We start from the raw sequence: 144179 nt of genomic DNA, 5'->3' as shown, positions 1-144179 counted from the left end.
CACCTCTGCTGCAGGAAGGCGAGGCGGAAGGACAGTGGGCCCACAGACAGCCCCCGCCCCGTTGTATTTGGAACCAGAGATGATAGTTCCCATCCCAGTGTGGGTACAGCACAGCCAAAGGAGTGATAGTGGGGGAGAGGTGTCTGAGGAAATTCCCTAGCCTCCTGCAACAGAGTTTTAGGAGAACATTCAGATGCTCTGTGTCCCTCAAAAGAGATTTGAAACCAACTGAGAAGCAATGCACTAGATGATCACTGTAGCTAGGGCCCTGAAAATCCTCCAGATGGTCCTGTGTTAAAAGCATAGTGCCTAGTTTGGTGATATTAGGGGAGGAGAGAGGAAAGAGACTTTAGGACAGGAGGCCGCGAATGAGCGCATTAGAAGCTGATCTGTGCCTTTGTGGGAGCTAGGTTGTCTTTTTCTTACTGTTCCCAGCCATGAAATGAATATTCCCCCTCTAAGCTGCCTCCTCCGTGGTGTTCTACCTGTCACAGACCCAAGGCCGCCTGACTAGTGATGGACCAGTATCTCTACAGCAATGAGCCAACAGGCCTCTGTGTATTCTGTTATTCCCTCAGCTGTGCAGGTTTATCACAATTTCCCCTGATAAAGGCTGTCTGTTTGCTGTGCAGTGTTTCTTTTGTTTCATGTAGGCTTTACAAGTTTGTGTAAACCCATTTGTATCATTTTAGTATTGTTTCCTGTGCTATTAAAAATCTTTTCATAAAGATCTTGTTTCTTCTTATATCCAAGATTTTTAAAAATCTATCTTTTCATCTAGTAGTTTCAAACTTCCAATTCTTATACTAAGGTCTTTGATTTGATTTTAAATTAATATTTGTTCATGGCAAGAGAGAAGGATCTAATCTCTCATCCCTCAATATGTGGATGTTTTCCTAGCAGGATTGCGCTCTCTCTCTCTCTCTCTCTCTCTCTCTCTCTCTCTCTCTCTCTCTCTCTCTCTCTCACACACACACACACACACACACACACACATTTTGATGCCTTTCCCCTGTCTGTAGCTGTGCAGGTTTATCAAGTTTATCCTTAGTCTTTTTCACTGGATTCTTTTGTGCCAGCACTATGCAGTCTGTTTTGCCATGGCTCTGTAGTACAGCAGATCTCAGCAATTACAGTACCTCCAGCATTGCTCTTTCTGCTAGGATTGCTTTGGCAGCTCAGGTTCTTCTGACCTTCCACATGAACTTTTGGACTGCTGTTTCTAGTTCTGTGAAAAGCACCATTGGAATTTTGATGGGTATTGCATTGTATGTGTAGATAACTTTGGTTAAGACGTTTTTGCCAATATGAGCTTTGCACATTACAAGTACAGAAAGTCTTGCTGTGTGCTGGAGTCTTATTTCCTTTGCTCTCAAAGTTTCACTGTAGAGGTTTTTACATCCTTGGCTGTAGGTTGGTTCCTAGATGTCTTACCTTATTTTGTGAAGCTGTGTGGAGGAGATTTATGCCATTTGAATACCTACTTAGGTTAGATTGATATTCTCTGTTTCTCCCCCATCTCCCTGTCTCCTATCCCAGCTGTGCCCTTTTCCCTCACGAAGTTATCTTCCAATTCCACAGCACGTGTGCTTCTTCATGCTCTTCACCACAGTCCTTTAAAGCCACTTCCCTGATCATGGGCCCTCTCAAAATTCCCTGGCCTCTACTTACACCAACTCCCTCACATTTAACAATTAGAAGCTGGATCCACACACAAGAGAAAACAATCAGTATTTGTCTCTCTTGGGCTGGGTTAACTCAGTTAACATACTATTTTCCAGTTTCATCCTCTATCTGCAAATTGTATAATTTAATTTTTGCTCTTACTGAATAGAATGCCATTACGCATATCTATCGTATTTTTAGTATCCTTCTGCTGCCCTGTATTCCTTTCCTCCTGGTGTAGCCTGGCTTGTTGTGCACCAAAATGGACTTGAGAGAGGGAACCTTAGTCTGGCATGGTTGTGTGCAATCCAGGATCTTGGCGGACCATGAGAGCAAGGCTTGTGTGGCTGTGTACCATTGGCCTAGGCAGGGGTGTTAGAAGATGCTTCATCTGCATAGTCAGGGGCTCTAGGGGTGAGGGGAACCTTATAAGGTCAAACAAGGCCTGAAGCTCTAGGGTTGATGGTGGGGGAGCTGGCTTTATGGTACCCGGTTGGGAGGGTAGCCAACTCCTGCCATCCCCATGTTTGAGATATACAAGACTGAAGCTCCCTCGACCCTCCATAGCTCTGAGCCATTATAGTCCCACAGCCATCCATCTGCTGATGGGCTGTGTTGGTTCCATCTCCTTGCTATTGTTAAAAGAGCACCCAATAAACATTGATGTGGGAGTATCTCTATGGTAAAGTGTAGAGTTTGTAGGTTTTGACCAGCTACCAGTGGTGCAGTTGGGTCATATGGCATTTCAATTTTCAGATTTTCCCATAGTCCTGTACTCTTTACACACCTACCACCAGTGGATGAGGGCTCCTCTTTCCTCATTACCTCAGCAGCATTTGCTGTCATTTAGTTTCTTGATAAAACCCATTCTAAAGTGGAATAGGATCCAAAAGTAGTTTTGATTGGCATTTCTCTGATAGGTAAAAATGTTGAACACGTTTAAAAAATATTTCTTGTCAGTATGTTTTTCTTCTTTTGAGAACTATCTGTTCATTTTATTGGCCCAGTCACTAATTGACCGTTTATGCATATATGTGTGCATGTTCAGGTACAGGTATGCAAGCAGAGGCCCAAGTTTCAATACTGAGTGTCTTTCTCAATAACTCTTCACCTTATTTTTTGAGACAAGGTCTCTCGCTGAAGAGTTGATGCTGAGCCAATGAGGCTGACTGGTCAGTAAGCCCCAGGGAAGCCTCCTGCCTCTACTTCCTCGGTTCTGAGTTACAGTTCTCTGCTGCCACCCCTTGCCTTTTGCATGGGTTCTGGGTGATTGGGCTCAGCTCTTCACGCTGTGTAGCAAGCACTTGACCAACAATCTGTAACTGAAGATTTGGGGTATGTAATTTTTTTAAAATTCTTTGAATTCTATATATTAACCCCTTGAGTTAAGTACAACTGGAAAAGATTTCTCCAGAATGAAATTCCTTAAACAACAATAACAAAAACAAATCATCCAATCAACAAAAGGGCTAATGAACTGAATTTATAGTTCTAAAAACCTACAAATGGTCAATATATATTTTGAGATGTATACAACACTGTTAGTTACCAAGGAGATGCTAACAGAAACTTCTTTATAATTGCCACAATTAGAATGACTGTCTTAAACCAAAAAAACAACCTGAGCCTATAAGAAATACTGGGAAAGAAGAAAAGCCATTCGCTGTTGGTAGGAATGTAGACCAGTGTAGCCACTGTCAGAGTTGAGCTGCCTCGAAGCACTTAGAATATAACTACCATATGCGTCATATACACTCCTGAAGGACTTTAAGTCAGCCTACTTCAGAAAATCCTTCATGTTTATCACTTTGTTATTTACAATGGCCAGGATATGTAACTAGGATAGATGTCCATCAACAGAGGAATGACTAAATAAAGCATGGCAACTATACACATTCATTCTGCTCTAAAAGATAAAACATGGGCAGCTATGGTAACATAGATAAAACTGGAGATCATTATATAAATAGAATAAGCCAGACACAGAATTTGTCTCTATATGGCCTGTTTTCTTTCATGTGCATATGTGAAAGTGCATGTAAATTCAGTGTGTGTGTGTGTGTGTGTGTGTGTGTGTGTGTGTGTGTGTGTGTGTAGAGGGAAGGAAATAGTCTTAATGAAGGAAGGTGGAGGAAAGAGTGGGTAATAGATATGTGTGAGATAAAAACAAAAGAGAGACTGTCATGGAAGAAGACTAGTAAGGAGGTGGGTGAGCAAGAGTGACAAGACAGTGCAATGGAGAATGTGATGACTTAGAAGAAGGTATAATGACATTTGTGTATGAAAACCTGAAGCTGGGTGTGGTGGCGCACGCCTTTAATCCCAGCACTTGGGAGGCAGAGGCAGGCGGATCGCTGTGAGTTCGAGGCCAGCCTGGTCTACAAAGTGAGTCCAGGATGGCCAAGGCTACACAGAGAAACCCTGTCTCGAAAAACCAAAAAAAAAAAAAAAAAAAAAAAAAAATCTGATAACAAAACCCACTCCTTCGTTTGCTAACTCAAAATTAAAAAAAAAAAAAAAAAAAAAAAAAAAAAAAAACTCCATAAATAAAAATAAATCTAGATAACATTATTAGGAAAGAAACCTTTCTCTTTTAAGTTGGTTTGTCTCGAGTATTTGTTACAGCGACGATAGCTAACAATAAACGATCTTCTACAGTTTGATAATGGAGCTAGGATAACTTTTTTTTTCTGTGAGAAGTTCAAGTTTCTTATACTGTCATTGTTGGGGTGCCAAGACAGCAGCTATGTTATAATGGGTAAAGTTCTGCTTGATTCCCGGGGACCTGCAGGGATGTGGTGGAATATTTAGCATTTGGAACATAGATTTGAGCTGAGGATACTGGTTTCTGGTTGTGGGATTCTGGCAAAGCAACCTGACCCTGTGGAGTGTAATTATCTGTAGTACGTGGCTGGCTACTATCTATTTTCACCTAATTCTACCAAAGTGTGATGTCATTTGGATGCATATATGGCATGGTATCTGTGAATGCTTCTGAAATATTATACTTATGTCTCTATATAGTAATTGCCCATTTAGAAATACAGGCCCATTTTTTTTCTTATTGACTTAAACATTTTCTTTCAGCTTATTAATTTTGAAAGTCTTTAATATTATTACAGAAATTTCCCATTTTGCAATTTCTTTATATACAAAAAAACAATAGTAAGCTTGGAGATTGTCTACTTTGCCAAGTTCTAAAACATATTTTATTTTTTTCATAAGTCTCTGCTAGACCTCATATATGTCAGCATGGTTCATCCTTTTATGAAACTCATACTCGACTCCTTGTGCAGCTACACTGACAGACTTCCCCTCTCCCCCCTCAAAATAGTCATCCAGTGAGTCACACAAAATAAAACACTTGGAATGGCTCAAAGTGATATCTTTGGGGAGAGAGCCTGACGTTTACTGGAATTTCAATTTTTCACACCTACTCTTCCTGGACCACAAATATCCTCATGCAGTCATTCTGGGGTGGGGTTTAGATGTCTGTAATTTTAAGTGAGATATTTAAAAACGCTGAAAGATGCCCATCGTTAGAACTGCTGACCTCAAGGACAAAGCACTCTGTAATGTCAGGCATTAGTGACATGGCAAGGGCATCCTGGTCTGCCTGGGAACCCTGAGTCATGTCACAGGAATAGCATTTCTTCATGACAAATCTCTTTCTGCCATCTGATGGCTTTGCAGCCACGGGAGGAGTTTTCAGTGTCCTCTCTGTCCTGAGAGACAGAGGCCTAGTATAGCAAATACTGTTTGTTCTTGCCTTCCTATAGCATGTTTGTCTTAGTAAAATTGCTAATATTGGTAGGCAGCCAGTTTATTAGTGGCCTATAACTCAGGCAAGCAACACTTTCGTCCCTATGGAGCTCTGCTTCAGTTGTCACATCTTCTGCAGAGTTTATATTTGACAGACACATTTCTTAAGTATCGATGCTCATATGGATTTTTGATTCATATGTTTTCTTTATCCTTATCTACATTGTGTTCCAACAATAATTAGAAATAGTTGCACTTTTAATTTATTTAAATTGTATTTTTATGACATTAGGGTGCTACTAGTAATTTCCTTTAAAGTATTTAGTCTCTTATAGGATTTGAAGGCAAGAAAGAGTTGTCACACACAATGCTGCCATATAGGTAAGTGGCCTAACATGTCACATTTCCTATTGTCAGAATCTTTTGGTGATGTAAAGCTCACACAGCTTTGAAGCCTAGACTCTCAGTCACCAACTCTCCTGGCCACAGGAACAGATGTTAGCACTTGGGGATTTTTTTTTTCTTCCTGCCACATATATTGTCTTCCAGGAAGCCTTCTGTCTTTCCTTCCAGGATCCTGTGATGACATTGGGATTATAGATGTGTGTCTCCATGTCTAGGTCGGTTGTGAGAATTCGAACTCAGATCCTCACACTTGCACAGTAAACACTCAGCTAGCCATCTCCTCAGTCAAAAAGTGTACCCTGGGCTGAACTTACGATCCTCCTGCTTCTGCCTTTCCATCTTTTCTTTCTGCCATGTACCACCAGCACTGATGGTTTGAAGTATTCTGGTAACTACAACCATTTCAAAGCATAAATCATAAGCAAGGTTGCATATTTCCACCAAAATGCAACAATCAGTTATTCTTTATATAATGCATAGCTTTAAACTGACCTTTTAGTGCCAGGAACTATTCTAAAGATTTTTCACATCCACTATTTTGATATGTTCCTATAAAAAATGTAATTAAGCAGATCATCGACAACAAAACCTCCCCCAAAACAACAACAGCCATTCCACTTTGAAAGGAATTTAATACAGCAGCAACGCTGTCATTAAGTCAAAGGAAGCAGCTGGAAGTACCAGCCTGTCGCTCCCTTATTTCTGCAATATCATTACAGTTGCGTCACTGTTGCTTTGCTTTGAATTTAGTGAGGACGGGGAGTGAAAGGAAGACAGATTGTTCTGCTTTCCTACTGTGGACCTTCTGTTCTGTGCTGCATGGTGCAAAGTCCCGCAGAAGGATCGCAGTGTCTAGCACTTTTGCAGTGAGGAAATATGGTCTCATTCCAGTTAACATATGTCCGCTATGTGAAGGCCACGCCCTCCCATTCCTCTTCTGGGCAGAGAGTGATGAGAATTTAGGACTGGGGCTGATATAGGTATGATGGACATCCTTTTGAAGTTCTATACAAAGTTTCCATTTAGCCTTATGTGTGGTATTTGGGAATGTCTTTTTTAAAACTTTATTTTAAATTCACAGAAACATCCACGTGAGGTGCCTTATACCATGGCACTGGAGAGGCTGAGGGGAAGGGATTTACAAGTCACAAGCCAGTCTGGTTTACCCAGGGAGATCCTGTCTCAAAGTGTATATACATGTGCGTAGCTCATGGGAACATAGAGATATAATGTTGAACAATATGTGGCAACTCATAAGATTCTCAATTTTTTCCTAAGGTTTTAGAGAGAAAACCAAGAAATGATAACTATTATTAGCTAACTGAGTGATATTACTCTTAAACTTCATGACAACTATTTCATGCTTTAATAAGCAACTATTTCTTTTAAAATATGAGCACACAAGCTCTTGGGCAGAACACTGTTAAATAGTAAAACATAGCTAATTTGTTTCAGGAGACAAATAAACAGCCCCTCCAGTATGTTTAGAAAATGTTTAAAAAGCCTTGGTGTCACTACAAACTTGCTGTCACCCCAGGGGCTGATCTGTGCTCACAGAGTGGAGACACACTGCCAAGAGAGCGGAGAAAGCCTGACGTCTGTTCTTACGTTGCCGAGATTACTTTTTAACAAAAGAAAAAATTAGATTACTAAGAGAGAAAGAACCTGCTGAGTGCTTCCCCGGGCTCCAGCTTATCTGTTTCTCTAGTGTAACTGAAATACATAATGAACAATGACCCATTGTTCTCCAAAGCGCTGCTATGTTTGCAAATGAACTGTACCAGTGTTAAGAATCTGAGATTTTTAACAAAGAGTTACATGTATCACTAAAATTAGTTCCTAGCTTTCCTATTACAATTTATCATGGATATAATCTACTAATACAGAAACTTTCTTGAATTAGCACAACAGTTTGTTGCAGATGTTCAAAGTTTTCAATGTCGGTGTACTGGAGGCATTGAAACCCTGCTAAGAGAAAAGGCTTTGGATGCATGTGAAAAAGTTACTACGTGGGGAGATGCAATTTTTGATTTGTTCACCTATATCAAGAGCTTCACCATGTGTGTATAAACCCAGACCCACGTTATACACGTTAAGTAGATCCAAGTTGGGGGTGGGGGGGCTGGAGAGATGGCTCAGAGGTTAAGAGCCCTGACTGCTCTTCCAGAGGTCCTGAGTTCAATTCCCAGCAACCACATCGTGGCTCACAACCATCTATAATGAGATCTGGTGCCCTCTTCTGGCCTGCAGGCAGAGCACTGTATATATAACAAATAAAAATCTTTTTTTTTTTAAAAAGTATATCCAAGTTTAAAAAAACAAAACAAAACATAAAATTTAGCCTAGTTGGGTGGTGCACACCTGTAAGCTCAGCACTCCAGAGGCAGAATCAGGCAGATCTCTGTGACTTTACGCCCAGCCTGGTGTACACAGAGTTTCAGGACAGCCACGGCTACACCATGAAAACCTGTCTCCACCCTGAACTTTGCACCCATGCACAAGGAAACGTGTTTACAAATAGGCATCAGATCCAGCTTTTTTAAAGTGTTGATTAGGCCTTTATTTGTCTTATTTACTTACACATTTACCCACATGATCGGTGCTTAATCGATCAGGAATCGTTCACATACACAGTACTGAACAACAAATCAACCCCTGATGCAGCTTAGTGGGCTTGAGATGGTTTTGACAAGCCATCCCCATACATGAGCATTTCCTTCGGTTTCTCCATGGGGTTCTCACAGAATATGTTCATATTTACTAGAGAATTTCCAGGCAGCCTTTTTAACTTAACCACAGATTGTTAGAAGCCAAAGGTCAAGCCGCTGCCTGGCTTTCTAGAGGTCAGATTCTGCATATGGAATTCCCCACACAATGGAACATTTGTGAACTCAACACACATTCTTGCTTTCTGACCATCTCTGTGCAGGGAAAGCATATGGAAAATTCAACAATTTTTTTTACTATTTTTTTTTTAAACTGAACGTAATGACGCAAATGGAAGGAGAGAGTTGTATTTAGGTGGATGAGCCTCTTGCCTGTTTAATGTCAAATTCTTCACAGTCATAAGGTATGTAGCTTTCTTCCCCTGAAAGGGTGCTTGTCTACAATCAATCATTTCCTGTTACTTGGGCAAGTGGACATTAGTGTTATGCATGGTAAGAGATCAAAATATTGAAGGGTCTGTCAGAAAAAAACTAAAAAGTTCTGCCTTGATCTCATGCAGTGAATATGAAAATTGAAAAAATAATACACTATGAGAGAAGAAAACAAGGTGGGTTATTTTCTGAAAAAAAAAAAAACTCCTAGTTGCTGATAATATAAATATATAATCACATTAAATTAGTAAGTAGTTTTGGAGAGAATTTAACTGTTTAAAATGTGCAGTCTACATATTATAAACCAAAACCTTGATGACTTAAATAAACACAAAACCTACAGTAGTATTGTAAGGAGAACACTTTCAGACCTGTACAAAACCAAGAATATTATTGAAAATGAAACTTCAAAATGTTAACAATTGGCATTTCTAAATGATATGGTTGTATATTTTTGTTGTTGTTGTTGTTGTTTCTCTTTATAATTTAACAATTTCTTCCTGCAGTTGTGACTTGTATCTCCATTTCAGGGTGAATGTTCAGCTGTGTTACAGTGTCATACATGACTGGGCTCAATGATTCATTCAAGAAGCCTCAAGTGTGCTAAGCCAACACACACACACACACACACACACACACACACAGTCTTAAATTGTTAAATCACCCGAGAACCAACTTAGTAAAGGCAGTGAGAATCATGAAGCAACATCTAGACCCCTCTGACTCAGTGGGTTTTGATTAAAGGCTCTGGAGATGGGTGATGTGCCAAGGTTTTGCAGGTAGGGCACTCATGCATGGTCTAATCCTTCTTTTTGTGACAATTAAGAAACATAGAAGGCCATCAAATTCACTGGACCCAGGGACTCTATTTCACAGTACTGTCGGTTTTCAATAAATCTTTTAATTCTGGGACATTAGGTTGCTATAGAGTGCGTTTGATTTAATTAAACATGGTAGTTAAATATAAAACATTTTTAAAGCTAAAAGTAAGTGTGTCCCTGTCGTAGTTAGAGGTACTATTGCTGTGATGAACACTGCGAATAAAGGAACTCAGGGATGAAAGGGTTTATTTGGCTTATGCTTCCACATCACTGTTTATCACTGAAAGAAGTCAGGACAGGAACTCAAACAGGGCAGAAATGTGGAGGAATGAGCTGATACAGAGGCCATGGAAGACTGCTGCTTACCAACTTGCTTCTCATGGCTTCTTTACCCTGCTTTCCTATAGAACCCAAGACTGCCAGCCCAGGGACGGCTCCATCCACAATGGTCTAGGCCCTCTCACATCAATCAGCAATTAAGATCATCCTGATCCTGAGTTAGAAAACTCTGACCCAAAAAGACACACATGATATGTACTCAGTTATAAGTAGCCTATGACCATATAGTGGGGGAGGAGGTCTCCCTCGGTCTTAGACCTAGGGGAGGGGAATAGGGTGAAAGAGGGAGGGAGGGAGGAACGGGAGGATACAGGTGATGGGATAACAATTGAGTTGTAATCTGAATAAATTAAGTAATAATAATAATAAGTATAAAAAAATTTTAAAAAGTGAATTTTAGCCATACAGTACAGGATAAATGTACTACAATGCCCAGACCCAAAGAAGGTAACTAACAAGGGAGACTCAAGGGAGACTCAAGGGAGAATCCTAAATCTCACTCAGAAGAGGAGACAGAATAGACAACAGTAGTGGTTGAAGAAAAGGAACAGGGTAGGAGAAGGAGCACAGAGAGAAGTGAGAGTAGAAATCAGACCCGGGGAGAGCTGGAGCAGGAGGCCAGAAGGCCTGCAGAGAAAAGACAAACTGCAGGTAGGCGCATCTCTGTGACAAGCTGGAGACATAATTCAGAATAGACTTCTGGGAGACTATGAGGGGCACTCTAGCTCAGATTCCTAGTAGCAGGGACCATGGAGATTGGAAAGGAAACCCTCTAATAGACAAGACTTCTAGTGGGGGGAGAGGAACATCAAGCCACTCACAAAAAACTTTGAACCCCCCTTCCCCCAAAAAAATTACCCTGCCTACAAGATTTACAGGAATCAAGATAGAGTAGAAATTGAGGAAATGTCCAACCAATGTCTGGCCCAACCCAAAACCCACCCCATGGGAGAGAGCCAACCTCTGACGCTGTCAATGACACTTCACTGTCCTTGCAGACAGGAGCCTAGCATTGTTGTCCTCTGAGAGGCTCCACCCAGCAAAAGTTCGAAACAGATGCTGAGACTCACAGTCAAGCAGTAGATGAAGTGTAGGGAATTTTGTGGAAAAGGGGAGGAAGAGGAAAAGGACCTGAGGGTGACAGGAGCTCCACAAGAAGACCAACAGAGCCACCTAACCAGGGCCCAGAGGAGTTTGTGGAGACTGAAGCATCAACCAAGGGCTGGACCTAGGCCTCCTACACAGATGTAGCCAGTCATGTGGATCCTCTAGTAAGGGGAGCAGGGCCTGTCTCTGACATGGACTCTGTTGCCTGCTTTTTGATCACTTCTTCCTGGTGGGACTGCCTTGCCTGACCACAGGGAGAGGAAGAGCTTAGTCCTGATGTGATTTGCTGAGCTGGGATGAGTGGGTAGGGGGCTCCCCTTTTCTGAGAAATAGGGAGGGTAGGATGGGGTAGAAAGGAGGGAGGTGGCTATGTCCAGGATGTAAAGTGAATAAATAAATTAATTAATTAATTAATAAAAAGAAAAGAAAATGTCCCACAGGCTTGTATGCAGCCTGATTATACGGAGGCAATTTCTTAATTGAGGTTCCGTTCTCTCAGTTGACTTTAGTTTGTGTCAAGTTGACTTAAAACTATCTAGCATACTCCCTCTAAGATAATAATTAACATACCAATCTGGTTGATGCCCCCAGTTTTAACATTCACAGGTGTTACTTCAGACATATTTGTGATTCTTTTGTTATTATTCTTCTCAGGAAGAAGTATAAAAGACTGTGGTTTTCTTTAGAACAGAGCTTTCAGCCAATCACATTAGAGCTCTGAGACAATAGTTTATTTCTTGTAAGTGTGTTTATGCAGAACTGAACAGTAATCCAATGTAACTATCAATTTTGTAATGAGAAAAAGCAATATTTCTCAACCAATGATGGGCAGCCTCAAAGACAGCTTTGACACATGTCTATAAAGCACATTACCTGAATTATCCACACGAGCTTTGCGTGACAAAGACTAGGGTCACACTTATTTATGTTTCTAACTTCCTGTGGGTTTGCACAATTTGGACAGAAATAAAGAGATAAACATTATTTGCCCCACAGAAGCTTTTCAGTTTCATGAGGTCCCATTTGTTAATGTGGTTCTTAGAGCCTGTTCTATCAGTATCCCGTTCAGAAAGTCTTTTCCTGAGCCAATGAGATCAAGGCTCTTCCTCACTTTCTCTTGTATTGGGTTTAGTGTATCTGGTTTTATGTTGAAGTCTTTGACTCATTTGGAGCTGGATTTTGAGCAGAGTGTTAAGTATGTATCTATTAGCATTCTTTTGACTAGCACCATATGTTGAAAGTGCTGTTTAGGTTTTGGGGTTATTTTTCCCCAGTATTTCTAGCTTTTTTTCTTTTTTAATCAAAAATCAGATGTCTGTAGTTGTGTGAACTCTTGTTTGGGTCTTCAATTTAATTTCACTGATCAATGTGTCTGTTTGTATTTTTTATGCCAATACCATGCTGTTTATTACTATAGCTCTGTAGAACAACTTGAGATCAGGGTTCTTGGGAGTTTGTGTGTGTGTGTGTGTGTCTGTCTGTCTGTCTGTCTGTCTGTTTGTCCATATGAAGCAAAAAAAAAGTCTTTTCAAGTTCTGTGAAGAATTATGTTAGAATTTTGATGGGGATTGCGTCTGTAGATTGCTTTTGGTAGCATGATAATTCTCATTATATTAATCCTACTGGTCTGTGAGCATGTGAGATCCTTCCATCTTCCAACATCATCTTTATCTTTTTTTGTGTCTTGAGGTTTTTACTGTATAAAGTTTTTCATTTGTCTTCAAGTACTATATTGAGTCGGTACAGAGAGAGTGGATAACCTTGTCTTCTTCCTGAGTACAGTGGGACTACTTTGAATTTCTCTTCTTTTAGGCTGATGCAGGCTGTGGGCTTGCTGTATATTGCCTGTTGTTGTTGTTTTTGTTGTTGTTGTTGTTGTTGTCATCGTTGTTATTGTTGCTCTCTCCCTATCTTTTAGTTAACTCTTTATTTCATCTATTCTTTATATTGTTTGTTATATTTTCTTGATTTCAGTTCTGAGTTTATTTATTGTCATCTACTCCTTTTTGGTATTGTTTCTTCTTTTTGTCTAGAGCTTTCTAGTACGCAGTTAAGTTATTGATATATCTCCATTGTTTTAATCTAGGCACTTAGTGCTATCTTTGATGTTAAGGTATGATTTGTGGATGCAGCAGAAGGGTGGATCCTGTCTGTTTTCTAATCCATTCTACTGGTCTGTGCCTTTTAAGGGTGGGAAATTAATACCACTGATATTGAGAGTTATCAATGAGCAGTGTTTGTTGACTCCTGTTACTTTGTTGTTATGATATGGTTTTTTTTTTTCCTTTATGACATGGGTTTTTATTCTCTTTGGATTTGCTGTTCTTGGTTTATGTATTCCTTGTGTTTTCTTGAGTGTAGTTAACCTCTTCAGTTGAAGTTTTTCTTCTATCACCTTCTATAGACCTGAGATTGTAGATACAGGGTACTTTAAAGTTGTTTGTACTAGCCAATCATGGTGGCTCAAGCCTCTAATCGTAGTGCTCAGGGAAACAGAGACAGGCAGATCTCTATGAGTTCTAGGACCTGGAATTTATGGGTCTTGGTATTTATTCAAAGGAACTGGAAACTTATACACACACACACACACACACACACACACAAACCCTCTACAACAATGATTACTGGAGGCTTATTCATAACTAAGAAAACTTGGAAGCAAGAAAAGTGTCATTCCATAAGTAGATGCATACTCCAACAGCAGCAGGAAATAGGGGTCAACTCTCAAGACATTTAGGATAAAGCACGCTATTCTAATCTTTCCTACCATTTCTATCTTTTGGCAGAACTTGGCTTTGCTAGACCTTAAAAGAAAAACATTTGACAGTGAGGAAGAAGTGAAGATTAATATAAACAGAATGTGTGCTCTGTAATCCGTGTGGGCTTCAGTGAGAAGTATATGATTCCAGTTCTCTTGTTCCCAGTGCTTCATTGAGCCACACAACTTACTACCTTTAATGGGGAACCGATGAACTGAGTCAGTAAAGTCTTTATTCCCAGCTGCTACCAGTTGGGAAGAATGTTAAAGGAAGAACATCTATTACCAAAGGGTGGGCTTGCAGCTGTCTATACCCTGCTTGCAGAACTGACTTTGAGGCTGGGTCATTTGAGAGAGCAACTTGAAGGGAGTGGGAAGCTGAAGCCAGACCAAAATGAGTCATGGAGCAAGTTGCCGATAACGAGGTGAATTCATCCAGTGTAAACTGTTTTGATAAGTCCTTTAATGCAGAAGGGGACCAGGGAAAGCAAACAGTTTTAAGTGAGAGAGGAACAGACTGGAGAAGGAGTATTATCTTTTTTAGGGTAAGGAATGTGAAATTGTTTTTAAAAGGAAGGGAACGAGCCAACAGAAGAAGGAGGCCTGGGGTGATAGAAGTGGATATAATTGAGAGTGGAAGACCTCAGAGCAGACAGGAAGAGAGGGTGGAGATGCAAAGTGCAAAGGGAAAGGCTTATCTTTAGACACATGTGAGACAGGATGACAAGAGAAAAGAAGGAGTTACAGTCAAGCAGATAATGAATGGGAGGCAATTTGAAAGAAGTCTTTCTTTTATGGCATTTGCCTCCTTTAAATCAGAGAGTTGGCCACCTATTAAGTGGCAGAAAGGTTATGTTTAGGTCAATAAAAATTCAGGTTAAGTGGTTGCAACTGATGCAGGGTGGAAAACGGCGTTGGTAAAAGTGAACATCATTTTGGAGAAGTACCAGAGAGAAGATACAAAATCTGGTGAAGACCTGGTAGGATTGTGCCAAACATCTCCCACCATTTTTTGTTTGTTTCATTTTGTTTTTGTATGAGTGTAGTGCTAAGTTCTACCTCAAAAGTGCTGTTGGGTAATAAAGCTTTTTCCATCTCAACCAAGAGAATTTCGTGATGAACTTGTTTTAAGAGCATGCCAAGTGCAGCTCTGGAATTGGAAATAGATCTGTGCTATTTGCAGCAAGTTCTTAAGCGTGCTAAGAAAGCTATCTGAAGCTGTTTCGAAAACTATAAAGGGAATACAGGATTAAATGAGACGTGCTGTCCTTCTGATTGTTGTACTATTGTCTTTATTGTTGCTATAGTCTAGAGGAGAGGTTAGAGTCTATATAAATCTCAATCTTCTTAATGCTGTGACCCTTTAATACAGTTCCTTATGTTGTGGTGACTTCAGGCCATAAAATTATTTCATTTCTACTTCATAACTGTAATTTTGCTACTGTTATGAATTGTAATATAAATATATTATAGACAAGATTTCTGATGTGTGACTCCTGTGGGGGTCGAGACCCACAGGTTGAGAACTACTGGTCTAGAGTCTAGCAGGAGATTTCTAGTAGAATATCCCTTCCAAGCTGGACTCAATACTACTGGCTATCCCATCTGCCCTTTTCACAGACACACATTCATTACTTAAAACTACAATACCACTGCACCTAGCATTCTCACATATTTTAGTTATATTCTTCCACTGAGAAGAATTGTAGCCCATGCTCTTGAAACACAAAGGGCTTCTGATATTGTTTGACCACCAGTCAAACAAAGCTTGGCAGAGGTGGCATTGGAGGACCTTTCAGACAAGGACATAGTAGAAAGTTTGGCTTCCATTTTGCCCCATTCTGGAGTCTTGACCTGTGGTGTGACTTGACACGTAGCTTTGAGATTATTGCACTGAGCTGAGTTCGGTGGTGCACGCCTTTAATCCTGGGACTCTGGAGACAGAGGCAGGTGGATTGCTGTGAGTTCAAGGCCAACCTGCTCTACAAAGCAAGTCCAGGATAGCCAAGGATACACAGAGAACCTCTGTCTTGAGGAGAGAGAGAGAGAGAGAGAGAGAGAGAGAGAGAGAGAGAGAGAGAGAGAGAGAGAGAGATTATTGTGCTGTGAAGAGTACCAAATTACCTCATGTTATGAGATTGAACAGAAAAACTATGAGACCCTAAGAAGAGATAGAAATAGTTGGATAACTCCTACCTGTCACATCATTACTTTCTTGGAGACATATCTGCCTAGTGTGGTAGAACACACCTTTATATTCAGCACTTTAAAGGCAGAGGAAGATAGAACTCAGTGAGTTCAAAACCAGCATGGTCTACATAGTGAGTTCCAGAATACATAGTGAGACTCTATCTCATATATATATATATATATATATATATATATATATAACCTTATTTGAACTGAGTGCTATTTGTGAATAAGGTACATAGCCTGGTTCAGGTTGGTAGAATGCCCTGCCTGACATTCTGCCCTGTGACTTTTTACAAGCCTACCACAAATGGATGAAAAACAAAACTTCAGTCATCTGGAAATCTATGCATGTGGTATAAGTATATGATAGTTTTCAGGACGCTATTGAAATGAACACTATTTTCTCTCCGCCATTGATTCCAGGACATGCAAAGGGACTTGTTGATAGTTAGGTGCTTAGTGGTGTAATACTTCTTGTTCACTGAACTAAACATTTGGAGATTCCAGCATGCCATAAGAACTGAACAAATACTTGTTAAATGAATATCACTGTGTGATCAAATACAAAAGCCAGAATGCTCTTCTATCAGCCTCAGGTGTATGACTTCTCCCATCATTTTCTCATCTGTAATATGTCAGTAATAATAGCTTGTGTCCATTAGGGTGAGTTAAATGTGTTAACACAGGCAACATTCTTAAGAAAGTGCCACATGTATTAATAGCAAGCACTGCCTGTAGCCACCCACTTATCCCCAGCATGCCCAAAGATAGTGCCCACACTCTGGGCTACACCACTAGGCTATAATTAGAGTGATGCTTCGCAGCCTTGGCTTTATATGGAAAACCATGGAAGGCTTAAAAATGTTCTTGCCTGGGTTCCCATTCCTAATGAGTTTGATATCATTGATTAGGGGTTTTACTAGAGCTGAGAGCTTTACAAAAGCAACTGTGTCTCCATGGTACCTGAATTAAAGGTTTAGCCACTAGGCCATCGCCCAACCATCCTTCAGACTTGCTAATAGGCTTCTTTTAAGAGTTGCTTCCTCCATATTTATAATCCCTTTATGCTAGATGAAGCCTAGAAAGGGAATATCTTCATAGTCTCAACATCTGAGGCTTATCTTGAGACCCTTGTGGTATGTGGGCTGCTGGGTCTGTCCCTGCTGCAGCAGCATTATATTGGCGTGACAGGAGCGTGCTGGTGAATTATGAATCCCATATACGCACTTTAAAAGTGGCGATGGCAGGTTTTCAAAGCTTCTTAGCAGGAATTACTGCTTTGAGTCAGTACCAGGGAATGGTGAATGCTGTCTGAATACCCATTTGTTTTACTGTGAGAATTCCTTTAGCATGATGTCGGGGACTGACAAGATGAAAAACGGCTTTGTGATTCATTTCCAGTCCTGGGCTTCTAGAAGCACTTAAATATTGTGAGATGCCCCCCTCTATCCTGTTATTGTGCTAAGTTGAGGCTGAAAGGATCCCAGACATATGAGCTTGATCCCAGGGTTAAGATATCATACTTTATTTTCCTTTTCACAATACACTAATGCTGTGAAAAGAAACATTACTGAGAAGCATTAAATGTGATTAACTGATAGTTTTGAACTTCTCATACTCCAGTATAAATTGCCCCCTAAAGTAGGGGGAAAGGTGTATGTATGCTCCCCACTGTCCACTCTATATCAGGTGTAACAAATGACCAAGGTATCATTGGCTTCTTGAGGCGGGGGGTGGGGGCAGCATTTCTAAGCACAGACCATGTGAGGCCAGTTTTTAAACGTCTTTTGTTCTTCTAACGCATTTTAAAATAACTCCCAAGAAATGTTCTGACTGACTCTGACTCAACAGTCAGGGGATCTAGCCAGTGGAACTTCTCAGCAGGCAGTACTTTCCAAGGTCTTCAGAGGCTGTGGGTGCACGTCAATGTATGCAGCCAGCAAGCAAGACGGGAAAGTCAGGTGGCAAACACATGTCAGCCCATTCAGAAAATACCAGCCTGTGCTCACCAGAAGCTTTTTATCAAGAAAGAATGCAAGGCCACTAAGAAGCAACAGACCCTCAGTGAAATACATAAACAGTAGTCTAGGGTCTACAAAAATAACCTCTCTGAAATACTGTCTAGTTGCTCTTAATATAGAGTATAGCCTCCAAAGTTCAGATGACTGATCCAACACCAGATTTCATTTTTAGCCACAGTTAAAACTGGACTTACTCACTCAACAAATATTCCTTGTCCTAAAAAGACTTTTAAGAGACTCACTCGGTGTGTGTATATCGAGTGTGTACATGTGCATATGTGTGTGTCCCTGTGCATCTGTGTGCATGTGTGCGTGCGCATTCACACGTATGCATGCATGTATGTGTGTGCGCGCGTGCGTGAGTGCGTGCGTGCGTGAGTGCGTGCGTGCGTGAGTGCGTGCGTGCGTGTGTGTGTGTGTGTGTGTGTGTGTACACACAGAGGCTGAAAGAGCTAGTCCTGGAGCTAGTTACTGAATCACTCAGTACATGTGATTTAGTCCTCAAGCCCTCTAGAAAAACAACAAGCACACGTTCTTTGTTTGGTTGGTTTTCTTTGTTGTTGTCATTCTGTTTTGTTTATGTTTTACAGAATATATTTACTTTTCATCCTATATACCCTGATTATAGTTTATCCTCCCTCTACTTCCACCCCGCCACCTGTCCCCTTTGCATCTACTTCGTTTCTGTCTCTCATTAGAAAAGAACAGGCTCCTAACAAAGAATTACCAAACATGACAAGATAAAATGTCGTAAGATGAAACAAAAACTTTGATTTCAAATTTGTACATAGCAACCCAGCGGAAGAAAATTAATCCTAAGAGCAGGCAAAAGAATTAAAGACTCACTCATTCTTATAGTCACGAGTCCCATAAAGATACTAGGCTAATAGCAGATATACACACACACACACACAGACACACACACACACAGACACACACACACACACACACACACACACACAGAGGACCTGGTACAGACCCACGTAGGCCCTGTGTTTGCTGTTTCAGTCTCTGTGAGCTCATGTTGCCTTGCTTACTTGATTCAGAGGGCCTTGTTCTCCCGGTGTCCTCCATCCCCTCTGACACCCTTTCCACCTCATGTCCCATGATATTCCCTGAGCTCTGAAGGTAAGGATTTGATAGAGACCTCCACCTCAGGCTCTGTCTCTGCATAATGTCTGGCTGTGGGTCTCTGCATCTGTCCCCATCTGGTTCCAGAGGAAGCCTCTCTTTTAATGAATGGATAAGCCACTAGTCCGTGAATATAGCAGAATGTCATTAGGAATCATTGGATTAAATTTTTTAGGCAAGTTGTGTTGGGCTTTGTTTCTCTGGATTGTCTAGTCCCTAATTTGTGGTTACCCAAGCAGTGCAGGGTGTGGGTTCCTTCTCGTAGAGTGGGTCTTACGTCAAATCAGACATTAGTTAGCTACTTTCACAAGCTCAGTGACCTCTTGTAAGGCTATTTTTTTTTTCAATAAAACAAGTATGCGAAGTATATTTGGCATAAAAAATAACTTCTGAAAGAAATACAAATGTAACTGGGGCAACAAGCTTCAAATAAACACATATAATATAATAGAACCATTGTTCATAGGACGGTCCAGGGCTATATATATTAATATACAAAATAGTGATGTTAATTACAAAGCATTGCTCTTCTCATATCAGGGGGAAAAGGTTCTGTCTGTGGTATAACAGGAACTCTAACAGTTACAGACAGAGAGTAAAAGGTGTATGGGTTGACATGGTGTGGGGGGACACTTTTTAGCACATGATGAACATGGCTGTGGCCATAAACGCTGCCGTATGAAAACGCCCATGCGTTGGCATATATTGAGTGTGGACTACTGTGTATATTATCACAGCATTGTCCTGATCACAAAAGCTGAAAGCACCCTGTGGCTCATTTCTAGGAAAGACATTAGGAAAACCTAACACATCCTATGGTGTTAAAACCATAGGATGAGGTAGCAGTATGCAAGCACTGGCCATGAAACACAGAACTGAGAAAAAACATCATTTGCAAGACACATGAAACAATATTTTTGAAAGCTATTAGTATGTATTTGTGCATGCTGCACGCAATCAGCACATGTGTACCATGGTGCAAATATGAAGATTAGAGTACAACAATTTTGAGTGAGTTCTTTCTGCCCTTTCATTTATGGATCGAGCTCGGTTCATCATGCAGATGTAAGAAAGAGTATCGAAAGGGGGAAAATACTCCACATTAAAGCTGTGTGTGCAATGAAAGGAGAGTGCAGAGGGAAGCACAAAGAGAATGGGGCATCAGGCTGTAAAACTTCAAATTTCCCTGTGAGACAGATTCTCCATCAAGCCTCCACCTCCCAGAGAGGTTACCCACCCTTCCCAAGCAGCCTCCATTTGGGGGAACCAAGGATTCACACACACGAGCCCATTGGAGACATTTCACTTAAATGCCGCCCAGACACTTAATTTTAACCCAGCAATTAGAAGAAGAGCTATGCTTTTACCAGGTCAGAAGTTCACTTAAAATTCACAATAATTAGCAGGATGGTAGTGCTGCCTTTAAAGGCACACAGCAGCATCTCTAGATTTTACAAAGTTCAGAGAATTCCCCCATGACGATGTGCAGTTCACAGAGGTGCAGAGGAGCCAGGCAGCTCAAGAGTGTGAGGGCCAACTCCTGTTCCTGTCTCTCCCTGAGGTACTTTCATTCAGATATTCACTTTAATCTCAAAAGCCATTCACTTCAGTTGTCCCCGGTCTGTCATTACTCATAGCTAGCTCTCTGTCGCGCCCTTGAACCTCCATCAATTTGCACTCAAAACACTCTGAATGTTTAAACCGGGGACAGTGTCATTCCTAAGTCTCTCAGTATGCCTCACTTAAGGGGCTGTTTCTATCTTGTGACAATCCTGCAAAACCATCACATAAATCCTGTCGATGTATCTAGAGCCAAAGCTATAATCAGGATGGCCATCAGAGATGCCCTTTATCGTGGGTCTCACACTGCAACTACACCATTGTGAGAATGAGGACACGCCTATCATCCTCTGCAGGAAGCATATATGAGTAGGAGAGAATAAGAAATGTCAAGATCATCTCATATGCAGATTTACATTTCCCCAGATGCAGCTACCACATTATTATAATTACAAGAAAGACAAGCTAAATTTTAGCTAAGGGAATGAATGTTTTTTTCTAACTTAAAAAAAAAAGTTAATAAAGAAATTCAAGTATTTTCTTTCTTAATAATTCAGAAAGAAATGTGTTGACATGCATAGTAAGGAATAGCGGTGTTTTTATGTCATTTTGTCATTATGTAGACGATACCGCTAACTTCAATACTATGTTCAAAAACTACGTCTGTGTGCTCTGCATGTTTAAAGTGTATCATGGCTCTGAGCACATCCTGAAATGGCTCCATCATCTGGGAACCAGATGATGTGGAGGACATCGCACATCTAACCCATGACAGGTCCCAGTAAAGGCATATTTACAGAAATAGAGGTAAGACCACAGCCTGTGTGTGAGCATTTATCTGCTCCTAACCACTTAATCTACTTGTCATAATTCACAGTTTATCTACTTCCTAAATCTGCACAGTACATTTTTTATGAAAAAGAAGGAAGATTGTTTTAAAGTCCCAGTTCTCACCAATTTGCCTCTTAAGACTGATTTCTCCTTAATTCACAGCGGCAAAGCACAAAACTGTTATTGCCAGTTTATAACTTGAGTCCTACGTATTTACCTTTCTCTGCTACATTTGATATAAGTGCTACCTACAATTGATGGGTTTTCTTATTATTTACAAACAATTCTGTGGTCCATTATGGAGATTTCAAGGAGCAAATCATACTGCCAAAGAAAATATTTCATAGAATAACAGGTCCTAGAATAGTTTAATGTGCTAAACAAAGCTGAGGGAATTTTGAAGAAAGGCAAAGCTTTTGACATGGTTTAAAGACATAATTTGTTAACAGATGCATTGAGCTAGATTTCATTCAACACATTTAATTAGACAAATTAAATGGCTGCTAGAATGAATGATGAGTGTTAAAGAAACCACACTTAGCCTTTTAAAAAACTAATAATTGGTGTTGAAAATGCATATGCTTTCTTTTCTTGCAGCCAATTTCAGCTTTTCAGGGAAAGATAAATCTAACATGCCGTGAATAAAAAAAATTCTTAAATTATTTTTCATTATTCAAGTTTTAAAAAGAAACAACAAGCAAATCAAAGAAATCTATAAAACCTCAATTTCACTCTCTACGTTTTTTATTTTCTTGATGCCCTTTAGTTGTTGTCTCTCTGAAATTGAATGACCTTCCCTTGGTAACGGGACCATGCTTATCATAATAGGTTCTGATTTCTTCACTTTCTTTTTACTCTCTATAAGAGTATCCTTTGCCCATAATTATGCAGTGGTGACCATTTTCTCTGTGCCCTGCATGGCTAACAAATCCATCTGGGCACTTCAGGGATACACTGGCAGAATTTCATACAACTTATATGCTAATAATAGTTCTGGAGAAAGTTGTGTAGGGTTCATTTTATGAAATGGTAAATATTATAAAGGGTTGTCTATTCTTGTCCACTACAAAATAATTGATTAGCTGTTGTATTTTACATAACATGATATTTCCAAATGACTTCACAAATGTTAGCACATTATATTCTTCTAGATTCTTGGAAGTCATTAGAGTGACTTATCATGTTCCCGTTTTTCAAATATAAAACCCATCTCTTAGGGGGCAAATTATGCATACAAAAATCAGAAAATTAGTTAATGATGGAACTTAAATTAGAATGTATATGCCCTTCCTCCCCTATTCCATTTACAGCCTACCAAACTCCATTGCAATCAATCGTCTTAAGATGTGCATACCACAGGGTGCACAGGAAGTGTAAGCATAAACAGAGTGAGTTAAGAATCAGAAAGGCAGTTCAATTCAGAAGAAGTGGGTTACAATACAGAGTTCAAAGCCAAGGGTATGGCCCACAAAGCATGAACACAGGTTGTTTATTTCTTTGTTTCTTTGAGACAGAAAAAATTTCTCCAAGGAGCCTAACATTTGCCGTGATCCTCTTGCCTCTACTTCAGTGCTGTGATTACAGATGTGCATTGACGTTCCTGGCTTGAGCACAGAGTTTTAAAGAGCAGATTATTTAAGGATAGAATAAATAGGGCCTGGCTCTTTAAAAAAATAAAATAAAATGCCTGGGAAGAAGGAGACTAGCCTGTGGCGGGAAAGTGGGAAGAAGCAGAGACTGGTCTCTTGGTGACCAAGTACCAAGAGAAGCCTAAGAGACAGTGTTAATTTGCCAGAAGGGTGTTGAGTATGCCTTGCTACCCTTCCTGAAAGGCACAGAGCTTTTCACTCACATTGATAGGAAACAGGCTTGCAGTTCCTACTGACTTTTAGGGGAAGGAGTTGAACCACACTGACAGACACAACACTCAGCCTGATTAGTTTTGCACTGACAAAAGGCACAGCAGTCTGCCACTGCTTGGGATTTATGACTACTAGAGGGAGCTGGGGCAGTGCTCAAAGAAAGAAGCATGTTTGCTAATGACATTAGCAGTCCTCTTCAGAAACATCTACCTTCAGGTATCCCTACTGAGAAAATGCCCCCATGCTTTCAACCTAGTGCTTGCCTAGGATTTGGGCTCTTCCAATTTATGAACTCAGTAAACTACTAAAATGCTCCTCTCAAAAACAAAAACAAAAACAAAAGGCATTTTGAGCAAACACAAGTCCAATTTTTAGTAGTTACCATAAATCTTTCACATTTTATACCATTTTATCTTTGTAACAACCTTGTAGTAATATTATGGATCTGCTCATCCTATAGATAAAGAAACGTGAGCTGAAAACATACTAAGAAATTTCAAAGATTGAAACACAAGTGTGTCTTCGATCCCAAGCTCACAGACTTGAGCATATCTCCTTTGATGACATTTGTTTAGAATGGCTGCGCTTAACAGTATAGTCACAAAGAAGTAGCATGGAGAGTAGCAATAGCTACGTGTGGAACTTGAACTGCTTTCTGTTGGCACTTTAGTAGTTGCCCATTTCTACTTTCTGAGCAACAGATGATGACTCCATGTTTCACAGACATCTCTGAGAGCATGGGATAGAGAAATTACTGAACTTTGCAATGTACTGAAATATCAATACCTAGCTCTGGATATGATTAAGTTTTAGGTGCTAGCACTTTGCCTAGAATCTATGATTCCACGAATACTATTCTTAGCACCACAGAAACTAGATGTGGTAGTCCATGCCTATAATTCCAGCACTCAGGAGTCAGGAAAATCAGTAGTTCAAGGCCAGCTATGGGCATATTATAAATCAGAGTGTAGACTGTTTACGTTAGTTAAGTCTTACCCCAAACAAAAAGCAAAACACAAGCCAAAAGAATTACATATCCCACCCATGTGTGCATCTACTATTTGTCATATATATATATTTTTTTTTTGAATAAAAAGAAGTGTGTAGAAATTTGTTCTGTGTATGTACATGTGTGTTTAATCTTCAAAACTAACAAACATCAAGACCAATGGTAGAAGTTGAAACATTGACCACAAGAAAGTGTGAAGAAGATGTAAACAGTGCCACAAAAGACTCAAAAGCACCTCAGCCAGGCCACTGTGGCACACCTTTAATCCCAGCAGTCAGGTGGCAGAGGTGGGTGGATCTCTGTGAGTTTGAGGCCAACTTGCTCTACAGAGTGAGTCTAGGATAGCCAGGGCTACACAAAGAAACCCTATCTTAAAAATAAAAAGTAAAGACTCAAAGTAAAAGTGCTCAAAGAATGTTCAGCAGTGGAATATAGGCCAGTCTGATAAAAACAAAGTAAGGGAAATATGTCCTCAGACACAATGGCAAGATGCATATAAAGGAACACACTCAAGGATCCATGTCAAAAGAAAGATGGGTCCTTCTCAGAGAAAGCATGTCTTTCTCCTTTGAAGATCTACCCAATAACAAGCTCCTGTTGGATGATAATAAAGAAGATAGTGACCAGATGCTGGACTTAGTAATGATTGGATCTATGATAAAGTTATATAACATAATTATGATGAACTATTCTGGAGTATGAAACCTTGCCACCCAGGTTTCAGGAATCAAGCCAGGCAGTGAGAGGAGAAGGTGACAAGGTTCTGAAGACAGAGGGTCCATTCATTCCATATGAGCTCCTGGGGCCTCAATTGTCTATTGCAAATAAAGAGAGGCCGCAGTGGTTCCAGAGGACCAGGCTCATCCTCATAGCAAAAAAGAGAGGTGATCTTGGCTATTTTTCACTCAGTATCTCTTCCCTCTGCTACCTTGTGCTGGGATTCTCCTAATGAATTCATGGCTCAGACAAGTACTGACAAAGCTTGAATGTTTGCCTTCTGTTACCATGTCACTGAATGTGGCTTCACAGATGGGAGGGAGCAAAGTCACAACAGCACCAGGAATTCCACAGAAGCTGTCTTCTTCGGTGAACACAATGATTCTCACCATGCAGACATCGTGTTCCATTTTTTCCATGCATGTCTGGTTACTAGAAACAAAGGAAAAATATATCCTTTCCATGTGCAGCAGGGAACTTTATGTGGAGAAAAATAAAATCTTTTCTTCATGGAAGGAATTTTAGCACAATAGAGATATGACCTTCACAAAAATGTGTGTTGGAAGACTTCCCCCGGGGAGGAGGGGGAAGTTGAATATTTAGCTGTGCTGACCACCACATATTATATTCTCAGACATCAGTCAGCTCTTACAGGGAAAAATAGTAGAGAAAGCTCAGTAAACAAAGTTCTGCTCAGATACCACGCATTCCTACAGCAAGCCTTAAGTGTGCCACTGCCTTTATAAAGTTTAGATTTTAAGCAATTTCTTGCTGCTATGTAAAATATAAAACCAAGACCATGATGTTTCAGCCTGCCCTCCAGATTTAAGCAGGAAGACATCAGTAGCCATGTGGACATACGGGCCCTCTGAGGAGAAGAAAGTCCTGTATACAAACAGGGAAGGTGAAACAGTCATGCAGGCCACCACCCAGTCTGGGTTTTCTCCACATGGTTTTCCATTGTCACATTGTTCCCTACCCTCTCCACATGGATGGCACATCAAGTACTTCAGATTACCAAGTTCATGATAAAAACCACTCATCTTTCCCCCAAAGCCATCCTTTCTATGGGCCCTAGCTCTGAGAGTTGCAGAGATGTCTTCCAAGGCTATACAGTTCAGCAGCATCGAATTCATAGATGCTTTCTTCTCCCTAAAGCTCGTTGGTTTCTTCCAGCTCACAACACCATCTTTTGGGAAACTTGCGTTCATCTTGTGGTTGGGTAAGTTTGAAAAGGTTGGGAAAGAAGTAAGAAGAGAAGAAAAGGGCTAGAAATATTTCAAAGTTTGCTTGCTTATAACTTGGTGTCATGTGCTAACTGTTCGTGTTTTCTGGACTGAATATGCAAAACAATAAGGAAATATAGTTGTGTGTCCATGTGTGTTATTTTTTAAAAATACAGTTATATCACAAACTAGTATAATGAGTTATGCATTGAGAGTCAATGTAGATTTGATCACGTAATGGGTTCTCTAGAATTTTCCAACTATACCGTAGTTATATAAAATTCTTATCCATAGGAAATACATGCAATAATATAAGTAGGTCAAAGAATATGACCTTTACAGCCAATTGTCAAATGATTCAAATAAAAATAACTTTGTGAGTGTGGTGGGTGGTAGAGAGAAAGAGAAACAGACAGAGACAGAGAGACAGAGAGAGAGGGGAGAGAGAGAGACAGAGAGAGAGAGAGAGAGAGAGAGAGAGAGAGAGAGAGAGAGAGAGAGAACCAATTTGTCATGAAGTTAGAAATTATCACTTGAGGGAAAAGAGTCATTTTCTTTTCCCGACAGAACATCCATCACTTCCTGCTGCTCTGGACAAGCCAGAGGCCTTTGTCCTCATTCCTACTCATTCCTAATCTCTGCTTTCGGTCACTGATAGGTTTGAAAGCCTAAAGATTTGCTGATAATTCTGTCCTGGGGAAGATTGACAGTATCTGAGTTAAGTCGTCCGTCTTCTGCCGTGGGTTTGCAGTTCTGGTCAGCAAATGGTTTTGCACATTTCCTCTTGGATTGAAATGCTGCAGATCTTGAGTTGTTACTATGATGATTCATTGTGTAGGCTGCCATGTATGTGCTTGTGAAATGGACTTTTTAAATTTCTTCATCTGGGAACGTGTTGAGTAATCACTAGATTACATCTGTAAGGTCCTTCCTTTCTCCTTCCAAAATTCCTCTGCCATATAGTACTTCGTTGACCTTCATAATGCAGAAGAAATTCAATTATCCGAGCACACATTCCACTATCACTTGGGAGAGAGAGAAACATTGTTTGCTCACAACAGAGACGAGGTGAAGCCTGTTGTCAAGCCTATTCCTCTCCACCTGACTTTAATTTCTTGGTTGAGCCTAGAATTGTAAGAAGCTTATTATAACAAGAATTCTAAGAATAGTAGCCCCATGCCTGAGATGGCTCTCATTCTTCCAAGTAGAAAGAAATTGTTGAAATAATTGCCATGTTGCCAGATGAATGCCTTCAGTTTTCCTCATTTCTCGGGCCTGCTGTCTGTTCCAGCTCCTCGGGGTTGCTGGCCTGCTCAGCTAGCCTGTGTGCTGGCCTTAGGGTCCAGAAGGAAGCACTATCAAAGGCCACCAGTGCCTGTGTGCTTTTTGAGTGTGGCTGCGCACACACTGGAAATGGGTTTTCTATTCTTTTTCTGCTCTGAGGAAACTTTACAAAGGACTGAACATAATGCAAGAGGAAGCTGCTCCTGTCACATTGACATGTGACAGACATGAAGTCTTGGTGAGATTCCTGGGATTTGAGGGTTTGGATGACAGAAGGTCACAAATCTTATCTCCAAGAGCAACAGGACAGCAGGGAAGGAAGTGGTTTCTATGATGTCATCTGTTACTCTCAGAGGCACCAAGGCCCAGTGACATATCAAAAGCAATTCATTGTCTTACAGGAAACAAATTTAATTTGTATTATGCTTAATTTACTTGATACACTGTTTTAAGTTCTTATTACAGTCCACAAGTCAGACCTCTGCTCTCAGAAAAATTAGATTATAAGAAAAAATCAGTTTCTAAGCCTGATTTATTAAAAATTAAAAGATAGTAATTTGGTCATGTAAACATTTTTCATATGATATTTTTAAAGATTTATTTATTTATTATGTATACAGTGTTCTACCTACAGGCCAGAAGAGGGCACAGATGTCATTATAGATGGTTTTGAACTGCCATGTGGTTGCTGGGAGTTGAACTCAGGACCTTTGGAAGAACAGCCAGTGCTCTTAACCTCTGAGCCATCTCTCCAGCCCTCCTATGATATTTTCCAGTTGAAAGAGGTATATTCATAAAACTGATCTTAAAATATGTTGACAATTCTTCTTAAGTCATGTTCTGAGTATTTTCACATATTATATAATGTGTCTTAACACTGTACAAGGTTTCTATCTCCAAAATTGCACATGCTGTTGCCCAGATCATATTTTTTCTTTCAGCCATGACATTCATCCAACTTCAAGTTTTTAAGAGTCAGATGTACAGTGGGTGTTTACAACATTGTTCATCGTCCCACACAGGCATTCAGAGGAAGTGTCCACAGTGGAATAGAAAAAAAGTCAATGTCATTAAAACTGGCTTTTCCTAAACAATATTGTCACTGTCTAAATGTCAAGGTCTTCTCGGAACTGTAAAGCTTTACGTGGTTCAAGCCTTGTAATGTTCTACCAATAAGCAGGCTTTGTGGTCTAAAATTTCTCCATGTAAATCTCCCTGAGAAAGGAAAAGATGGTGTTCTTCCTAAAACATCACCTAATAAAACATGTTTTACTACAATTAATATTGATGTTTTCTGTTTAAGCTTTTCATACATGTGTGTGTGTGTGTGTGTGTGTGTGTGTGTGTGTGTGTGTGTGTGTGTATAAACACATCCAGATAGAGCATATTAGAACATTGCTGCTGCTGTTTTCTCTTATTCTTCTTTTTTGGTCATGCAAATGGTTATTGTTGTAGGATTTTAAAACTTTGGAATATTTTTCTTACAGAAGACCAAATGGTACCTAGAATAATGAAATGTGGTCTCTGCTTTTTTTGTATTTCGTTATTTTATCCAAGAACTGCAAGTGACATTTGAACAACACTGCTGTTGTACCGTAAACAAAAACTCAGTAATAACCAGTACTTAATCCATTTATTTTAAATCTTTTCTTAAAGAAGAGGTTCAAAGTCATTGATTAGAAAGAGTGGGTCTTCACTGAGGAATGTGATGTCCCATTTTATGTGTTAAAACCTAGAAAATTGCATACTTTTGTGTCTTCTCTTTACTTATCTCAGAAACTGTACAGCTTTTAGGGTGAGATAGTCTTTTCTGTTAATATACTTATAAATCATTAAAGGATGTAAGTTAAAAAATCCAAGTGAGTTACTTCTGAAAGTAACTCATAATCAAGCTATTAAAGATATATAAAAACTGCCATTTGCAGAATATTAATGAAAGATTACAAATTTAATTTTAATTTCCTTGATTTCTGTACATATTTTTTGCTTGTATGAATGTCTGTACCCCATGTGTATGCATGGTGCCCACCTAGGTCAGAAGAGAACATTGGATACCCAGAAGCTGGAGTTTTGGAGGATTGTGAGCTGCCATGTGGGTACTGGAAGTTGAACCTAGGTCCTCTGCAGGAACAAGTGCTCTTGACTGCTGAGCCATGCTTTCAGCACCAAGATTTAAATTTCATGTTCTATAAGAGCCTAGGACAATGTTTCTCTAACTTTTACTTACACTCTTTGTGTGTGTGTGTGCATGTGTGTGTGCGCACGCGCACACACACATGCACACACACATACACGCACATATAAATTTCATGCCTTTTTTAGTTCAGTTCCTCTTCCCAGATGATTTTAGCTTGTGCCAAGTTGACAAGAAAAAAAAAAAGAGTCTGGTAAGGAAATATGGCCAGTAATAAACAAATTGGATCTTGTGAAATTAAAAAGTTTTTGTACAATAAAGGAAACTGTCAATCAAGTGAAGGACTCTACAAGATTGAGGGAAAAGTTTAATCTGACAAAAAATATGGTATCTGGAAAGGTGCTAAATATTAAGGAAATAAGCAGTCAAAAGTGGATGGTAGAATGGAAGAGGGTTCTGAAAAGAAGTAGCGGCAGCTAGTAAACACGTTTAAAGTGTTCAGCATAACTAGGCAACAAATAAATGCACATTAAAAGTGCTTTGAGATTCCACCGTCTTCCAATGGCACAAAAATACCTCCGGGTACTTACATACAAGATTCCATCTTACCCCAGACTGAATAGCTTTCATAAAGAAATGAAATGACAACAAATGATGCTGAAGATGGGAGTGAAGAGGTTCCCTTACTCATTGTGGGCAGGGGTGTGAACCAGTATAAACACTGTGGAAATCAGCGTGGAGTTTCTACAGATGAACCACAGCAGGGCTGTATCCCGAGGCCTGTATGATACTAGAGAGATGCTTGCACACCTATGCTCATTGCTTTTCTAGTCATGATAGCTTGGAAATGGAAACCGCCTAGATGAGTGGATAATGGGAGTGTGTGGTGCACATACACTAGAATTTATTTCATTGTAAATTAAAATGAAGTTATGATGTCCATGAATTTCCCACGTGTGAGCTATTGGCCACAGGTGGAGGCATAGCACAATATTGAATGTGGTTGAAAAGGTTGGAGGGGGTTTCCATAAGGAATATTCCATGGCTGCCAATAAAACTGTTACTGTTACTCAGTGGGGGGAAAAAAACGAAGTTATGAAATTTACAAGAAAATAGATTGAACTGAAAAAAACTTAAACACACCCAACAACACAAACGTTGTATCTACTCTCATATGTGGCTCTTAGCTTTGATTCCTTAGTCTGCTGTGTTTTAGAACTAGAAATCAAAAACTTGAAAAAAAAAAAACCATTGTGTGGGAAAAATCTCAGGGGAGGGGCATGATAGAATGATGGTAACATGAAGAAGTAGAGAAGAGGATGGATATAGTGCTTGAATTTTGTTTTGCTTTGTCTTTTTTATTCACTGAGAGAGAGTTTTCAGTTCCTGTTAGTATCTTAGGAAAATCGATTTCCCCTCCCGATCGTTAAAAAATAAATAAATAAATAAATAAATAAATAAATAAATAAAAGCTAAAGGAACAAAAGAAAAAGAAGAGAGACACCAGAGGAGAGATGAGACAGTTCCTCTTCTTACCTGCCTTTGAGATGTGCAATAACTCTCCTCTTGCTGTTGTTACAAATCACACAAATTTGGAGGCTTAAAACAACAGAGATTTCATATTTATAGTTAAGTAGGTCAGAGGTCTGACCCAGGTCTCAGAAGGATAAAATGAAGAGACAGCACAGATGCATTCCTTTCAGGAAGTTTAAAAACAAAAAACAAAACAAACAAACAAACAAAAAACAACGAATCCATTTCCAGCTTCTAAAAGCTGTTCACATTCCTTGGCCCAAGATCACTTCACTCCATCATCCAAGCCTATAACTTCATAACTCTATTTCCCTGTAGTCCCATCTCCTCACCCCAGCAGGGAAGAATGGCCCGCTTTGCACTCCTGTGCCGTTAGATTCTATTCAAGAGACAAATCACGTCCAGGTTCCAGCCCCACGTCAGAGCACACATCCCAGGGCCCTTCTGTCACACAAGGTAACTTATTCCATGTCAGATTCGATGCAAATGTGGATATCTTCAGGAAGGCATTACCCTGCTTCCCACAACTGACAGCTTGTGGCTTAACTATTACTGTTCTGTTCCCTTTTAAGCAAGAATGACATTCACAGAAATCCTTTTAAAAGCATTCAGTCAAGTGCAGGTTTTTAAGATATTTGCCAGTGTTTCTTTGATTCTTTGATACACAGTTGGTAAAGCCTGCATTTGAAAAGACTTTCTCTGCTTAGCTCACTTAAGACACACACGCACACACATACATATATGTGTGTGCGTGTGTGTGTGTGTGTGTGTATACTCTTCAGCATTACTCCCAAGAGTCTTCTCTTGCTTTTTCCATATTGCTTGGTATTGGGTTTTTTTTTTTTTTTTTTTTTTTTTTGGTTTTTCGAGACAGGGTCTCTCTGTGTAGCCTTGGTTGTCCTTGACTCGCTTTGTCAAACAAAAGTCAGAATTAATTATACAAGTAACATAAAAGTCACTAGTTGGGACTACATTAAACACTTCATTTATATTTTGTTCTTTAATTTTTATGCCAACTTGTTAGGATCACAGGGGTTTCAAATTGTATGTGATGTGTTATTCTGGATGTTTTTGTTAGGCTCTGTGGAGTGGTACTGACCATGATTGTGGTAAGTTTTTTTTTTTTAATTGAGAGTATTTTTTTTTCATACAATGTATCCTGACTGAAGTTTCTGGGTAGATTCTTGACTAATGCAGACTATCCCCCTCAGGCCATTTAATTGAGACCTGAAAAGAACAAAAGGTTGTGTCTACCCCAAGTGGCATGGAACAACATAGGAGACAGGCATGTCCTGGTTATACAGAGGAAACTGTCTACGGACTCCATCTGCCACACTTGCTGCACCACACTGGAGCCTGCCAGCTCATTCTGCATTTTTGGAGTGGTCAACTTTCATAACTATGTAAACCCATTCCTTTTCAAACGTTAATATTGTATGAATAAAATACAACTATAAAGGCATAAGTGCAGGAAGGGGATTACTTGGGGGAGGAAGAATGGAGGGAAACAAGGCAGGGTAGTGAGGGATGAATGTGAAGGAAGAGCAGAGATAAGTGGGTAAGAAAATAAAGTGGCATAATGAAGCCCACTACTTTTTACACTAGTTTAAAGGATACTAAATGAATATATTGACCTCTGTTTCTATTTGTGTGTCTCTGCCTCTGTGTCTCTGTCTCTATCCCTCTGTCTCTCTCTGTCTCTGTCTCTCTCTGTCTCTGTCTCTGTCTCTCTCTCTCTCTGTCTCTCTCTGTGTGTGTGTGTGTGTGTGTGTGTGTCCCTATGGACTCTGTTTTTCTGGAGAAGTCTGGTTAATGTCAACATAAATAGCTCCTTCAATATATGAGGTATCTATTATCCTCATTTTTTTAAATTAGTATTTTTAATTGACAAATAAATCGTATACAGTTATAGAATAAATGTGAAGATTTTATATATATGCAGAAGGCAGAGTGATTAAATCATTCATTTTTGTGCATCCATTACCTCACTCACCATTTATTTTTTATGCTGAGACCCTTGAAATTACTCTCTTGGTTATTTTGATACATTATTATTGACTCTAGCAATGTTACTGAGCATTGCCTCACAAAATTTTCCTTCCTCTCTAATAATTCTCATTTTATAAATGTAAAACATGAAGTGGGTGGTTAGTTCAGTGCTTCAGAGAAAGTGTGAGTGAAAAGAAGACAGAAGGCAAAAAGATACATAAGATTTGGGTTTGACATGCTTGATTGGGGAGGCATGCATATATGTCTATTCACAACAGATAAAGCAATGACAGAACAAAGAAACAATTTTGTCCAAGTATAGCCTAGTGAACCAAAGAGCTCATTAGGGTGATTTTGTGGGTTGGGTAGGGGTTACTTTCAGGCTCATGAGCAACTCAAAGGCAGTTATATCATCAAAATTATTTGCTTCAACTTGAGGAGGAAATATTTAGTTGACTACCTCAGTTCATTTCTATCAGGAAGGGTGTCTTGGTACATTATTTAAGAAAAATGACAAGGAAGCTGGAGAGATGGCTCAGTGGTTAAGAGCACTGCCTGCTTTTCAAAAGGTCCTGAGTTCAACTCCCAGCAACCACATAGTGGCTCACAACCATCTATAATGTAATCTGATTCCCTCTTCTGGCCTGTGGACAGAACACTGTATACATAATAATAAATAAATAAATCTTAAAAAAAAAAAGAAAAGAAAAATGACAGGGCAGCAGAATCCTAACTGCATTAGTATCCAGGGTTACCATAGCAAAGTACCAAAACCTGGGTGCTTTAAAACATACATGAATTCTCTAGTGGCTTCACTATTCACCAGGCTAGCCTCAAATTCACTGTGTAGCCAAAAGAATAACCTGGAAGCTCTGTGTCCTCTTGCCTCCACCTTCTCAGTGCTAGGGTTATAGTCATTCACCACCATAACTGGCTTATTCAATACTGGAGATCAACACCAGGACGCTGTTCAGGCTGAGCCAGCACTCTACCAACTGAGCTCTGTCTCCAAGCCCTTCCGAAAGAATACTGCCACAGAGGTTAAGATCTATTATAAGGAACGCTTCTTAATCCTATTGGACCTACTCAGACCCTATTTCCAAATGGAACCACATCTATGCCTTATGAGTTTGTATTTAAGCTATTTTTGTGAAGAAACAAAATGATCTTTTCACTGAATTCAGAATCATACAGCTCTAATCTCTTCTTTGCCATAGAGTTTATGCTGAGTATCATTAAGGCCGAGTTCCCTCTGCATCCTGACTGTGTGTCTCTGAGTTCTGTGATCCAGTTTCACGCTGGAAGCCATAACCTTGAGAATGGAAGGTTGATGTGTACCAGAGAAAGATTATGTCGAGCATTGCCCGTGGAAATGTGAAATGTACAGCCCCCCCCCCTTTTTTTTTAATTCTATTTTCACATCATTCACCATTATAAAAAGCTTGGAAACAAGCCAGGTGTGGTGGCGCATGCCTTTAAACCCAGCACTCAGTAGGGAGAGGCAGGAAGATCTCTGTGAGTTCAAGGGCAACCTGGTCTACAGGGAGAGTTCCAGGACACAGAAAAAACCCTGTCTCAAAAAAAAAAAAAAAAAAAAAAAAAAAAAAAAAAAAAAAAAAAACAAGCAAACAAACAAACAAAAAACAAAATGAAAAACAAAACAAAGAAAGTCTGGATACATTTTTCTCTTGTTTTGCCTGATTATTCCAAGATTCCATACGTCTGGTTGATCAGCTCTTCCCTTAATTGGCAGCTATTTGACCTAATACCACACTAAGTGCTGTGAGGCCACAAAAATGTAATATATGTGACTCTAAAAGAGTCACCAAGGCAACCTTCCATCTCTGCCAGACTAACAGACTAATACCCACAGAGTTTAGTTTCTTCTTAAGGTTAAATCCATTTGAGACAGAGCCAGATAGCCTCAAGTATCAGTTGGACCTCACCCAGTCACATTTCTCAATCAATATGATATTTATTTAACTCGCAAAAATATGCATGAGGACATTTGTTTTGATTCGCGTTCCTGTCCTTAATTATAATCCTTACAGAGAAGAAAGTTCACAATCTTGTCTTCAACAAAGAAGCCCTCCTTTCTTATCACTCAGAGGATTCTGGTACAAATTATGATAGAGGAGGCATTTGCTCTTTGCCTTATCTGGTAAATAAACTGATGAGAGAAAGTCCAGGCATCTTCTTTGCCCACGACAGCTGCTTAAACCATGGCAACTCTACTTGCTCAAGGCAGCGCTCCTTCTCGCAAGATTTCAATTGCCCACAAAACCACTGAAGGCTTCGCTTGGGCAGCTGTCAATGCCTAGCCCTGAGTACTGAGCAGACAGCTACATGGTGAACAATCACAATCTTAATCAAATGATGTTTTGTGCCCTTGAAACTTGGCAATAAAATTCAGATTGACTTTTTGGAAGCTATGCCTTCTCCCTGCAATGCACATAACCTATTTCCGATTTTCATTTTCTGTACCGTAAGAAATTTCAAGCACCACTGTGGCTTGATAATTGCAGGAATGAATTTTTATGAGGAGTGTGATTAATTTTTCCCCCAGCCTCTTTTTTAAAAATCAATGGGGAAACGTTTTAGAGCCTGAATCTCTGCATCACTGGCTGCATTAAGCCGAGTGCCCACTGTCAATGAAAAGGACGTTGAATAAACCACCCAGTGGAAGGAAAGTGTAGCTCCATTAATGGGAAAGCAATCCAATCAATCCTGTTTTAATTGATTTATGATGCCAAACAGTCCTTAAGGATGTTGGAAAATATGAATTTTGATAAGGATTAGACAAATAATACTGAACAATAGGCTTAATCATTATAAAGTAACTTGGATCTCCCAACTCAAATTTTTCACAGAAAAAAAAAAAAGTAGAAGCATTATTTTTCTTAAAATAGCTAAATAGCAGTTTTATTTTCACTTCACCTGACCTTCCCAGTGACATAATATAATACAGCACTCAAATAAGAACTCTAGACTTAGGTTTCCTTCATTCAATGGTAGGCACTGTGGTTGACTAGCTATACATCCCTGGATAAATTAACTTTTATAAAATGTCCTCGATTTTCTTTTCTACAAAACAGAATTACAGAGTAGTACCTTGCTCCCATTATATTTGTGCAGATGCACCAGAACAGTGCATGTAACACATCTTGGGTAGTAAGTGCCCAAGTTCCCCCAGCTACTTGGTCTTTTTGATGACAGAAGGCCATATGAAGACCCTCTTGTAGATGGAAAGGGAAGTTTTAAACATTGGTTACCCCCACTGGAGCCACCACCTCATCTGTCTGTCTGAAACAAGTCACATATGATGGAAGTTTGGTGACAAAGTCTGTGCATTCGTGAGGTTCACCAACATGAAACTGAGAAAAACAAAATGTTGTTCATATCCTACAATGGTTTGTATCACTAAACTAAATGGTGACTATTTTTGCTTTAACCACCATTCAGAAATTTTACAAGACCTACTAGAGAGAGGGGAGAAGTGAACTAGAGAATCTGTGATGTTCCAAGAAGCAAATATGTAATTTAAAAACATTTTTCTATCCACAAATATCACATATGTTTTTCATAATTTTTTAATTGCAAAAAGTCTTCTAATTTCCATGAAGTCCTTTTATAAGAGTCAATTACTTGCAACATGATGAGAAACCTGTGTTCCGCTCTTGGCCGATAACCTTGGCATTGGCAGCTGTGGACACAGATGCTGTCTGCACAGCTATCCAAAAAGAGTAAGGTACACTCCAAGGTCAGAGCTAGCTGAAAAACACCCATGAGGAAAAGTGCCGAAAATGAGGGATAGACCAGAACTGTGGGAACTGTCCCTTGGTAGTGGCAATCCCTCAGTGCAGCTGTGCCATGCACCAGAAGAAAGCAGCAAGCTTCTAGAATCTTCCACAATAAGATCTTTATTGCAGATTGTCAAATCTTATCCAGTCTCTTTGAAAATAAATTAAGGTCCTCACACTTTATTCCAGCTTGTGAGACTGTTACATATCTTCTTTTCATTAAGAGCATGTGTTTTTTTAATGATTATTTAATTCATCTCTTGTCTGAAAACCAAATGATTGACCATGACAAGCAAAAGCAAAAGCTCCATCCATTATCAAAGGGTAGGAAGTCAATGTGACACCTATGCTCTGAGGGAAGAGATCTCTGAAAGGTATAGTATAGCTTATTTCATCTTCACAAAAAAGCCTCAGAGAAGGAGCCACATGAATGTTTCCCTGATTCTCTCTTGCCCCTAGTTTTATGGTGTAGCTTAATCTTCAGAAAAGAAGAAGAGTGACATAAAGGTTACCCAGAACCACAACTAAAAGCTATCAAATGATGCATTTGCTCTAATGAAGATGAATTTGGCAGCAAAACGAGAAACTGTAATGGTTTATAAAATGAATAAATAGTGCTGTCTGATGCTATTGGGCGTGACTAAGCAATAACTTGAGCTCTTACTAGCTCTCCTTTATGTTTCTCTGACATGGCTCATGTCGGATAAGCTACAAAACACTCAGACTAAGAGCCAGGGGTAGAGCTCAGTGGCTGGGCATCTGCCTACCATGCATCAGGTCCTGGCTCAATCCCTAGCACCAAACCAAAAGAAGAAATTCCCCAGACCAATTCCCATGTTTTAGATCCGCACTAGCTTCTTCTACCACTAACCAAAATACCCGAGAGAGCTACTACCATGTAAGAAAAGAAGACTTATTTTGATTTGTCGTTTCAGAGAGTTCAGCTCTTGTTAATTGGCCCTAAACATTTGTGTAGAATGCCATGGCAGAAGTAGCTTTTGACAGAGCAGAGATACTGACTTCACTGTCAACCAGGAGTGAGGCAGGAGGCACCTAGGGATAACATAGCTCCCGTGGGCCTCCCGCCAGTAGCTTACTTCCTCTAGTTGGATCTCCTAAACATACGAGAACCTCCAAAATAGTGCCACTGGCTAAGGACCAAGTGTTCATATCCTGAGCCCATGGGAAGCACTTCATATTCAAACCATAGTAAAACTCAGTCTCTGTGCCTGGCCATGGAGTGGAGAACGGTGTACAAAGGGACCGAGTGAACACACCCAGTAACCAGAGGAAACATGGTTTCCATCTTCTGCTAAGACAGTTCAGGCAGACAGGTTTCTTAAAACAGAGTTAAGGGTTTCAGGAGGCAGCTGCTATCATTGGCTTACAGTTGACAAGAGAGGCTAATTTTCCCAGCTGGACCAAATGTTCTTAGGGTTGGAGGTTGCTTCCAGCACACAGGCCTGGGAAAAATAGAAAAATGATAGTCATTGCTTCACTTCTTCTTTCTCCAAATGAAAGGGATATGGGTTTTTTTCCCAGAATCAGACTGAAGGTTTAAAATTATAAATTCATATTGTTTAAATTTATACTGCTAATGATAAATATTTATGATAATAAAGTCTATATCATGGTGATATGTAGGCACAGCTTCTTACCTGTTTCCTTTCCCCCAACTCCCCCAGGCATATGTGTGTGTATTTGTGTGTGTGTGTGTGTGTGTCTGTCTGTCTGTCTGTCTGTCTATCTGTCTGTTTCCTGGATTCCAAGGTACTAAAATATCTTAGCAGGCTACCAAGAAGAGACTTAATACCCTATGAGCATATAAATGGGGAGGAGGTCCCCCTCAGTCACAGTCATAGGGGAGGGGAGTAAGGGGAAAATGAGAGGGAGGGAAGAATGGGAGGATATAAAAGATGGGATAACAATTTAGATGTAATATGAATAAATTAATAAAATATATTTAAAAAAATAAAAATTTTAAAAATATATATATATATCTTAGGTTTGCACCTGTCTTGTCACTTGCTTGCTTTCAACTTCTTGAAGTACATTAGACATAAAATACACAAAATAAGCTCCCTTCCCTCACCCCTACCCTCACCTTTGCCCCATACCTATCTGGTTCTTATTTCTCATTGAGTCTTCTATTTCCTTCACACCAACATGCAAACAGTTAGTCCATCTCCAAAATGTGTCCAGCGTCTGACCATGTCTCTCTTCTACCACTGTTTGCACTGTACCATCATTGCTCACCTGGGTCACTAAAATGGTGTCCTAACTACCTCTACACCTATTCCCTTGCTTCTTAGATTGCATTCTCCACATATAAAGTCCACTAAAGAAGGATCTTTTAGTTCTCAGCCATAACACTCTTTTAGAAGAGAAGTTATATGGTGTCATACTTGCTGTGTTTTGAATGTTAATGTCCCCCAAAGCTTGCATGTTAAGACTCCGTCAAAACAATGGTTCTGTTGAATGCTGGCTCAGTATCTAGGAAGGGGAGCCTTGTGGGAGGTCTTTAGGTCATCAAAGGTGTGCCCTTGAAGGGGATTGTGGAATATCCCTGTACCTCTCCAAAGTCATGGCAGGGGTGGGGGTGGGGTGGGGAATGATCTCATGGCTACCAATTTAAAGGACAGTGACACCCTGTCCCACTCACTGCAAGCAATATTCTCTCCACTGTGCTGCTTTCCACTCACTGGGTTACCCCAAGCAAAGTAGTCATTTCCAGTGTAGTGCCTCTGTTGTAATAAGGCCTGCTATTTTTCTAGGGATCTCTGATTATCCTCTGATAAAGTCAAGGAAATTGCCCTGGGCCTGGCAGCGCCCTTGCTCACACTCAGGCATTGTTGAAATTCCACCAAGGAGAAGGCGCAGCTGATTATAATTCCTCTGAGACACAAGGTCCAGACCAAAGTCAAGAACGAAAATTAGTATTGTTCCCAATTAGAGGATAATAGCATATTTCTGAACTAACATTTTAAAGCTCAGATTTTCTTATTTACATAGTAAAAACAGTGTGCATTTTCAGGAGGACACTAAAATGTATTGAGATATTAGTTAGAGATATGTAAAGTATAAAGGCAAATAAGTGCTAATGAAGAAAAACTGTACAATCTAGAGATTGAAAATTAATTAATAAACAGATAATAAATAAAATACCTAAGTGCTTGCCAAAACTATTTGCATGCTCAGCATCTTACCAGGTGCAAGAAAGTAGGCATTTTTTTGGCCAGAAGAGATTTGCTGGGAGGAAGTGAATTCTTCCTTGGAAGACTGGGGATCAGAGGAGGTGCCTTCCTGACCAAGAAAAACTTGACAGCAGTTGGTTCGCAAAGATAACATTGGAGCACATTCTCTAAGCCAAGCCTGTGCATAGGCAACTCTAATGCAGTATCCTTTTGAATCCTCAGAGCATCTCTATCAGCTACATGTAGCTGACTCATTCCCACCTTACAAATTAAAAACCTGGGGCTCAGTAGCTTGGCAATTTGTCCAAGGACACAAGGCAAAGAGTCATCCTGGCTTGTACTCAAACCCAGAGCCTGCAGACAGGGTCGTATTTTTGCCACTGCATTGCACCGTTTCTTGGCCACTAATGAAAACAAGTAAATAATGAACAGCCATCTTTCCAATCGTTTCTTTTTTTTTTTTTTTTTTTTTTTTTTTTCGAGACAGGGTTTCTCCGTGTAGCCTTGGCCATCCTGGACTCACTTTTTAGACCAGGCTGGCCTCGAACTCACAGCGATCCGCCTGCCTCTGCCTCCCAAGTGCTGGGATTAAAGGAGTGCGCCACCACGCCCGGCTTCCAATCGTTTCTTAAGAGAATAGGGCTGTTGGCTTCCCAGCCACCTTTGGAGGACCAGAACCCCTTCCCCCGCCCAGGTATGCACTCATGGGCCCTGGGAGAGGGAGAATAGTTCCTTTTCTAGGTGTCTTTTATTTACTTGTAAAATGTAACAACAACAACTATGAGTGCTGTGGAAACTGAGTGAATGGGCCAACAGGAAATAACCCGTCAGCAAAAAACACTGGCCCTGGGCCCCAACACAGGCCCTGGGCCCCAACACTGGCCTCACCTTTTCTTACCATGTGAAGGGGGCTGCCTTCTGGTTTCTTAGCTTCGTCTCCTGCCTATTTGTAGGGGGCTGTGGAAATTCTCGCCTCCTAGCAGGCTGCTGAAAGGGTTAAGACAGAAAATCCTTACAGGTAGAAAATGTCTGAAAATTTTGAGTTGTGATTTTTATTTAAGAAAAGAAAATCTGGCAACCACTGATACTAGCTGTTACCATTTTGAGGAAATAGAAGATAATTTATGAGACCGATGACAAAATAAAAATGTAATCTCAAATAAACAGTCACACCAAAATTAATATTACACCAAGAGAAATTATCTTTGCCATATGTAAAATGAAATAGCTTACTTGAAAGTAAACTCTCACCAACTAAACTGTAAACCCAAATTTAGTGATTGGCTACATAAGGAAACATGTAGACTGAAATAACACATGTAGAGTTAAAATAAGATGAGCTATGACAGTAAACTATATAGGTCACAAATAGAACAGTATAAGCCAAGAACATAGAAGGAATTTGTGTGTGGTTAAAGGGAAAAGCAACTGCCAACTGAACATTATCGGCCTATCATTAAAAAAATTAAAATTTAAGTTGAGAATTCTAAAAATGAACATTTTTAGTATGTGTGACTGTGTGTGTGTGGGTGTGTGTGTGACTGTGTGTGTGTGTGTGACTGTGTGTGTGTGTGTGTGTGTGCGTGTGTGTGTGTGTGACTGTGTGTGGGGGGGGGTGTGGGTGTGGGTGTGTGTGTATTGCATGCACACGTGTAGAAGCCTAATGTCATAATTCGATGTCTTTCCTTGATTTCTCTTCAACTTACTTTTTTTTTCCATTTTTTTATTTTTTCTTTTTCTAACAGATACATTTATATTATTACACAGAAATAAAATAAATTACCATACAACAGGAAGAACCACGAAACAATCAGGAATTATATAAAGTTACATTCATAGTGATTTGGCTATTTGTATTTGACAAACTCGAAGTAAATGTCTTCCTATCTTGTTGAGTCTAAAATTCTGGATGAAAATCAATACCTATCCTATCTCATCTCTATTAACTTAAAACATCCATCTAGCTCTAACAACATCTTAACCCCTAGCCAACTAAGCTTAATTGTAAGATTAAACTATCTGGTGTTCAACCCCATCAGAGACTTGAGAATGAATAAAACTTAATTACCTGAGTGAACTGGAAGTGCAGGTTAGCAGCTTCAAAAATGAAAAAAAATAAAAATAAAAAAAAATAAAAAAATGACAGAGACAGTTTACTGCCTGAACAGTCACCCAAAACTCTCTATAACACTGGAGCATCATCATCTTCAGCCTTCTAGCCCAATTTATCTGACAGATATATTTGTGAGACAGGAACTATTGAGGACTTGCTTACCCTGTCTTGGCAGAGTTTGGCCATCGACTCTGCCTGCATCTAAGCGTGCCCATTTTGAGGCAGAATTCTATCTGTGGCAGAAATGAGGACATTTTGCCCAGTGGCTGGTTTGCTGAATTTGAAACCAACTCTATAAGGAGGTTCTCTGATGCTCATCATCTTCTTTGAGGTAGGCTGGGTGTTGCCAGGAGTTAACTTGTCTGTTGCCAAAGAATCTTAAGAATAAGAAAAACATCTTTAAACACCTTAATTGTTCTGTGCATCCCACACAGCTCATACAGTTATATTTTTAGAGCTGTATAATGCTTGTGAGAAATTATATTTTCAGAACAAAAGAACTGGACACTGACACTGGATCAGACCTGACAGGATTCATTCCTCTCAGGATGCTGGACATTGACATCCTGTATTCTCCATGTTCCAGTCCTAGGTGCTTCAGTTGCTGTTACCCATCAAAACAGGACAGCTTCCAGGACAGCATTGGAGAAAGCTTCTGATCCCAATTGGTCCAGCATTTCAGACCGTCCCACGCAGGACTCCTATTAAGCCTGGAATTTCTCAACATTTAGAAAATGCTACCCCTGGATTGCTTATCCATTTCCCCAATTTTATTTGAGCCCCTTCAAAGGTATTATTTGCCCCCAAATCAGCCTGACAAAACCTTAACAGAACAACATCCTGGGCTCCAGATGCATACTTTTATCGGGAGTTGGTTATAAGTTATTATTGGTCTTATACAGAGAGAAAACTAGGTTGGACTAAGGGATGTCTCTCTTTTCTTTTATCAACTTACTTTTTGTGACAGGCCCAGGCCCTCTCCCTGGCTTCCAGACTATGTTTACCTGTCCTCTCAACCCCTAAGGCTAGGATTACGGACATGTGTTGTTCTGCCTATTCTCCATGGGTTCTGAGAATCTTAACTCAAGCCCTTGCTCTTATGCAGCAGACACATAAGGGACTGAGCAATCATTCCAGCCTTAATTAGCCGATTCAAAGAGTGCATCGCTTAACAGTTCATGCAGTGTCCTGGGAAGCTGGTAGCACACAAAGAACTCTTCAAATACAACTTTAAAGGACATATTTGATTGTATCAAACCAGAAAAAGTATTTTCAACATATAATTGATTCTTGACTGATTTAATAAAATAAAATGAGGAAATTGGACAGCAACACTTCATAATGCTGAGTGACAACTTGGAGACTGAAGATCTTTGATGTGATTTATGTTTTCGAAGACAGAGTCCCTAGATCAAACCAGTTTATATTTTTATTATTGTTTTAAAGCAGACTGATTTCAGATGAGGAGCACGTGCTCCACAGAGCCAGAGCTTTCTTTAGTAAGCTTCTTTTTCCACTTGATTGTACCCAGTAGCTGAATGAACTTAGCAGACTCCAGTCTCTCAGACATTCTGTGTGCTTGCCAGACAGACATGTGCCTAAGGAATGAATCTCTTGGCCTCTGTGTCTGGCTCTATTCCACCTGCCTAGGTAATTTCTCTGGAATACGTGTTCATTTTAATGTTCCCCAGTTTGTTTACTTTGGGCCTATGATGAACTTTTTATCTAAAGTGCATGGTCTGTTATTTCTCTACTTGGGAATGTATGACTTTTGTTGCCTGTGGAAATGTATAGACATTGATCCTCACATGCCAGCCACCTCTCCTTCTTTCTAGATCTCCTAACAGATACACACAGGTTCTTCCCTGGCCTTCTTCCATTAAAGCTTATCTTCAGGTACTCTTTTGAGAATAGTTCATTGTTCTGATGGCCAGTTGCTCTGTAAGCCCTGTGTCCACAACTCCATTTATGTAACTGTTATTTTAAGAATTCAGGTTTGAATGACAATAGGGTGAGAAAGAAATCATCGAAACTGCATCCTTCACCATACCCACAAATAATATAAAGTATCTTGGTGTAACTCTAAGCAAGCAAGTGAAAGACCTGCATGACAAGAATTTCAAGTCTCTAAAGAAAGAAATTGAAAAAAAATAAAATAACAGAAGATGTAAACATCTCCTGTGCTCATGGGATGGTAGGATTAACATAGTAAAAGTAGCCATCTTACCAAAAGCAATTTACAGATCCAATGCAATCCCCATCAAAATACCTACACAATTTTTACAGATCATAAAAGAACAATTCTAAACTTCATATGGAAAAACAAAAAACCCAGAATAGCTAAAACAAATCTGTACAACAATATAACTTCTAGAGGTATCTCCATTGCTGACTTCAAGCTACACTAAAGAGCAATAGTAATTTTTTAAAAACTGCATGGTACTGGCATAGAAATAGACTGGTTGAAAGCCGGGCATGGTGGCAAACACCTTTAATCCCAGCATTTGGGAGGTAGAGGCAGGAGGATCACTGTGAGTTTGAGGCCAGCCTGGTCTACAAAGCAACTCCAGAACAGCCAAGGATAACACAGAAAGACCCTGTCTTGAAAAAAATAGACTGGGTGATCAATGGAATCAAATCAAAGACCCAGAAATAAACCCACATACCTACAGACACTTGATTTTTGACAAAAGAGCCAAAACCATACAATGAAACAAAGACAGCATCTTCAACAAATGGTGCTGGTCTAATTGGATATCTACATGTAGAGAATTACAAATAGATCCATATTTACCACCCTGAACAAAACTCAAATCCAAGTGGATCAAAGAACGCAACCTAAAATCAGATACACTTGTGGGAAGAAGCCATGCCAAATTCTGCTGTCAGAAATCCTGTGCTTAGGTGCTGTGACCTTCGAGTTGCTGACCTTTACCTCATGAGGTCTTGTGTTCTAGGCTATCCTTGGATTATTTACCTTTGAAAAAAGTAGAGAAGTCTCAACTTGGAACCACCCAGAGGATCTAGGAAGTTCTTACAAGGAACTACTCAGAGAACTAGGAAGTTCTACAGGGAGAGATTTAGGTTATTGCATTCTTGCCCGGGGCTAGGGTGAGTGAGATTAGAATAAATCCTATTGACCTTGCTCTATATATGTTCCTGCTAGTCTGCTAGTCGGCAATAAAGTGAATCTTGATCAGAAATTTCCTGACTTGATTCGTGATTTCTCGCGCCTCTGTATCCTACTTTCAATCCCCACTCCCTCTTTCAGGTGAACCCTGATTTGATTTTTCCCGCGGGCTGGGATCCAACATACACTAAATCTATTAGAAGAGAAATTGGGAAGGAGCTTTGAAGTTATTGGAACAGGAGACAACTTCCTGAACAGAATGCCAACAGCTCAGGCTCTAAGATCAACAATTAATAAATGCAATCACTTGAAACTGGAACTCTTCTGTAAGGCAAAGACACTGTCAATAGAATGAAACTACAGTCTACAGATTGGAAAAAGATCTTCACCAACCCTACATCTGACAAAGGGCTAATATCCTAAATATATAAATAACTCAAAACATTAAATACAAACAAGATAATCTAATTTTTAAAAGGTACAGACTAATCCAAGAATTCTCAACAGAAGAATGGCCAAGAATGACTTAAAGAAGTGCTCAACATCATTAGTCATCAGAAAAATGGAAAAAAAAAAAAAAAAGACTCTGAGATTCCGTTTTATACCTGTCACAATGGCTAATATCAAAAACTCAAGTGACAGCACATGCTGGTGAGGAAGTGGAGGAAAGGGGAACACTTTTCCATTGCTGGTGGGAGTGCAAACTTGTACAACCACTTTGGAAATTAATTAAATTAACCACTTTCTCAGAAAGTTGGGAATAGCTCTACCTCAAGACCCAGCTATTCCACTCCTGTGCATACACCCAAAAGACATTCCACTACACAACAAGGATATTTGACCAACTATGTTCATAGCATCTTTATTTGTAATAGCCAGAATCTGGAAACAACCTAGATATCCTTCAACCAAGCAATGGATAAAGAAATAGTGATACAGGTCCTACCAATCAACATGCTAGCATGGATGGGGAGGGTCTCATAAGGCCCCACCCCCCAGCTGAGGGGTGCTGGAGAAGGAAGAGTCAGTTTTCTTTAAGGTTTGGCCTTTGGCAGGTTGACCATGCCCCAGTGAATGGACGCACACCCATAAGTATTTGGGCAACACAAACTGGACTCCGGGATTTATAATAAAAAAGGGAACTGGAAGTTGGGAATGACTGGGGGGAGGGGCGAGATTACATCTGGGAGGAGCATGGGGGAAGAATGGGAGTGAATGTGCTCAAAAGACATTGTCTCCATGTATAAAATTTATAAAAATCAATAAAAGTGTTATTTTTTTAAAATGGTAAAAAAAAAATTGTGGAACATTTACACAATGGGATATTACTCAGCTATTTAAAAACAAGGAAATCATAAAATTTGCAGGCAAATGGATGATCATCCTGAATGAGGTAACCCAGACCCAGAAAAACACATGTGGTATGTACTCACTTATAAGTGAATTTTAGCCATATAGTACAAGATGGACATACTACAATTCACAGACCCAAAGAAAATAAGTAACAAGGGGGATTCAAGGGAGGGTGATTAAATCTCACTCAGAAGGGGAAACAGAATAGACAACAGAAGTGGTTGAAAAGAGGGAACAAGGTAGGAGAGGGAATGCAGACAAAAAATAGGGTGGAGATCAGACCTGTGGAGAATGGGGATGCGAGGGCAGGGGCCTAAAGAGAGAAAAGAAACCATGGTTGGAGGCATCTCTGTGACAAGCTGGAGACCTAAGACAGGATAGACTTCTGGGAGGAAATGGGGGTGACTCTATCTGAGACTCCTAGTTACCTGGTGTCATGAAGTCTGACGAGGACAACCTCTAACTAGTCAAGACTCCTAGTAAAGGAAAGGGCACACTAATCCATCCACAAAAGCTTCCTGCCTTCAAGATGTGCAGGGATAAATATAGAGCAGAGATTGAGGGAATGTCCAATCATTGCCTGGACAAACCTGAGACCCATCCCATGGGAAAGAGCCAACCCCTGATACTCTGCTATGCTCCCAGACAGGAGCCTAGCATAACTGTCCTCTGAAAGGCTACCCCTAACAATAATCCAAACATGCAGAGACTTACAGGCAAACATTGGGTGAAAAGTGTAGAGAGTATTAAGGAAAAGTGGGGGAACAGATAGAGGGGCCTAGAAGTGACAGGAGCTCCACAAGAAGACCAACAAAGCAAACAAACCAGGGCCCAGAGGGGATTGCGGACAATGAAGCACCAATCAAGGACCATGCATAAACTAGATCAAAGCCCTCTACACAGATATAGAAGATGGGCAGCTCAGGCTTCATGTGGGTCCACTAGTAAGAGGAATCTGCCTCTGACATGGACTCTATTGTCAGATTTTTTTTTTTATCACTCCTTCCTGGCCGGGCTGACTTTCCAGACCACAGGAGAAGAGGGCATACTCAGTGCTGATGAGACTTGATGAGCTAGGGTGGGTATGTAGGGGGAGCCCCCTCTTTTAAGAGGAATAAAAGGGAGGGGATGTGAGAAGAAAAGAAGGGTGAGACCAGGAGGAGAGGAGGGAGGGGGCTATGACTAGGATGTAAAGTGAATAAATAAACAAATAAATAAATACATAAATAAATTTACAATTTTAAAGAAATAATTTAGTTTTCAAAAACAGAATTCCATTTTGTCTTTTTCACTGTGATCTCTTGTTCATATTAACTTCCTTCAATAAACTTATTCTAGCATCTTAAAACATCCCATATCTTATCTGTCTAGCTCCCTATATGAATTATTGGGTCAGCTGGTTAATGTTTCTACTTCTTTTGTCTATAAACTTTGGTTTGTGACAAATGAGTTCTTTATATTTGAATTTAATTTATTTTGGGGAGTCTTAATTTTCACTAGTATCTTCAATCTGACAGCTACTGAAGGTGACCTTCCTGAAATTTGATGTACTTATTTTTCACATTCCCCCGGATACCCTGAGTGCCAGCTTTTATATCACCCTTTTATCTGGTGATTCTATGCTTACCACACACTGCAAATTTAAACTTCCACCCAAAAATACCATACTGGCACAGGGTTTTTATTGATTTGAGATTTTTCCCCTGGCAATAGACAGAAAAATGAGCTTACTTGTCAACCCTGGGTCAGGGGACAGTCAGTTAATGCCCACCTGTCATGGCAGGTTCACATTTCTATCATCCAGAATTTATTGGAAGTTTTTTTTCCCCCACAAAACATCTTTGCTTTGTAATATTCATGTGTCATGTGCAGATATTGAAATTCAAGCCCAGGGCTACCTTCACACCACCTTCACCCAGGGCTGCAGCGCTATCTACTTCATGCTTTTTTGACCTCAGCTCTATTCCATTTCTTTGAAAAAGTAAAAGGTTATTGTGGTGTCTAGGACTTTCTTTCTTTGCTATGTTCTCAGTGTTAACTTTTAATGTCAGCATATATTTTATCAAGCAGTTCCAACACAGTGGGAGGATTTGGCACTTATTTGGCATATAATTCGATGGAACTGAAACTCTGTGGGTGACTCTTCTACTTATATGGAGTTAAAGTTTCCTGTGCATTTTAACAACTTCTCAATTATGACTCCAAAACCAGTGGCTCTCAACTGGGTGGTGCTGCTGGTGTATTTTTTAAATCTATTTTTATCTTGGGTTCCTTATATCTCTTTCTCCATTTTCCACCCCAATCCCTCTAACACCCCAACACCAGGTAGAAGAGAAAGAAGGTTAGTAGAGAGTAGAGGTGTAGTTATTCTTAGCTACTTCCTACTGTTCAAGGTCAAGAGGCTCCTTGGGGCAAGTCCAATCTCCTTTTCAGAATGTTTCCAACTTTTTCTCATCAAATTGTATCAAAAACAACCAGGCACAGCAAGGGGGAAGCACCAGCAGCCTTCTTTTTTTTTTTTTTCTTAGGGCCCCCAATCTCTCTCTGGGTCTGACTTTTAACCCCACTGACAAAGACCAAGCCTCCGCACAAAGTAGTTCCCAGCTGACAAAGATCACATGCCCTTTCAGGAGGCAGTTATCAGCTGTGGACAAACTGGAGCAGCCCTCATATCCCACACCTCAGATTAAAACAAAAACATGTTCACATGGTGCCTTTGCCTTCTAGAGGACATTTGGTCATGTCTGGAGGTATTTTCGATTGTCATAATAGGAGAGATCACTGGCTCATTGTGAGTAGAAACCAAAGGGCTGCTAGACAACCTAGAAGTCCCAGCACAACACCACAGCAGACACATCACTCATCAAAATGCCAACAGTTAGAGCCTCATGGCCTTTATGTACTGTGTACCACTCCTCTGTTTTCTAGATCCCCACTTGAATGCATATTTACATGTGTTAAACAAAATGGTGTTTTAGATTTGGTTGTCCAAATCATTTTTCATCCATCTTTCCCATCCTGCTGAATGGCAAGCACCCTTATAAGACTGGCTGCTCAATTCAGGAACATGGTAGTCATTCTTAAAATCTTAATAGCCCAATCCAGTTGATCAGACTTAGTAAATACAAGCTCGTCTTTCATCTCCACACCTCCAAGCTTCCATATCCTGTTCCCTCAAAGGCTTCTTGCCCATCTGCTGCCTCTCAGCCTTGCCTGTCCTGATTCATTTTGCATATCATCTGGATGACCTCTGGAAATCAATTTCCTCAGCAAGGGCTTCATGACCTTAGCCCTCTGAGCTCTTTAACCCACATGTGTTTCATACATTCCTATATCCAGAGCCATGTATCTTTAAGATGACCTACTAGTTTCTGAGTCTCTTTCCTTTCGATTGCAAGGTACTCAGGCCTTTTGTGGGTTTTTTGCCATTAGTGTTTTTATAGCTTAAGTGTTTTGCTATCCTCAGCTGGAAACCAGGGGTGCCAAGTCTGTGTGTTAATTTTGTTTTTGTTTTTGTTTTTTGGAATGAGATAGAAAAAAATTATAAATATAAATCAATTACTATTCAAGGAAGACAATTGATAAACAAATTTTCCAGAATTCTGTGTCCTAACAGTTACCTTTTGCAAATAGCTTTTTGTCAATTATTCCTTTGAAAAAGAGATGTTCTCTCTCACTTCTGTTACGGCAGAGGTGTGGGCAGAAGTGTGGGCTTAACAAACTGTCTTGGCTTCATAAGACAGAATATAGTCTTCTGAAAAAGTACCTCATCCAACAAAAGAAAGCTGGGCTGAGGCCATGAATGCTGTTCTATTATGCATGGCACACAGTAAACTCAGATGTCTTTGATGCTCTTCCCTGCTAAGGTCAGGATGCCTCATAAAGAACCCTGTATTCTTGAAAAATCTGTGCTTGTCTCTGAAAGAGTTATGTGTATACTGACCTTTCCGTTTTCTCCAGTCCTAGTACAAAGGCTCTACAATTTAAACCAACTGAGCAGATTTTGAGTCTCTGGATATACACTGTGGTCTCACTGTTATTTTTAAGGCTGTTGTTGCTGACGGCAGATAACAAGAATACCACACCAAAAATATTTCAATCAAAACATCAATATCAAGTTTTGAAACGTATCACTTCTTAGTCCTGAAAAATAAGTCCATTTCTAGTTTCCAAGCAAAACTAAGACTTCCTTTCCAGTAGAGAGCTGATTTTCTGATTTGAAATCTGGCTCGGTTTTTGCCTACCTCATGCTTCAGAGCACAGTAACTAACCAATCAACCAGGGCTGCATTGACCGTTCTGTCTGTTTGCAAACTAGCAAATTCAACTTTTAACATAACAACACAAAGTAAAATGAAGTGGAATGCTGTGATTTTAAGGGGGCTTTGGTCTCTTTTGTTCTGTGAACTTTGCCAGCTTTCACACCATAGACGCCCACAGTCCTTTGTTCAAACTCACATCAAATGTAAAGAATGGCTTTACATTGTGATTTCCTTACCAGAGGAATCCAAAGGCATCAAGAAAAATGTTCACTGAGGCTTGTAACAGAAAGAAGTATTTATTTTACATGTGCCCTCATTTTGTGCAACTCAGCATCGGGGACAGATGGGACTGGGGTTGCACACAAAAGTCTGTACTCTCTTTGTCTCCATGAATCAAGTGTTGTTTTAAAAAAAATCTTAATCGTTCCATTTTACCAATGAAGACTCAGGTGTCAGATGCTGAGGTAAAAGCCTGCTAGCTCAGAGAGGAAGAGAAAGCATCCAACTGACCTTCCTCTTCAGCCAAAGCCCCCAAAGAGGGAGCGCTCCTCCACACTGTCTCAAAAACCCCATCAAGCTGTATGTCCTTCCCTTCTACTTCTTGTGAGCCTCTCTAGCCATCCTCCTGACCACCTTTCACTATCTATACTTTTTTTTCCTATGTTCGTGCCCTGTCAACTAGTTGCTTGATCCACCTTTTGACCTACAGTTAATTTTATTTAATCCTGTTTACAACACTCAAGCAGAAATTATTGGATTAAAAGTATGTGCTAGGGCTGAGCCACACCACAATTAGAAACAGGTTTTTCCAGTAAACAGCACAATCTTGGGGTTCACAGTGTAATCAAATATTCTGCAACAATCAAGAAGTTCCAACACATGCTTGACACTTATTCTTTTAAATATCAACTACTGGCAGGAGGGGATATTGAAAATCACACCACACCACACATGTAAGAGATAACACAAAATGTATTGTTGGCTCATGCAGATATCTATTATACATATTTTACATGTGACTGTGGTTTCTGCAGTTTATCTCATTACATGCACAAGATATGAATTCTCTCAAGGAAGACACAGAGGCAAGGTGGCGAAAGCTCAAGACAGACTAAAGAAACTTGAGTGACCTAATTTTCATAAGCATAAGTGGGTAAGGTTTAAGTGAAGAATAGAATTTGAAGTGACAGATGTGTTGATTGAATTAATTTACTCATTCATTATTATATTATATATTAAGGCATATTGCTTTGTAGTCCATGAGTATATGAAGCCTTTTTAAATGAATTTGGAAGAGAAGACAGTATTTTTTAAGAGCATAGTACTATGTTTGCTTTCATTATAGAAAGAACCAGACACAGGCAACTATAACTATTTAGAGTAATATCTACAATGTTTTCCCCCCATGCCACAATTCTCCATAGTTCCTATGACATCACCTTCAAAGTGCACATGAAAAAAATTATAGCATAAAAGGCTCAGTAACCTAAACAAGTTTCCAATGTGCCAGCTTTACAATTGTGTTCAGTTTTCCACTGTGTGCCCCTTGCTCCTTGCATTCCTTTAATGACATGCAACATCTGTATAAAGAACCCTGAAAGGTTTGGAAACACAAACAGGCAAAAGCCAAACATAATGGTATGCACATGTTAATCCCAGTACCCAGGTGGCTAAGGGAGGAGAATCCTAGAGACTGAACTGGGCCAGCCTGCACTACATACTGAAATCCTGTCTCACCACAACACGCAGGTGCCATGAACTCACACATGCAAGCATGACAAACTCACGTAAGCATGCACACAAGCATGAGCTCACATACTCACGCACATGCACAAGACATCTCTAAAAATAATGAGACGGTGACTGTCATTTCCCTCAGTGGTAGGAGCAAAGTTGTGTATCTGCCTGAGAGCACTGACCTGGAGCAAGCCCTGCCCACACATTAAGGCAAGTAGAAACATAAGAATGGTAGAATGTCAAAGGACATACCTCCATTATAGCCCAGCAGAGAAGAGAGTGAGCATTAGTGAAAAAGACAAAGAAGCAATAGAAGTCATCCAAAGATAACGTGTCCAGACAGTGCCGAGAAGTTAGCTCAATAAACAGAAACTATATTGAAGAAGTTTCTAGAAAAAGGATGAAATAATGGTATCAATTTTGCAATGTACTTAGAGGCAAAATAAGAGTGTTCTGGCCACAGGGGAAGTGCTGGGGGGGGGTGCACAGAGGACAGCTCTTGAACTTGGCTGTCCTCCCATGTCTTCCTCTTCGCAAACACCATCCATCTCATTCAGAGCAGGACATCTTGCCAAGTATGCTCTTTAAATATTGATTTTTAGAACATTTCCTTGATTTGAAAGCTCACTACCAGGCCTGGCAGCAATCCAAATTCCTTCTTTCTGTAGTGGCTGTTGTGATTTACATAAGGAGCTCTTTCTCCCAATGACCAAAGGGAGAAGACCAGACAGTAGAATGGTGACAAGCTCACCATTGCAATAAGAAAGTACCTTGGGGAGAGCAGTCATGAATACTTGGTTTGATCCAAGAGATCTTCCTTGTGTACACAAAGGCATCATCCTTTGAAGACTTGGAGAGCTAAGGGAACTCTGCACGGGATTTGTCTTCATGATATGTGCACAGTTTAAAACAAATGCTCCTAACTTCTGTTGTTCCACAGATGTGCTGGCATTAACTTGAAGAAAAAAAAAATGGCCAATGGGGAAGGCCCTAACTCTGCTTTCTGTTTTCTCAAGGGATCAAAAGCAATCCTGACACATAGCTGGCATTCAGTGCACATCGGTTATATGAATGAATAAATGGCGCATTACAGAAATCACATTAGCAGATGAAGTGAATTCTTTCGTCATCACAACCTGAGAGGCCCCTGGGTGAGAAGCCCAGAGAACCTTGAGGTATGAGTTGCACCTCATGGTTTTGGGCTCTCAACCTGAGTTCACAGCTCCAGCCAGAAGCTAATAAATTAGCTGTTTTGTGATCAACCATAAAGAGAAATCAGCTTGTTCATTAAGAGAAATAAGAGGAAAATGATCTAACTTATTTACATTTGGTGTGTGTGTGTGTGTGTGTTCCCTGATGTGTGTATCTGTGTGTCTGTGTGTTTGTGTGTGTGTGTTTGTCTGTGTTTTCTCTGGTGTGTATGTGTCTGTGTGTCTGTGTTCCCTGGTGTATGTGTGTGTCTGTGTTCCCTGGTGTATATGTCTGTGTGTATGTGCATGAGCACACGTGTATGGTTGCACAGATGCATGTCCTTCTGTATCTTTTGGTTTGGTGTCCTCAGTGACCTTCTTTGGCTTACATAATTCTCTTTAAAGAGAAGGCATCACACAATAGGGACATATGCTAACCATGTTTATAGCTGCCTTATTCATAATAGCCAGATCATGGAAACAGCCTAAGTGGCCCTCAGTAGAAGAATGGATAAAGAAACTGTGGTACATTTACACTATGGAATACTACTCAGCTATTAAAAACAAGAAATTCCCGAAATTTGTGGACAAATGGATTAAACTAGAAATTATCATAATGAATGAGTTCACCCAGAAGAATGGTATTACTCACTTATATCGAGACACTAGCCCAAGGGCCATGTCCCATGAAAGTCTTCACTTACCAGGAAAGTGGGTCAGAGGGGAGGACATCCTATTGGGACTTTAGGTAAGAGAAGCATGGGAGAATGGGGAGATAGAAGGATCCAGAGGGTCCTAGAAACCTACAAGATGAACATTATGATGCTCGGACCTGGGTCCAGGGGTCCTGCTCAAACTATGGCACCAGCCAAGGACAATATAGGCAGTAAACTTTGAACCCCTACGCAGATCTAGCCAATGGACAGGACATTCTCCACCATTGAATGGAGAGTGAGGTCTGACTTTCATGCTAACTCTGGTGTCCCATTTTTTACCACGTCCCCTTGATGGGGAGGCCTAGTGGTACTCAGAGGAAGGATAGCAGGTTACCAAGAAGAGACTTGATACCCTATGAACATATACAGGAGGAGGAGGTCCCCCTCAGTCACAGACATAAGGGAGGGAGTAGGGGGAAAGCAGGAGGGATGGAGGAATGGGAGGAAATAAGGAAGGGGATAAAAATTGAGATATAATATGAATAAATTAATAAAAAGAGAGAGAGAAGGCAAGGAGAGTATGTCTAAACCTTGAACCAGCTCCTTTTAAACCATGTTTTTTTTTTTTTTTGGACTTGTATCTCATAACAACATTTTTCTCAGAAGTTAGTACATTTCCTACTAATTTAAAATTGACCCACAATTACATAGGCAAAACTCTTGAAAACTATGCAGACAATACCTCTTACCTTGATTATCTCATGATTAAAAGTCTTATAGAGCTTGCTAAATTCCTTTCCACACCTCCTGCCACCCCTCCAACATGTCCCAGCACTGGACCACACGCTTATCACAAGGCATCTTTTCTGAAAAACACAGTGAAGACTGTCAATAAAACATAACAAGAAAATAAAAATAATATTTAGTGGAAACTGGGGAAGAGTTAAAAAAAAAAAAAAAAAAAGAGGTGATTTATCTCCATAAATCACATGGAAAGTGAAAATAGCCCTCAGTCAGAGCTGCATGAAGCCAACTGAGAAAGAAGAATTCCAGCACAATTAACATTTGCAATAGATTCTCATGCACTGAATTCCACAGAGAAATATCCTCCTAAGCTGACTGTGAGGAGACCACAGTTAAGGTTTGTCTTCTATAAGAGACCTTGTGTCTAGTCAGTGGCTCTCAGCTGGGCAGAGGTAATCTCCTGAGTGATATTTCACTTCTTTCCTGGGAAGAGTGGAGGGCAAGGTGAGGGTTTATCTTGGTTGCCATGGAAACTCCTGACGGCTAAACTTGCTTGTCAACCTGGCACACCTGGGAAGAGGCAATTTCAATACAATTACCTCCTTCAGATTGGCTTGTGGGTGTGTCCAGTGGGGGGCATTTTCTTTACTGCTAACTGACACAGGGCCCAGCCCAGCCCAGCCCAGCGTGGGCAGCACCACCCCTAGGCAGGTGGGCCTGAACTGTATAAGAAACTTAGCTGAAGGGGAGGCTGGGAACAGGCAAATAAGGAGCATTCCCTTCAAGTTTCTGCTTCCAGGCTCCTGTCTGAGGTCCTTCCTTGATTCCCTTAGGTGATGGACTGTTACCTGGAAGTTTAAGCCAAGTAAACCCTTTTCTCCCCAAGGGGCTTTGGTCACAGTGTTTGTCAGAATAACAGAAACAAACTGGAACACTGCTCAACCACCTGCACTACACATAACAGCTGCCATAGCAAGGGCCCCCAGGTTTAAAATGTCTCTGGTGCAGAAAACCCCATGCTATGGTTAAGGCTTAACTAGGAAAGTCTTCTTTTTAATGAGAGACCTGATCCTCTGTGTCCTGCCATGCCATTCCTATTAAAACACCGGAGACAATGCTTTTGGCATCCCCATAACAAAGGAAGGGACCCAAGAGAATAAGACAGGAAACTAAATAATACTAGCAATTAGTATTGTTACAATAGCTGCCAGAACATTTGAGGATGTCTTACATTTTAACTGTCATGCTGACTGATTAAGAGAGATTAATGTTGAGTCTCTCAAGGAAGAAGCTACAGGTTATTCTTTTACTCTTTTTAAATTATCTGAAACTTATAAGCTGAATCATAACATGTTTTCTCCAATTTAGAAAGAATATATACATCTTAGTTGTTATTGTTAAAATGCTACAGATTAAAAACAAAAACTAATGTGTTGATCTCAAAGTCTAATACTCCTGAGATTAAGAAATAAGTGTCTTGGTCTCTTAAATAAATGTTGAGCCAATAATATGACACTATATAAACTAAATAATGCCTGTCATCTTGGGGCTAAAGAAACCATTGGCAGACCTAAAAATTCACTGTTTCAGTCGGGGTTATAGACTCATTCCTGTCCCAGAGGCCCATCCTGCCTGTTTAACAAGCATGGCAGCCAACTATTCTGCAACATGGGATGAGAGCCATGACCCACCAGGAGTCTGGCTTTCAGTCTTTAGCTCGGTATCGTTAAAGCTTTAGAAGGTCTTACTAAGAAAAACAAATGACGTTTTTAGAAAAGTGATGCATGTAGTTGTGCATATGTAATTGTGTATTATTATTATTATTAAATAAGAGCATTTTAGAAGGACAAGGACACTGGGGTAACCAACCTTTCCACAATGTTGAGTTGAGGATGCACAGTGCCCTGACATTCATTCACTCAACATGTGAGTTTTTAGGCTCTATAACTGACTGCCAGCAACTCTGCGTCAAGCCTTTCTTACATCAGAGGCCCATCCCAGGGGATTAAAGAGCTTAAAAAGTAGGGAAGACGCCATATTCTGACATGAGACAGCTGTGTGTAAACAGGGAAGGGACAAAGATGAGAGGAATAAGACATCCAATGCCACTGAGAAGCAAAGGCACAGGTCATATGGCCTGAAAACTTTTTTGCAATGTCAAGGAAATAACTTCATTAGCAAATGTTCGTTAATTTGTTTAGGAAATTGTCAAAGTAAATGCAGAAACTTTTTTTTTTTTTTTTTTTTTTTTGGTTTTTTGAGACAGGGTTTCTCTGTGTAGCCTTGGCCATCCTGGACTCACTTTGTAGACCAGGCTGGCCTCGAACTCACAGCGATCCGCCTGCCTCTGCCTCCCGAGTGCTGGGATTAAAGGCGTGTGCCACCACGCCCGGCAACATTTTTAATGTGTGATAAATTATTGAGTAATAATAAAGTAGCTTATTTTAATACCATGTATTACCTTAGCTTTTTTCCTATTCCAAAACAGGCCATACTTTTTTTGTCTTGTTTTGTTTTGCTTTAAATAAAAACAAATCAGGCAACAGAATTTTAATTAATTCAAATGGCATTCTACAATTATGTCAATGAATTGGGAACTGATAGTATAGACTAAAACTAAGAGTTGCTAACAATAAATGGTTTTCCATTTTCATTTGTGAATAAAGCAGTTTATAAACTATTTTTTTCAAAATTCAGTTTCTAATTTTGTACACAACTACTCTACTAAGTAATGCCCTTTCATATTTGTGTAATATAATTCCTTACCCTCATTATTTTGTTGGAAAGGAAGCATTTTAACCCTCAGAGCCAAGAAGAAAGAGCTCCCCAATTATAACTGGGTACCTATGGGTCTGAGAGCCCACTGAAATTGTGGACAGAACTATTGAACAGATTAGTTTCAACAGCTCCCCAGAGAGATCCCGAGCTCAAAACTTTTTGACGCTATTGTTATAACACAGAACACCGTGAATGAAGCATTTAGTAGTTGAGGTGTGCGTTTCTGCGCACTCTGCACCTGGGCAGAGTGATACACTCAGGACATACTAAATTTGTGGCATGGAATAACCATTGTCAACAGTAATAGTTAATAATGGAAAACAGACTCAAACTCATTAAAAGAACAAAACCCCTTTAAACATTTCAGGGACAAAGTTTAGCTCTAATTTTAGACAATTTTCTATAGAACTTGTCTCCTAAACTTGATTCCTAAATATAGAACAGAGCCGGGCGTGGTGGCGCACGCCTTTAATCCCAGCACTCGGGAGGCAGAGGCAGGTGGATCGACCTGAGTTCGAGGCCAGCCTGGTCTACAAAGGGAGTCCAGGATAGCCAAGGCTACACAGAGAAACCCTATCTCAAAAAAGGAAAAAAAAAAAAATATATATATATATGAAAGCCTAGCCATGGAGTCTTAATTGGGAATTAATACACTAAATGTTTGCTTACTAATTTCAACATTTGCATTGCCTAGCACAAAGGGTAGGACAGCAGATTGCCAATCAACTATGCCGAGGAATTATCAAAACTTCCTATTTATTTTCCTCCCTGAAAGTTCATAAGACTGAAATTCTTGCCACACCTGCCAACCTGCCCATGTGAAGCTGCCTTCTTATATGTTTGTAAATAATGACATTTACTCGTGTCTTGACTCTTTCTATCTCAGAATAATAAGGGATGCCTAAATTAGAGCAAATCCAGTCATCTTCTTTCATTAAATGTTTATTTCCAGAGTGAGAGTTGGACAAATGCTAAATCCATGAAACCATTCAGTTATAAAATTATATTAGTATGCCTTAAGAGTTTAAGTGAACTTTTGAAAAAAATAACTCTCAAACAGATAAAGGTATACAACAGTGGTTAGAAGTTTATTAATGCAAAATTTGCCAAGAGATAAAATTGGTTCTTAGGAAAATATATACATATAAAGTATTTTATTCAAATAATAGCTACAGTATTACTAAAGTGGTAAACTCATTTAAAGATATTTCCGAAGCTAAATATTTACAAGCCATATTATAAGCTAGACTAGATATAAAACTGGTTAACGTCCAACATGGTAAATAAATTTACCTATTAAGGTTGTTTCTCCCACCAGAAAAGAAGCATTTCTGTGGAACATGAATTATAAGCTAGCCTCTTCCCTAAAGTCCTGTTTGATAGTCATTCAGGAGAAAATAAAGCCCAACACTCTAAGAATATGCCAAAACCACAGAAGGCTGTTTCCAAATTTCATATACGTTTTTCTGAGAAGTCAAAATGAAAGTCCTTGCGGTCTGTTGTTCTGCTTCAGCTTTCGTTTGTTTCTGAGAAAGGGTCTGACTATGGTCCAGGCTGGCTCAAAATTGAAGTCAGTCCAATTCAACCCTTAAAATGCTGAGATTCCAAGTACATGCCACTTTCCCTTTATAACACATCAGTGGAGAGCAGTCAGTCTGGGCAGCGGCCCACCAGGTGCTCACTCTCTTTTCCAGTGAGATTCCAACTGCTTCACCTTAAACCATCTTGCTGTCACAAACTACCCTATACCTGTTACAGTGTGGTCTGGTGCTGCTTTGTAGTCAGATGTTAATTGCTTGCCCCCAAGATTCTTACTGTTCTACCAGCAAACCCTCACGTATTCCAAAATGACATTTGTGTAACCTTGCCTCCAAAATTATGCCTGATTGGCTAAATAAAGTTGCCTACACACCTGGACAGGGCAAAAATGAGGTAGGCTGAGCAGTGAAGGTTAGAGGACTTGGAAGGCAGAGGATCATGGGAAAGGAGAGAGAAGACAGTAGAGACCAGAGGAGACAGGAGGAGGTTCGAAAAAGAGTTGTCCTGGGTTAGCGTGGAGAGACGCAGGTTACCAGGAAGAGCTGGCTCTGAGAATCAGCATGGCTGGTGAGAAAAAGGCCAGATGAAAGCACATGCAAGGATTCGTACTAATTTGGATGGGCAGTAGCCCAGCTAGGAGTGACTAGAGCAAATAGCATAGGATGTGGGGCTGGCAGATAATAAGATAGCTTGAGGGGTTAGTTTCTGCTCAGTCCAATGTATAGGCATACAAAAAATCTAGCAGGTGTCTTTGTCTTTTATTGATATGGTAGCAGGGTAAATAAAAACTGCCATAATAGTTATATGGATTATTAGTAGATATTAATAACCATTTTCAACAACAAATACCTTGGACCCCCCTCAGCCTGATACATGATAATATTACTCAATTTTTACAGAAAAATATCAATTTCATTGTTATCTGATACATATATAATTTCAGTGTCTTTTTCAGACTAGTACATTAAACATGACTTACCTAAGTCTGTATTCAAAAAACATTATGATTTCATAAGGCATTGTGCAAATCAATTTCCATATAGATATTTTGTCCATTGCATGTAATGTAATGCACATTTAAAGGTTGAGTAGAATAAGCACATTATTATTATTCAAGTCCAAAGACTTATTTTAAGAATAAGTCTAGGATATTTTACATTTTGATCAGTTCCCTAAGTACTTAACAAATTTATTCAACATGAATAATAGGAAGGAGACTTTAAGCATACTTTAAGGCGCACATCAACCATAGAAATTGAACCAAAAATTAAATCTCCTCCTAAGACGTACAATAACTAATTTTTTTTTTTTTTTTGCCAACCCTATAGTACAGTGCCATATGTCCACCAGTAGAAAGCATAGTGATCGTGAACTATGGTGTCAAACGCATGCACACATAATCCAGACATCTGGACCTTTATTTTTTTTTATTAATTTATTCTTGTTACATCTCAATGTTTATCCCATCCCTTGTATCCTCCCATTCCTCCCCCCCCCACCCCCCCCCCCCCGAGCATCTGGACCTTTAAATTGTCTCCTTTTTCATTGACCATTGACGAAGTAACAAACAAACATATTTTTGTAGTTTATTGTTTGTTATGTTTTCTTGTTTAAACAGAATATTTGTCAACAAAAGAAAGGACAATATAAAGCAGAGATAGATTGCAGTGGACTGTTCCAAAGGAGAGGTGGGGGGGGGGGGCTGGGGGGGGGTAGGCTACTGTATTTAGCTGCCAAAAAAAGTACAAATTTTTTTTTAACATTTTCTTACAGGGTCTAAGATATATGTGCATTTTTATATCTGCTAAAAGGAAGCATATGCACACATACAAATAAGAAGTAAAAGTAAATCCTTAAAAGATCAATTATTTTTAAGAAATGTTCTTGAGCCTTTGGTTTATCATTAAGCATGTTCAAATAACTAAGCAAAAATACAGTCAGACCAATCAGTGGGAGGCCTGGCTGAACAGAGGCATCATAGCTTCAGAGGCTCAAAAGGTAAAAGATTTTAAGACGTTCAGAATGTGTGTAATTACTATCACAATGCGAAGTAAAATGGTAAATTTTGTAAAAATAAAAAGTATTAAAAGTAGATCTTGCAAGGCACGAAACAGCTTGGCAGAAATCTTTTAATTCTAAGTCAAGTGTTTGCAAGGATAATTAAAAAGATGATTTATGAGATAAAGCTCATAGCAGCAGACAACTAGGGGACTCACCAGGGCCCATAGTCATACTCTGGTCACAGTGGGGGAGGGACTAAGAAGAATGTGACAAAGGTCAACACTCCAAGGGAAAGAAAACACATATGAAGATAAATGCAGGGCTTGAACATGAGCCTTGAAGAGCAGAAATGAGAGGACTGGTGGATGATTCTCCCCTTGGTCTGTCTTCTCTTAGACTTGACATACTATTTTGACAAGTTGGTGTGTTTGCATCAATTAGAACCTACACAAAATTTTTTCTGTGATATAGGCTGTATTGCTCTGCTTTTAAAATTTCACATTGATACTAAATTATTCTTCATCAGAATACAGAAATTGTTCTGCACATTAGGAAAAAAAACTGACAAAAAAAAAAAAGAGAAGACACGTGATAAAAATGTGTAACTTTATTTTTAATTTTCCAAAGGAAGAAAAAGTCAGTCAATCATCTTTTGTGAAGGGAGGGGCACAGCTCAGATAGAATATCACTTTGTAGACAAGACTGGCCTCAGACTGGCAGACCTGCTTCCACAGCTTCCTGGGTGCTGTGTACATCACCACACCTGGCGAATCAATCATCTTTTAAATAAGAGATAGGAGAGCTCAAAGTGAGAGAAAAGTAACTGGTTCTAGATTCAAAGCCTCCATGTAAGGAGTATATATGATGACCTTGCAAATTTTCCAAGGACAGAAAGACCCAGAGCATAAACATTGTCAGCCTTGTTCCTTCCAACCCAATGAAAAAGTTGCTACAGGGATTCGGGGGAAAATTATCTGAGACTTAATTTTGCCTAATTTGTTGCCGTAGTTCTCTAGTCATGTGCTCTTCTTGAGAAGATCCAGTTAATATATTTAACATCTGAATTTATCATCAATACCTAGATAACATTGGTTAAATCCTCTATAGAGGAAGTCCTCTATGATTAAAACACTAGGGAAATTACAGCATATCCTTTATAAAATGACAAATTATTAAACATTCAGTAAAAGTGGGCTGGGTTGTGGGCTTAGTCACAGAGTGCCTACCTAGCATCATAGATGCCCCAAGTCTGATGCTGAGCACTGCTGGGTATGGTGTCACACATCTGTAATCCCAACACTTGGGAGACAGAGTTCATCCTCAGAAGACCAAGTTCATCCTCAGATGCATAAGGAGTTCAAAGCCAGCCTAGACTACATGAGACCTTAATATTTTTTTTAAGCCAACCAACAAATGAGAAAATTAAGAGACCCTACAAGTAAAATTGCAAATAGGTAGCATCATGTTTTATAACTTTTCAGTTCTCTCACCACTGGGCATAAATTGGATCAAACTTGAGTTAGCAAAGTAGACTAATATATCAATTGTTACATAGGGATTTTTTTTCTCTTTGCTGACACTAAATTTCTTTAAAGGGTTGGATATGAGATTTTTCTTGTTCAAAGATAACTGATTGTTCTTAGACTGTAGGAAACATACTGGTCACTTGTAATGAATCTACTACTATGTCGACTTGGAAGGTGTTTCAAGACTCTGCTGCTTTTGCTGAGCACAGGTCTCATTTTCCTGATGTGGCATTGCCTCTGCGCAGGGCTGAGAACACTGCTGTAACAACCAGCAACGGGAGAATGCCAGGCAAGTCTCTACCAGCAGCTGGTCAGATCAGCCAACGGGCATCAGAATGGTCTGTTAGAAAAGTTGGTACCTCTGGTTTATATTGCTCCATCAAATGCTGTGGAAAAATGGTATAAACGCCAGTGGGAATAATCACTGGGGACATTGTGCAGTAACCATGCTGAGATGCACATGCCAGAGTGTTAGGCTAAAATATCATCAGGCATTTTGCAAGCAATATGTTATTCTGAAACTTCTTGATTCTGTATACCTTTAAACTCTACAAACTCTTTAAACTTGGTTCATGATATACATCGGGTCAGTTTCATGAATGTAGCTACGATGCCTCACCCCTAGAAATTCCGAAGACTGATATCATTTATTTAGGAAAGACTAAATGTCACACGTGTACGGCCCTCAAGGCAGAAAGGCCTGAGTCATTCGTTCATAGGTAATACTCTGGCCCCGTGTGCGTTGATGTAGGTGAGGAGGATTCTGGCTCTCTGCTCTATCACGTCGATAAGCTTCTCGATGCCTTGCCGGCCTCCTTGACTTTCCCAATAAACCCGATCAAGGAATAGAGACTGAAGGAGTTTCTGCCGTAAGTGCTGGCTCTTCAAAACAGAAATCGCAGATTCAGGAAACCTGAAACGGTAACACCATATTTCACTCTTAGAAATTGTTCGGAAATATTATTCCTTCCCCCAGGTGCTCTGCCTTCATTAATCTGGCTACCCACACTATCATATAGGACTTTGAGAACCAACATGTTTTTTATCACTGACAAGTAGACATTTCTCCTAAAAAAACAAAATACAAGGAAAAATGTGTTTCAAATTAACCAAATAGTCCAAGCCACTCAAATCTCGACACCCTAGTTTCTTACTTAAAGGTTGTTAAAAACTGGCAAAGAGAGGCAAGGAATTAAGATCACATTAAGTTTGAAGACCTAATCCCATCATCTTAAACTCCATGTCTCCCACAGAAAGCCTTTTCTCTACTCTATCAGTAACAAGGTAGAATCTGAGGAAAGAAAACAGTGAGAAGCAAAACATGTGGTGTCAGTGGAATGTTCTCCCTGAGCAGAATTAGAGTTGAAAACAGAATTAAAGTGATTCCACACTTGTAATAAAACAAAAGCAAATTTGTTTTGAAAAAAAAAATCAGTTAGAGGAAGAATTTCCTCTGATTCATATCATATTCTTGAAGTTGAGTGATTGTTTTTAGTTTTTTAATTATCTTTTATCTGTGAAGTTTAATATAATTATCTTTTATCTTTGAATTTATAATATAATTACATAATATCCCACTTCTCTTTCCTCCTTCATATATATCTCTCTTTGAGATCTTTCAACGTCATGGCCTACTTTTTCATTGTTTGTTATTGCATGAATATATGTGTGTCCGTACACATATATTCTTAAATCAGATCTGCTCGGTCCCAATACTGCTCCTCGTGTGTATGTAGTCGGGGCTGACCATTTCATATTAGATAATCAATTGGTGTGTTCTTCCCTGGAAGGACTATCTTTCTGGCTCTCAGCATTCCTTGGTTGCCTGTAATTCTTGGTGTAGAGTTGAAGCCTCATGGGGTGTGTAGCTCAGTCCTAATGGATTCATCTACAAAACGACTCCCACAGCAAAGGCTTAGGGAGCCTTTCAGAAGAGGGAGTGGGAAAATTGTAAGGCTCAGAAGATCAAGGAGTTTGCACCCAAAAAGTCTCACCAACATTACCTGAGGACAATAGGCATGTCAAAATGGATGGGAGGAAGGAGAGTGGTTTTTTTTTTTCCTAAGTGGAGTATTAAATGATGTTCTCTAGTTTAAATCTTGAAGGTCTCCCAAATGTCCATGTATTAAAGCCTTAGTCATGAGAATTCTATGATTGGTAGATAGTGACCCCTTTAGGAAGCAAGGCATAGTGAAAGATGGGGTCATTAGGCCATGCCCTGAAATGGACACTAGGGCTTCACCCCTTCTTTTTCCTTTCTTTCTATTTCAGGACATGGGGTGAAAGGTACCTCCCCATCCTTATAAGAGAACTGTTCACCAAAGAAACAAAACAATTACTCTACTATTGGCTTTTACATTGCATTGGTTAATGGGAAGAAAATGGTTAATAGGAATGTCACCACAGGGTACAGTGCCACGAAAGGGTCACAGAAGCAGAGCCAGGTGTCTCTGGTCTGGAACCTCTAAAGCTCTGAGCCACAGTAAGGCTTCAAAGTTCCAGGCCTCAGTTACATTAACAGAAAGCTGGCAATTGTTTTCAAATAATTCAGGCAAACTAAACATTTAGAGCAAGGGCATTCAGTGGCATCTGGCTGCACACTCTGAGGTCACGCAAGAAGGAGCTCGCTGAATCACCTTGAGAGAGTTCACTGAACTTGCTTCTTGTCCCGCAGAAAGACTAGACCCAGGGTCTAGCATATACAGTGTCGAAAGATCTTTAAATTTTTCCTGGTTTAAATCATGTTTTATTTTCTGCTGGACTCCCAACTTAGTCTCCCTTAGATCTCAGAAATTCTGCAAAAGCACCATGTAATCACTACGGTTCAAGAGTAAATTTTAAATAAATTCAGCTGTACCTGAAAAACTACAATGACAAGAACATACACTTATTTAAAGGCACACTTAGGGACAACACACAGGATTCGTGGCCACTAGGGACCCAGGGTCAGAAATTCTGATGATTTTAGAAGACCAAAGGCCACAGAGCTGAACATGCTTAGTAAATCTAAGAAGTGTGGCATTAAAGATGGCTTATTGTGTACTACCTAGAGACATGCGCTGTGCAGTCTGTGGGACATGGCTTGACATTTTGTTGTATAAAGTATTAATATCCATAACTGTAATTACTATAAGCCCCTCAACCAATTTAGCTGAGGCAGAACGCATGAGATGAGACTATTAAGACCGCCTGGCTCTTCGGTGATGAGGAGAAAACAAACCATTACTCTACTGTTGGTTTTTACATCGCGTCAATTAATGGAAATAATCAGTGTGTGACTCTGAGTTTAACAAAGACTTCAGTTTTGCTTCTTAATGTATGAATCATATATTCAAAGAAGATTTAACCTTAAACCCATTATGCCTCATAATGCAGTTAAGGCTTAATCTTCTTTGAAAGAATAAATAAATGTATTCATATTTATTTGAATGTTTAAGATAGATAGATGTATGCCTTGGGCACTCTCAATTTTGCAAAGAAATTTGAGTCCCTGTGATATCAATTCAGTATGTGATGGCTTAAGAATGCCAATTTTCATATGCAAAAATTCTCCTCGGCTTAGGCATTTTTTAAAAAAGAGAATCTGGAATCAGCCAGTATTCTGCATTCAATTCACAGACACATGAAGCTCATCACAAGGGAAGGATGTGGCAAAAAACAAAAAACAAAAAACAAAAAAACAGGACTCTCAAAACCCATAGGAAGAGTGTGCTTCTTAATATTGGGAGTTTGTAAAACCCATGTTATCTAAGTACAGAGTTAAGGGGAAACACTTGAAATATGCTGCAGAGCATCATCCGTGAACACTTTTGTGTTCTTCTGGGTTTGCTTTGGCTTGAGCTCTGGGTATGGAACACACTGAGCCACACACCGGGAAGAGCAATAGCATTAGAACACAAACACAAGTTACTACATGAAAAATCAGCAGGTGCAAGCTTGGAAGAACCGAGTTCCTGCACTTACTTCATACTTATTGGGTTGTTTTCTTGATGCCGCTCAGCTATTGATACCTAGAGCTATCACTAGCTTATGTACTCTTAAGCTTCCAATCAAACCTAGTTCCTTAGGGAGTCTTATTCCTGACTGAAATATGGGCAGTGAACAAGGGTGGCTCCACTTGCTATAAAATTTAACTCATGAAGTGGAACTGACCAGACTCTGTGGCCAGCTCTAGATTTTTTTTTTCTTTTAGCATAATATTTTTATTGGCTATTTGGGAATTTAACATTATGTACCTGATTACACCTTCCCTTGTGACTGTCCCAAACCACCACCACCCCCAACAAAAGAAGAAGAAAAGTGCAATTTGTGTTGCCCATATACTCAATGAAGCATGGTCAAACTCCCAGTGGCCAGCCCCCTTAAAGAAAACTGAGCCATTCCCCAACCCCCACCCCAACTCCTACCCTCCCCCACACCCACTCCCACCCCTATCCCCACCAGAAGCCATCAATAGGAATCTTCTCTTCCACACGTGCACAGGATCATGAGATGGGCCATGTTCTTACTTCTACAATACAGCACTGTCTCCTTTGCCTTCACACTGCCTCCCTCTTTACAATGGATCCTTGCTAAGTCCTACCAAATGTCTCCCAAATTATTTGTGTCGCCTCTGAGGTTTTGGCCAATCTTGAGTATAAAGATTCTTCTTTGTTTAGCCTCCTGCAGTGTGTTCAAGCATCCTCCTTTGTATTGTTCAAGACTCACCTCCACAGTCGTCTAAAACTACCAAAAAGATTTCTGAGTATTCCAAAGCCCTTTTACCCAGCATAAAGGGCCAGCTGTCCTCTGATGCCCTACTCCTCAGTGAGCTCTTTTCCTACTTAAGTGTATTCATAGCAGCCACTTGGGTTTATCATGAATCTGACATCCTGCCATGCTTATTAGTTCTATTGACACGCCAAATAGCTTATTACAGATTTGGACATCTCCCATGTCCAGTCCTGTGCCCTTATGACAGAGCCTCTTCCACCTGGTTATCCTACCCCTGACAGCCTGGCATCTGTCCAACCACCCACATAGGTTTTCATAATAAAGGCTGAGCAAGACAGTGAAGGTAGAAAGCAGCAGCTCTGTAGGTGCTGTGGACTGCTGATAGGTGCACTGGCTGCTTTTAGGGGGTTAATTTTCTTCCTTGGGTCTCTATTCCCACACTCACAATGTCTTTGGAAATTAAATCCATCTAACAGAAGGCGTGAGTCTTCTCAGAACTTTATTTATTGGTTAACAAACATGTGGTCTTCCAAGATGTCACTTCATTAAAAATTTACTCTTGGTTCTAGGTGTAACAGCTCCTTCCTGTAATCCTGGCCCTCTGAAAGCTGATGCAGGAGGATAGCTACAAGTTTAAAGTCAACTTGGATGACAGTGAGTTCCAGGAAAGCCTGAGCTACACAGAGAATTCCAGAACAGTCATAGGCTAAAGAATGAGATGGGGGCCCAGCATGGTGGTGCATGCCTGTAATCCCAGCACTCGGTAGGCAGAGGCAGATGGATCTCTGTGAGTTCAAGGCCAGCTTGGTCTACAAAGGGAGTCCAAGATAACCAGGGATACACAGAGAAATCCTGTCTCAAAAAAACCAAAGCGGGGGGGGGGGGGGGGGGGGGGACACGGACGACTTCCACCACAAACAAAACACTTACTCTCTGATGCCTTCTAACAATTTGAAGTTTAAGTTGTCTTCGCTTCTGTCAAAAAAGCCCTTATTGTTTATGAAGACCAAATGCCTTGGGTCATTCTTTCGCTGGATAATGTGTGCTAAAGTCACAGAATTTTGGTCATCACAGTTTGGCCTCAGTCCATTCTGTATACAAGCGTCTTCCTTGCGAGGTCTGAATCCACAGCAATTTGCATCTAAGCGATTATAAATCTGAAAATGGAAATGAAAACAAAATCCAAGACGCTGAGTAAAACCTTGGGAAAGTCAGAACATTTCCAAAGAAAGGGAGTGCTCTGAGCAGCTGACCTGCCAGAATCCAAGCAGACCAGGCTGGTTTAATTAAAAGCAACTGTTAGAATAAGACCATAGTTCAAAGTCCTCTGACTCAGACGTATTCCTAAGCATTTCCAGTTTCTGCTAACAACAGATCATCCAACTCAGGCATCCCCACCCCAACTCAGATAGCCACAGTTCCCACGGAATCACATGGGAACACGTGGCCAGAAGAATCCCTAACTCGGCAGGAAAGAAAAGACAGCAACATACTTCTGTAGACTCGGGAGGCTAGCTCTGGTTTTCTTCCTGAGTTTGGGCTGCACAGATTCATATTACTTCGTTGGCTATAAACTCTATTGTACTGGACTCCAGTTTTGAAGTCACTAGCCTGAAATAAGATAGGAGAAATGTGCAGAAGGCATGAAATCCAATAGTGAAGCACCAGCTGGACTCTGAACATGTGACAAAGTATAGAGACTTCAAGGGCTTGTTACAGCACAGAGAACCAGAAAGGTTCATTAGAACATTGCTTAACGTCACTTCTTTTGACCAAGAAAAAAACTAACATTTAGTAACCAGAGTGAAGCAAGCCTGGGCTCAGGTATTTAGTCAATTTAAAAATCAACCCTGTGCTCTTATACGTGTTAGCTGTGTGACCTTGTGTAGATTCCTTCACGTCATTGACTCTGTTTAATTACCCGTGTGCTGTAATTTATTTATCTTGTACAGTTAGTAGAAAGACTAATGAAACAGTGTACATCTGCCCTGACAGGCAGGGGTGTCCCCACCTTTTGACACTGAGGCATGACACTGCTATTTATAAACATATTGGGCCACACTCACAGCAATCCTAAGATGCATGTGGCCCTGCAGATACATGTTAGACACACTTAAAAGAGCATACAGTCTTTTCCTTCCATCTTAATGATTCCTGCAAAGGCCCACATGTCAGAGTTCCCAGGCTAATGCTGTTGAAGTAGTAGAAACGTGAGAAGATAGGCTTAGTAGGAGGGTCTTAAGTGACCAGGTTAGGACACAGAAAGAGATGGATCCTCATCACTCCACTTCCTGTCTTTGGTTCTCAGCTTCCTCTGCCCTGTACCACTGTCTTCCCACACATGCAAAAGCAATGAGGTCACCCAACTAGGGACTGAACACTGCCAAACTGTGGGCCAGGGTTGGCGTGGCTAGAAGCCATTTTTCATTATCACCATCATATGTTCATGTTCAAGCATATTAACATTCATAGGGGAAATGAAATGTTGTTAGTTTAGACTATGCTAGAATTTAACTCTTAAGGACAAGCTTACTGATCGTTTCTTTTTTGTTTTATTTTGATTTTTGTTGTTGTTGTTGCTGCTGCTGCTTGAGGCAGGGTTTCTCTGTGTAGAGTTTACTCTAGAACTTACTCTGTAGACCAGGCTGACCTTGAACTCAGAGACCCACCTGCCTCTACCTCTCTTGAAGATTCCAATACCTCCCAGCAATGCCATAAGCTGAGGGCCTAAGCCTTTAACAGAGGGGAATGTACGGGAAGGATTGTGATCTGAACTATAACAAAAGCCATGAATGTTCAATGCGTTCGTGTTTCATCATAAGCTCTCGTGAATTGAGGCCCTGTCAGCAGCTCTGAAAGAATTATAGTTTATGGTTATTATTTTTAAACTCCATGAGAGCATGAGCAATTAGAGATGGGAAAGAATGACGTCGGACGTCTTTTTATTGCCTCCCCTACTTGTGTGTGTGTTCAAAGTGTCTTGTGTAATCTAATTTTAAGTCATAAGACATTCCAGTGATTTCACCGATTCTGCTGTGCCAGGCAAGTCTGGCCCGCATCGCCACTGATGATAGATATGTATATAGGACCAGTTCCTTTTCTAGGGAATGTTGCCACTGATGCTATTCAGACCCAAACATATACTTGGTAAGTACATTACCATGTGCTGAGTGTACAGTCAGAAGTGTAGAGTCAGAAGGTTTTACTCAGTACTCATCGTTCTCTGACTGAAGTATGCCCTTATATTTCTGCCCTTGCATAGCTATGGCTTATGTAACTATTAAATCATGTTCACCAACTCTTCTCAGAACGTTGTTACAGTTTTCCTTTGAGTCCTCATTCAGTATACCAAGGATATTGCTATAATCCTTATCCCGTAAAGTCCCTTAAAGTCAGTACTATTTGCCAGGCAGCCGGTTTAGGTATATGCTAAATAGAGTTCTGTATACTTTTAAGACAGCTCACTGTTAAGTTCCAAGCCAGGCACAGGCAGTTGAGGTGCCTATTTAACATATCAAAACAGACCTGGGCTTGCAGGGGGGGGGGATGGGAGGGGATGGGGGGGGGGGGGGGTTTATGGCTGTCTACCCTGAACCCTCCAGCCCAGGGGCTGGGTTGTCCTTCCCCCAAAGGCTCTTTTCTATATAGTCTAGACATTTTGGTTACTTGCTCTCTGCACCTCTGTTTTGCTCCTTTTGAACTTCTGGCCTCCTGGCTTGTGTACTTTTCTCTCCCTCTTCTCCTCTTCTCCCCACATGGTTCAGGGCATGACCACTCTGGACTCTCCCAGATGTGTCTGACTCCAGTTATGCTCTCCCACATATCTATAATAAACTTTCTCCTACACTATACGTAGGAGCAGTCACGTTACTTTCCTTTTATTTATCTTTTTCATTCACTCACCAATTTTTAAAGCCCAATAAAGCACATCCCACACAGCTAGGAAGCCCAGATGTAATTTTAATATGCTTGTTTAGTGCAGAAATTAAAACAACACTTAAGCATTGCATGGTAAAGTACCTACAGTGCCCATCTGTGTCTCTGGTCTTAAGTAGGCATCCTACAAAGAAGCCTATAGAGAGGTAAATGTTCAGGTAAGCCATAATGATGCTAATCACCAGTACTGTTTGTTTGGACTGTGTGTGTGTATGTATGTGTGTGTGTGTGTGTGTGTGAGAGAGAGAGAGAGAGAGAGAGAGAGAGAGAGAGAGAGAGAGAGAGAGAGAGAAAGAGAGAGAGAGAGAGACCCTCCACATGTGGAGGTCAGAAGACATCATTCAGATATGGGCTTTATCCTTTCACCATGTGGGTACCAGAGATAGGACTCAGGTCATCAAGCATGGCAGAAGGCACCTTTACTGGCCCAGCCAAGTCTCTGGCCCTACTGAATTTACTCTTTCTTATTCTTTAAAACAAGAAAAACCATTTTTTTGCAAAAACTGATCTACTGCTACAAAGGACTGCCAGCCATCATTTTCCATGAAAGCACTCTTTCCTTTTTTGAAAAAAAAAAAAAATACATCTTTTCAATGTTTACCTAACTAAAATTACACTCAGAAAAATCCAGGTGTTCCAGACAGTTCTTTTTTTAAAGAGTTGGGATAGATATTTTTAGAAATATTTCCTTCAAAAGCTTTTCCTCCTTAATTCCACCTTCTTTTGGTAGCACTAGTTTTGTCTTTGGGAAAATATACATCTTCTGAGTGACTTGCATATGTTCTCTAATGGCACCTAAGCAAGAGAGCCTTTGCCTTGCTGCATGGCTCTGCAGAGCCATTGGGCTTCTACAGAAAACCAGCTCCTCTCCTCACAAAAGGACACACTATATCCAGCTATGCCTTCAGAACTAGATCCATCAAGGGCTTGTGTGAGTTTATTCATATCTTCATTGTCTTCAAAGTAACACGATTAAACAGCTAATTACAGACAGTGTCCCAGCAAAGCAACAGAAATTTAGCAAGGACACTGAGCTGTGAAGAGAGGTGGATGACGCCTCTGAGCTCCCTTCTTCTCACAGAGGACAGAATTCAGGAGTCCCAGCCACCTTCACGGCATCGTGCTCTCATCCAGCATGACTGTATCCTTCACATGTTGTTTCCCAGCAAAGGCAAAACCAAGCATTTGTTTACATTGCCATATAACATTAAATGATTCTGCATTCAATTAGTATTGATTATAAGAGTTTCAGCAGGTATACAAAGAACTGCAGGCCTGAACTGCAAAAAAAATGAGATTATGATGGGCTTATCCGGGCCCAGGGGTCCTGCACAAACTATGGCACCAGCCAAGGACAATACATGCAGTAAACTTCGAACCCCTACCCAGATCTACCCAATGGACCGGACATTCTCCACAGTTGAGTGGAGATCAGGTCTGACTTTCACATGAACTCTGGTGCCCCATATTTGACCATGTCCCCTGAATGGGGAGACCTGGTGGCACTCAGAGGAAGGATAGCAGGCTACCAAGAAGAGACTTGATACCCTATGAGCATATATAGGGGGAAGAGGTCCCCCTCAGTCACAGTCATAGGGGAAGGGAGTAAGGGGAAAATGGGAGGGAGGAAGGAATGGGAGGATACAAGGGATGGGATAACAATTAAGATGTAATATGAATAAATAAATAAAATTTTTTTAAAGACGAGATTAGAGAGCCAGGCAGTGTTAGCTGGAGAAGAAATGTCTCATTGCATTTAGTAGGCAAAAGTGGTCTACTAAAATGTTATGGCTGTTTCTACAAGTGCTCACAGTCACTGTTCACATTGGTGTCATGCACTGGGAGGAAATGCCTGGGGTCCTTGGGAGACTGTGGACAGCACAGTCAGAGAGTGCTGCTAGAACCGATGGCAGGCAGGCAGAGCCAGTGGAAGTCAGAGTGGCGCACCCATGTGGGAAATCTAAAAACAGATTTATCTGAAAAGTTCCCCATTTTCTCACGTCAAACTGGAAGCACAGAAGGTCAGTGTGCAGGGACTAGGGGAAATTGTTAAAAGAATGAGAACTGAAGCAGGGCATGCTGGGAAGCTGAAGGGAGAATATAGTGAGGATGTTCTTACCAACACAGACAGTAAACTCCTGTCAGCCACATATTATGGCACAAGCCAGCTAAATTAGATAAGCCTGCATATTGGCATCCACCTATTTTTCTTTCTTCAATCGTAACTGGTCTGCATGAGCAAGCATATGTGTGCAGGTATGCGTGTGTGTATTTCTTGTTTAATAAGTCAGCATCTTACATCAGCATTATACTTGTTAATTTGTGTGCGCACATATGCATGTGGATACACATAAGCACATGAGCAGGTGCATGTGGAAGCTAGAGATTGACTTCTCCATCACTCTCGCTGTTAGTGTTTGGCAAAGTCTCCTGCTCATTGACTGTTCTAGGATGCCTGGCTGCTGATCTTTCTGTCTCTGGCCTACACCCCCTGCTGGGGCTAAGGATACACACCCACTGCCATGCCTGGCTTTATATGGGTGATAGGATTGCAAATCCAGGCCCTCATGATAGATTGCACTGCAAACACTGTACCAACTAAGCTATCTCCACAGCTACCTCCCATATCTTACGACCTTATCATCTCTGAGCAAACTATTTGGTTTTGTTTTTAGCTCTTTGAGCCAGAGCATCTTGATGTAAGCCTGGCTGTCCTGGAACTTGCTGAATAGAAGAGAGATCCACCTACTCCTTTCTCCCAAACGCTAGGGTTAAAGGTGTATGCCATCATGCCTTGCTCAAATTTTTTGTTTTTAACATTTAACAACTGCCATCTTTTGGAAGAAAACACCAGATTTCAGAGAGGGTAAAAAAGCTTAAATATTCAAGAAAGTATGCAGATAAATAGCAGTTCCACACAATAATTTACCCAAAGGCTAGCATGCTGTAGGCACTTGGTGAATCAACTCTGCCGAATGCTAAAACTCACTTGGGATTTGACTATGTACAGACCTGCACCAAAGCAGTGCCTTATATTGAGAAAAAGCAAGAACAGCAAGACAGGAGCTTATAAAACTACTGTTGGAGCAAACCACCAAGCTGCCTCCATGCTTGTCGCTTGCTTTAGGTTAGTTTTTCTTTGGGTTTAATTGCACTAACAGTGGGTGTTGAGTTCTGCATCTGGTAGAAAATCTGCCCATAATGCCTTGCACGGCATAAGCATAACAGGCAGGTGAAATGGAAATAGAAAAAAAAAAAAAAAAAAAAAAAAAAAAAAAAAAAAATCTTTCTCTTCTCTGGCTGGCAGTTTTTGGCAGATTGCCTCTGACTGCCAATTATATGACTGAGCATCTCACTTGCTTGCGAAAGACACAGGCAGAAAATCTGGCTTACTTTCAACAATTATCTGAAGTATTTCAAAAGTCAAAGAGACACAGAATCAAATTTACTAGCACCACTCCAGGCATGGGAAGACACAAAACATTTGGACTTATTTAGTTGTCAGAGAAACTCACATGGGAAAATGTGCTCCTGTGTGTATTTGCAATGCTACAAATGTAATCAGAGTTGGTTTCCTACAATCTAATGAGTGTGTAAGGAAACACCACACCATGGGAAGAGCAATCTTGGACAAACACCACAGTACCCATGGTGCTTGTTAATATAGGTATAGCCTCTTCCTTTTGGGAACTACAGAAAGCAAAAGCCTAGAGGGGGCAGAGAGAGGGGAGAGAGAGAGACAGAGACAGAGAGAGAAACAGAGACAGAAACAGAAATGCAGAGAGAGACAGAGACAGGCAGACACAGAGAGACAGAGAGACAGAGAGAGACAGCGACAGAAAGACAGAGACAAAGAGAGACAGAGACAGAAACAGAGATGCAGAGAGAGACAGCAACAGAGAGACAGAGACAAAGAGAGACAGAGACAGAAACAGAGATGCAGAGAGAGACAGAGACAAAGAGACAGAGACAGACAGACACAGAGAGAAAAAGAGAGAGAGAGACAGACAGACCGACAGAATGTGTTCTCCCCTGCCTGCACCTATGCCACTTAGAAGAAGCTGTGTCCCATCATGAACAATGGGCTTCACTTGTGTTCCATGCTGCCATGGCAACAAGTATCCGTTAGATTAGCAAGCAAGACTAACAGGGCAGATGAGGAGTGATGAGAAATGGAGAAATGGTCTTCTGTGTCTAACATCTAAGAAGAAGCACAGGCTCTCAGTTCCTGCCTCCATAAACAGCAGCAACTGCTCCACTCCGCCACCACCCCAGAGCTCCACATTTAAATAGCTATTAGTGTGCACCAGCTCAAGGATGCATAGATCTCTAGTTTCTTCCCTATTACAGAGTCACAAGGGAGGACAAAGCATTAGTTTTCTGCTCAATGTTCATTGCTATGACGTAGTTAGCTCATTAAATGCACTCTTATAAGCTTCACTGCACCACAGAAAGGCTCTGGCTAAAAGCACCAGGCAACCAATGGTGTATTTTTAGAGAAAGAAATTCACTTTCTATAATTTGACCAAGCAGAGCTGCATAAAAATAACCTCTGGCAGAGACACACCCACCTTCCTGCAATGAGTTTTAAAAAGCCCTCAAATAACAAACAGAAAAAGGCAAGTATTTCTGTAACTTCTGAAGTTCTGATCTGCAGACTGAATTTATATTAAGCAGAGAACTCTAACACAGAACGAGAGGGTGGGGTGGAGGAGGGGGTGCTGGAGAGATGAGTCAGGGATTTGATTACTGCTGCTCACCCAGAGGATTCAGGCTCAATTCCCAGCACCCACACAGTGGCTCACAAACCTAGATTCCAGTCTCAGGGGACCCAATGCCATCTTCTGTCCTGCCCGGTATCAGGCACATATGTAGGTGGTGCACATACATGTAAACAACATATTCAAACACTTAAATAGCCTTTCTTTAATATTAAAAAGTAAACAAAATGAGAATGAAACAAACAAAAAAAAAAACCCTAATTTTGTTTCTAAGGAATTTGTAGTAAGTAAAGAAATTTAAACTGGAGATGAAATATACCTAATCTAAGAAAAATCTCCTTGAAATGCATTCCTCGAATCAAATGAAATGGCAATTTAGCTCCCATGAACTAGGATAATCAAGGAGCTAAAACTCCTGTTTGCTTACAGCTGAGCATGCTGCTGAAAATTGCTCTTTTATGCAGTGGTGTTTGTTCATATGCAGTTCTCACATAACTAGAACTCCTGTCAATTTTATTTTTCTCAATCATATGAATTTATTAAAAGAAAATTGACAAGAGTAAAGACAAACTATATGACGGTGCTCAGACCATTCTGTTCATGGCTAGAATGGATGTGACAAATCCGATAGAGCCATCTGGACTCATATTCTTAATGGAACTCAATTAAAACAGTAACTACTTCTGACAAATTGTTTGCTAGTCTCTCAAAATACTTTGTTTTGTTTTCTTTATTAACCTTGCTTTCACAATTATTTTTAGATCCACTGTATGTACACTCTACCATTCTAAGATGTATTTATTTCTGTGCTTCTTATAAATTAAAGCCTTATATACAATTGGCTAACGTGTTTCAAAACACCATAAGGCTTATTACATCATAGCTGTTTTAATCACTAAGACAATCTGCACTGGCTTGTGGGTTTTAGGGGCCCAGTTGTTAGATACAAATGAAGAGAAACACTCCGAGAGGGAAACTTAGTTGCCCAAGAAAAGGAACAAGAACTGGTTTCCACAGCAGCCTGCCATGCTGCCTCCTGCTAGAGCAGCCTGCCATGGTGTCTGCTGCTAGGAAGGCCAATGCTCTTGCTGCCACTAATGTCACAGTCTCTGGGCTAAGCATGACTGATTTTGTATGTTTTACCAATGCACTTCCTATCTTAGAAAGAATGTATACTTAACAACCATTGGCTAATGAGACACCGTGAAGACCGGTTCCACGGGACTCCACAGGAGTCCACGCACCTGATATGAATAACACTAAACACCACTGATGTGGTGATGAAGCCAGACACCCGCGGTTCTCTGCCTAATGCCTCAACACAACAGTTGAGCTTCGAGATTCAATACGTGAGATTGCTGTATATATTCTTCCCATCATGTCGCTCAAGGTGTTTAAAAGGTGTGTACTTACAGGCAGACATTTAATAAAGTATGACTTCCCCAAGGCCTGCTTGAGAGGATCCAGCTTTAACTGGGGCTATTACTGGTGGGTTGCTGCCTACCTTGACTCATGCTAAGACAACAAATGCACTAACTAGTATAAATATGGATATAGTGAAAATGGCAAAGGGAGAGAAAAAAACAAGTCTCAGTATTATGAAAATACATTGGGCTTATGGTTCCTTGAAAAGCCTACAAAAACCTATTGCCCCAGAGCAAATTCCATTTGATCTCACCTCATCAGAGTAATGGTTTTTGAAGTTTCATGTATCTTTTAGTAAATGATGCCGATAAACAACAACATTAACGTGTCTGGGGAGAACAGGAGAAGACAAACAGAATCTTCACCTCACTTTCACATTGGATCAACCAGCTCTTAGCTACTCCTCAACCCTCTCTTTGAGTCTATTTCCTCAGTAGCCAATAATGAACTATGAAAATCTTTAAATAATTATACAGTAGTATATATGTAAATATATGCATAACACTATATGCATTATAAGGGTTCCATTGGCCTGCCTGGAAGAATGGGCAGATGGATATTTATAAGTCTCAATGACAGTTCAGGGTTTATAATTTGCTTCATAACAGATTCACCCAGCTGTCCAGCTCACAAAGCTCCAGCTTCCCTGAAACATGCTGGTTAAGTTGGTGCCAGAATAGTGCAATGGTATTAGGAAGGAAAGCAAACGCTAGTTCACATCATGTGTTAAACAGTCTTTGAATCTCAAAGGGCTGTGTATAGAGTAACAGGCTTTCCCAAATGCATCATCTCTATAGCAACCCTGCAAATAACTAGACCTATAATTGAAACATTCTAACTGTGAATTATTCATTTTAGTACTGTCTGAAAAGTATGTGGCAACTGTGAAAACAAACAAACAAACAAACAAAACGAATCAATACGTTCTTCTTTTCTGGCCAACAATAAAATTAGAATTGAGCAAGAGATACTTAGTTTGTTATCATATACACACACAATGGGATTGTGTATATCATGCCTTTGACCCGGCATTTCTCTCTTTTAATCAATAAAAAAGCAAGTATCTAGGCCAACCTAGGTTAGAGAAATCAAAGACAGGAGTTTCTGAGAATGAATGCTAGATATGTGCAAAAACATACACAAAGTTCCACTATGATGTGACTCAGGGATCTTATTCCTGAGTGCATATCCAAAGAAGATGAAATCAGTGTTCCCAAGGGACCTCTACCTCCCATGTTCACTGCCATACTCCATATGGCAACCAAACTATGGAATTATATTAGGCATCTATGTGGATGGATGGACAATAAAAACATGAGTAACACTTGGAGTATGATTTATAGATAAGAATAAAATTCTGTTATTTTGGGCAACATAGACAGAACTGGAGAACATTATATTACTTGAAATAAGTCAAACACACAAAGAGAAATGCCACGTGCCTCGCTCATCTGTGGAAGCTTAAAGTGTTGATGTCGTGGAAACTGTGTGCAGACTCGTATTTCCCAGACACTGGCAAGGGTTGGAGAGGGATGATAAGAGAAGATGATTAATGGGCAGAGGGTTACAGTTTGATAGAAGGAATAATTAACTGTTCCATGGCACAATAATGTAACCCTGGTTGATAACAATTAATCCCCTATTTCAAAAGAGCTATTAGAGAAGATTTTTCAATTTCTAAAATTAGAGATATCAGTTGACTGATTCTACCAGCACAAATTGTATATGCGTACTGAAATACTGCAGAGTCAGGTAAATATACACAGTAAAATCTTTTTAATACTTATAATAAAAACACATTAACATTCTTAAATATTTCATGTTGGGAGCAGACATTTTTGGGAACTTATGTGCTTCTTAACAAGGGGCATGGACGTAGGTTTTGAGATACAAGTTAGTCTTAAAAGAAAACGGGCTAAGGCAGACATGGTGCCACCAACTTGTAATCCCAGCATACAGGAGAATGACCAAGGAGAAGGAGCACGAGTTTGAGGGAGACGCTGTCTGAAAACTTTTTTTTTTTTTAAGGAAACAAGCTAGTTTCCAGAGAAGTGGATATTGACTGCTGAGGCCTGCTGTTGGCTCATAAGCCAAGTGTGAGTCAATGTAGCCCAAGACCACTCCTTTCTCTCCCTTTCCCCCTCCCTTGTAGCCAGCATAAAACAATTAAATAGCTTACATGATGTGAAGTGAGAATGTGATCTCTAAACCTTAAGTCTCTAGGAGAAGATGAGGTCAAAACCCAACAGGGAAAATCATCATAGCTCAGTGCACACATACTTGTTTTTCCCTACTGTTACGTTTTTAAAGAGAACTTCGGCACCAGCAATGTGTTCCGCTTAAGGCCCCTAATAGTAGAAAGCATTTGCCTCTTGAATTAGAGACCCTGCAACTCCTCTGTCTCCTTCCTCCCTTCCCACGGTCTTGAGAAGGCCTAAGTCTCAGAGGACACCAGGTCAATCTCTGCCAAGAAAGATTCTATAGACCTTCCAATGAGATGCAGTTTGAAGGCAGGAAATCTAAAGGAGCCATCCTGCTGAAAGGAGATGTAGACCAGATAGTTTAGTTTTACAATTACGCTTAGTTGTTTAGGGGTTAAGATGTTTTTAGGTCTAGATAGATGTTTTAAGTTGATAATGATGAGATATGATAGATAATTGATTTATATTCAGAATTTTAGATACACCAAGATAGGAAAGATGTTTTCAAGGTTGCCAAATGCAAACAGCCAAAACACTATGAATGTAACAGTTATATAATTCCTGCTTGTTTCGTGGTTCTTCTTGCTGTAGGTAGTTTATGTATATATGTATAATAATATAAATGTATATATGAAAAAAGACAGAGAAAGGCGATGTATCATAGAATGGTCAAAGAGGAAGTAGATGTAAGGATCAACCACAAAGACACCTGGGGTGTAACCCTGCTGAAAAACAGGGCACAAAAATGATGTTTTGTCAGTGTCAAGAGGCAAGCCCTCAAGCCTCAAATGATAACTGAAGCCAACAAGAAATTATAGAAATCCCTTACAAGAAATGCACTGACAGTCATCTAAATGCCTATAAATCCCAGTTTCATTTATAATGTAAAATGAGAAGTGCTGATATATGCTAACAGCAATAGAATAGGTGATTTATGCGCACACACACACACACACACATACACATACATACACACACACACACACACACACAAAGCTATTCAAATCAAACATCTAAAAGGCAAAGCAATGTTTCCTATTGTTGTTAAAATGGTCACAAGCAATGATTGTATGCTGTTAGTACTTGTCACATTAAGTTCTGACTTCAGGCCTGGAGAGATGGCTCAGTGGTTAAGAGCACTGGCTGTTCTTGCAGAGAACCTAGATTCTAGGATTCTATTCTCAGCACCCCTGTGGTGGCTTACCACCATCTGAAACTCCAGTTCTCTGGGAGAGTTGACACCCTTTTCCAGCCTACATGGGCATCAGACATGCATGTGGTACACAGACACACAAACAAGAAAACACCCATGTGCATGACAAATAAAATCAAAAGAAAAATAATCAGGTTTCAATCTATAGACTATTTCTTAGTCTGTGTCTTCTTCTTGTTTGATTGGCTGGTTGATTGGTTGGTTTGTTTTTTTTGTTTGGTTGTTTGTTTTTTTGGTTTTTGGCTTTTGGGGTTTTTTTGGGGGGGTAGTTGGTTTGTTTGCTTTTCAAGACAGGGTTTCTCTTTGTAGCCATGGATATTCTAGAACACTCTTTGTAGACCAGGCTGGCTTTGAAGTCAGAGATCTGCCTGCCTCTGCCTTCCACATGCTAGGATTAAAGGAGCACACCACAACCAACGAGTGAATGCTTGGTTCTTGATCAGTTCTGAGAAACACATTATCCCCCATATGCAACCCCCTCTGTCGCTCCCTCCTTGTTGTTAATGGTACAGAAGTGGAAAGGTGCAGAAAACTGTAGTCATCTGAATTTGCAGGGGGACACCTTTTGAAGATGCACAAATATCCACTTACTACATATGAACTCACAGATATACACATGTAGAGGGGTTTCCAGCTAGCTAGAAAGACACATACTGGTTTTATGAGAGGGATCACACCTGGGAGAATACAAGAGTGGGCATGAGGAAGGGGACAGGAGTCAAGTCTTCAGAGAGAAGATTGAAAGAAAATATGCCAAAAGATCAACAAGATTATCCTGAAAGAGGGAATGTTGGGGCCTGGATTTTTAAGCCAGGTACTTTTGGATTTATAACAAACAGAGACCCCCTCCCAACTAAGAGAATCCAAGAATGAAATGTTGATTTGTTTGATTCTATAAATTGAGGGCCCAGCAGTTGCTGAATACATCCATAGGTGTTCACTGCAGTCTGTATAAAAATGAAAGCCCAGATGGGTGCACACCTATAGTTCCAGACCTCAGAAGGCAGAGGCAGGCATATTTCTGTGAGTTCCAGGGCAATATGATCTACAAAGGGAATCCAAGACAATCAAGGCTACACAGAGAAACCTTGTCTCTAAAACAAAGAAACAACAAGAATAAATAAAAGATGTAGGCTTAGAGGCTTGGAGTTTACATGTTAAAAGATCACATGGCAAAAAAATTAATTAATTAATTAAAAATTTTTAAAAAGTTCACATGGCATGAGCTTTGCATAGGCCACTTCTAAATAAATAAAAATCTGGTATATGACAGCAATTGTTAACAATTTGAGGTGTGTTAATAGCAGTATACTCATATGCTTTATCTTCTAGAGATACATGCTGAAATATTTACAAGTGAAGTAATATAATGCCCACGACATCCTTCAAATTAATACATGGCATAAGAAATGGATAGAATTAAAGAGGAGACAAGACTGTCCTGAGTATAGGACATAGGGCCTCACACTTGCTAATCATGTTCTCCATCACTCAGCTATAACCCTGGTTCCATAAGAAATTTGAAAGCACTCAGGCAAACACCATTGCCCAATCAAATAGACGTCCTTACAGATTTCTGTTAGTCTTCCAAGAGGTAGATTCAGTGATCTTTTGCACAGTAAATAGCAGCTAAGAAAGACTTCCAAGGAGATCAGCTGGGAGCCCTAGATGGCATCAGAAGAGAGTCTGATTAAGGTACCATGTCAGGAAGGAGAGACAGGCTTACGGAAGTCACTCTGAAGAACTGTCAAATTTTGCTGTTGCTTGACTGAGAGGCACTAAGCAACGGAGGGCTAACAGATGACTCAGAATGTACTAACCTCCAGATTTAACACAGTTGTGTCAGGAAGAAGAACAGGTAGGTCAAAAGAGGAAGTCATTAATGGTGAGTTGAAAAAATTACCCCCAGGCAGTCTGAGAACCTGAGGGACCAACTGCTATTGGTCTTTAACTAGGCATGGATAAAAATAATACCCTAGTCAATTGTGTGATTTATTTATATATCAAATATCATGAATTAAACTTACTGTAGTGAAATCACTGAGTAAAGCTGGTCAGCTAGGTGTAATGAGGCACACCTGTAAGTCCACGCTCAGGACGCTGAGGCAGGGGGACGAAGGGGTTAGGGACAGTGTGGGGATACAGTAAGACTGTCTCAAACAGAAAACCAATAGTCAACATTTCTTAGAACTAATATAAAATAGATCTGAACCTTCCTTGATAACATTATTTTTTAATTGTTCATCCATTTCATCTAATGCCAAAAACCTGCTTCTTCTTATTTTAAGCAATCCCGTAAGTAATCTTTCTTTTACATGACTTCCAATTTCTCTACTTGCCTAAATAGTAAAAAGCAAGAAACACATGTGGACATCCAATAAACACCAAGGAGTCTGGGCGGTCCAGCCAGTTATTAGAAATATTGCTAGATAATACAATGAAATTGTAGTGTCACAAGATAATTTTAAAAGAAGGGGAGAGCTTCTTGGGAGGAGTTTTAAAGTAAGATAACATCATTATCTTCCTACGCACAATCGTTAAGTGCACTAAAAAGCATTGACAATGCTGAAATAATTTCTCCTGAATTTCTCTGGTGAAATAAGACAGTTTATGAATCTCAAATAGCCATAGTAAATGCCAGTGTTTAGCATGTCCCTCCCTATGAAGTTTGACATTGGCCAGTTTTTAAGAATAATATGTCTTCTCTAGAGAATGTCATACATGTGTATAAAGAGCCAAGATCATATCTATCCCCCATCCCCCCTCCAGCTTCCCCCATATACCCTCCCACATGTCTCTCTTACAGCTTCCTATCTCCCACTCAGTCCAGTGAGTGCAGTAAATATGAGCATGGGTGTTTGATCCGCCACTGGAACATGGGACACCTCCTAGCTGCCACAGCCTCCAAAAATTGATGATTCTCCTTTCCCCAGAATCCATTGCCTGCCAATAGTTCCTGGGCAAGGCATGGGTCCTAGAGAATGCATCACCCATCTATGACCCTTAGTCATTTTTAATGTTTAGAAAGGCATAGTCCCTACATCCTTTATCCAAGTAAGGGACCTGTAGCCAAGGAAACTACTCCTATTATCTCATAGCCCCCATAAGAAGAATTGAGATGCTATCTCAACAAGCAATAAGAAGCAGAAATATATATAGTTCTGTATTCCCTTTGCTGCTCTCCCTCTTCACTCACTAGGTCTGAGACAACTCATCATGGCAGTTAACCACTATATGAAGCTAGTCCCAGTCCTAAGGCATTATTTGAGACCATCCTCACTCTTTGCCATCAAACAAATGAGAAAAATTGCACCATTGGTTTGACCTTAACAGTAAACACATGACCATGGGTCATTTAAATCATTAATGCTCCAGTTCTGGATAAACAATAAAACTAAGCCAAGCTGTGTGAAGTCTCAATGTGTCGAACCCTGGACTACTCTATCTTCTGTCACTAGAATGCTAACCCGTGACAAGTCTTCCTCACCAGCTCCCGATAGCTGCAAGTGAGAGCCTTGGTCTCTGAGAAAGAGAGAGAGAGAGAAGGATGAATGCTTGGGGGTCCTTTATGATCTGTTAAGGGACCATAAGCAGGATCTTCCTTTGCCTAGCAGAGAATGGTCAAGATGAACAAAATGTCGTTTTGTAAAAGATAATAAATTCTCCCTTATATAGAAGATGGTTGGGGGTGGGGACTGGAAAAAAAAAAAGGCCCACCATAAGGTAAGTGCTTGTGCACACATGAGGGCCTAACTTCCGATCTCCAGCACCCACATTAAAAGCCAGGGTGGCACACACTTGTAATCCTAGTGCTGGCAGGCAGAGGCAGGAAAATCTCAGTGGCTCACTGGCCAACCAGTGAACATCTGGTCTCTATATACAAGAGTATACACAGTCACCTATAGATGAGCATGCACACACACACACACACACACACACACACACACACACACAGAACAGATGGTTGGAATTTTTACTTTCAACCCACAAAGATCAAAGCAAGGGGAATGCAATTCATCCTGGAGCAAATTCCTTAGGCACCACATGAAAAGGGAGGGGAAGGTAATTGGAGGAAACAGCTGTCGGGACAAGGAGGCTGCGGCTGATGGTTGAGTGTATCACCAGCGGCTCATTACTCAGGCGTCTAAACTAAAACTACATTTGGAGAACAGGAAGTGTCTTCAGGCATCATTTTCCTGTACAGTGAACATTTTCACACTTTGACCTCATTACTAAGATTCTCCTCCATTCAAATATCTTCCTTTGGAGTCTTGCTTTTCTGGATTAAATGTTAAACTCCCTAACTTCATTCTTGAGCCAACCATTTGAGAATAACCCATAATCTCCAGGGTTTTTTTCTCCATAAGATTTAAGATTTAGTTGTAGTGTCTGATATATTCTACTACAGGTATCTTTCTCTTATATTAAATTGTGTAACTCTTGAGGCAAGAGATTGTCTCTTTCAACTCTTTGTTTGTTTGGTTGGTTGGTTTTTGGTTTTTGGTTTTTTGAGACAGGGTTTATCTGTGTAACCCTGGATGTCCTGAACTCACTTGTAGGCCAGGTTGGCCTCGAACTCACAGAGATCTGCCTGCCTCTGACTCCCGAGTGCTGGGATTAAAGGTGTGTGCCACCATGCCCAGCCTCTTTCAACTTTTTATGTACACCATTAAACCTGTCTATGTCTAGGACAAACAAGGGCTCAAAAAAATCTATTAAAATGGAGAGAAATATGTTATAATTTTTTGGTGAGAGTGAAAGCAAGTATCTTCTGAATATACAACTGTTGCCCCCTTAATGCAAACATTCATTAATTTCTAATTCAACAAATAGTGTCAGACTATATAAGCCCATCAAAGAATAAAAAGTGTTTTACATTTTCTATTTGTTAGATTCTTCCATTTATTTTTTTCCTAATTCCCTTCCTTTAACAGCATTACTTACTTTCTGTGTTACAAGCAGTTTTTCTTTCACTTGTATCAATCTTAATTTGGTACTTCATATTTAATATTTTAATATAGCTAGGTTTTTTAAAATTTTTTATTATTAATTTATTCTTGTTACATCTCAATGGTTATCCCATCCCTTGTGTCCTCCCATTCTTCCCTCCCTCCCCTTTTCCCCTTATTCCCCTCCCCTATGACTGTTCCTGAGGAAGATAACCTCCCCCTGTATATGCTCATAGGGTCTCAAGTCTCTTCTCGGTAACCTGCTGTCCTTCCTCTGAGTGCCACCAGGTCTCCCCCTCCAGGGGACATGGTCAAATGTGAGGCACCAGAGTACGTGAGAAAGTCATGTCCCATTCTCCACTCAACTGTGGAGACTGTTCTGACCATTGGCTAGATCTGGGTAGGGGTTTAAAGTTTACCGCCTGTATTGTCCTTGGCTGGTGCCTTAGGGTTAGAAGAATGGATAAAGAAACTGTGGTACATTTACACTATGGAATACTACTCAGCTATTAAAAACAAGGAATTCCCAAAATTTGTGGATAAATGGATTGAGCTAGAAATGATCATAATGAGTGAGTTAACCCAGAAGTAGAAAGACTTAAATGGTCTATACTCACTTATATCTGCATACTAGCCCAAAGGACATGTCCCATGAAAATCTTCACTTACCAGGAAACTGGAACAGAGGGGAAGACATCCTATTGGGACTCTAGATGAGAGAAGCATGGGAGAATGGCAAAGTAGAAGGATCCAGAGGGTCCTAGAAACCTACAAGTAGAACATTATGATAGGCAGATTTGGGCCCAGGGGTCCCGCTCAAACTAGGTATTTTTCCTTGACCAAAAAACAGTCCTGTGAGTGCTGTAGCATTCCCACACACTCGGCTGCTAACAGAGAGGTTCAAGTCAAACAGAACAAGGACTTGCTCTTGAAAAAAATCAGAGTTTATAAGAAAAGACAGAGTAGTCAAAAAGAATTAACCTTAATAACAAGAGACCTAGAAAAGAAGTATAGCAGTCCATAAGCATTCAAGAAATTAAAGTATTTCATAAATGACTTGCAATTTAATGACTAAAACAATGGGAACATTGATTTACTTGACCCTAATTTACATCTATGAATTTCTAGGTGTTTAGTTGCATAAATAATGCATACTTGCTGGCTCAGGCATCATTTTAAATACACAAAGGTATATGTAAAAGTAACTTGTTCTTTGATTAGTTCTCTATGTAGTGTGAGAGTCCTATTTTACAGATGGAGAAACCAAGGAGAGAGCGACTTGATTTCTCAAGGCTAAGAAAGGCTGCAGCATGGTTGACGTTCAAGTTCTGCAGACTAATCCTTTCTCGGCTTCCAGCATTACAGTAGAGTCTCCTAGTTCAGGAAACCTAGTCACTCCTGTTACTTTATCTAATCATTTGAGAGATATTGAGCCAAACCTTAGAAACACAAAATGGTCTCTAGAATACTTTGTTTTCTCATCCCTGTGGTGATCAGCTTTGATCTGTGCAGTTCATACCCCTACACTTCAAGAAGAAAAGATTGCTTGTGGCTCTTTTGCACTTTACAGAGTCCATAATATGGCCCAGCCTTTCTGAATATAGAGTTGGTAACTGAGCGAAACAAATGAATCCTGTATGCAGGGAATAACAACCACTCTGTGTTCCCTGGCCCTTGGTTTAGCATTACAGAGCAAGTGACTATAGTTTGCTTCTGGCATAACTTGTCTAAGTTTGTTCACAAATCCACTCACTGCATCCCCAAGTACCACATCCACAAGGCATATTTCTAATTAAAAACCAACCTCCATGTTATTAAATTAAAAATTATACAAATATATTAATTATGATGACACTCATGAACTGGTCTGTTTATATAGACTTCAAAACTCTAATTTCTATGAACAGTTTATGATGCTAAACAAAAGAAGTGAAAGAACCAATCATAAATGACGTTACATAAGATATAAAACTGCTCCTTTGGTAGTAGAAGAATCCAAAGGAAAATATTACAGTAGATTGGATCTAGAATGTCTCTTAAAGGCCCCTTCTTAGATTAGTCCCAGTGTCGTGCTATTGGGAGGTAAGGAAACCTTAAGTACATTAGGTCTAAGGGCAAGTCTTCAGCTCACTGGAAATGGTATAGCATAGCTCTAAAATGAACATCTGGTAGCCACTCTGGTGCTAAGATAACTTTGGCTCCTTAGTCATGACAATGAAATAATCAAAACAGCACAATGACAGCTCAATCTCTGGTGATAGTAATGGGTCTATTTACACTCCTTAGTAGCTAAGAGAAAAGATCTTGATTTGGGAGATTAGGAGAGAGAAGGGGCGGGGAGGGAGAAAGAGTCAGTCTTTTGTGAAAGCATTTACTTCTAGTTGAAACATTGCCCTCAGGATGGAAGGCCTTCAGGAAGACTCAGGAAGCTAATGAGACCTACTAGGCACAGGAAGCTCATGAAACTTACAGTTAAGTACAAGACCCACAAGGCACCTTCCCAAGGTTGTATGAGCACTAAACAAGGGCTGGAGAATTAGGACACTCTTTAGTGGAGCTGCCTTAGAGGTGGGCACCGAGTTCCAATGATGCTGCTTTCCTGGGCCCATCATCCATGTGAGTCCAGGCTTTTGGTGATTCAGCTGCCTTTGGACCAGCCATGTTCCTACATGAAACTCCAACAAATTAATTGATTTGGCAAGCAAGCTAGACTTGGATGGAATCATCTATTTAGTCTGTCACTGATGCCCTTCCTACTTGAGATAAATAGACATTTATCTACATCTGTCCAGGAAAAGTCACCCAGCACAGTTGGCACCCACAGATCCACCAAACCAGAAGAGAATTTGCATGAGCATTTGTGCAATAATGAACAACAGGTGATAAGACTTGCAGCTGAGGCTCATCCATCTGTAGGTGAAGCATCCACAAGAGTAATATAGCCAGCTACATTTTCTCATGGGCATGGCATACAACAGTGACAAGTGCATGTACCTTGCTGTGGGATAAGATGTGTATGCACCTGATACAGGAGAGTTAGTACAATGGAATATTTTGCACTCCTCTTATGCATAAGTCAATGACTTAAAGGTGTTAGACACTCTGGGGCAGAGCTCCAAGTTTGTTTTCTCACACTACTAAAGCTTAAAAATATCAACTCTTGTGAGAATATGCAAAGCAGAACCAAGCTTTATTAAGAAGTATAATAAGAAAATGAGAAATTGAAGAAAAAAATGAGGGAAACTCTACAGAGTGGGTAGAATTTCCAGGACAGGAAAAAGATGTCAAACTTTCATATCTGCAGTTTTTTATAGGCCTATGGTACAAACTGCACAGATGAGGAGGTCATTGCTATGAGACTGATTAGCTTTCAATGCTTGCTCACCAAGCCTAATGGGGATGCGCTTGCTGAAGAGCTAAGGAAGAAATTAATTCCCAAAAGGCTTTGTTACTTTACCTAGCCACAGGTGAGGCATGGTCTTGATGAGGTAGATCTGAATGACTTAAATATTTAAACTAGAAATTACACAAAGGGGTGTGCCCAGGACACCCAATATCCAGTGTGATGACATCTGTGAAAAGCCAGAGTTCCTAGGGTAGATTTTAACAGAAGCCGCATGCTGTGGAGGGAACCTTAGGAAAGATTTTTAAGCCTTAAGAACCAGTTCACCAAAGGCACAAAAGAAGGAATGGAAAACAGAGTGGTACAGTTAAAAGAGATTGTCCTAGAAGTAGTCAATTATTTCCCCAGACTATTCTGTGTACATTTCTTCCCTATAAGAAAATATATTGGGGGTGGAGATTGTACCGCCCAGCTAAGGATTCCTTCAGCAGCAGCAAATATGGCTGACAGATTGATAACAGCCATGGCACTGGACCAGAGTCTGTCCTTAAGTAGCAAGTGAGAGAGGGCAGCCATGACCCAGACTGAGGCAAGCAGAGCAAGGTAGCCCAGTGGATACCATCTAACATGGAGAGATGCATCATGCACAGTAGTGCCCCAGGATAGGAAAGTAAGACAGCTAGCTTATGGAGAATGGGTGGATTAAAGAAGCCTCAGTATGGCCATGCCTTCCATCCACTCTGCTCTATTCAACACTCCTCTTTTTATAAACAACTGGTACAACTTGTAAGATTCTTTAATGCATTTTAAAGGCTCTCCCTACCTTTTGAAAAGTATAAGTCTGGCTGCTAAATCCAAAGACCAATTGGCACTTGCTTAAAGTGGACAATGGTAAACCTTAAGACATCTTGCCTTCTATAAAAAAGGGTTTCCTTACATAATGCCCTTGAGTGTCTTGAATGTTACAAATTTGGAAACACATCTAAAAGAAAAGCAAAAACAGATGTCAAAGATTTTGAGTGAAGGGCTCTGTTTAGGTGGGAAAGGGCACACTCAGAATCCATGGGTTATTAAGTAAAAACCTTGGTGCCAGGAATAGGTTACCTCCTGTTCTAATTATTTTTCCCGGTAGCTATGACAGAACACTCTGACCAAAAGCAGCTTAGTAGAGGAAAGAGTATGTCTCACCTTATCTTTCCAGGTCACAGCCCGTCACTGGAAAAAGTCAAGGCAGGAACTCAATGCAGGAACTACAGAGGAATGCTGCTTGCCAGCTCACTCTCGGGTTCATACTTAGCTAGCTTTTTTAGTTCAGGACCACCTTACATCCATTAACAATCAGGACAGGTCCTCATAGAGAAGCCCACAGACCAAATGATAAAGAAAATTACTCAATAGAGACTCTTTGCAGGGGATCTTAAGCTGTGTGGAGTTGACAGTTACATATGACATAGGCCTATAAACTGTTGGCTGGGGGGGGGGGGGCCCTTGGGTTCCCACAAACTGCAAAGTCTGTTGCTCCTGCTGTTGGTTACATGTCAGGGCCGGAGAGTATTGCTGAAGACACTCACACTTTGGCTTTAGGATACTGAAAAATCCAAGCTGGGACTAAGAAGCCCTTTCCATATTGTCTGGCTTTTGTAGTACTGGAAAGTCCTGTGTAAGTGGTTCAAGGAGAATTGTCACCAAAAGCCCCACTCAGTTGTGAACTCTATATACTATATTAGCAACATGCCGTGCAAAACATGGCATGCAAAACTGTCACAGGGTCAATCAACTGCTTTCCAATTTGATTTAAGGCTGTCACCAGAGAAAGGAACTCATGTTGGTACCATAAACAAACAAACAAACAAAAAAAAAGGCAAAGATCTGTGGCTGGAGAGCAGACAGGCCCCAGCGTTGTTTTTTACTTAAAAAGATACAGCTTGCCTATCGAAATGCTTTCTATGCATTTGTATTCACACCCACAGATGGAGGGAAACTTCTTTTGTGGTAGAGCTAATGAGACCTAGAGACTTAAGGCAGGAGTCACAAGGCCTCCTGAGGTCACACAAATAGAAAACAATCTCTAGAGAAAGAAGAGATACTTTTGTAGGTGGAACTCACTTGCTCCGAGTCATGCAGAGAGCTGGGGGTGCAGGGCTAGGGGGCGGAGGTTACAGAGAAGGATGTGCAGGGAGTGATGCAGCTTTTATGAGTCCCATCCCATGCTGGGCTCTTTAGTGATACAGCTGCCTTTGAGTCACACACATTTCTTTAACATTTCATCTGCGCATCCGTAAGTTGTGCCAATCAACTCATTGGTTTGTAAAGTTAGATTTGGGTAGAATTGATTCTTCAGTCTGTCATCAGTGCCCTAAACAGGGTGAACAGGGTTTGTTCATGTCTCGCCAAGAAAAGTTGAAGAATAGCATCACAACCCTCCCCGTGTCCCCAAGATGCACATGATCTTAAGGGGTACTAGAGTGTATAAGAGGTAGACACATCTGAAGGCTGAAGTTCTTTACCCATGAGGGGATGGCACTTCTTAGTAATGCAGTTTTGTCACCATTTAAGTGATACCCTCCCTGTTTACCTAGAAGCTCACTAACCACATTGGCTCAGCAAGCTGGATTTGGATGGATCATTTCTTTGATATATCACAGGTGACAAATGTTCATTCATCTTTCTTGAGAAAACATAAACAGGAACTTATGGGAGGTTGCCCCACCCCCCTCTTTTCTCTCTCATTTATTTACTGTCCGTGAGATAGGCAGGTTTGTTTCACCACACTTTTTTTTGCCACAACCTACCAACTCATCATAGGCCCAAAGCAATGGGGCCAACCAATCACAGCTTGAAACATCAAAAACTGAACCAAGGTAATTCCTGCCTCTTTGTAAGTTGATTGTCTCCACTCTCTGTTTATGTCACAGAAAGCTAACTTACGGAGACACAAACACTGACATCAAAGGTCATTCCCTATGTCAACAGATTCATCTCCTAGACAGTGACTAAGCTAGCTTTTTCTCTGCTTTTCAAGTTTCTGTGACAGAGTATCACATATACCAGACTGGACTTGAAATCTCTATACAGTCTGGAAGGATTCTGTCTTTGTTTCTGACTCTTTCCATTTCCTTCCTTCCAGTCATACACACATACATAAAAGGAACTAACAAAATAGGAAATGGTTTTACAAGTGTTCTAAGACAATTCTAAATTCTTTCCCAATTACTCTTTAGTAATAATATAAGAGAAAACCAGTTTGTGTCAAATGGGAGATGAGAAAGGCAGTAGCCAGAACAAGATGAAAGTGAGTCATGGGGTCTTTAGCAGAAGAATTATAGTAGACATAAAAAAAAAAAATCAAGAGCTACTCAGTTATGTAGAGGGATTATTTTCAAATGTCGAATCTTTATGAAAGTATTTTAAAAAGAAACAATGGAGCCAGGAGTAGTAGTGCATAACATTAATGCCAGCACTATGAGGCAGAGGCAGGAAAATTTATCTGATTGCAAGCCCATCCTGGTGTACACAGTGAGTTCCAGGCCAGCCAGAGCTACATAGTGAGACACTGTCGAGAAAGAAGTGGGGCAGTGCTGGAAAGAAAATAAGGAAAATGGTAGTTGTAGTGGTATGGCTACTTGAGTATTGAAACACAGTAGAAAGAAGAAAACCCTTTTGCATCATCAGGCCCCAGGGAGTCTGTGCTCTTAGTTTTGGTAGTTGTCAGAACTTGAATGAGATACCCATTCTCACCAAGCTGTTGTTGGCCTCCAGTATGCATGGTAAAATACATCCACCACTTCTCAATATGTTGTGGTATTGCAGGCTAGCCAGTAGATCACTTCTTCACAAGTGATTTTTTTTTAATATAAGATTTCATAATATGCATGCTGTGTCTGCCAGATATAGCTCTACAACTCCATAGAAACTCCAGGTGGCTGCAGATTCCTTTGAGGTCTTACAACACTGTCAGTCTTAAATAGACACTTAGGGGGTTGGATAAACTTACCTGTAACAAAAAATCAAAGAGAGCCATCTTGGACCATTCATAGTGATGGATTTCCGTGCAGCCCCTCTCAGGTCGGGGAACCCGGCCATTCAGCCAGCACTTTTGTTTCAGGGACTGCTGATAAGTTCCCCAGGTGATCTTCACAGAAGAATGGCTGTCGTTGCTTGCAGATGCTAGAGATGAGTCCCAGAGAATGATAGGACGAGGTTGGCCATCTACAGAATCAGAAAAGCAAACAGTTCACTAAGGATGCTGCCCTATTGAGTGGGCAAGCATCCCCGGGAAGGTCATTCAGTCTTCTGCACCCTATCTCACCTGTGAGATGTAGGATGCTGATTAATGAAATTCCATGCTTCCTGTGTGTTCGCAAGTTTTAATATTTTTATATCAGTGATACTCGTGGTCAGTTATAAGTCTTGTGAAATGGAAAGTTACTGTAGACAGTGAAAAGAAAATTTAACAAGATTTATAGATGTGGCAGGAGCAGCCTACTAACCAGTACCCAAGCATCCTCCGGTTACTATGGTTTTATTCCACATCTAAAGAGCAGCTGCCACAAGAAAGGAAAGAATCCAGACATTTATAATTGTCTATTCAGGGTCTGAGCAGAGCGGTCTCCTCTGTTTGTAATAACAGCTGTCTGACTTTCTGAGGCTCCACCAGGATGCCAGGGGTAGGGAGAATTTTTAGAAGTCACAAGTTTCAAAGAGAACTTGGATGCTTCACATCAATTACGGGAGTCTCCAAAGAAGGAAAGCAGGAGAAAGAAATGTTTTTGTTTCCCTGTTTTTTTCTTTTCTGATAGGAAGTGTGCAAACACAACAGTGCTCTTGAGAAGAGGTAACCCATCCACACATAACCACACATGGTGTCTTTGAGCAAATGTCACTTCTTCAGCTGCCTGTGCGTAGATGATACTTTTTAAAATGTCACTGAAGTTGTTTGGATCTCGGTGACTCAACAGAGGTGCAATTTCTACCATTGCCAAGCTGGATAAAGTAATGATAACCCCCAGCAGAGTCATCATCAACCGGAAAGATCACAACGGAGTTCATTGAACCACACTTCAGGCTTAAAACCAGAGCTGCCACTTGCAAGGCCACATCTCAGCCAAATAAAGTCACAGAGATGGTGATGATCAGGGTGGCTCATAACTCAAAAGTCAGTGCAGCACCCTTGAAGACAGCAACTCATCTACAAACCCCCATAACTCATTCCGAACAAGCCTGAACAGCAGAACCCGAGGAATGTCAACCGGAATGTGCAGACACGCCGGGGGATTTCTGAAGCCCTTTGAAAATGGCCTAGGACGTTTGAAAATCTACAACTTCACCCAGCTGGAAACCCAACCCCTCTTGCTTGAATCTTGCAGTGCTCTTATCTGCAGGAAACAGTCAGCTGCTTGGACCATTTCTGACGCTGGTGGCATACCACCCCAATGGTTTTAAGCAAGTTCAATTAAGCATTCTAACTGCCCCCATCCCAGCCTGTTTCAAAGAAAGTCCATTTTTTTTTTTTTCATCAACAGTGTGGGGTAGAGAGTGTGGAAGGTCCGTGGCTTATACAGAATACTACACCACAGTCACTGGCACACAATTAAGAGACAGAAAGAACCTCTGGCTGACCCAAAAGACCATCATTTTTGCCATTACTTCCTCCTTCTCATTTCTTTTTAACCAAGTGATTGGTTAAAGACCTAGGCAACTGTGTATACTCCAAATACTGTGCTGAATTTTTTTTTTTAAAGAGAGAGAAAGAACACAACCCATGTAAGATCTGTCTATCATATGAGAGAGACGAGCTGCGCCCGTGTGACTGAATATGAATAGAAAATATCATGCCGCTTTCAGAGACAAGCACGTTGCACGTCTGAACTTCGAGAGGCTGTGAGCCAGTGTCCTTGACACCGCGACTCACACAAACAGCATCTCAGAGCAAGGAAGTGTTCAAAGGAACTAAAGCCTAAAACTGCATGGCCACAGGACAGTCAGTACAAGGGACAGGCAGACAGCTGTTTCCTGTACAGCCCAAGGCCTGGGAGGAGCAAGAAGTGGTCTACGGGAGTCAGAAGAACCCTTCTAACCTCCCCTCCCCCATCTTTAAGAGCATCTACACCTTACTATAAAACTAAATAAAAAGAAGTCTCCTCAATTTAGGCAATGAAGAAAACTCTGTATGCCAGTTGTCTGCAGCCGGCAAACGGTTGTGTTTGGTTTGCTTAAGTTTTTCCTGCCCCTTTCACTCCCACCTGAACAAATCAAAGTTTTAGAAATTCAGGAAGAGAGCATGACTAACTCATGGTTGAAGGTTACACTATGGAACCCAACAGACCTCTTGCTCTCTGCTCTATGACATCCTTGTTTTTTTGTTTTTGTTTTTGTTTTTTTATGGAAACATTGGACATTTTAATTTCTTTGATATTTGAATAAAAATCTAATGTTGGAACAAAAGCTGATACATTGGTAAGAATAAAGCCTTTATTAGTACAATCATAGCTGGTGTGGTGTGTACTTTTTTAAATAAATTTCTGAAATCCAACATGTAATGCAGCATTTTATTTTATTTTTTTATATTTTATTTATTCATATTACATCTCAGTGGTTAGCCCATCCCTTGTATCTAAGAGACGTCTTTGCTTTATGACATTTGGCAGTGCCAAAGCCCTCCAAACCTGCCTCCTCCTCCATATCACGGGGAGTGGTCATGGATCTTCACAAGCTGACTTCGCTGTTACTAAATAAGACTGTGCATGAAACAAAGATTCCTTCCCTACGCGTTTATCACTTCTACTTTGTGCAAACATTTGGAAGTCCCTTTCTCAAGGTTTTTGGGACATATTCGGAGCATAATTGTTATCCGTGGCCACTCCGCTGTGGAAGATCAGCAAGATAGATAGGTTTACCCTGATTTCACATGTTGTGCACCATGTACATGTAACTCAATAACAGGTAAATGTTTTTATGTTGACATGTTTAAATTGAATGAAAGAAAAAAGTAAAGCAAATAAATAAAACCCTTCCTCATAGTGCTCAGCATAAATGCAGAGCCAAGAATGTTTTATAGCAGCTGTTTCTACATGTGCCTCTCCTACAGTCTCATAGCACATCAGTCTTCCCCAAACTTTGCTGCTTACTGAGCCACTACTGCATGTCAGGCAGTGCTTTAGAAGCTAAATTATAAGCAGGTGCCAATTTTTTCTTTTCTTTTCTTTTCTTTTTTTTTTGGTTTTTGGTTTTTGGTTTTTGGTTAGTTGATTGGTTTTTTTTTGGTTTTGCTCTCATGAAGTTTAAATTTTCCCAGGATAAGGAAGTAAAAATTACCCAAAGGAAAACAAAACATTTCATATATATGGATCTTCATAGTTGTTTTGTTAAATATTATAGCACAACTGTATCTTCCAACTAAGTATTTCAGTAGTATTGCTGTAATTATGTTGCAGCAATGTAGCCTAGTGGTCTACAGACTGTGCAAATGTGTGTACTTGGGGCTTTGGCAGCCCTGCAGTCTCCATCACAACCACTCATCTACATGCTTGGCTCAGTGGCACAGTAGCTCAAAAGAGTGGGACAAAAGAGTGGCAAAAGAGTCAGGACTGAGCCAACTCAATATTAACACCAAAGTGTGAATTCCATATGATTTTCAGCTGTCATAGTAATATTATCAATCTTTTCATTAGTTTTCAGCCATGTAAAATTACAGATCTCAGTTGAAATCAAAATAGGTAGTGGACCATCTTTGGCCATAAACTGTAATCCTTACTAGCCCATGAGTTTATTAATTTCGTCCATAGATCACAAAATTCTTTGATGGTTTTGTTGTTGTTTTTCATTTGTTTGTTTGAAACATGGTCACACTGTATAACCCTGGCTGGCCTGGAACCTGCTACATAGACCAGGTTGGTCTTAAACTCACAGAGATCACCTGCTTCTGTGTCCCAAGTGCTGGAACTAAAAACGTACACCAGCACAACTCATGGCTTCTTCCCATGCCCCAGTGCAGGCTTCCAGTTGTAGTGATAGCAGGACTTGAACCTTCAGTTGCAGGAACACACCATACTCAGTCATTTGGTATACTTCCTATTCTGATAATAGCAGGGAGTGGTGGTGCACGCCTTTAATCCCATCACTGGAGAGGCAGAGGCACTTGGGGAGGCGGAGGCTGGTGGATCTCTGTGATTTCAAGGCCAGCCTGGTTTACAAAGAGATTTCCAGTTCAGCCAGGGCTATTACACAGAGAAACCCTGTCTCAAAAAAACACAAACAACAACAACAACAAAAAGTCATTCACAAACTGTCAAAGGTGCTTCAGAAAATAAGCACTGTAAGTTTTTCTCCACAGCCATCCAAATTTCCCCAGAAAAACATGGACATTCTTCCTTGACTTTCAGGGAAAGGGATTTCCAGAGAACAAAGAGAGAACTGGTGATCGAAGACGCTCTGGTTGGTGAGTGGAGCACAGGGCCCCTTTTTTTTTCACCCTTGCTGTTCAGTCTTCCTACAATCCCTGAATCTGTGTGACCACTGGAGGCAATAACATCTATCAGTGTAGCCACAGACCCCACAGCAGTGAGGGCCACTAAGGGGAGAATTTGACTCTATACAAAATACAGCTTTTAAGAGGAGCAAAGGAACACTGATAGATCTGAAGTGATGCTGGGGAAATGGCCTCTGAAAACAGGAGCCTGGTTAAAGGCATTCACCCTGAAGGGGTTTTTTTTTTTTTAAATGAGCAGTATTCATCTCCTCCCATTCAGATTTGTCAAAATGACGCAGTGCTGTGCTCCCTGGAGAAATCCTAATGGTGAAGAGATAAAATTCTAACTGTCAGAGTGATGGGCAAGCAGCCTTTGACAGATGTGTGGCTGTCCGTGTGAATTAAAGGTTACACAGCTGTCTTAAAAATGAGACTTGCCAGTAAAACTCCTTTCTTCCAGTATCTGAATATCTCCTCAGAATTTTGATGTTCTCTTAAGTCATTTTTTTTTTCTCTCTCTCTCTCAACAGAACAAAGAAGACATTCTTTGGAAAAGATGGACACGAAAATTAGCCAAGAATGCATGCTTTACACAATCTCCTTTGTCTTCCTGTGCTAAATGCCCTTGACTTTAAATGCTGGTTTTGCTGCACGATAGTGCACTATAGAGGCAGGCCAAGCATGCTGGTGGGAGTTGAATGTCTGCCTGTATTTATCGCCAGACAAAAAAAAAAAAAAAAATAGGCAAAAGTTTTCTGAGCTGCGAATCAAAAGTCCTTTCTATCACATGGGCCAAGTTCCAAGACTCCTTGGATGAATGAGACTAAAAAGAACTAATAGTCCAGCTCAGAGCCTTTCAGTAAACACACAGAGATCCAGGAAAGAAAACATGGACCAGTCAAAGCCAATGGAGCATCTTCACTGTCGGGAATGAATCACAAGCATCATCAAGCCACTGACAGAAAACCTTCAACTACAGACTGCCCACTGCAAAAAGCAAGAAGGTGTTCGCGCATGCTGCTCCAATGACCTAGTGAAACGGCCTAGGTATGAAAACTTGTTAAGTCCTATCAACTCTATTATTCTGTGGCGCCTGGCAAAGCAGGATTTAAATAATATGTACATGGGTCTGGAAAGATGGCTCAGTTTTTCAGCTCCTGCTGCTCCTTTAGAGGACTGAAGGTCAGTTCCTATCACCCACATCACCAACATCCAGCAGTTCACAAACTCTTACAACTCCAGCTCCCAGGGATCTTATCTCTTCTGGCCTCCAAGGGTACCAGCACACATGTGTCATACACACATATGTACGCAAGAATACACATAAATAAAAATAATAAATCTTTTAAGAATAGTAGACTGGCACTGATGGTGTGGTGGTGCCCACCTCATTCCGACATATAGAAACTGAGGCAAGCGCATTTTGCGTTCATGGCAGCCTGGTTTATATCACTGCTTAAAGGATAGCCTGAGCTACTTGAAAAGGACATTATCTCAAAATACCAAGGAATTGGGCTTGAGTTCACTAGTATATTTTGCCTAGCATTCCCAAGAGTACTGCAAACAGTATCTCTATTTCTGTCTCTCTCTGTGTATCTGTCTCTCTTTGTCTCTCTGTCCTCTCTCCCACCCCCTTCTCTCCTATATACATACATATAAGCATACACACACATACACAATTTTTCCCACCTATCTCTTTTTTCTATTTTCATTTTTTTTTTTTTGAGATTACAATACAATTACATTTTTCCCTTTTTCTTTACTCCCTCCAAACTCTCCAATATACCCCTCCCACGCTCCTTGAAATTTATGGACCCTTTTTTCATTAATTGTTATTCCATGCACATATGTATATAATATATATATACATATATATTCCTAAACAGCATATATTCAACTTACCCAGTCTGTATAATATTACCTGTATTCACACAATTTGGCTGAAGTTACCAGGCAGGTGAAATCTATCAGCTTGAAGCTGGTGACTGTGCAAGCTAACATGTATGCAGGAGGCCCATAGGAACGTAAGGTTTGTGTTAGCCTTGAGAGAGGAGTGACTTGGAAGGATTTAATGAAATTTCACATGTAGTCTGGATTTTAGGTAGTTCATATATCAATTTAACAAGTATTTAAAGGTATAATTTATTCTGTAGACTCATCTGGTCCTAAGTTCAGGGTAGAAGAAATATGAATGAAGTATATTTTTAAAAAGAGACTATATTAGGAGGCTTCCAGGGCCTTCAAGAAAGAGCTGAGCCTTGGAGTTCTTAGAACTTAATATAATTGAGCAGGTATACATGTACAGCATAGTTAAAAAAAAAAAAAAACAGATGAAGAAGGGAGGGGACAGGAACAGACAAGAACTAAAGCCTGAGCTCTGAGGTATGTGGTTGGAAGTTACAGGTCATTCAAAGAAACTTTGCTAAGAAGAATTTAAGGGCCTGGCTTGGTGGCACACACCTGTAATCCCAGCATTCTGGGAAGCAGAGGCAAGCAGATTGTGAGTTCAATGCCAGCCTAGTCTACAATGTGAGTCTGGCACAGCCAAAGAAACCTTGTCTCAAAACAAACAAACAAAACAAACAAACAACAACAACAAAAAAAAAAAACTAAAGAAGCCACACAGCGTTGCTTGTATCCTGGAGCCACCACTGTATCTTCAGGACAGAGGCAGGACCCCGCCCTCTGATTATGATACTAACCTACCCAAGATGCACAGAGACAACTTTCCCAACCTGTCCTGCAAGACTATGTAAATCCAGCACAACAAACACCAGCCTGGCATGTCTTACAAGGAAACAAATCTTCATAAGGTTTTATAAGGTCTGCTTGTTTGTTCGTTTTGAGGGAGAAAGGGTAGAGAGACAGGATTATGTAGTTTTCATATGTGTAGATTCCACAAAACTAATCAAGTGGTGAGGTTCGGGATTTGTCTTGGAAATAGATTTCTATGTAAATCAAAACACAGAAATACATCGCTACACAACTATTAGAATGCCTATTATTAAGATTAAAAAAATAATAACTGCTGACAAAAGTCTGGAGAAAAGAGAAACTTCAGACACTGTTGGTGAAAATAAAAATTAATAGAGTTTTTCACAGTTGTGAAAAACTGTGTGCAGGGTCCTCCGAGGAATGAAAGGCGAGTATAAGACATGATAAGCCCACTTCTTGATGGGAACTGAAAACAGAAGCTCACAGAGGAGCCTGCAGGCCCATGTCCACTGAATCCTAACAGCCAAGCCCTGGAGGCAACCTGCATGACCACCGCCATGTGCTACCACACACACATGATGGAGTACAGTCTATACCAGGGGAAATGTTGTCACATAGGACAACATGGATGAAACAGGGTACCTGAGCTAAGCAAGATAAACAGAAGACAGATACTTCACGATCTCGTATGCAGACACTAAAACACTTGAACTCTTAGAAGATGATAAATGCTTGTTTCTCTAGTCTAGAAAGAAGAGACAGAATACTTGACAGGGGCATGTTGATAAAAGAAGAGTGCAAAGTTTCCGTTAGCTGGGACAAAGAAGACTCGATGATCTTGTGACGGGAGGATGGCTGGGTAGATAAGGCACTTGCTGTGCAAGCATGAGTTCCGGGTGTGGCTGCACATGCTTTCAGCTTCAGGGAGTGGCGTTAGGGGGTGGGGGAAGGGATAGGGAGCTCTCAGACTTCACATTGTCTCAAAGGGCACAGCGGAAAGGAATAGAGGAAGACACGCGCCATCTACCTCTTGTGAGTGCGTGGGTGAGAACACTCCCATGTACATATACATGACAGAGAGAAAGGGAACGGTTTTTAAAAATTGCATGATCTGTTGCACAGAACGATGACTAAAATAATAACGCATTGTACATTTGAAATTTGGCTTTAGGAAAAAAAAAAAGAAAAGCTAAAACGTTTCTTATAATGAACTGCCAAGTATCTGAAGTAATAGGTTTAATTGGCCTATTTTAACCATGCCACATCATTAATGTTTGTTGAAACATCTAATTATAACCCAAAAGTATACACAATTATCAACTAAAACTAAAATTAAAGAGGTGTTAGACTTCTGGGTAATTTAGACCACTACTGCAAGAAGAAGGAAAAAAAGATACATGTCTGTGTATTCAGATAACTACCACTCACTTCACAGGTCATCTTCTCTGGGTTGAGCAGGGCTCAGTTCCTCCCAGTGTCTCATTAAGGATCAACTGCTCAGGTGAGCGTGCAGCCTAGCAACAGGGAAGAATACCCTGTGACTTGTCCACCATGACGCGCCTATGTGATCTAAGCCTTCAACTCCACTTTCAACACTATTTTTTTGTTCTGACCTCTGCGTATGGAGCAACCCTGACCACCCACTCCATAAGAGTTCTCTTCTACACAAATGGAAATGCCTTTGTGTAGACTCTTCCTGCCTTGGTGTCGACTTTTAAATGCAGGAATCAAGGCTGGGTGTTGTGGCACAGGCCTTCTATTCCAGCAGTCAGGAGGCAGAGGCAGATGGATCTCTTGAGTTTGAGGCCAGTCTGGTCTATATATACTGAGTTCCAGGACAGCAAGGGCTTTGTACAGAGACCCTGTCTCAAAAAAAAAAAAAAAAAAAAAAAAAAAAAAAAAAAAAAAAGAAAGAAAGAAAAGAAAGAAAAGAAAAGAAAGAAAGAAAAGAAAAGAAAAGAAACCAGAAATCAAATTGGCTTCCAAGGATGGTGGTGATGTGGGAAGAGTGTCAGGCTCTACAAACAACTACATTTTGAAAATGAAGTTTTTACCTTCGGGTAAGCCAGTCTGGGGTGTCTTGGTGTGTATGCAGTTTAAAGGAGCCATGAGCTCCTGACAAGAGTAACCTTATAACACAAGCCCAAGCATATCATTCCCTTCTCTAAAACCCTCCATTGCTCCCCATTTCCCACATGCTGAAGACAAAGCTCAGGGTCCTGACAGGATAAAGCTCAGGGTCCTGACAGGACAAGCCTCAGGGTCCTGACAGGATAAAGAACATACTGCCCATCGAAGTCAGACTTGTCTCACCTCAGCCCCCCAAGCCCCAGACTCCAGCTCAAAACCATATGCATTTGCCTGAGTCCATGCTGCCTTCCCACATCTTTCAGGCTGTCTGCCTTTCTACACCTACACTGGCTCCTACTCTACCCATAGTAACTTGTGAGAGACAATTCTGGGTCAGCAAGACAGCTCAGTGGGTTAAAATGCCTCCTGTGCACACTGGATGACCTTAGTTTGAGCCTTGGATCACACTGTGGAAGAGGAGAAACAACTCCAGAAAGTCATCCTCTGACACACACACACACACACACACACACACACACACACACACACAATGTCAAAACAGTTGTGGCACATGAGTGATTTGCTTCATAATGTTCCAATATCTTTGTATAACTTTTATGTTCTAAGACATGGCCAATGGACTCAGAATAAAAATGTAGCTTCTGCGAGACCCCAGTAATCTTCAACTTCAACGGCCTCCCTAAAAATGAATGAGGAAAACTAGAGAGAAACTTGGAAAACAGATCTAGGAAATGTACAAAGATTTCCATGCCCTTCTCCTGACCAACTGGTACTTGACTCTCAGACATCCATGATGCTACAGAACTCAGGAAGAGGAAAGATGGGGTGGAAAGACACACACATAGGCACACAGCTGCTGACCTCAGGCCACCGATTAGAGGTGGGAACCGTGAGGACCCAGAGGCTACACCCAGGAGAGATAAGACAATAAGGCTGTGGAGAGCAGGCTGAGGAGTGGGGATACCACAGCTGGAGGCCCTCCTGTGACATGATTCATCACAGAGGCAGCAAGGCGGGAGGGTGAAGGATCAGGCTAAAGGATTCTCCCAACTCACATCTGTAGTTCAGCTTCATCATCTGGGCACTTGTAGTATCTTCTAAACTGCAGTTTCTCCACAGGAACTAGGTACCATGAGAAAAGAATGTGTACGAGACTCTTGTAGCACTTAATGAGCTAATGGGTGGAAAGTGCTCTCATTGCAGAAATTAGAAACAACAGTAGCATCCACTGCAGCAACAGGACTTGCTTTGAATTAATTGTAGGTGCCCATTTACTTCTCTCAAGTAAAAATAGAAAAACTACGACAATCTAAAAAGCACACCACAAGATGCTAAATCAGCTTAGAAATTAAATGAAAACAAAAGGTCCCATTTATAAATATGCAGTGAGCACTATTATAAATATTTTTATTATGTATGTATATATACACATTTTGTATCGCATCAATTTTAATGACAAGCAGGTTAAATAGTATTATAAATATCATTATTCTAATGATCATTACTATGCTATTAAACCAAAATAAGGTTCAGTAAGTGACTGAATCCAGAATCAAACTCAGGCAGCACACACTGCCAGTGTACACTCTCAGATGCACAGCTGTTTGAATTAGAACTCCTACTCCCTTCCCATGCCGATAGATTGAGCTGATTATGGCTAAATTGTGCTGAAGCCATAAGCATTGCCCTTTAACTAAGGTAGGAATGGTTTCTCTGGTCCCACTGAACCTGCGCAGTCCTCCCACCAATCCAGAGCTGCAGCACATTCATTTCAGACAGAGAGAGGCCATGGCTTCAGGGGGATATTGCTTGAAGCCTGCAATCAGCGGCAGTCAGAGTCACTCTCACAAGGTTCAGTGATGTCAGGTCCACAAGCACTGTCATCCTGAGCTATGTTAGACAGGGATGCAGTCCCCTGGAGTGAAAGAATGACCAGTACAAAGTGGATAAAGATAAATATAAGGAATAAAATTAAATATACCTCTTCAGAAGAAGTAGATTTGCATGGAGTTGGGGCACATGTTTACAGTGTGAATACCATGACAACCATTCATTGTCACTTCTTGTCTCAGTCCAGTGTGAGATCAAGGAAGAAATTCCAGATGCATAGCAGAAGGTTGCCAGGTCTGCAGTGTGTCTGTGAAGGTATGTAGGGGGCAGACAAGAGGATACTGCAGCCAGCCAGCGATGCTTGGAAGGGTTGTTCAGTAAACTTTTGTCCCTAGATGAATGAAAGTATTAAGCTGGGCAGCTCAATTTGATTGCTAAAGAAATAGCCCTGGGGCTTTTCTGTAAAGAACACAATGTACTTTTGAGCCGGAAATTTTAAGAATAAAACGTGATTATACACTCCTAAATAAATATTTTAAGAAAGCTTGCAGACATGTCAAGGTTTTGTAGGATTTGGAACCAATTTGTGTTTTCAAATTGTGAGGGCGTTCTCAGAATGCCGAGCCAATGGATTCCATCTCCACCTGACCCCTGAAACAACAGGAAAAGCAAAGCTGCCTTTCTTCCACTCTGGCAGATACACCATCAACTTGGACTCCCAGAGTTGCTCCAGTAGAGTTGAGACAACAGGAAGAAGAAGAAAAAAAGCGCACAGTATATTTCTCCTGCTCTGTAATAAGAAGAGGCAATGCAAGTTGGAAAACAGTGAGCAACTTGGGATCCACGATGAATTTAAATGGAAATTTGTGGGGTGCCTGCAGTTTGTCATCTAAGCAGCTCACTGCACAGAATTCTTGGAACTAGCCCACCTTAACTCAGTATGACAGCTCCATGGCAATAAAACAGCATCCCAAAAATAAAGCAAACATAATGCATCTTCCATGCTGGGTATGAAAAATACCAAGACACTTAAATGCTGCCCAAATGGTGTTCCAGAGACCCATTCACAGAAACGTGCAGAATCAAGGGAAGCTTTGGCAAAGCTACTGATTGAGAGGTCATAGAGGGCACTGGGTTTCCATTCATTTATCTATCTATCAATCATCTATCTATCTATCATCTATCTATCTGTCAGTTCATTCATTTATTTATTTTGGAGGGAGAACAAACACATACCAGAGCTCTTGTTAAGGTTAAAAGACAATTTGAGACACTGATTCTTTCCTTCCACCATGTGAGTTCGAGAGATCAAACTTAGAGTCATCAGGCTGGACAGCAAATGCCATCTCGCCAGCCCTGGGCTTCCTTCACAGAACGCGTTGACTTTTACATTACTCTGTAATGATTGAGTCACTATTACTTTCATCAATTTTTAAAACTGTGAAGACAGGGCTGGAGAGATGGCACAGTATGCTTTGTCTTATGCTAGATGAATGTTTTAGATATTTCTCTTCAAAAAGTCATCTGAATATATCCTCACAACACCGTGACGGACCTGGTGCCCTCTACAAATGATTTGAGAGTCTTGCACAAGAAATTAGTATGTCCAACCCCATTTTCATGTGCATGGTTGTTCACAGCAAACAAGAAAATCTGTTAAACGTCAGAATTGTACCTTTCATTTAAAAATAAGTGTGGCAGTGTTCAGAATGGTACATCAATACTTCTTTTCCTGTACTAAAGTATTGTCAGTGTTATATTGTTGAATGAAAAAATAAATACTGTATATTGTCATAGTAATACAATCAGAAACTATGATGCTAAAATTTGCACCGTTTGGTCATTAACCCATAACTATCCTAGCTAGTATTTAAAGCATAGGGTTGGGGAACAGAAGCAACCTGTGAAAGAACTAGCCCATGAAGAACCAAGAAGTTCCATCTTCACTAAGTACTAGCCGTGTAGCTTGAGGAGAAGTTTATAACTGTATATAGCTTTAGAATTTCTCTGCTTAAAATAAAATGGGGTCTGGGTACGTGGATCCTCAGGGTTTTAGATAACTGGTTTCATAGACAAACTTAAACAAAGGAAAGGATTCATTAATCAAGGTGGAGAAAAGCAAGGAAATCCAGGAATGATAGGGGTTTTCCCCCAAAAGGGTTTTCTTCAACTTTTTGTCCTTACATTTGTCACAGTATCAGATGCAGATGTATTTAGAAAGAATTTACTGTTAGACATCACAGTACCTTTACCACATGTGATATCTTGTTTATTATAGTTACTACCAATTCTACTTATCAGACAGTACTGATATTTTATTTTACTCAGTTGTTTGCATTTAGGATTCAACCAAAGACTTTGTATATGTTAGGCAAGTGCACAGCTGGTAATATCTTAATAATGAAGAAAAGGACTCTGAGGCAAAATCCCAGTTGGCCATGTCAGTCCTAACCAGTCTTATGGGTTAGACCCATCAGCCTTTAGTCACTGCACAGTTTGCTATTTTTCCCATGTGGGTGTCCAGCCAACCTCTTTCTCCCCTCAGAGGTTTATATTTCTTAATCTTAAAGGTTTGAACAGGAACCAAAAACTGGATTCTTTTTTAAGAACCCTGGATGCTTTATCATTGGACCTCCCTCAAAGACAGCCATACAACACAAATCTGTGCCCACAATAATGACTAGATCCTTTATGGTGGCACACTGCTGTCATTCCCTACCTAATTACAAATCTGCAACTTTCTTACACACTTTCTTCTTTTTCTAGAATATCTTTGCAGCATTTCAGAAAAGAAGCTGGTATCAGTACTGGAAAGAGCTCTGATTTCAAATATATATATATTTTTTTTATATTCAAAAGATTCATTAAAAATGTATCACTCTACAGCCACGAACTGGTCCAAGAGTAATCTGAGCTAATAACTCTGTAATGATTGAGTCACTATTACTTTCATCAATTTTTAAAACTGTGAAGACAGGGCCGGAGAGATGGCTCAGTAGTTAAGAAAGCATATTACTCTTGTGGAAGACTACCATTCCATTCCCAGCAACCACACATAACTCCAGCTCCAGGGGATCCAGTGCCCTGCCCTGGACTCTGAGGGCTCTACATCCCCATGCATAAGCCAATGCTCAGACACACATATACAGATAATTTAATTTTTCTAATATTGAAAAGCATTTGCTGAAAAGTCTGTATTGACAGTTCCTGTACTATGGCTCAAATTAATTTACAACTTTTCAGCTTTAGGATGGTATTAAAGTGGTGAGAAGAAACAGTACTTTGAATTCTGAGTTTCAACCTTTCCCTAGACTAGCAGTATCTGATGATGCTTTCTAGAAATGCTCAGTGGAAGCATTGTTCCCCGGTTAGCCATCTGACTGTGAGCATCCAGAATGCTGTATTGCAGGTATTATTTGAATACTGTGTTTTACATTCCACCCCGCATATGAAACACACACCTCTGTGTGTATATGAGCCTTTATTACAAGACAAGCTTTCTGGTAGATGGTTTTGCCTAGCCATAGGCTAATGTAAATGTTCCTGGAAGCTACCTGATCATGATTAAGATGGGGTAGGCTGAGCCATGATTCTATAGGTTAGCCATAGGTTAAGTGCATCTTCTAATTCCAGTACATAAACTTATTGTGAGGTGAGATACATCTGTAATTGGGACCCTCTTATCATTGGACTGAATCAATGGAGAATTCGACTGGGAGACCAAGAGTGAGCAAGTCATTCATGTTCCTCCTTTGCATCTCCCTAGGAATGTTTAATAACCTTATGTGGTCATGTGCCTTTAATCAAAGCACCTCTTTATTCTAGCCTTCCATCTCCATATCCATTAATTTCCTAGCAGGGAGCTCCAAGGTCCTATGACCTGAGTACATCTCTCTGAAACGTTTTATGTGGACTGAATACGGTAAGGAAGACCCAGTTCTTCAAACAAAATGGTGCCTGGTAAAGAAGTGACATTCTGTGAGCTTCCGTTATGGTGGTGGTCACTGTTCCCTTGAGAGAAGAGGTTTCCACAGCCTGTGTGTGTGTGTGAGTGTTGGTCACCTGTGATACTGTATTAAATTACAAGGCTCTGATTGTTAAGTATACATAGAAAAAAAAGACATGCCTTGTAGCTCCTTAAAGGATTTGTTTAGAGAAGCCGATTGGTGAAAATGGGAAAGGCTTGGAAATTTGGGAAAAAATATGGAGGAAATAGAGTTTGAATTCTTTATGGTCTCAAGAATTTATTCTTCTTCTATGGCCCCAAACACACATATTTTTCTTCCATATCAAATTAAGTTTTTTTAAATGCCAACTGCAAATAAGGTTCTCGGGAAGAGTCAGTGAGATAACCCAAGCAGCTACACCGAACTCTGCACTACAGGCCTGTTGCCCTCTTTGTATGAGACATAAGTTTATCTTCTTAAACACAACTAAAAATCAAAGAACAGAAACAGCATTTAGGACCGATTATGTACAAGATTTGCTAATTGCCTACTCTCACCTCCATATGAAAAGAAGTGTTTCTAGGCCAAACCCTATCACCTGAGCAAATCCCGTTGCTCCTCTTGTAGGAAACTCATCATAGAATCATTCTAGCATAAGAGCCAATACACCATGCTGATGGTCCTTGGTGTAATACATCTACAAGCCTTATTATTTGTACTGTGGGGAAATGAACAGGAACATTTGTTATTAGCCTCCCACAGCAAACTTTTGCCAAATCCCTCCAGATGAAGCCAAGCCTAGATTTAAGGTAAAAAATATTAATACTTGTCCTTAGCATTAGAAGGTGGAGGCAGATACAGATTTACTGTTTAACATCAAAGTAGCAAGGCAAGAAGGAATTCCAGTATTCGCTGGGCATATTCATCTGCAGTATGTCATACACTCCAGCAGGAAGCATTACTGCCTCCCAGATGCAGAAACTAGTGGGAAGGAAAGATGATGATACGGAATGAGCCAAATTTCCACCAGAGCTCAGACATGCTTATGTAAAGCCAAGCTGCAAGAACAATAGGAGGTCCAGACAGGGAAAATTCACACTCGGTGGAAATGAGGGGGGAAAAAAAAACAACGTAGAAGAATCCTGAGGGTGTCCATTGTGTTCCAGGACTGGTCTGTTCACATGACCTGCCTCACTGTATCAACCCACATGTATAAGATGCTGTGCAGACAGATGCCCGTGTGTCATTTCATAGGCTCCTGGGGGAAGCCGGCCTGACGTCATGACTCTAAAACGCCAAAGGGGGAAGATCCTGAAGAGAGAACAGAGCACCCACTGGAGCCATTTGATACGAAACCCTAGGGATTTAAAGCATCTCACTGAGCTGTGACTGTGACACTATTGATTTATTTCAACTGCCACTTAGGTATGAGGAGGGGACCATGCCAGAGGCTTCTTCATGTTGAATCTCAATTTGGGGGTACGCTAGAAACCCAGGGAACAGAATCAAATATCTAAGAGGAATCCTGGCACAAATTAGGCCGAGCCAGAGAGCAGAGTTTTACTGCTAGTTTTTTCACAAGAGGAAATGACCTTTGAGGATTGAAGGCCCAAAGCAGCCCAATGAACTTGGTACTTTGTGTACTTAGTGTAATAGCAGCAATAGCCAACACTTGGTGATGTTTGGCTTGTGCCAAGACCTGTTTTCCATGTGTGAGCTACCAGCAACTTCACGAGGCGGGCAGTATTGCCATTTCATAGCTTAAGAGACAGTCTATAACATTATTTTGGAATGTACGGATTGTTCCACATTCCAACACAAGTCCCCAACTGCATGTGCCTTGGATCCCAAGCCGACATGACATCCTTATTCAGGAAGTACCCTCTAAGTGTCATTTCCACAGACCAGCTCTAAGAACTCGTATTTCAGCTATCTTTGTGTTCCAGGAAGACACAATTTTGAAGATCAGGCTCAGTGAGCGATGGAGCTTGAAGAAATCACACACCTAGTTAATATACATTCACTGATCTCACCTTATTTTCTTTATTTATTAAATAAGGAGGCTGAGTACATTGTCTACAGGGAAGTAAAGAGGTTGGCTATTAGTTGTCAGTTCTGACTGAGCCGCTGATAAAGATTCTATTTGATAACTTACTTCCCTCTTACTCTTTTTTTTTTTTTAATTTAATCTTTATTTTATGCATAGAAGTGTTTGTCTTTGTGTGTATCACATGCATACATGGTTCCTACAGAGGTCAGAAGATGGTATTGGATACCCTTGAACTAAAATTACAGGCGGTTGTAAACTGCCATGTGTGTGTTGGAAATAACTTTCACCTCCAGTTCTTTGCAACAGTGCTTTTAGCCACGGAGCACCATCATATTCTTTAAACCGTCCTAGGAAGGAAGTTTCCATAGAAACCTCTAATAATACGCGGGGCTGTCAGCAAGTTCTGTACCGCCACCCTGGCTTCTTGTCATCCTGCAAATTGCCGTTGGCTTTAATAAGACTTAATATGCCACGAAAAAAAAAAAAAAAAGTGCAGCGGGGGAAACGGAGAGCAAAGACCACAGTGTGGGCTTACTCTCGCATGCCCAGCACAGCCTTGTGCTCCTGGAACTCTGACATCCCCAGACTGGACGAAAGAAGAATGTCAGGCATATGGAAAGTTGACACTGCTGCTGTCCAAATGGGAAGCTGGGAAACGTGGGTGGGGGAAAAAAATCATTCAGAGAGAGTGAGGGAAAAGAAAAAATGAGCCCAAATCCCCAACAGCTGCAAATAAGAAGCAAGTGACTCTGTTACCTTGGATGAACTCTGATTTCCGGCTCACCGATGGCAGGGTCCTATTGAGACCCAGGATCCTGTCCAGGTGGAAGGCAAACACTTCACTCATGTCCAGGGGCTGCTTGAGAAGCCCACAGGGGTTAGGCCCGCAGCCAGGCACAGAGCCGGAGGTGCTCGCTTCCAACACCAGCAAGCGGCCACCACTCAGGATGCTAGCCACCTCACCATCAGCCAGCAGGCGCATTCTGCGGATGTCATCTTTGCTCAGCCATGAGGGGGCGCTCTCGCTGTAAATCCTAATGTTGCTCTCACGCACTCTATGCTGCCGCAACTTTGAACGCCCAGTTCCGACTCCAGGACCACGCAGCAGCCTCCAAGGGCGTTCCCCAGCCTTGGTCAGGTAACCCTGAACATAGCCAGGTACTTCAGCATCTGCTGCCTGTGCATCTTCCTGGAGTATAACGGATGGTCTAACCAACACCTCCGGACCAGGGGCTACAGATGCCGCTGCGTACTTCTTCCTGCGCTTGGGTTTCACAGTGCCACGGATATTGGCAGGCTTGCTGCGCTTGGAGCGTAGGGTAATGTACACCACGTTTGGCTGCAATGTGCTCCCATTGTCCTGCAACTCTGGAGGGGCCAGGGTACCATCCAGGGGGATCTCCGGAAAGGGTACCTTGGAGATGTCGTGGCTGTAGGATGACACCCTGTCAGTTGTCTGCCCATGCTGGAAGGATCCCCTGCTCACCTGGCTTACCAGGAAGCCCAAGTAGATGGCACAGGCAACGCCCAGCAGGAGGTTCCGTCTGGTCCTGGGACGCCGACTGCTCCAGAGTTTACACACTCGTGGGATGCGCAGAGAGCAGACAAACCAGTTTATGAGCTGCCTGGGCTTGTCTGGACAGGTCATTTCTCTGCCGCTTCCACATGCTGAACAGAGTTTAAAGTCTGCAGCTGCCTCCTGGTGACATGATTCCTGAATCCAGCCGTCCAGTCCGCTTCGATATCTAAGTGGTCTCCAATAGGCAGAGATAAAAGAGAAGAGCCACTGCTGGCGCTGGGAACACGTTGTGCACCGGACACCGCGAGCCTTTTAAACTCCTATCAGCCTTCCCCCAGGAGAAAGGAGGGCTGACTCTGGGAATGAATGGAAACAAAGTTGACTGAGTCACAGTCTCAACCCATTTCACTTCCTCCACAAGAGGAAAGAGGCAAGTAACCCTTTCCTTGCAGAAACACTACCAAGTTTTGTGTAAAGTTTAAAACACGGAAACAAGATAAGGGTGTGAGCCTGATTTCGCCTTAAAGTAATGAAGCCAAGCTGCAAAGAGCTTTCGATGGCCTGTAGTCAAAGCCACTACATCTGGGAAGCAGAACATTAAAATATCATGAGCAGGGACTCCCCTGCATACCCTCTTTTTGTGATTCAGAAATAACTCAAAGCAAGTAATAAATACTTTTTAAGATTTTTATAGGCACCCTAATTTTTATAATGTATGTATTAACTACTTGGGCAAAAGCACCAAGTAGTGAGATCTTGTTTAAACATATTCTCTTAACAAAAATGTCCTGTATTGTCTCCACAATAGGTCCATTATGATACATTGTTACTTGATAAATTTATACTTAACTACCCTTAATGTCTGTGTAGCTTGGAATAGGTGAGTTTTTAACCTCTCTCTCTCTCTCTCTCACACACACACACACACACACACACACACACACACACCCCACATCCAATTATATTTTCTTTCCACTGAAGAGAGCAAAATGAAAGAAAAGAATCTCCAGGATTTGGCGGGGGGGGGGGGGGGGGGGCTTTTTTTCTTTTTTTCTTCAAGTTTTTAGAGAGAGGGAGAGACTAGTTTAAAAAGGAAAGCAAAACTTTACTTACACAGCTGGCCCCGCGCTTAGCTCCGGGAAGAATGCAATCCCTGACTCTAATGCACAGAACTTTGAAAGGCTGAGGCATGTCAGGAGAGCACACTTCATGGTCAAGAGTGTCCAACCCCTCAAACAGCTCAGCTCAGCCCCAAAAGCGGCTGCCTTCTTAACAGCGAAGCAAACTGATTTGTCAACTGGGCTGCTGCACCGTTTTCAGACACGACACGTGAGGTTCTTTTTAAAGATGACTTTAAAAAAAAAATACGTAATTTACTTTTGAATTCTCTAAACACAGTTCAGAGCCTTTCTCATTCAAACAACTTTCTGCTTCTTTCAACCCCTGGGAGCCCTCTAGCGGCCCGTTTGCTAACCGACGCAGCAATGTCAACCTTGGGAAGCTGAAGTGATCTGAAGTGTTTGCTGAGGTTGGTGGAGATTCTCTTGCCAAATAAACACCTTGTAAAATGGGGAGGGCCACTGACCCCCCCCCCTTCCTGACCCTTATGGAGCTAGGGGACAGGAACAGGACACCAGAGTTCAGGGCCTGCAACTTACCTTACGTCTGGGCTGTTTGCAGACTAACACTTGGCTCCTACCAGTTCTGGGAAGAAACGGTCAGGAAGTGGAGACAAAGCTAAGAGGGAGGTCACTGGCAATAGAGGAGGGCCATGGAAGCGCGAGATAAGAGTGTGGGAGATTGGAAGGCATTGTGCTGTGCAACTGCACATAGCAACAGCACTCAGGAGGCAGCCTGGCCTCCTGATTGGAGGCCTTCTGAAAACAGGTTAGTGATTGGCCTGGGTCCTGAGCATGTCCTGGCACAAAGGCGTGCACAGATGACCTTGGGGTCTCACAGGGCTCGTTCTCGTTGCTTCTGCAGCAAAAAAGAGTCAAGCAAGAAGCCACCAATGGGACGGGGATGATTTTCCCCTTTTAGAAAAAAAAAAAAAGCCTGTGATGGCAGGGAATGAGAAGAATAGAATATGGTGCTGTCGAGTCCTATAAATATTGTGTTACAGTGCCCCCCCCCAAAAAAAGCAAGAATTTTTCCATTCTCAAATTTTTCCTCTTCTTTAGAAGTTCTGGTGTGTGGTGAAAAGAGACGAAACAATTCTGAGCTTGATGGGTAGCCTTGAACTTCTGGCAGGCTTTGGCCAAACTTTCTGAGAATTCAGGCGCTGAAGTCATTTTCTTTATGCTCCAAAACTCTTAAAGCACCTACCCCATGAACGTGGAGCTGTTTTCTGGAAGGTACCTTGGAACTTTCTGAGAGGGGACAGTGGCTGAGCTGCTCTTTATAGCTACCTATGCTTTTCACATATTCAAAAGATGATCTGACTGAGTCTTTACAAATGAAAGCCATGGGCTGCTATGCAGCTCACTGATAGGACACTTGCCTGGCATGTGGGAGAGCTTGAGTCCTATTTCAACAACATAAAATATTACATTAAAAAGTTTAAAATAAACACTTGGCATAAGCCTCTTCCAGACTTTTTTTTTTTTCCCCCCAAGACAGGGTTTCTCTGTGTAACCTTGGCTATCCTGGCTTCATATTGTAAACCAGGCAGGCCTCGAACTCAAAGCAATCCACCTGCCTCTGCCTCTCAAGTGCTGGGATTAAAGGCATGTGCCACCACTGCCCAGCTCTTACAGATATCTTAATGGCAATTTTACTGGTGCCTAGGAAGCAGGTAAAGGTCGTGTGAGCTGATAGAATGTGCTGACTTCTAACTTACATCCAAAAAATGTTCATTATTAGGAAATAACAATTAGTCATTTTCCTCTTTCATTCACAATAGAGATTAGATGGTGCTGAGGTACATGCTCAGCAAAGGATGGGTTAGAAATGGGGCAAATGTGGCTCTCACGCTCACTTGCTGTGCTGTATACTCGCACCAGTCTAACCCAAAGTATGGAGGACTCCACACCCAAAAGCCTGGCTACAGTATTCATCCTGAGGGCTTCCCATTGTGATGAAAAGAGAGGGCAGTATTGAAGGACCACCTGGAAGAGGTGGTGATATGTTTCTCCTTATCTCCCCTGTACACACGTTACTGAACTTCTCAAAGAACCTCTCCTGAGACCTGTTGTGCCAAGGCAAAGCTATTTATTGTATAATTTGAAACAAGCACAAGAAATTGTTTGTGTTGTAAAATTACATTAATGTAGCAGACGAGGCTCATTAGTAGTCATCAGAAATCAGTCAGTGTAGCATTCCCCCCACTGCCCATCAAACCTATACTGGGCCTTCACCATTTTCTTTGAAATCCTTGGGTGAATCTGCAAGGGCTCTTGGACTCCTCTAGCTGCTCTGGGGTTCCTCAGGGAGAGGGTTTAAAGTTTGTCAGTCATTGTTAGTCCTAGATGCATCTACATAACTTCCTAAAATGGTAGCATAGTCAAAACCTCATTTTCGAGTGGAATCATGTTTCCTCTGCAGAAGCTCTCTTGTCCTTTCAAAATGCTTGGGTAGCAGATGGACACAGCAACACAGGCCTACAATCCCAGCACTCTGGAGGATGAAGAATTTAAGTGAGGGGGCCACCTTGGGCTACTTAGGAGGAACATAAATTAAACACACACACACACACACACACACACACACACACAGGCAAAACAAACCAAAACCTATAGCCAGAAGCTGGGAATATAGCTCATTGGCAGAGCACTTACTAAGCATTCAAGACATAACACCCTACCACCACCACCACCATACACACACACACAAAAAGAAAAAGAATCTACTTTAAAAAAAAAAAAAAGAGTGAGGAGATTCATTTGGTTTTTGTTTGTTTCCTGTACAATGGGTCCATTCTGTTCTGGACTCATCTACCACCTCACCACCTGCTAAGCTTGGCTCTAGCTATCTCAGTGTTCAAGGGTAGCAAACAAAGTAGGGGTAGAGTAGAAAATCTCCCCTTTGACACTGTTGTGAACCTGAGAAGTACTCTGGGAAGGGGTATGTGTAAAACTGACCCTTTGATGAGCACCTTGCAGCGTCTACAATGGGACCAGTATCAAAGCATCTCTGCAAGTGGCTGTTGATGTCCTCTCACACTCTGAAATCCATCGGCCCGTTGTCACACAAGAGTGTGACTTCACCTCTCCCAGTTGTTCTCGGAGGCAGTGTGTCAGATGACCAGCAAAGTGGGTTCCTCACCCTCGCCTCGTAAGGGATGCAATTCAACAGTCACCATCAGCACCCTTACTTTACCTGGTGCAGCAACCCAAGTCCTTCCGTGCGATGATGCACACCTGATCTCAGAACATGGGAGCTGTTGCCACCCATGACCTCTGCTGACACCAAGGGTAGTGTGGAACACAGGGGAAGCTGAAATCAGAATAAGTGTGAACAACTTATTGTCAGAATGTAACTTAATGCATGTATAACACTCAAAATTTGTATTATTGTTATTGTAGCATAGATACTAATAAACTCTGTGCCTAGATTATTTTTCCCGATAAAAATAACATATAAGGAAGCCAAGGTAAAAAGAAAAAAAGGAGATTCTAAGAATTCCAATCATAAGATCTAAATATTGGGGAGGTTGCCTTGCCTTCAGCCTGGCACAACTCTAGAATCCGGTTAGAAAGTACATAGGCTTCAATTTTCTCACCAGTGCATTCTTAAGTCCCACTCTCATCAGGTGCACCATGGTTTGCCCCTGTGAGCTCAAGCTCCTCCACCTCCTGAAAGCTATTTGCAAAGTGAAAAAAGAATGCATAGGGACTCTCACTGAAAAAAACAAAAAACAAAAAAAACAAAAAAACAAAGCCTTCTTTTTTCTTTGTTTACCCTTGCTTGTTACATGTTATAGAACAAAGAATGGGCATTCACTGAGCCCCTTCCACTGGGTCTCTAACACTGGCTCACCACCTCCCTAGCATCTAGGATGCGCCACTTTTCTGGAACTACCATTCTGCGCAGCCCCTCTCTTGCTTCTCCTGTGGAAAGTACTCATGTGTTTGCTGACTATCCTCACACCAGGCCTGGATGGTGCCAGGCTGCCCTGCCAGGGGACTGAGGTACTCTCACCTTCATCACCTTTAAAATGCCATGTCTCAAGAGTAGCATGGAAGAAAGAGGAAAGTGTAGGACCCACAGGGTCCTGGAAACCTACAAGAAGAACTTTATGACAGGCAGATCTGGATCCTGGGGTCCTCCTCAAACTAAGGCACCAGGCAAGGAGAATATAGGCAGTAAGCTTCGAACCCCTACCAAGACCTAGCCGACGAACATGATACTCTCCACCGTTGAGTGGAGAGTGAGATCTGACTCTCACACGAACTCTGGTGCCCCTTTTCTGACCATGTCCCCCAGATGGGGAGACCTGGTGGCACTCAGAGGAAGGATAGCTAGTTACCAAGAAGAGACTTGATATTCTGAGAGCATATATAGGGGGAGGAGGTCTCCCTAGGTCACGGACATAGGGGAGGGGAGAAGGGGAGAAATGGGAGGGAGGGAAGAATGGGAGGAAACAGGGGAAGGGCTAACAATCGAGATGTAATATGAATAAATTAATAAAAAAATCTAAAAAAAATAAATAAATAAAATGCCATGTCTAATTGGTACTAAGGAGTATGGCTTTAACTTGGGTTTTGCTTTTTTTCCCCCCATGGTTTAATTATTGTTGTTGCTGTTGTTTGGTTAGTGGTGATCTTGCTATTATTTTGAGACAGGGTCTAACCTGAAATTGACAGCGATCCTCCTGCCTCAGGTTCACAGACGCTAGCATTACAAGTGTAAGTCACCGTATCAGCTTGCGATTGTTTAATAGCACTCTCTATTTTATCTTTTTCTTAAAATTGGGGGGGGGCGGGGAAGAGTTCCACCTCTTACATTGCTTTTAGAAATCCGAACAGCATTAGAAGCCCCCTCTTAGATTCCTCCTGAGCGACATGTCCACACTGACTTGCAGTAGAATAAGCACTTGAGGAGACTTGGTCTCCTCAGAGCTGTCCTTATAAATCTGTGAAGTGACACTGAGTGTCACAGCTTACAATCTCATACATAAGCAAGAGACAGAGTAGCCATATTTCCAGAGGATGAGACGCCTGGCGTCTAGTCTTGGATGTGTGCTTCTTGATCTGTGACTTAAAGTGCTTAAGAGCAAGAAGAGACTCCTGGCCTTTCCCCAGTAAAGGAATGTCCTGCTGTAATCCATTTAGCATCGTTTCCCTCTTTAAAGTTCTGCGTTTAGAATGGTCCTGCTTTTTTGCCAGATATGTTTGCATGGACAGACCAAACCATAACACATAAATTACCCAGCAGGAGCCAGGTGTTACGTCACATGCCTTTCATCCCAGCAACTGGGAGGCAGAGCCATGGGGTGGGGGTGGGGGGCTCTCTCGGAGTTCAAAGCCAGCTTGATCTGCGTAGCAAGTTCCAGAAAAGCCAGAGATAAATAGAAAGGTCCTATCTCAACCCTGCCTAAATGGATAGCAGCCAACTTAACTTAGGTTGAAACAAGGTCTTATAAGATTATTATTTCACCTGTTAATAATTAGATGACTTATGAGTATTAGAATTAACATGTGTTTCAATTCAGACTTATCATAGAGTTTTACATTTTATTTTTAGGTCTATTTATTTTATTTATTGTGCATAAGTGTTTTGCTTGCATTTACGTATGTGCGCCGTGTGTGTGTATGTGTGTATGTGTGTGTGTGTGTGTGTGTGTGTGTGTGTGTGTGTGTGTTTGTGTGTGTGTGTGCTGCCCTTGGAGGTCAGGAGACAGTGTCAGATCCTCTGGAACTGAGGTTACAGATGGCAGTGAGTGGTCTTGTGGGTGCTGGGAACTGAACCTGCGAACTATACAAGGGCAGCTAATGCTCTTATCTACTGAGCCAACCCTCCAGCCCCACCAGGAAGAAAAATAATCTGGAAAATTAATTGAAGGCTCCTAAAATTATTACCAAAACATGGAGAGAATCTAGACAACTAAAGGCTTCTATCTTACAGGTGGACACTGAGTCCTCAGTATGCTGCCCAGCCCCAGCTAGCAGACCACACATGAGAAAGAACCTGCGGCTGCATACTGGCCTCAGAACACTCTAGCCTGGATGGAAGCACACAGCAGTAGATTTACATATTTGCAAGTAAGTGAAGGTTGCTCAAAGCTGCCTCAATTTTGGGGCCCCTGGCAAGAAATTAGACTGGAACTGCAAATCATCTCCCTTACTGCAGGCACAGTTTATACAATGGAAAATAAGCTATGGTATTGTGTCTGAAGGAAGGAAGGCCTCTTACCTACGCTAGATAAATGTGGCACACTACAAATGCTTGAGAATTTTAAACGAATGTCATACAAGTGCAGGAGAAAAATGGTGGAGGAAAGGGGGATTTCTCGTTCATTTAAATCTAGAGTTTATATACTGCCTTCTATGATTCAAATGCGTGCAGCCCATACGATATGTCGATGTGTGACTGTGCGTGCATGTGCCGTGAAGAGAGATGGCTCAGTGGTTAAGAGCACCGTCTGCTCTTCCAGAAGTCCTGAGTTCAATTCCCAGCAGCCACATGGTGGCTCATAACCATCTATCATAAGATCTGGTTCCTTCTTCTGGTGTGCAGGAGTACACGCAGGCAGAACACTGTATATGTAATAAATAAATCTTTTTTTAAAAAAAACTAGATTAGGAAAGTCAGCGTGGACTAATATCACAAGCCATGCCCAGCCATTCATTCTCACCTCTGCAACACTGATGGATTCATGGTGAGATGTAACTATGGGAAGACACTGGCTCTTTCATGTATTCTGAGATATACGGAGATACAAGCGACACATTTGGAACATTAGCTGAGAAGATACGATGCAGGATCTGAGGGCATCTCCCTCTCCCAGTGCTGCTCAAGCACCTCTGGATGTCATCTACTTTGGGAGCATAGCAAGGCAGCATCTGTGGGGTGGACCATGTAGGAGACAGCAGCCATGGCTGGTGCAGCAGTGGCCTGCCCTTAAACAGCTGCAGAGACAGAAAACGTGCACAAATAGGGCTTATGTGCAGTAACCAGAACTGACAGGGTTACCAGGGTATGACTGACAAGCCTTGACACCCCTGAGGCACAATTAAGAGCTTTATTGAGGGTGCTGGTGGGCTTTTCTTTCATAGGGGAGTGACAGCCTGCAATTCAAGTCATTTCTGCCAAAGGGTGCTTAGTGAGATCAGCCTCCCCAGGGAACCAGTACAGAACATACCCAGACACCAAATTCTCAGCACAAAGGAGATTTATTACCCTGGAGGGGCAAGCAAGGGGGCAGGAGACTGCAAAGGCAGCTGCGGCAGCAGCAGTAGCATTAAGTTCAAGCAAGAAAAGCAAGAGAACTTGGGAGGCAGAGGCAGGTGGATCACTGTGAGTTCGAAGCCAGCCTGGTCTACAAAGTGAGGCCAGGACAGCCAAGGCTACACAGAGAAACCCTGTCTCAGAAAACCAAAATGAAAAAGAAAAGAAAAGCAAGAGAAGCAAAAAGAAACGAGTCGGTGTTTCTGCAGGAGTAGATTTTTAAGTGGAAAAGGGAGCAGTCTGCTACGGTTAGTTGGTAAATCCTGATTGGACAATTAGTCAGATAATGGATTTTGATTGTTGGACATCAGTATTTTGTCTCAGGAATGAGTCAGTGACGAAATAAGGGAATAGAGCCTGGGGGCTAGCTTTAGGAATGTAACAGGTTTTAGCAAGGGAGAGGAGAAGGATTATAAGAGCCAAACCTGTCTGCGTTTGCCATGTTCTGGCCTGTTAGAGCCCCTTCATAGACTGATAAGCCATTTAGTATGTATAAAATCCTGGTTTTGGATCACCATTCGTCTGTGGAGCATATTAATTTCTAAGACATTTGATCTGGTTAGTTTTTTTTTTTTTTTTTATCAACTAGATACCAACTATAATAAATGGAGAAGAGAGAACTGCCTCCATCAAGTTGGTCTGTGGGACATTCTGTTGTTGTTGTTGTTGTTGTTGTTGTTAGTTGATGTAGGCAGTGGTACTGACTCCTCTAAGTAAGCTGAGCAAGCCAAGGAATCAGTGTTCCTCCATGGTCTTTGATCCAATTCCTGGTTCCAGGTTCCTGCTTGAGCTCCTACCCCATGTCCCTCACTGATATGATGGGATGGAACCCTTTCCTCCCCAAGTTGCTTTTGGTACTTTTCACAGCAAGAGAGGGCAAACAGTACTGCATGACTCAATAATATCTTGGTAATCATTAAGTAATGAATTAATGATTAAAAATATTAAGAAGACAAAGCAAAGCCCCTTGCCTGATAGTCTCCAATCATAGCCATGCCCCACAGCATCAGCTACAGCTAGTAGTTTCCTAGAAGAGCAACTCCTTAGCTGTAGCACCAGATCTAGGGAATTGGAAGGTTTGGGTGTGAATATTAGTATCTGTGTATGCTCAATTCTTAGCCAATATATTTTATTAACAACTTAGTGACCAAGCATATGTCACTTATAACCCGACTAACCAAAACAACAGGAAATGAGGATTAATGGACACAATAACAAAACCATAAGGATATCAGTTCTCAGGAATGATTCTCCTGGTACAATCAGCAGGATTTCTTCTGCTGGAACCTAGAGTAACCAGAACCCAGAACCTCAGCAGGAGCCGGAGCCCCGAAGCCTTCCCTCGAGCGGTTCTCTCTAGGAGCGTCTCGAAGTGCAGCAATGAACAGGCAAAACTATCCCAAGTCTCCAAAAAGCCCCGCCTCCAGTTCTGGGCTCATTTATATATCTCCTCCCAGAGTCTGTTCACGGGATCTTTTCGGCTGGCAACAATTAAGCTCCTGCACGAGGTGGTCGGTCTTCTAGTGGATTAACCTCACCTGTTCTCTCACAAGACCGTTCCAATCCTAAAAAACAGGTTTATCTCTCCTTCATATCTGCATTGACAGAATCCAAAAATTGAGAACCACTGTCCTGGATGAGAGTGCACAAACAATGTAGCAGGACTCAAGGGGGGAGAAGAAGATACCAGAGAAAGAAGGACCAATAAAGACAAAAGCTGTGAGAAGATTCAGTCATATCTGCAGTTTGCCTGCGGTAGTTCTACACTGCTCCTTCCTGAGAGTTCAGTTTTCTGTGTACCCCTTCAGTCATCATGCTCTGCCTAGCCACTTGCCCTCACCAGCACCCCATCAGCCCTATGGATTCAGCCTCTGTCTCTAAGCAAGGGTATAACATGTAGATAGAAAATACCATTTTTGCTAATTCAACCTATCCGTTTATAAAGCACGCCCATACATCAGACAGGGCATGCGTGTCTGAATCGCAGTGGCAACCAGAATCTGAGAAAGATACCAATTCCCCACATACGGGACGAAAACCAAGAACATGCATGGCTAGGGATGGATGGGCTATCTAAGGAAGACATGAAGGAGAAAGCAAGCCTGTGCTAACCGCTAACTGGCAGCTTTCTATACTAAAGTCAAACTGCTTTCCACAGCAGTCCTCGGGGCCATAGCCACATAACTTGGTAGTGCAACCAAGATAGAAACCTAAAGCTTTTTATTAGAATCCTAGAGTGGGTTCTAAAATAAATTTTAAAAGATTTAAAAGGAAAGAGTACGGAAGGCACAGGAGGACAGTAAGTGCCTTCCGAAGAATGAGTAGTCTTTTCCTAACTACAAAAAACACCCTTGTGGTTCCTCCACAGGAGAAAATGCATATCGGCTTCAGTTCCTTAGGAAATGGAGCCATCCTTGACCACAGTAATCGCCAGGTCAGAGGCAAGTCTTCATTTCATTTTTGCACTAATTGCCCACAGCACAGAAGTAGGCCATATCGTTTATGATTGCAATCTGCTTTTCATTAGGCTAAGCGGAAGACTCTGTAAACAAAAATTCTTCCTTCAACCAGGTGCTTTGGGCAAGAGATTAAATTCTACCCAGGCTTCCTCACCTGAAAAATTGGGATGTTTTTTAATCTAGTTCACAGGGTGGTTCTAAGACCAGATTACTCCTTACATGTGAAGCCCTTAGCACAGGGATCGGTGGTAGGATTGTAGAGCTTGGTGTAGTCGTTTGCCCCTTTTCTGTAGTGGGTAAACTGTCCAGGTGGGCTATAAGAAGCCAGTCATAGCTAACGCCAGTGATGAGCACATGATTTCAGGTTCATGATACAGTTGTCAGGACTTACTAATGTAACGTATTACCTAGAATTTGTTTCACTATTATATCCACTAATCAGGAGCTTATTCTGCTTCGCATTCAAATCATGGGTAATTTTTGCCTTTTAAAATTATAAAGTAGAAATCTGCATGACGTTATAGTTGGCACCTTGGCAATGTAATTGAAATCAGGAACCTTTGTCACAAAGAGATAGTAAGTGTGAATAAGAAATTGAAGCATTTTCTTCTAGGTAATTTGCCGCCTTTGGGCTAAATAGCACACGTTCCTCCTACTCCTCTGACGATACTGAACAGCGGCTAAGGAGATGGTTTGCTCAGTTAAAAAGCCTGTTGGGTGGTCATAAAGACTTGAGTCCAGTGCCCCAGAACCCGCCTAAAAAGCCAGGTGTTCCAGTGCATCTATGCCGACAGAGACAGGAGCATGCCTGGAACACTCTGGCCAGTCCATGTTGCTAATCAGTGTATTTTAGGTTCAGTGAGACGCTGTCTCTCAAATGGTAGAGATTTAACTTTGGAAGATACCTGATGTTAATCTCTAGCCTCCACATGCATATGCACACTCACACATGCACACACACACATACACACACACACACACACACACACACACACACACGCACGCAAGCACAACTACAAGAAAAATGATGGTTGGTGACAATAACAGTAAAATATATTAATATCAATTTTACTTGTTATTCTTAATATTAGCACCTATCTTATTGGATTGGTATGAGGAGTAAACGAATTAGCACATGAAACACCTTACTATAACAGTAAGCAAACAAATAAACAATAATAGTTTATCATTATCAGGAAGAAATCAAACACAACTCAGCTCAGACTCACAGCTGTTCATCCCCATCTATACACTGGTCAGGGGTGAGCCAGCCATCACTAGATCACCTCAGATGCTCAGTTCCTAGCAGACATCTGTCTTTTATGGAATAGCTTGATGGATGGTCCAAGACTGAGCTGCTTGCCGCTATATTGCTAGGCTCCCATATTATTCTTTTGTCACTTAAAATATTTTTTGAACATAGGATATGGTGGCACCTGTCTTTAATCCCAGAACTCAGAAGGCAGAGGTTAGCAAACTTCTATGAGTTCAAGACCAGCCTCATCTACATAGCAAGTCCCAGGCTACCTAAGACTACATAGTGAGACCCCGTCTTGAAAATAAAACTAGTTAATTAATTATATGAAGCACCTTCTTGATATCCCTATCAAGTTACTTTAGATTTAGTAATAAAATACTAAATCTAGTATTAAATACTAAATCTAGTAATAAAATACTAAATAACGTGTGATCAGTCATCAGAGTCTAAAGCAGTGGTTCTCACCCTGTGGGTTATGCTTATCAGATGTCCTGCATATCAGATATTGACATCAAGATTCATAACAGTAACAAAATTACAGTTATGATGTAGCAATGAAATGATTTTATGGTTGAGGGTCACCACCACATGAGGAGCTGTACCGAAGGGTCTCAGCAGTAGGACGGCTATAACCACTGGCAAAGGCCAGGACTCTGCGCTAACATCCTGAAGCACTTTATGCATCTTCGGCTTCATTTACCACCCCAGAACCTGCTGGAACCTAGTGGAAATTTCTCACTTCCCGTATCAACTCTTGCTTTATTTGCCTCAGTGGTTTATTCCAGTTGGGGTGAATTGTCTACAGCATTTTGTCGTGAATTTCAAACTGAGCCACTATTTGCTTGAAAGAGAAGAAAAGAAAAGACAAGAACAGTCTCCTTTTCCTTAAATAAAATTTTTTTTTCTTTTAGGAATTTTTTTTTTCATCCCTTAAATGTGTAAATGCAGTCGAGTGGCGGTGCTTGGTGAATCAAGTCCTTGTGAAAAGTTTGAAGGGTGAGCCCCTGGAGGCCAGGGGATGATGTCATAAGAGAGTAAGTGGATTCCAGATCCAGTTCCCAGTATCCTTATTACAAGTGGGGTGTCAGGGGCTGGAGAGATGGCTCAGTGGCTAAGAGCAGCGCCTGCTTTTTCAAAGGTCCTGAGTTCAATTCCCAGCAACCACATGGTGGCTCACATCCATCTATAATGTGATCTGATGCCCTCTTCTGGCCTGCAGGTGTACATACAGACAGAACACTGTATACATAATAAATAACTCATAGATAAAATAAAGCACACACACATAAGAAGTGGGGTGTCACACAATGACACATGAAACATCATGTGACAGTATAGGGAGAGACAGGAGTGAGCCAGCTCCAAGGAACACTGCATTGCTGAGGCACCAACAATGAAGAGCCAAGGAAGGAGTCTTCAGGGGGAGTCACCAAGAGCATGGCTCTGCCAACATGGCCATTGCAGATTTGAGCCACCAGAAATGTGACAAAATAAATGTCAGTTGCTTTAATTGACACAATTAACAAATGACAGTTGTGGTCATTTGTTATAGCAGTCCCGCACAACAAAGTCATGCAGTAACAGGACAGAGGCCTCAGCTGGCCCCTCTTACTGAGGTTTTAGAAAAAATAAAAATAAAATCAGGTCCTCCAACATGTTCTCTCTTCCTATAGGCTGAAAGAAAGTGCTGGAGAAAGGCCCACTCACAGAAAGCAGACAACATCCCCATCACATAAGCAAGAGGCAGGAGGATCTGGCAGTATTTGGTAGGGGTGGCCTCATTTCAGTAAAAGAACAAAAATATAAGAATGAGAATATTTAGGAAAAAACAAAATATACCACAGATTTCTTAGATGATATATAACAAAAATAGTATCAATTCAAAACTTTAATCAGGTGTTAATGTTATTAATTGTCTAAAACAGTGCTATAATATCTATCTGTCATATTTTAGCCAGATGATTTTTACATAATAATGAATTTTAACATTTTAGCTTAACAAAGAAAAATAATAATCTTATTTTAAGAATGTATTGCAAAAAATTAACATTAAATACAAATCTAAAGGACATTTGACTGCAATCAGTTTCTTATTTGAAATCTGGAAGTTTTTCTTTTCATTTTCACTTATCATCATTCGGTGTCACTGCCACAACTTTCTCCTGACATCTTTTTCAGAAGATTTTTCTTTGCTGGGACTAAGCCCACAGAGAATTCTGGCTCTTTGATACTGCTGAATATGTTAGCCAGCCCACCTACCTCCACATGCATAATCCCACATGTACAAACACACATGCACACAAACACATACATGTACCCCACACATACACACACACATGCACACAAACACATTTTCTGGTACTGTATTTATCTTTCTCTTTGGGTCCAAGAAAAAGTCCAGACACTAGGTTGGTCCCAAGGTTGCCTCTTGGTGGCGAGGCAAGTAGAGAAAAGTGTTATTGACTCACTTTTACCCTACCCTCCACCCAGATACACCACTCGGCCCTAGAGTAATCTATCTTAAGGCCACCTGTACAACAAACTCAAAGGTGTAGTGTAACTGAGGAGCATTTGAATCCAAGCCTCTGTAGGGGTGTGTGTGTGTGTGTCTGTCTGTCTGTCTGTCTGTCTGCCTGTCCACCTTTCCACAAAGCCTGACCCATTTTACCAGTACCAGCAATTCTGGAGAATGGGCAATCAGGAGCTAAGCCTGCAGCCAATCCGAACCTGAATTCTCTTCATATGGAGGAAGTTATTCTATGGTGATTAACAGGATGATTTGTTTGTCTGTTTAATTTCAAGCAACAGAAAATTTCTACCCAAGCTTCTACAAAAATAATTTTGCTGACAGCAACAGAAGGTTATCCAGAAACTTCTGTGCAGTTCAGTCAAGTCTCATTTCATTTCTCTATCATTTTCTTTATTTTAGATTTATTTATTATACTTTATGTGCGTAAGTATTTTGCTTGTGTGTATGTATGTGACCCTTTCATGCCAGGTGCCAACAGATTCCAGAAGAGGGTATCAAACCCCCTGAACCTAGAGCAACAGACAGTTGTAAGACACCATGTGGATGCTGGGAATTGAACGCAAGTCCTGTGGAAGGGCAGCCAGTGCTCATAACCAGAGCAATCATTCCAGGCCATCTCTGTAATGCCCTTGGCATTTTCCTTGCCTATGAGCTGATTTCATTCTCAGGCTTCTTTTCTCCTAAATCACGAGGTAGCTACCAGGAATGACAGATATTAAATGTATGCTTTCTCATGTTCAGGTAAAACAAAGGTTATAAACATTCTCCAAGCACCAAACAAGACTTCTGAGCTTTGAGCAGAAGCCAATCACCACAGATACCAGTACCATCTTAGTTGCATGGCCTTTACTAGACTAATAAATCTCCACATTTTTTGGAATTGTCCCTGGAGCAGGCTGTGGTGAACCCCACACAAACCCAGTGGAAATGTTTAGAATGAATGCTGGATAGCAAACAAGACATCTGTAACAATCACAGTAGCTTGCTTTTCTTGTCTATTGACCCCATAAGACCATAAGAGCCTAGAATCAGAGCCGCTGCTGACTCAAGGCTCCAGTCTACTTAGTAGTTACCTGAATGAGTGATCCAATAAAAGAATTATCGATTGTCCTCCAAAATAGACTCATCACCAGTTCTCCCTGTACATCTTGGAGCACATGATAGTTGCAATGAGATTTGAGCAGCATCTCATTTTTCGGCCGCACATTGCAGGGTTTTAATTTTTCTCTATTGTTTCCTGGGTCTCTCCACTTGATTTCAACACATTGCTGATTATTTTTAGGGTTGCCATTAACACAGACTTCAATTGCTATCCTGTTTTCCCTCTAGGCAGTGAAGCAGTTGCCATGGAAACAGAATCCAGTGCCTCCTCTGTCTGGAGCCTACATCAATGCAACTTGATGAGAGGACGGAAGATACTACATCCTACCTGTATTTTATGCCTCAAGCTCTATTATCCAAAAAGGATGCAAGTCATATCAGGGGAAGGCATATCTGATGCTGCATAGGGGTGACACACTGTCCAAGTAGATGCATCAGTTCTCTCTCCTGGAATGAATGCTTTGGTTTGGGATTCAGAAAGATTTTAATGCTTGGATTAACTAAAGATGCAAAGGCACAGGGTAGAGGAGGATACTGAAAAAGTGGAGGGAGGTGAATTGTAACTGGTGTTACTTAACCACAGAGTCATGGGGGAGAGGCCTTCTTCAGAGAGCCAGGCGTTATGATCTAGGGGAGAGAAGTCTCCCTGTAGCTCCACCCTATGAAACACGGGGATCTAAAAGCTCCTCCAGGTAAACTAACTAGGGAGGAAGGAGTCCTAAGCAGATGTGGGTGATGACGCACCTGTCAGTCCAGAGAGGCTCTGGGGTGGGGGCCATCCTCTGGTTGAGCTTTACACGCTCAGCACCTGGGGCGAAGACGCTGCTGTGTAGCGAGCTGTGGGGACAATGGCAACATCTGCAGGTCAGAAGAAATGACCCAGCACCACATGCTGATTAGCCTATTTGAGACGGTGTAGAACTGATTCATAGGTGGTCTCACCATGGACCAGACCCAAATTCTAACCTAAGATCCATTTTCATGAATTATTCAGTTTGGTCTCTTTAACTATAGAATATATCTATATGACAGCTATGAGAAAGCCCTTAAATAACCAGAGAAGGAGGTGTTGATCCCTAAAACTAGCAGGAAGCAATGAGATAAAATATGTGACAAGGCCAGGTCCATGTAATGGCTGGAATGGGGCCAGTAAATAGATCAGTGCAGCAAAAATGGCAGCAGCAGGCTGGTGAAGATGGAGTCAGAGTCTGTTTGTTATTGTTTTGTTTGTTTTTGTAGTATTTGTCTCATCATGATATTTGAAACTGAGTAAGCAAAATACTCTTTTAAAATTATAAGCTGTTTATTTGGTTTGCAATCCTGGTCCTATCAAAGGTGAGGGGAGGAGAGAGAGAGAGAGAGAGAGAGAGAGACAGAGAGACAGAGAGACAGAGAGACAGAGAGACAGAGACAGAGACAGAGAGAGAGAGAGAGAGAGAGAGAGAGAGACTTCCAGTCATTGTTTCTCGCATTCATAATCCCAGCACTTGGGAGGCTGATGATTACTGTGGTTTTTAAAGTCAGCCTAGACTATACAGTGAGTTCTAGGACAACTAACCTGTCTCAAAATGCTACCCATCACCATGCCGCTCTACCACCACCAATCTCTCTTCTGTGCCCTAGCCACAAATATCCATGTTCAAGAAACTTTCCGCTAGCACAAGCCATCCCATCATCTGCTAGGTTAACATCAGGTCAATATTATCAATGGCGTAATGTACACAGATCACCAAGTTTGGAAATACTATTTCTGTCAAAACATGCCCAGGCTTCCTAACACTGAATATTGCTACAAACAAAGTCAGACCAGAAGGTCCATTTCTTGGACTCATGGGTATGCAAGGTTGCCAGGCTTTGCCCACAGAGCTGCTTGGCCATGTTCTTCTTCCTGGGCCCATTTCCAAGAGTCTGGGAATTCATGTTGTTCTTACTTATTTTAATTTGGACAAAATGTTTAAACTGCTCACCCTCTCCCTGGCTCCTAGTTAATCTGTGCTGCTTACACCATCCTTCCCCAGGCCTTGCCTTGCTTTCTCTTGTTTTCACAATCCTCTTCTGTGCCCTCAAAGGATCACAGTAGCCTGGAGAGATGGCTCAGAGATTAAGGGCACTGACTGTTCCTCCAGAGGTCCTAAGTTCAATTCCCAGCAACCACATGGTGGCTCACAACCATCTATAATGAGATCTGATGCCCTCTTCTGGCCTGCAGGGGTACATGCAAATAGAGCACTGTATACATAATAAATAAATAAATCTTTAAAAAAACAAACAAACTAATATTCAAAAAACAAACAGAAGCAGACTGTAGAGGATGCAGTAGTGAAATCTAGAAAACAACCTTGTGCCAGGAAAATAATTCAGACTAACATGATAAGAGCTTGTCTCGGGGAGATCATTGTAGAATAGGTAACAGCTAAGATCATATCGATAGACGTAGCTTGAAAGTCAAGGGGGAAATGAGGTCAGGTCAAATGTGAAGAGCTTAGTCTGGACAATTACTTCAACATGCACATGGTATTTTAGGAAGCTGGCATTATGCCAAGCTTGATTCCAGTGGCAGCTCCCTCACTCCCCCAGTAGCACTACATGCCACGTCCACAGATGACGAACCGAATGCTCAGGCCGTGTTAACCACTTGGGCAATGTTTCTTGTTGTGGCTGTAAACTGAAAGGGCATTTGCACAGAAGTGAAAGAGCTTAGGAGCAGTGTTCAGAGCTTAGTTTCAGATGGTTTAAAGTCTGGAGACTTGTAATTACCCACACCAAGTTCACCCCTCCTGTTAGACAGTATTAGTACAGAGAGATACCAAGCAAGGCTTTTATTAGTCAGGCACTTGGGCCTCCATAACTTAGTCCTCCACCAGAGCTAAGATTAAAAGAAAAATTTGCCATTCACCAACTTTTTTTTTTCCTTCTGATTTCTGTGTTGTAAATATCTATACTATTTCCAGTTTCAAAGCGTCGATGTGAATTTGTCCACTGTGGCTATTGCTGCATGCTCTCCACCGTGCTGTGCTGTACTGCTGACTCAGGCATTTAGAACAGCGTCGAAGTGCCAGCAAATATGCAGCGATGCAAATTCAAGGCTGCCAAGTGGGAAGGAGAGTTTAAGGTTGTTGATGTGGCCAAAGCAGTCATGAAAATAATTTAGACCTGGATTAGAGACTGCATTATAGATGATGATTAAATTCAAGGATGTGGAGTGACTGTATAGCAGCTGATTCTAGATTCTGACAGAAGGTGGAGGTGGAGACAAGTGTGGCATAAAATCTCAAGATTTCAAAGACATGCCAACCTACTAAAAGAAGTCCCGGACGTAGATGGAGGAAGAAACCGAGCCCAGGGTTAAAAAGAAGCATCAGAGGCCTTCAATGTGAGGTAGCAGCGGGGTCCTCATTCACTGCATTTGTCAAGGAACCCCTCTCAGCCACCACTACAGAGTCTCTGGGGTGCAATTAAAATAACTTTCTCAAACAAAAAGCCCAGTGTCAGGTGTGGGAGATCCCTCTTCCAAGTGGCCAGAGGGGTTCCAAACATAATTTTAAAATTAAGATTAAAAAGGTACAGGCTATTGCCTCGCTTCTTGGTTGCCCACAAGAACTTGATGGTAAGACCCTAATGCTGAACACACCACACGTGTTGGCCACAGAACATAGAGAAACACATTGGTACTGACCTGGAAGCGTCCTCCCTGTTGACTAGGCTTCCCTACCGAAAGATGCCATGTGGGATGCTGGGTAGAAGAGTCACCAACTATCTTACACTTCTATGAGCCCCGCAAGCTATAGTAATGACCAGCCTGGCAAGATATGCCTATTGGAGTAATAGTGCCATAAATGTTATTGGAGTAACCAGATACCCTCTGATTGGATGCAGGCCTGCTTCAGAGGAAGGATGAAAATCTCTGCTTGCAGAACTCGCCAAGAGCACATCACTGGGGAGGTTATAGATGCAAAGAGAGAGCCTACTGCTATTATTTTGCTGACTGGGCAGACTATCAGCCTATCTTATAAGTACTTATTCTATATCCTTAGATTAACACAGTGCTCCACCTCATCAGAAAGTTTCTTTTTGCAATAGACATCAGTTAACACAGAGCCTCCCAACTACTCAAAGTGCAAAGAATAAGTGGCTGTAGAGTGTTCAACCCTAAATGAGACCTCTGCATCACACCCTGCCCCACTCTTAATGAGGCTTAGGAACATTGTAAAAGAGGGGGTGGAAATGTTTTAAGAGCCAGAGGTAGGAGAGGACTGCCATGACACTATGTCTTCTGGACATGACAAGGGCAGTTGCACTCATGAAATTACAGGAGCTATGGCTACCACCTGAACTCATCCTGCACACAATCAAGCCTGTCAGTATTCCCTCGGGGATGAAGGAGGGGTTTAAGAAACTCATCCCTAACTTTAGATATATTGGCGGTCTGAGGTTGCCTGTGTTCCAGTGGAAAGTCCTATACCCACACACAAGTTGGGCAGGACTGTTAGGCTCAGTGTGTTCAAGAAGAAGAGAAGAAAGAGGGGAAGGAAGACAGCATGAGGTGGGGAGGGGGATACGAAGAAGCTTCCAGAAGGATTGGAGATGGGAAGCAAGAGGTGGATTTGATCAGAATACATTGTACACGTGTGTGAAATTCTTGAGGAATAATGTCTTAGACCCGCTTCCAGTATCCTACACCTGGATGGGTGTAGAAAACAGGTGCTCCTTACATTTCCATCTGTGGCGTGTGCATCGTACACAAATATCCAAGGCAGACAAGGTACCGAGGTGCCCTACGAATGGGTAGAGTGTACCTAAGTGTGAGATGGAGTTGAATGTCAACATGGCAATGGATGAAAAGGACAGCACAATGGTGACACGGCACTAGAAAAAGGGTCTACCGGTGAGAACTGATGCAGAGACCTGAGAGTTCAGAGGCAGGCAGGGTGTCACCAGGAGACATGCAGATTCCCACACCACCACTGAGAAGGCTAGCTTCATCCTTAAGTGCCTATGCCAGCAACTTGGGCCCTGGAGCCCTAAGGGCAACAAGGGAATAAAGGAAACTAGACTCACAGGCACATGTAATAGAATGCTGGGTTCAAGTAAGGCAGGTCACCTCTCATGAAGGGCACCTACTAGCCCAGCAACCTGGAAGCTCTGCGTGTTGATTAGGAACTGCATAGGAAGGGAGGTCAGCTTGTCTCTGTAGGAGGTCTTTGAAGTCTAGCAGTCCAGGCTGTAAACATCAGGAAGAGGAAGCCACAGTTGCTTGCGCACATCCATCTGTCATCCTCACATGCCAACTTGAGGAAAGCCTTGTCATTCCTTTCGATGGAAAATGTCTGAAGAGTGCTTGCCACCAAGCCTAAGTACTTGAGTTCAATCCTTAGGGCCCACATGGTAGAGATAACAGGCTCCTGTAAGTCGTCCACTAACCTACACACACACACACACACACACACACACACACACACACACACACACACACACACGATATAAATAAATTAAAAACTAATTAAGGGCACATATCAGCACAGGATGATGAAAGAGATGGGACAATGACGTTGGTAACAGTGATGTTTTAAAGTTGAAGCTGACACCAGAAGATATCTCATTAGACATGGAAAGGAAAAGAAATAGGCAAAAATGAGGATAAATGAGGAGGAAGAGAGAAACTGAGAAAGAATCTTATATTTCTAAGTGGAGTGATTCAGTCAACGGTGCCACTTAGGGAGACATGACTCTAAGAAGGAAATGACAGGAGAAAAAAAAATGTGTGTTCATCAGAACCCTTGATTAGAAATGAGAGAAAACAACTGCCTTAGGTAGAAAATTACTTACTGTGTCTCAGAATCCAAGAAATAACTCAACCAACAAAAAAATGGTGTCGCACACTGTGGTAGGTACGGTGAGTCTCCTCAGATTGTTGTATACGCTCCATGGTACTAGTCCCTCCCTGCTTCCTCTGTTTAGGAACAGCTACGTATGATGGACTCAAAACTAGAGATGTAGCATATGATTTGGGTCTGGCCAGAATAGCCCCTGCCTGTGCCCAGGGTAGTTGGCTTAGAAATGGTCACATGACCTAAGCTACAGCAATCAGAGGTCTTCGTTGGCTTTCTCCATTAACAGAACAGAGACTTCTCTCTAGAGCCTTTGCCTTTGGGAAGGGGAAAGGATTGGAGCCCCTCGCTGCCATCTTCCTGATCACCCTCGACAAAACCTAGCCCCATAAAGGTTGATTGAAAATAATTCAGAAGTTGAGTCAAAAAGGAAAGGGAAAGACTGGCGTTGTAGCTCCGTGGCTAAAAGCACTGGCTTCTCTTCCAGAAGACCCAGGCCCTGTCCCAACACCCACATGGAGACTTGAAACCATGTTCTAGGGGATCCAGTGTCTTCTTCTGGCCTCTATGGGTGCCAGCCGTGCACATGGTACACAAGTTAATGGCCAGGCAAAATACGCATACATGTAAAATAAGATAAATGAATATAAAACTAGAAAAGTGAAATGGACGGAAAAAGAAGCTAGCTCTGAGGAAGTGTCAGGTACAGAGAGGCCTGATGCCGACAGCCGCTTTACTGATGGAGTCAGGCACTTGGATGTTATTCCTAGCCACATAGGAAAGTGAGTTTGCTTCCCTTCTACTCATCAATGCTACTCCAAAACATAAAGTGCAAACTTCTGAGCTAATGTTTGCTGAAAAGTAGCCCACGGACAAAGGAGACACAGAGGCTGGGCTATCACTGGCTGGTCCTCTGTCTCGTTTGTAACTCTTGGCTCTGGCATCAGTCTCCAAGTGGCTTCCTTCCCTCAGTTAAAAGAGAAGCTGCACGCAGCCCCTTTGTCTGACTCCTCAGCTTTTATCAAGGAGGAACTGTCTTTATTCTGTTCAGGCTAACGAAGGACTGTGAATGACCCACCCTGCACCACAAAAGAAATTGATGACTTTAACTACTCTTTTGAAAGAATTGGCTCAGCTTGGACCAAGTTGATATCCTCAAACCAATCACATGGGGCCAGTGACGTGCTCTCCTTTAAGAAGTGACAATACTCAGTTACACCTTAATAGGAAACAGAGCATTGCTAAGAATTACTCATGTCCTGTTCTTAGAAGATGGGTGAACACAGTGAGACATGTCACTGAATGAATTGAAAGATACTGAATTCGAGATCCTGTGTAGAAATCAATGAAATGTAGCCCACTGAAATTATTGCTCAGTGCCATAAAATAAATGAATGCATTTGATTTTGATTAAAAAAATAATAACAGATGATCTTGAGTACTGTCTTAGTTAGGGTCACTATCGCTGTGATGAAACACCATGACCAAAAACAACCTGGAAAGGAAAAGGTTCGTTCAGCTTACCCTACCATATCACTGCTCATCATAGAAGGAAGCCATGCTAGGCTTTCTCCTCCGTCCTTCCCCCATCAGAGACCGATGGTCCTTATCTGTAAAGCCACTGGCTCAGGAGACACGGCTGATGCTACTCAGGGGCAGGCCAAGAAGCAAGGTGCGAGAGGCCACATGAGGCCACTGGGGGGATTTTGAAGTTGCTTCTTCAAAGCTGTATTCCATCTTAGGTTCAATCAAGAGTTTTAAGGTTTTGAACATATGAGCAGTTGACCAGTTTCTGGTCTCCAGATTGGAATTTAACCGAACGGGCTGTTGTCACCTTCTGAGAGAAATCACTGAGTTCTTTATTCATGTTTGAGGCAAGGTTTTGTTCCTGACAAAAGAGCTGTGGGCTGAGGTTAAGTGTGATTTGATCTTCACGTGAGGAAGAAACCAGCTAGGCCCCTGAGAACATTTAGCTCTTTTCTGTTTTCCCACTTTTTTTTTTCCAGTCAGTTGGGGTTTGTTTATAATTTTGTTTTGGTTTTTGGGTCCCCCCCCCCCCACCTTGTGTGGCACTTGATTTTGTTTGTAAGTTTTGAGAGCTGCTTGCCAGAGAAGAGACACAGAAGACAAGAGCAATGTTTCCAAGCGTGTGAGCAAACTGCTTCCCGAAAACAATGTCCTAGTTCTAACAGAATCCTCAAGGCCTCTTCCTGTGAGGAGTAGCAGCCATTAATACGTGGAAAGAGCACCCCCTCGTGGCGATCCCGGTTATGACAGCAGTAGATCTCCAGACACCAGGAGGGGCTGGAGGTGGTTACCTAGGTTAAGTTAGGAGGAGGAAGGGTGCAAGCCTGACGCTAAGGAACTCCCTTTGGCAATCGGCAAGCCTAACTGTGAACCTTGTGAGAGTTTCTAAACACGCTTCAGGAGGTACTTTAATTGGGGTGTTGATATTAAAATGAAATTATTCCAGTAATAAACGCCCGACAGTTGTGCAGAAAAGCAAAACCCCTGAAAAGTGAAGCAGCCTTCATTTGTATTCCACCTGGGAGCTTCAAATGTGGGAATGGTATCTGGAACACGTTTCACATCTCAGTTTCCAAGGAAACGGGATCAGAGGTCCGTTTTATTGTCCAGAAATGATGATGACTTCTTCCACTCGCTCCTACCCACTAAAACACTTCATTTGGCGGCACCTAAACTCTACTTTTTCTTTTCTTTTTTTTTTTTTCTAGAGAGACACCCTACAGTGCCTCTGACATCAGTCTCCTTGCCTACCCTCCTTCACACCACAATGAGTCTCTTAACCTAACTCAGTAACTCAACGGCTTGTCCTTTGTAGTCTTGATTGGGCAAGGACAAGACTTGGTTTCTCGTGTGTGTGTGTGTGTGTGTGTGTGTGTGTGTGTGTGTGTGTGTGTGTCTGTGAATATTTACATGTTTGTGGGTGGGTATGTACTGTTTTTTAAATTATCTGTATTACTTGTACTATCTATAGGCCCGGCTAGCAATCAATCAAGACACAGACACTTCTTATATTTTAAGATAGCCTTAGTTAACCTGGGGCGGGGCAGATATCAACCCTCTAAATTGCGTCCCTGTTTCAATCACATGCTATCTGTTTCCAATAACTTCTATCAAGTTACCTCTCATCCATAATCCCAAATACTTGTTAATGTTCTTCATCTGGGCTTGATTCTCTATTCACGCTGCAGGCCATGTGCTTCTCCTCCAGCTAACCCATGGCAGCCTTCCTCTCTTCAGGTCTCCTTCCTTCTCCTGGTGGCAGTCTTGCCTTTTTACCAGAATTCCTCTCCCTCTAGGCCCCACCTATCTCCTTTGTCCTGTCCATGTGGGATAGCTTTTTATTAACCAAAAGGTGGGTCACAGGCAGCAAGCAGTAATTAGCATCAAAATACATCAGACCATCCCCCAACATGTCCCCTTTTCTGTCTAAATAAAAAAGGCCATTTTTTAAATATACAGTAAGTACAATTGTGAAAAATTATAAAAACCAGTAGGTAAGACTTACGCACATGATTTTTAATCAAACTGCATTTGGCAACCTTATAGAAAATATTATTTATTTTATCTTGGTAAATCTAAAGTTTTGAACCTAAATCAACATCTATTAAAGCTCAAACCTATCAACCTAAAAGTATCTATCTAGGCTTAAGAGTATCTTTTTAACATTTAAACAACTAATCTTAATTTTAAAATTTACCATCTGGTCTTTAACCCCATCAGAAATTTGAGAAGGAATAAATTTAACTACCTGAGTAAACAGGAAGTATACGTTAGCAGCTTTTAAAATGAAAAAAATGACAAGAGACAATTTACTGTCTGAAGTCACCCAAAACACTCTATAACGTTGGAGCATCATCTTCAGCCTTCTGGCCCAGTATATCTGACAGACATATTTGTGAAGCAGGAACCATTGAGGACGTGCTTACCCTGTCTTGGCAGAGTCTGGCCGTTAACTCTGCCTGTATCCAAGTTTGCCCATTTTAGGCAGAATTTTGCCTTTGAGAGAAACAAGGACATTTTTGTCCAGTGGAGGCTTTGTCACACTCAAAGCCATCTCTACAAGGAGGTTCTTCAATGTTTATCATTTGTGTATGTGTGTGTGTTAGGCTGGGAATTATCATGAGTTAACCTATCTTATTGTCAAAGAATCTTTAAAATAATAAGAATATTTTAAAGGCCATATTCTGTAGGTCTCTGAGGTTTTTGAAGACCTTATTTAACTATTTTCCCATACCTATATGTAGAATCATATCTGTTAAACCTAGCATGTCTATTTTTATACTTGACATGACTGTGAATTAATGAACAGTTGGCTTGTATTACTTAAATATCCCAAACAGCATACCATAACACTATCAGACTATTGGAAGTATATTATGTATTAATTGAGCTGTATATATACAATACCTCATACTAAAGTAGAAATATAATGTGTGAACAATACCAAATTTGAATTCTATTTTAATGTATCAAAATTAAGCCTACTTTGTATCAGTATACAAAATTTTATATCAATGAATCAAAATTAACCCTATTTGTGAGTAACAATTAAGGCCTCAAGTTCAACAAGTATGTATGCACAAGCATGCATGTACTTGTGTGCACATGCTTGGGAAAGCCCAAAGTTGATGCCAGGTATCATTCTAGATCGCTCTTTAGTCCCAATTTTGACTAGCCTAGCTAGCTAGCTTGCCAAGGGATCCCTGTCTTTGCCTCCGAGGTGCAGGCAGCCACTACAGTAGACTCCTACATGAATTCTAAAGACCCGAACGCTGGTCCTCACACTTTTACAGGAAGTATTTATTCCACCAAGCCATCACCACAGCCTGAACTGTTTCTAATTGCTTCTTTTGAGCACACTTAATTATCTTCGTATTGTTCTTTTCCATGTATAGAAATAATAAAGTAATCTAACTACACAACAAAGAATGATCTAGAAATTTCCATGCCATCAATATATATATAACAAGCCCAGAAGCAAAAAAACAAACAAAACTAGAAATACATAGATGAGAGACAGAGAGAGAGAGAGAGAGAGAGAGAGAGAGAGAGAGAGATTTTCTTTCGCTTGATAAAATGCAGATTGTGCTTCTTATAATAGACAGTGGTCCAAAGGATGACAGTTTAATTTTCTCTCCTTTAAGATGTAACTAAGCAAGATTAGTGGCAATAAGCACCGATCACTTGCAAGATACTGGGACATTTTCAACACTTGTAAAGCTCCATCACCTCCTTTGTGGTCCTGACTCTTGGCCTAGGACCATGTTTTCTACTTCACAGAGAAGCAGAAAAGGCCTAGAGAATATGTTCACGAGCTCTTCCACCACATCTTCTGCTTGCCTGCCACCACACCTGGGTGGGATGTTACCTGTGCATCTGGGATCCCTAACAAAGTTATTTCCTGGGCTTCGGCACTGGCTTATTTCACGTATCTGTAGGAACACTGGTCCCTTAATTCTCTTCCTGCCCTCAGTGAGGCTGTCCATGCTATGCTGTGGTCTCTCCTCCCTCTGAATCAGGGACGAACTATGAGGAAGAAGGAAGCACTGACAGCCTGTGACTTCAGGAGCTAGGTCACAAAGGACAATGGACATGCTCAGTTCCCTAAACCTGTCACTCTGGGCAAAGCCAACATCATGTCAGAATACTCCAGCAGCCCATGTGAAGAGCCCATAGTAGAGCCGGGAAGCAGTCATCTCCAAGCCCAGGCACATCTCAGGAGCTAAGAGCCCTGTCTTCTGCCCACACCCCAAGGTCTGGACCCCCAGAGACTGTGGGAGGTAACAAAGCTTTTATATGTTTTAATGTCACGCACTTAGGTGGCTGTAAAAGATAACTCTCATGTGTCCTATGACACGAATACTCTAGGCACCCCAGTTTTCTCAGAATAGTCAAAGTCCTCTCAGTGATCCAGCAGGCCTCTCACCCTGCCCAGACACACACACACACACACACACACACACACACACACACACACACACACACACAGCCTTCGTAGCCTCCTTCTCTGCCACTCTTGTCTCCTGAGTACCACAGCATTCCTCCTGTAGCCACACCCCACCATCCTTCAGGTGGCCTCAGGGCCTCTTTACAGGTCATTCTTTCCCCATCTCTTTCTACCCCTTGACTCTGTTTAATGTACCTTAGATATTATTTACTATCTGGTTCCTCTTATTTGGTTGTAAGCTAAATTGGTACAGAGATTATTTTCTACTCTATTCCCAGTGTCCTGAACCATGCCTGGTACTTCATAGAAATTTCCCAAATGAACACATGAATATTTAGGATGTAAGAGCCTCCAGCTAAACCTAGTGGGGCAGCCTATATCTTACCCCTTGAGTCAGGGACCAGCTGAAGCTGCACAGTGAGACACTGACTTAAAAAAAAAAATAAGGGCTAGTAAAACAATCCTATACAATAAAAGATCCTCCAGAGGAATCTCCATACCTGATCTCAAGCTGTACTATAGAGAAACAGTAATTAAAACAGCATGGGACTGGCCCAGCAATAGGCTGGTTGATCAATGGAATCGACTCGAAGACCCAGGAATGAATCCACACACATATGGTCACTTGATTTTTGACAAAGAAGCCAAATCTATTCAGTGGAAAAAGGATAGCATCTTCAACAAATGGTGCTGGTCTAACTGGATGTCTACATGTAGAAAAATGCATTTAGACCTATATTTATCACCATGCACAAAACTCAAGTCCAAGTGGATTAAGACCTCAACATAAAACCAGAGACCCTAAATCGGTTAGAAGAAAAAGTGGGGAAGAGCCTGGAACACATTGGCACACAAGATAACTTCCTGAACAGTCCAGGCCTTAAGGTCAACAATTAATAAATGGGACCTCATGAGCTGAGAAGCTTCTGTAAGGCAGGAGACACTGTCAACAGAACAAGAGACAGCCTACAGACTGGGAAAAGATCTTCACCAACCCTACATCTGACAAAGGTCTAATATCCAAAATATATAAAGAACTCAAAAAATTAAACACCACCAAACCAAATAACCCAATTCAGAAATGGGGCTCAGAACTAAACAGAGAATTCTCAACATAGAATATCAAATGGCTGAGAAACACTTAAAGAAATGCTCAACCTCCTTAGTCATCAGAGGAATGCAAATCAAAACAACTCTGAGATTCCATCTTACACTTATCAGTATGGCTTAGATCAAAAATTCAAGTGACAGCACATGCTGGCGAGGATATGAAGAAAGAGGAAAACTCCTTCATTGCTGGTGGGAATGCAAACTTGTACAACCACTTTGGAAATCTATCTGGCACTTTCTCAGAAAACTGGGAATAGGGCTTCCTCAAGACGCAGCTATTCCACTCCTTGGAATATACCCAGAAGATGCTCCAGCACACAAGAACATTTGCTCAACCATGTTCATAGCAGCCTTATTCATAATAGCCAGAACCTGTAAACAGCCTAAGTGTCCATCAGTTGAAGAATGGATAAAGAAACTGTGGTTCATTTACACTATGGAATACTACTCAGCTATTAAAAACAAGGAATTCCCAAATTTTGTGGACAAATGGATGGAACTAGAAATGATCATACTGAGTGAGTTAACCCAGAATCAGAAAGACTCACATGGTATATACTCACTTATAATTGGACACTAGCCCAAAAGGCATGTCCCATGAAAGTCTTCACTTACCAAGAGATTGGGATAGATGTGAGGGCATCCTACTGGGACTCTAGGTAAGAGAAATACAGGAGAATGGGGAAATAGAAGGATCCAGAGGGTCCTAGAAAGCTACAAGAAGAACACCGTGACGGGTGGATCTGGGCCCATGGGGGTTTGCTCAAACTACTAACCAAGGACAATACAAGCAGTAAACATCGAACTCCTACTCAGATCTAGCCAATGGACAGGACATTTTCCACAGTTATGTGGAGAGTGGGCACTGACTCTGACATGAACTCTGGTGCCCCATATTTGACCACTTCCCCTTGGTGGGAAGGCCTAGGTTGCACTCAGAGGAAGGATAAGCAGGCTACCAAGAGGAGACTTGATAACCTATGACCATATAGTGGGGGAGGAGATCCCCTCGATCATAGACCTAGGAGAGGGGAATAGGGTGAAAGTGGGAGGGAGGGAGGAACGGGAGGATACAAGTGATGGGATAACAATTGAGATGTAATCTGAATAAATTAATAAAATAAAATTTAAAAAAATAAGGGCTAGGAATGGGAACTTGGCTAGTGTCAGAATGCTTGTGTGACATGCCCATGGCTCTGCACTGTACCTTAAAATATATACACGCATCACACAACTGCCTGTAACTTCAGCTCCAGAGGCTCCAACCAAAAGGCCTCTGGAAGCACCTGTACTGATATGCAAATACCCCCCATTCACAGACACATAATTTAAATTTTAAAAAAAGTTTGAAGTAAATAATAAATATGTAGTATTAATGTTTTTAATGCTCAAAATATTTGAATAAAGTATATTTGGTTTATTTCTAGAATTATTAACTTTATGAGGAGTAAAGCTTTAATGAACTCTGGCTTGAAAAGTTAGTAAAGGTAATAGTTTTATTCTTTATAGGATAATTTTTATTGTTAAACATTTTGGGAAACTATGCCCCAGAAAGGGCAGAAACATTTATTTCATTTCAATACAGCACAATTAATTTTCAATAACATAGTATATTTTTCCTAATTTCAAATTGTTCTTGGAAATACTAGTTGCTTTGATTTTATGATAAACTCTTTTTTTGAAAACAGTATATTGAAAATGATAGAATTGGTGATTTTTGATTAGTGCCTTTAAATAGCCCCACTCCCCGCACATCGATAAGGTGACAAGGTCATATTAACAAGCTATCAGTTCAAAGTGAGGAGCAGACCTCAGTGGTTGTTGGTGGTAGGGCGCATCTTCTTTTCCTACCTTACAAAGCAGATGCTAAGAGAGCCTGGCCCTGGGGGTGTGGGTGGTGGCCCTGGGGGTGTGGGTGGTGGCCCTGGGGGTGTGGGTGGTGGCCCTGGGGTGTGGGTGGTGGCCTGGGGGTGTGGGTGGTGGCCCTGGGGGTGTGGGTAGTGGCCCTGGGGTTGTGGGTGGTGGCCTGGGGGTGTGGGTGGTGGCCCTGGGGGTGTGGGTGGTAGCCTTGAGGGTGTGTGTGGTGGCCCTGGGGGGGGTGTGGTGGCCCTGGGGGTGTGGGTGGTGGCCCTGGGGGTGGGGGTGGTGGCCCTGGGGATGTGGGTGGTGGCCTTGGGGGGTGTGGGTGGTGGCCCTGGGGGTGTGGGTGGTGGCCCTGGGGGTGTGGGTGGTGGCCCTGGGGGTGTGGGTGGTGGCCCTGGGGATGTGGGTGGTGGCCCTGGGGGTGTGGGTGGTGGCCCTGGGGGTGTGGGTGGTGGCCCTGGGGATGTGGGTGGTGGCCCTGGGGGTGTAGGTGGTGGCCCTGGGGTTGTGGGTGGTGGCCCTGGGGATGTGGGTGGTGGACCTGGGGGTGTGGGTGGTGGCACAGCCACTTGCAGAGACCCAGCACATCTCCCTCTTTCCTTTTCCTGTTCAAGCTACTAACATGGAACCAAGCAGGGGACACTCAAAAAATCCACACATGCCCAATACCCTGACCCATCAAGGGAGGAGAGTGTGCTTCTATACACTGTCTTCACTTGGAAGCAGTTGAACACCTCACCTCAGGTAGGTTTCTCAGTCCTTCCTCATATCAAGGTGTTACCTGTCTCCGGGCCTCCAAACCCACAACAAGGATCAGATTACAGCTCAAATACCATGTGGGGAAATGCTGTACATTCTTCTGGTAGAAATATTGTACTTGAGAGCAAGATCCAACACATATGTGCTATCAGCAATCATGTGACAAGTGGAATTAATGACACTCTTATCCCTGTGTAAAGAGAGGGGAAAGGTAAAGCCTTATAGACAAGATCTATTGATTTGTCAGACAGCCAGGGAAAGAACGTAATCACTATATTATCAGGTGGTTTATGCTTGTCACTCTGAAGTACTACAGGTAACT

The 144179-nt window shown here is 41.2% G+C and overlaps 1 protein-coding gene across 1 annotated transcript; it reads right to left on the bottom strand.

Annotated features, from left to right (window-relative positions):
* Positions 1 to 64100: 64100 nt before the first annotated feature.
* Gask1b (golgi associated kinase 1B) lies at positions 64101 to 113903 on the bottom strand. The gene is made up of 5 exons (XM_051157334.1): positions 113701 to 113903; positions 111825 to 112943; positions 93963 to 94177; positions 69111 to 69337; positions 64101 to 64380 (listed from the first exon to the last, which is right to left on the bottom strand). The coding sequence occupies exons 2-5, from the start codon at positions 112714 to 112716 to the stop codon at positions 64173 to 64175; spliced, it is 1542 nt and encodes a 513-aa protein (XP_051013291.1). The 5' UTR covers positions 112717 to 112943; positions 113701 to 113903; the 3' UTR covers positions 64101 to 64172.
* Positions 113904 to 144179: the final 30276 nt, after the last annotated feature.

The sequence above is a fragment of the Acomys russatus genome, chromosome 15, assembly GCF_903995435.1.
Source record: "Acomys russatus chromosome 15, mAcoRus1.1, whole genome shotgun sequence".
In the NCBI taxonomy this organism is placed as follows: domain Eukaryota; kingdom Metazoa; phylum Chordata; class Mammalia; order Rodentia; family Muridae; genus Acomys; species Acomys russatus.
Note: the sequence above shows the minus strand (reverse complement) of the source record. Positions and strands in the feature narration are given on the sequence as shown.

Excerpts from the sequence above, each read along its gene's own strand:
- Gask1b (XM_051157334.1), bottom strand. The coding sequence starts at position 112,716 with ATGACCTGTCCAGACAAGCCCAGGCAGCTCATAAACTGGTTTGTCTGC. Across the intron at positions 94,178-111,824 it reads GAAATCAGAGTTCATCCAAG|ATGGCCAACCTCGTCCTATC; the intron begins GTAACAGAGTCA and ends CTGATTCTGTAG. Across the intron at positions 64,381-69,110 it reads TTGTTAGAAGGCATCAGAGA|GTTTCCTGAATCTGCGATTT; the intron begins GTAAGTGTTTTG and ends TTACCGTTTCAG.